This window comes from Tasmannia lanceolata, unplaced genomic scaffold (genome assembly GCF_043159265.1).
Source record: "Tasmannia lanceolata isolate RefF3 unplaced genomic scaffold, GAP_Taslan_0.1 ptg000019l, whole genome shotgun sequence".
In the NCBI taxonomy this organism is placed as follows: domain Eukaryota; kingdom Viridiplantae; phylum Streptophyta; class Magnoliopsida; order Canellales; family Winteraceae; genus Tasmannia; species Tasmannia lanceolata.
Genome location: NW_027518696.1, coordinates 25,317,125 through 25,426,853, shown reverse-complemented (window position 1 = coordinate 25,426,853; position 109,729 = coordinate 25,317,125). Strand labels below are relative to the sequence as shown.

Genomic DNA, 109,729 nt, shown 5'->3' with positions numbered 1-109,729 from the left:
CTTATCAGCTGCTCGATTTCCTCCTTGAGATGAATGCAGGCGTTGGTGTCGTGGCCGTGGCTCTTATGGAACCGGCAATACCTGGACATGTCTTGGGTGCCTGCCTCCGACGTCTGCTTCTTCGGCCACCGGATGAAGTCTTCTTTCCGGATGGCTGCCAAAATTTGAGCCCTAGACGCGGTGAGGGGCGTGTAGCGCTCCCTCGTCGGGGGGCTACTCTCCTTTCGAGGCCGGGGGGAGCTCCTTTCCTTCCGGGACGGACTGCTCTCCTTCCTCTGAGGTCTGTCATCCCTACGCTGCTTGGCGGGGTTCTTCTCCTCTGGTCTTCTCTTGCTGACGGAATCCAGGGCAGCGAGAGTCTCCTCGACGGAGATGTACTCTTCCGCCCCGGTCATCAGATCTGCCAAGGACTGCGGATTTCGCCGGGCGACTGCTCTTCGGAAGTCGGTGGACCGGGCTCCGGCCAGAAGAGCATTCGTTGCCGCGGAGGGATCCAGGTTGGGTACCTGAAGGGCCTCCCTGTTGAACCGGCCAACGAACGCTTTTAAGGCCTCACCGTCTTCCTGCCTCAGGGCCATTAGTGAAGCCGTCGTCTTTCGAGGCCTCCTGCTGCTCATGAAATGCCGGGCCAAGTCGTCCCCGAAGTCGTCGAAATTGTCAACGGACTTGGGCTTGAGCCGTGAGTACCAATCTCTTGCGGCTCCGGTTAATGTGGTGGGGAGTGCCCTGCAAAGGAACCCGTCCGACGCCCCTTGGAGAAGCATCGTGGTCCTGAAGGTCTGCAGATGATCCACGGGGTCGGTGGTCCCATCATACTGCGGGATCTGTGGCATCTTGAAGCCCAAAGGGACCGCCGCACCGAGTACCCGATCTGTGAAAGGGGGATTGCTACTAAAGATCCTTGAAGCAGGGCGGCCATGATCTCTAGCCAGCTCCTCGATTCTGTTATCGATCTTCTGGATTCTTAGCAACATCGGATCATCCCTCTGTTCGGCCAGACGGGCAGGTCTACTTCTTACGGCTGATGGGCTCCTTGCGGATCCGGACTGGCTGAGGGGACTCCTTCGCCGGTGCCGCGATCCCTCTCCGTGCATAGGGTCTCTCTTGCTGCCCCGCTTCTGCACGGAAGGAGATCGTGACCGGCGATGCTGTCGACGAGGCTCAGGACGCACGCTCCTGTCCCGCGAGTGGTGGTTTCTTCGAGTGGAGTGACGAGTTTGGTCGCGGGGTGGAGACGCGCGTTCTCTGCGGGAGCTTTCTCCCCTCTGAACAGGTCGAGAAACCTCGACGGGGTGTTGCTGGAGTGCGGGAGCCGCATTCCTGAACTGCGCAACTACAGCGGTCATTTCCTGAAAAAGGGCCCTCATCTCCCTCGGGGTCGGGGTGGGGTCTGAACGGTCCGAGTGGGGCGAAGTCCGCTCCACGGCCGCCCCGACCTCCACCTGTGAGGCCAGACGCTCACTTCGTCCTTCACGGGGGGCCGTAGCCCGGGTAGCCCGAGAAGTCGGAGGTGCTCGCTTGCCGGTCTGTCCTACCATTTTTATCTGGGTGAGATTTTCGAACAGCTTTTTTGTTGCGTAGTCCCACGGATGGCGCCAAATCTGTTAGGCCTAAAATCGGTAACAGGTTATGGTAGGACTGGGTGGTCCGGGCTAACGAGCCACGGCTGAATAGCTGGCTGAGTCCTGCGCTGCACAGAGTACAGACAAGAAAGAAAAGGGTCAGAGGACCAACCCGGAGTGATACTCCGGACGGGTGCTTCGACACTCAAGTCAGTATGAGCAGGAGTGTAGAGCAATGTCAGAGCAAAAAGCTTAGAGTTTTGGTTCTCAGATTTTCAGGACCCTCACCTTAGAACAAGTGAAGGCTATTTATAGTGATTCTGAGCCACCTGTCTAAGACAGGTGGTAGTTGTGAGCCAGGTGGTGGCCTCTGTATGGACCAGGTTTCATACCTAAGGAGGGCAGGTGGAGGTCCCTGATTGGTCCAGGTGTCACACCTAGGGGAGACAGGTGTTGGCCTTCCAACGGTCCTTGTGAGGGCCACGCGCCAGAAGCTAATTGGATGCTGAGTTCGGACCCCTCAGTGCTGAGTCCGGATTGCTGAGTCCGGATTCCCTCAGTGCTGAGTCCGGACCCTATCAGGTCCCATCTCAAGAACCAATCAACATTAGTCCAATGCAATGTCTTACTCTAAGGGAGACACTCACTGGTATAATATGAGGGTCTTCTTGCTGCTTGTCAATCATAGTTTTCTAATTATTTTTTTATTTTTGTCAGACGCAACTCGAGTATTGTTAGAAGAGTGCTGCTGCGGATTAACCGACTAACTAAAGGACAAAACAAATCCCTACATGCCACATTTTCAAAAAAATTCCGTTGAAAATGAATTTTCCTTGTTTGATAAACTAATTTTCCAAGGATAATTTTCCAAAATTGATAAATTTTCCTTTTACCTTGGAATTTTATCTCCATGGAATATTTTCATTAAAAATATTATTATTGCATATTTCTCAATTTTTTATAGGGAATTGCTAGGGTCCATCGCATAAGGCATTTTACGGTGCACGTTAGGCCAGCCACGTCGTGAATGGAGACAACATATGTTGTCTCCATTCATGAGGTGGCTGGTCTGACATGCAACATACCAGCCGTGAAATCGCTTTTGCGATAGACCCTAGCAAATCCCTATTATACATATATCCAAGCACTTCTGGGCTCGAAAAAGGGCTTGACAACCCGAGCTGGGGAACACCCATGAGGTGTGCAGCACCTTATGTCCATCCCTCAATTAGTAAGGGGGCGTTGCGCTGCCGTTGGTAGTAATACGGGGTGCTATTGTGTAGTCAGCCTAGACTTTATGAGAATTAGTTGTGCCTCTCCCATCACCAATTGGTTTTGTGAAACTTGGCTGCACTAACGATCCTACACCATCTATCATGTTTCCTTATTCAAGTGCCCTATTAGTGTGCAAGAAGAGTAGACCAAACACAAAAAGACTTCCAATGGGGTGGCGTGAAAGATAAAAAAAGATGCACTTGGGTTGCTTGAGAGGATGTGTGCAAACCAATTAAATCAGAAGGGACTGATATCCACATATTGAGAAGCATCAACAAGGCCCTACTTGGTAATGGTTGTGGTGGTTTGGAGAAGAAAAGGACTATCTTGGATCAAGGTTATTGAGTGTATGTATGGTGCTTGCTTTGGTGAATGGATTTTTTATGACAAATATAAATCTGGAGCTATAACAATATGGAGGAGCATTCTACGACAGAAGCATAAATTCTTAGAAGGTGTGGTTTATACTAGAGATAGAGTTCAATTCTGCTTTGATAAATAGTGTTGGAGGGGGCCCTTTTGGAACTGTTCCTAGATATCTTTACAGTGGCTTCTAGTAAAGAAGCTCCTATTCAAGATTGCTTGGCCAAGGAAGGAGATGAGGTGGTGTGGAAAATTGATTTTTGGCAAAAAAATTTTGATTGTGAGATTGTGATGGTGGCCGTGCTAATGAACCTCAAGGGAGCCTTAAGCAATCCCCATGAAAAATAATGCATTTTTTGGTGTTTGTTTGCCAATTTAGCATCACAATCCATGGAGAATGGCTGGCAAGAATCATAGCTAATTATTGCTCGTCTGGTGATGTGGCACCAATGAGCTCTCCATGCCTCATTTCTCCAAGATGGTAAAATTCTTCACCTAGAATTTTGCTCTCTCTCTCTCTCTCTCTCTCTCTCTCTCTCTATATATATATATATATATATATATATATATATATATATATATATATATATATTGGTAATGAGACCCCCTCCCATTACTTACGAGATTGGAAACCAAACACTAATTATCACTAGTCTACAAGGTAAATCCTCAGTAGATCAAACATGACAAAAGTGAAATCCCAATGGGCAACACACAAGAGGGGGTGAATTTGGTGTTTTATAATTTTTCTATTCCAAAAGTTAGGGCTTATGAAATTAACCCAGTTAGTTCTAACCCTTGTTCAAAATTATATTCAAATAGAAAATGGAAAGAGATTATCAATCACACCACAATACAGATGAGAGAGGGCAACGAGACTATACGGCGAATTTATAGTGGTTCGATCACAACTTGACCTACTCCACTACCCAAGTACTTGGTATTTCCTTGGGATTTTCTCTACTATGGAAGGCTCATCAACGCCGCCTCATAAAGCGTTACAAGCACATTCCACCTCCACAAGGGGAGACACCCTTGTATTACAACCCGCCTCCGAGGTCGTTCTTCTTCATTGCACCACCACCTTGAAGAAAGAAACTCCTCTTTGCAACTCCATATACAATAAGGAAAGGAAAAGAAGAAATGAAAAACTCTCAAGCCTCTTTAAGGCACATACAACTCTCAAACTCACATGTTCTCACAATGATTGAAACTAAATGCTTTGGGGAGTTCCTCTTGATATTTGCTCAAAAGGTGTAAATGAAGGTCTTTGATGGGGTTTAAATAGCCTTAGTTCATTTTAGAAGAATCAAGGGCAAAACTGTAATAAAACTGGGTGGTTGAACCTACCCTCCGCAGCCCCAACGACACTTTCACGAGACCGAGCCACCGTGGTCGCCCCCTATTCGGGCGCCTCTTTTTTATTTTCAAATTCTAAACCACCGTGGTCGCCCTCCGAGGGCTATCTGTTCGAAAAATATTTTGGCTCGAAAATACTATCGCGGTAGACCGGACCCTCACAGTCGTCTGCCCTGGGCTAATTCAAGATTTGAAAGTTTAAGTTCAAAAACATTAAGCGGTCGACCGAAGAGTAGCGGTTGACCTTCGAGACCAACCTGGATGATTTCTTAAAATTGAGAAATCATTATGCGGTCGACCGGTATTGGCACGGTCGACCGACCCGATAAAATTCGAGATGCCCTGGCATTCCAGGTAGCATCCCGTGGTCGTCCGGCCAAGCCCGGTGGACCGACCTTGATTTAAAATCTTGTTTTAAAATAATTGTTCAAGGGACTTTTGGGCCTTGGTCTTTGGACTTTAAACATGTGTTTTTAAATACATTAATGCACTTAGAAAAATGATTTTAAAGATGATTTGAAAATATCAAAACATGCAAACATTTAATGCCAATAGGACTCCCATGCATTCTAAGATATATGACCTTGACTCTTCTTGATCTTTAATAATCTTCTTGGATGCTTGCATGAGCTTTCCTTTGTCTTGAGATAGTCTTTGAACATGTTCTTGCGCTTGTGGTTCATTTGATTCTCCGATACACCATATGGCTTGAAGGTTGACCACCAAGACTTGACTTTCTCCAAGACTAACCCTTGTTCTTCTAGCTTCAAGTGTTGACATGAATGAAACCTGTCTAAATCACAACACTAGATAAGCCATTAGCAAACTACCATCAATTTGGGTTTGTTGATCATCAAAACAAGAGAGGTATGTACCCTTGGGTTTACAAAAAGTTTGTCTCCACCCTATTGAGTACTTATACCACTAATCTACATGGTAACCATCTGCATCCAACAGAGCCTTTGGAAAACATATAAATCGGAAAGATTCGGAGAGACAAAAAGTTTTGGATATTAACTCATCCGGCTTCTTCTTAGTGAAGTCATTCTACACCCACCTCGCTTTTAGATCCCTAGTCATAGCGACCCAGAGTATTGAATGCTCCATCCTCCTCTAAGAGTCTGCGCTTTTCCCTAGAAAACCTTCCAAGACAAAATTCAGACTATTGATCATTTTCGTCGCCACCATATGCTCAATATAGATCATGCATTCTACGTGGAGGCGAGTGAAATGGTAGAAGATTTGCTTCTCCACTATAAGTATTCTAGATATGTTCGGACTAGAATTCTTAACATGTTTGGAATATCATGGGTATTCCCAGCTAATGTTGCTGACCTCCTGGATTCTTGGTTTTCTGCACTCTGGCCTATGAAAGGCATGGTTTTATGGAAGTTTGTTCTTCTGGCAATGATTTGGGTTCTATTGAAGGAGCAAAGTGCTCGCAAATTCAACAAATCCAAAAGCGCCCTTGTACTCCATTGAGAGGCTTGTACACTTGTAATATTGTGGGCAAGAATTCTCCCTAGTTTCAAAGTGTACTCAACCACAAATATTAGGTGTCGTTGGAAGGAGATATGTATGATTAGGGAGGTGGTGGTGGCACCCAGATGGAGCCCATCTGAGCCTGGTTTGTTAATGCTAAATTTTGATGGCTCTAGCCTTTGTAACTCGGACCCAGCCAGCATCAAGGGTCTCATTTGAGACGAGAGGGGTGATACCTAGTGGGCATTCTCTAAGCCTATTTGTAACAAGGACTCTAACGAAGCGAAAGTGAGGGCGGCTCTCCAAGGCATTAGATTGCTGGCTAGAGAAAACATGGATAATTTTATTGTGGAGGTTGACTCCCTTAACATTATTAGATTGCTTGAGGGTGCACATACTCCTTGGAGGTTCTCAGAGATGCTAGAGGAGATTATGGATATTGTGGAGGGTCTATCAGTTCATTTTCAGCATAGTCGAAGATCAACATATAGTGAGGCAAATAGGCCTGCACGGGCCAGTGTTGAACGTTCGGCGTTGTACATATTCAACTTCTTGCCTCCTTAACAATATTTGTACTATTTTAGAGATCTTTTAGATTGTGTTCTATGCGTTCTCCTTTGTCTCCCAACCCATGGGTTGTGAGCCCTTTTCTTTAATAAATTTTCAGCATTTAAAAAAAAGGACATTCCTAAAAATGCCAGGTGTGCAGCAAGATGCGGCTCGTTTGGCCTTCCTAACATTTTTGTAGGTGTTGCACATGGGTGATGATTTATAGTGCTTTTTATTTGTGGCTTTAAAGATTTCTAGCGTCTCATACTTTATTATCTATATCTTAGTTTGCATTGGGCGTGAGGCAATGAAGGCTACGCCCGTCATGTATTTACTTATTAATTAATTATGGGGAAAAGACTCATAAAATGGGTATTATTTGTGAAATAAAAGTTGATTTTTTGTGATTTTGAATCCACGTCAGAATTGCGCCCTACGAGGAAAAAGATGAAAATGTCCTCCAATTGGGTTTACGTCTTTTCTTCATTATTTCACACATTTTGGACGACTTATCAAGGCATTTTCTCTGACCTCATTTTCACCTATCCGACAAACCTCCGCCGTGTTTCCCCTGGCCCTCGTTTTCTCCTTCCCGATGAAGACACTGCTGCGTTTTCTCCAACCCTCGTTTTCGCCTTCCTGACGAAGACAATGCTGCCTTCCAAGCAACCTCCATCGAGAGGGCAAAACCGTCAACCGTCGACCACCTGAATGGTAAGTCTCACCATTATTTTACATCAATCTTTCTAGAAATGAACTGAATTGATGTTGAAAAGGAGTTTTAATACAAAAGATCCGGCTGAAGAACTTAATCTAGTGAAAAAATGCTGAAATTTGGGGTCGACTTACTAACATGTGGGGTGGACTTGGCAAAATGTGTGGTTGACTCGGTAAAATGTGTGCTCGACTAGGTAAAATGTGGGTTTGTGTTGTAAATTGTGGTGCCATGTCGAGAAAATGTTGGGTCTTGTTGGTAAAATGTGGGGTCATATGACCCCACATTTTTGCCGACAAGACCTCACCATTTGCCTACACAACCCAACTTTTTGCCAACCGACCCTACTAAAAATTTCTTCATCTTCCTTTTTTTTCATTTTTCTGGCATCGATTTTTTTTGGGAAATGATATATCCGCCCCTTTTGATCACCAGGAACCCTTGTTAGTGTATCAATGACTAAAGAGGGGCTGTTGTACTTATGTCAGAAGAATTCAATGTCCCTGATTGCCACAAACACTACCATGGGGTGTTCCTGGTGATCAAAAGGGGCAGATATATCATTTCCCTTCTTTTTCCCTCCTTCTTATTCCTATTCTTTTCTAGTTTTTGACATCTTCCATTTTTATGGCGTCGATTATTCTTTTTCCTTCTTCTTCTCCTCCCTCTTTCCTTTCTCTCCCTTTGTTCTTGCTTTTTCTTCTTCCTCCTTTTCTTCTTCTCTCCCGTCTCTCTTCCTCCTATTCCGAGTTGCAGCGATGGTTGTCAGAAGTAATAGAGATGAAAAAGAGAAAATATAAGAGAAAAGATGGCATTTTAGTCTTTTTCCCCATGACACCACTTGAACATCAACTCAATTTTCGATGTCAGTCCGAGTTCATTTCAGAAAGAAAGTGCAATTTCTGAGAAAATTTCTCATTAATTATTAATAAAATTATGAGTCCGACTCAAGCAGTTAGCTAACTCAAGTAATCAGGTCGGCTGTGGGATAACATAAATATTTATTTTCAGTCTACTGATATTCCAACTACAATGCTTTGATAACGAAACAAACTCACCTTGTCTTTTCCTTTTAATTTGGCTGATGAGAGCTTCCAAGGGAAATTGTAATAGCTTTCGACAGCTGGTTAAATAATAAAAGACAAAAGTTTGTCTCATTCTCCAGTCAACGGTGGTGCAAATATCAATAGCCCCTCATAATAATCAGACGATTCTCCCTTTTTTTTTTTTTTTGTATTTATTTGTCACAATACTAATAGACTATAGACCACATCAGTAGATCCTTTCCACTGTGTCTAACTTTTAATTGGGAATGTCAGTCGCACACTGCAAAGGTTCTAAGAAAGGGGGCTAATGTACCCTTCTCATCTGATATTCATAATTTGAAATGCGTGGAAATGACTAATTTTGCACGCCCTTTTCCTTAATCTCTCATGCTCAAACCTCATATATTCTCATCTACCACACGTTTCTCTCACTCTATCTCCCTCTCTCTCCACTCTCACGATCAGGAGGTAGACGCCAGAGGAGGCGGGATTTGGCTGTTCAGAACCTTACTCTCTCTATCTTCTTTCTTCTCCATACGATTTTTTTGTTCCCAATTCTCCCATCTCACCCCTTTCATTTTTCTCTCGTTCTTTCCCTCTTGGAATCCAAACTTGCAGAGAAAATATAGAAATGGTTGTTCTTCAATCCTCAATTCCAAATCTTCAGCTCCTCCACTCTCCCACGCCTTCTCGTTCTCTCATCGACAATTCCAATCTTGTACCGAACAATCGGTTTCTACTATTTAGGGATTATTCAGGTCTGTTTTGCAAATACAAAGCGTCAACGAAGCATAGGAATGGTGTTAGAGGGGTTGTTCGAAGGAGGGGAAGTGAAGTACGTAAGAGCTGGTCAGTAGTGAGATCTGTTCTTGATTTTGATGGGATCGATACAGCTTCTAAAGAATATGATTCAGTTCGTAGACGTGCTGAAAAGTCGGTAGAGGTATGTTTGGTTTCCTCATCATCGTTGGCTGATTTTTCGTTGTTTTTGATTTTGAGAACCTATGGTGAGTCCGAAACTGATTATTGGACACACAATTAGGGTTGATTTTGGGTCAAACAATCAGTTTCTGTCTCACAATCGGCTCTCAAAATCCAAAATGAACAAGAAATATTCTGTTATTTGTGTTGAAAATAAATTGATATTTTAATGTTTGCCGACAAATCTTAAGATTGGTAAATCTTTGGCGGTTGGTCAAAATTCGGCGCATGCAAATCCAAAGATATCAAGGCATGCAAATAAGATTCGTAAAAATCCTTTAGTATTGCTTTTTTTTTTTTGTATTGTATTTATGGCATTGAATGTGTTAGGTGTTATGTGATGTAACATGAAAATGACATGCATTCTATATAATGCATGGTGTGTGTGAAATAAAAGACAGACGAATCTTAACATCTCTCTCTTAGCTTTCTCCCATCTAGTAGAAGAAATACACTGGTGCAAATATCAGTTTCCAAAACGAGAGTTATTTGAGTAGTTACTACAGAGTTTTTGGTTCCAACATCTGGTATCAGTGGTTTGTAAGTTGAATCATGGCGGCAACCAATTCCATTCATTTACAACTTCCAAAGCTCATGGGGAAAAATTACGACAACTGGTCTGTCCAGTTAAAAGTATTTTTTCGGTTCCAAGATTTGTGGAATCTGGTGGAGAGCCGCTACACCGAAGTAGTCGATTCAACAACATTTGAAGCATTGAAGAAGGAGGAGAAAGATCTATTGACGGAGACTCGCAAGAGGGACCAAAAGGCATTGTATGCCATCTTTCAGGCTGTAGACGAGTCGGTATTTGAAAAAATATCGGCGGCGGAGACGGCGCACGCGGCGTGGGATCTTTTGCAAAAATCCTATAAAGGCGATGATCGGGTCAAGCGAGTGCGGCTACAAACGTTGAGAGGTGAATTCGAGTCTCTAAAAATGAGCGACTCAGAATCAATTTCGGAATTCTTTGATCGGGTGCAATCCATAGTTAGCCAATTAAAGGTTAACGTTGAAAAAATTGAAGATCAAAGGATTGTGAAAAAGATCATGCGATCTTTGACTACGAAATTTGACTATGTTGTCGGCGCAATTGAAGAAGGGAAGACACATCAACCATGTCGATAGAACGGTTGATGGGTTCATTATGCTCCCACGAACAAATGATGAACTAGAAGGCCGACAACTCTAACATGGAGCATGCGTTGCAGAGCAAATTTGTTCAGACAAATCGTGATGTCTATCAAGGCAGCCGAGGCCGAGGACGCGGTCGAGGCAAAGGAAGAAATAATATCACTCGTAAATATAAAGCTGATGATATTAATAATTCCGGAGGTCGCGGTGGTTATACCAGAGCACGTGACAAGTCCAAAGTCAAGTGCTACCGATGTCAACAGTTCGGGCACTACAGACTTGAATGCCGAACTCAAATGCCGAACGAGCAGGCAGAGCATGCAAATACAGTTGAAGCTGAAGCAAACATGGTTATGGCGTGCAACGATGTTGAACCAGATTGCGAGCATACAAATATCTGGTATCTTGATACCGGGTGTAGTAATCACATGTGTGGAAGAAATGAGTTTTTCTCACGCTTGGACGAATCGGTACGTGGTTAAGTTAATTTTGGAAATCGATCCAAAATTCCGGTGATGGGCAGAGGTGACATAAAAATCCAGTCTAAGAATGGTACTGGCATTACCATTGCAGACGTTTTCTTTGTGCCGGCGTTGTTCTGGAATTTGTTGAGTATGGGGCAACTTCAAGAGAAAGAGCACGATATGCATATCCTAAATGGTGTGTGCACCATCAAAACTAAAGGCGGACGTATGATAGCAAAGGTGTAGATGACAAAAAACTGAATGTTCCTGTTGAATCTTCACACGAGAACCGAGATGAATTTACAAGTGATGGAGAAAGATAGCAATTGGCTATGGCATCTTCGGTTTGGCCATCTAAATTTCCGAGGGTTGTGGCTCTTAGAAGACATCGTTCATCTAAATTTCCGTGTGAAGGATGTCTTCTCGGAAAACATCACCATGAAACTTTTCCGGTCTTAAAATCACGGAGAGCCAAACAACTGTTGGAGTTGGTTCACACAGAAATATGTGGACCAGTTGAAGAAGAATCTCTCGGGCACAAGAGGTATATGCTACTTTTCGTAGATGATTTTACGAGAAAAAGTTGGGTTTATTTTCTAAAAGAAAAATCAGAGGCTTTTGAAAAATTTAAAGAGTTTAACGCCCTTGTTGAAAAACATAGCAGGTTTAACATAAAAACGTTGAGATCAGACCGAGGAGGAGAATTCACCTCAACTGCATTTAACAATTACTGCAAAATTCAAGGTATCCAACGTCAACTGACAGCTAGCTATACACCTTAACAGAATGGTATAGCTGACAGAAAAAATAGGACAATTTTTGAAATGGCCAGAAGCATGTTAAAAGCTAAATCTCTGCCAAAGTCTTTTTGGACAGAAGCTGTTGCTTGTGCTGTATATTTGTTGAACAGATGTCCAACAAAGAGTGTTCTTGGAAGAACTCCAGAAGAGGCTTGGAGTGGCAACAAGCCAGAGGTTTCTTTCTTGCGGGTATTTGGATGTATTGCATATCCACATATACCTGACGAAAGAAGGAAGAAGCTAGACGACAAGAGCCAGAAATGCATCTTCATCGGCTACAGTGATGTCACCAAAGGTTATAAATTATATAACCCGGTATCAGGGGCAGTGATCATGGGCTTAGATGTCCAATTTGTTGAAGATGAAGCCTGGGCATGGAACAAGAAAGATGACAACCAGAAAGATGTCATCATCGAAAATGAACCGTGGGAGGACACGGACAGATCTTTACCCAGCAGTTCATCCCCTTTACAAAGTTCTCAATCACAGGCAGCAGCTCCGGAGCTTACGGAACGACCAAAGCGAACACGGGTGATTCCGGTCCGCTTCCAAGACTATGTGATCACTTCAGACAACGACACTGATAAAGATATTACTGATGAAACTTTAGTAAATTTTTGTCTATTCGCAGATTGTGACCCAATTTTCTATAAAGATGCCGCCAAAGATGCATGATGGATTCAAGCTATGGATGAGGAGATCCATGCAATAGAAAAAAATGCCACATGGGAGTTGACTTCTTTACCATCTGGAAAGAAGCCAATTGGTGTCAAGTGGGTGTACAAGACGAAGTACAGACCTGACAGTCAAGTCGATCGATACAAGGCAAGGCTGGTGGTCAAAGGCTACAGACAGAAGCCAGGGATTGACTACTTTGAGGTGTTTGCACCTGTTACCAGAATGGATACCATCCGGATGATCGTAGCACTTGCAGCTCAAAATAGGTGGAAAATCCAACAGATGGATGTCCAATCAGCATTTCTAAATGGCGTCCTTGAAGAGGAGGCTTATGTTGAACAACCAGAAGGTTATGTCAAGAGAAGCCATGAAAATCAAGTGTACAGGTTGAAGAAGGCATTGTACGGACTGAAACAAGCACCACGTGCCTGGTACACGTGAATCGACACATACATGCTGGAAGATTGGTTCCAGAAATGTCCTTATGAGCACACGTTATATATCAAGTCAAAATCCAACGGTGATATGATGATTGTGTGTCTTTATGTTGATGACTTAATATTAACAGGAAATTGCAAGGCAATGTTTGCTGAATTCAGGGAGGCGATGACCCGTCAATTCGAAATGACAGATATGGGATTGATGTCCTATTTCTTGGGCATCGAAGTGCAACAGACAGATGATGGCATATTTATTTCTCAGAAAACGTATGCTGATGATATCTTGAAGAAATTCGAGATGGATACTGCGAAGCCAATTCGGACTCCGGTTGCAGAACGTCTGGAGATGAAGAAAGAAGGAAGTGGAGAACTGGTAAACCCCACCTATTTTAAAAGCATAGTCGGTAGTCTACGATATTTGACTTCCACTAGACCAGATATTGTTTATGGAGTGGGGCTTATCAGTCGATTCATGGAGACACCACAACAATCACATCTACAAGCGGCAAAACGGATCTTGCGGTACGTCGGCAGTACTAGAGATCATGGAATTGTTTATACATGTTCTGACGATTTCAGTCTAGTAGGTTACACAGACAGTGATTGGGGAGGTGATATTGAGACTCGGAAAAGCACTTCCGGGTATGTTTTCTATCTGGGAGCACGAGTGTTTTCCTGGTCATCAAAGAAGCAACAGGTTGTTGCGCTATCAACAGCAGAAGCAGAATACATGGCAGCAACTTCAGCAGCATGTCAAGTAGTATGGCTGCGTCGCATGCTGGATGAATTGAGGTACAAACATGGAGGCCCTACCAAAATCATGTGTGATAATAAATCTGCAATCGCACTTGCCAAGTATCCAGTTTTTCATGGCAGGAGCAAGCATATTGGGATTAAATATCATTACATTTGAGATTTTGTCAAAGATGGGGAAATCAAGATCGAATTTTGCAGATCTGAAGATCAAGTGGCAGATATTTTGACAAAACCACTGCAGGGGAATTCATTTGAGAAATTGAAGATGATGCTCGGTGTTGTTGGTTTTAAAATCGATTTAAGGGAGGCTCTTGAAAATAAATCGATATTTTAATGTTTGCGGACAAATCTTAAGATTGGTAAATCTTTGGCGGTTGGTCAAAATTCGGCGCATGCAAATCCGAAGATATCAAGGCATGCAAATAAGATTCGTAAAAATCCTTTAGTATTGCTTTTTCTTTGTATTGTATTTATGGCATTGAATGTGTTAGGTGTTATGTGATGTAACATGAAAATGACATGCATTCTATATAATGCATGGTGTGTGTGAAATAAAAGACAGACAAATCTTAACATCTCTCTCTCTTAGCTTTCTCCTAATCCAGTAGAAGAAATACACTGGTGCAAATATTAGTTTCCAAAACGAGAGTTATTTGAGTAGTTACTACAGAGTTTCTGGTTCCAACAATTTGTCATTTTTACGCATGAATTGGTGTCCTAATTGATTATTTGTTGCTTTCTGAAGAAGAAGATTATAAGAATTTGACATTATGTAGAACGCGATTTGGAATTTTGGAAACTGTTAGAAATACTCTCTTATTTCCTAATTATTTTCTTGCATTTTGGATTGATAAACCATGACAATCTATTTGAATTAGACATTATGAAGTTGATGAATAACTTAATTTTCATTTAATTAGGCAATTAATTTTCATTTAATTAGTCCAAGCCTTGCACCAAAGATTCTTTGAAAGGGAGGTTATGCCCATGGGTTCTTTGGGTTCCATGGTTGATTATAGCAATTTTGCAACAATGTTCTGAAGTACCCACTCATGGTATTAACATTTGAAACATGTATTAAGGCTATTCTTTGCAGTATGAGAGATTAAATTTGTCATTGATGCAGCTATAATAGTCAGTTCTTTGATTAGCAAACAAGAAACAATTGGTGACTTTTATAAGCAGTTGTGTGATTTGATGGTTTAGTCTTCGCCAATGAGTAGTAGTTTCTAGTGCCGTTAGAAACCCAATTGTTTTGCATGTTTCATGAGATTCATTTATTGATATTGAATGCCTACTGGTTTATTTCATTTGCTACATGCTAAGTGGAATGTGTGCTTTTTACTTCATGTCAACCAGTAGTTTTGTCTCCCCCTGCGAGGATGGAGGCTTGTCTTCAGGGAACATAATAGGAGATTAGATGTTGTGGTGCTGCCTCTGACATGGTGATAATCGATTCATTAATTCTATATAGGCCCGTAAATGATAGAATCTGGGAGTGAACAGGGACAACAATGCATTTGTTTTTTTATATATATGTCAAACGACTGCTAGTAGTTGGATGATAATCTGTGTTGCATGGATTCAGATTCTCATGTCGGGATCCGACACGGATTCGAGGTGTCAGATTCGGAAAACCCCAAAAAGTAGGATTCATGGATTCGGTAATTTTTGAATCAAATAAAATTTTCAAATTTAAATTTTTTAATATATATGTATGTATGTATATGTATATATATTCATGAAAATTTTAGAGGGTAGAGGTAGGGGTGCAACTTAGGTCGGGTCGGGTCAGGTAGGGTTGAGGCTGCTGAGTGAGAGAAAGAGAGAAGGAAAGAGTGAGTTGGAGATAGCTCCCCCTCACTTGTGTATTTATCTAAAGGGAAAAGGTACAAAGACTAAAATGCCCTTAGGCATGCTACACACAATACACACTTCTAACACACCCCCTCAAGCTGGAATGTATATATTGAGCATTCCAAGCTTGCTATAAATATCACTTAGTGTAGCCTTGCTTAGGGGTTTGGTGAGAGCATCAACAAATTGGTTTGCCGATTGAGTGAAAGTAGTGCATCTCTCTCTCTCTCTCTCTCTGTTGGATCCTGTGTCTTATGAAATGGCAGTCCACATCTATGTGCTTAGTACTCTCATGAAAGACTGGTTTAGTAGCAATGTGAATCGCTGCCTTGTTGTCACAGTACAGCTGAGCTAGTGATGATGATGGAAATCCAATCTCAGATAAGAGTGAACGTAGCCAGATAAGCTTACTGCTAGTATGTGACATTGCTCGATATTCAGCTTCAACACTTGACTTGGCTACAACATGTTGCTTATTTCTTCGCCAGGACACTAAGTTACCTCCTACTAAGGTACAATAGCCAGTCGTGGAGCGTCTATCTGCTGAGGAATTTGCCCAGTCAGTATCACTGTAGCCTTTTACCCTCTGATGGCCATGTCTTTTGAAAAGCAACTCTTTCCCTGGAGCGCTTTTTAAATATCGAAAAATTCGACTCATGGCTGCCAAGTGGGATGTACGAAGGGCACTCTTGAACTGGCTAACAACCCCCACTGCATAAGAAATATCAGGATGAGTAACTGTGAGATATATGAGCTTTCCAACAAGCCTTCGGTATTTACCAGGGTCATGTATCAAGTTACCTTCTTCTGGGTGGAGCTTCGTATTCGGGTCGATGGGAGTAGTAGCTGGTTTCACACCCAACGACCCTGTCTCATCTAGAAGATCCAACACATACTTCCTCTATGAGAGGGGGAGGCTAGTACTCGAGTAAGCTACCTCAATCCCCAAAAAGTATCGAAGACGACCAAAGTCTTTTGTGGACAATTCTATCTGCAGAAAAGTCTTCAACCATCGTATGCCAACTGGGTTACTCCTTGTGATAATAATGTCATCCACATACACTATAGGAGGACATGGCCAACACCAGACTGATGACTAAACACTGAATGGTCAACTGCACATTGCTGCATGCCATATCTCATGAGAGCCTCACTGAACTTTTCAAACCAAGCTCAAGGGGATTGTGAGACCATACAATAATTTGCGAAGCTGACATACTGAGCAGAACATCTCCCCCTGAGTAACATATCTAGGAGGTTGCTCCATGTACACCTCCTCAGCCAAATCACCATGGAATGAGGGATTTTTGACATCGAGCTAGTACAATGGAAATCCATGGTTGATGGCGAGGGAAATAAGAACACGCGCAGATGGAATTTTGGCAACAGGAGAGAAGGTCTCAGTGTAGTCAATCTCGTAGGTCCTCAGAGGCAGAAAGTACCTATAAAAATAATAAAGTTTCTATATCCAACAAGCGACGTGGTTTTCGAGGGACCCCTTACACATTAGAATGAACTATCATATGGCCTATATGATATTTTTGCAATTCTATTGGATTTTCACGGAGTTCTCTGTCGATTATTACTCTTGTTTTAGTGGTTAGTTAGTTTATTTATGTAATTTTTTTATATTATGGTACCTGTTTCCAGAATCACTGTCATGTAGATTTATAGTTATCTGCTTATGGTGTAGTTATGGAATCGGATGTCTAATTTCATGTAGGGAGGTTCTATGAACAAATTATTTTTTGGATATAACAAATTGCGTAGATTTTCTGTTGCATTTAGCACTTGATGCCGTAGTGGGTGAGATTAATTTGTGTCAATTTGCAACGTTTGATGTAATTTTCTTTCCCTCTTTCCTATCATATTGTGCTGAGTGTGTTCATGGAATCTTTTGTCCTGATTATGATTACATAGTAAGAGCCTCTGCAATGGGGATATCTTTAGGTAGATGTGAAGTTTCTTTAAGCATTCAAGGGACGGATTGCGTATGGCCATTTTCAGATCATCTTCAATTCTTGATAGCTCATTGACATTCATTTGCAGTCATGTTTGGTTCTGGTCCTTGCTTGCAGTGTTTTGAAAATCTTACGTTTTACCATTCAGATTTATGATTCAAATCAAATCTTTGGCATAACTATTTGAATCCCATGATTGAATCTTGATTTGTATGAATCTTATGATTTTCGATTAAATCTTACGATTCAATTGTAAATCGTACGATTCATGTGGTTTATCCAAATTAAGTTATGTATAAAAGAAAATAGAACTTTCTTTCGAAAGACCTGATTTCCTTTCTACATTACAAGAAGCCTTCAAATTCGCTATCATTAGAAGAAGGAGAGATTCGAACGAATCGAACCAATCCATGCGCTTGAGGGCATTGCTTACATTGAGGCGGGAGATGACTATGATGAGGACAACACCGACAACTCCAGTCTTTTATGATTGATATGTCATTTGATATTTGAGACTTTGAGAATTGATGTGATCTTATGTCTTTTTCTTTATTCTTAAGATTATTATCCACTTGCGTTTGGATGAAAAATAGATGATTAGTTTGTGTCAAGTTTGTTAGCGAACAATTCGTATTACAATATTGAATGACTAATCATCGTAGTTTCTATTTGAATTAATGAATTTGGATGAAAATTGAATAATTGGCTATTTTTTATTATTTAATTTGTTTATAATTTTTTTATTACATATATAGATATATTTCTGAATGAATCTTACGATTTACGATCCAAACTGATTCGACCCCTATTACAATTTACTATTCGATTCTGATTTTTTAGACATTGTTTGCTTGTGACTTAAATTGTTTATTGCTTCTACTGGTCTCATAACTTTTGAATGATGTGCTCATCAGGTTGCAAATTTGGCTGATATTATATCAGAGAGAGGTGCATGTGGAGTTGGGTTCATTGCAAACTTGAAGAACAAAGCATCACATGAGATTGTTACGGATGCTCTTACAGCACTTGGTTGCATGGAACATCGTGGTGGCTGTGGAGCGGATAATGATTCCGGTGATGGTGCAGGATTGATGACTTCCATTCCCTGGGATCTATATAACAATTGGGCCAATAAACAAGGACTTGCGTCTTTAGATAAACTGACCACCGGTGTGGGGATGCTTTTTCTTCCCAAAGATGAGAAGCATTTGAATGAAGCCAAAACAGGTGATTCTGCAAAGACCATTTCTTCATATTTTTCTTTTTCCGCTTCTGATCATGAAAAGCAATGTAATCTGTTAGTGAACATTATTGCACTGTTTACGAACTCCTCCAGTAAATCATCGACTTGTCCGAGTGGACCCCCTTTACATTGGTCGAGTTCTCCTTTGAGTCAATGTTTTTCCTTACCAAGTCAATTAAAACTCCTTTGACTTGCCTGAGTTCAAGGCAAAATTGATCGCATCAATCATTGAGTCGCTTCAATCGACTCCCTTTCCCTTGACCGAATTACATGATATGCATTTAATGGAAAGTCAATCTAGTGCTTCAATGACATGCTTTGCTATTTTGCTGCCACATATTGTTCAGACTTGTCCATCGCTCATATTGGAACATGCCTCATTTTTTACTGTCTCTATGCCATATAACATCATTTAATATCCAACTCTTCATATTATCCATGGTTTAGAATTTCAGCCGAAATACTGAAATTTTAATCGAAATTATGGAATTCGGCCAGGACTGAAACTTAAAACCGAAACAAAAATTTTAAAATTTTGGCCGAAATTATAAGGTTTTCACCGAAATTTCCAACGTAACCGAAATTACCACCGAAATTTCCTCCAAAATTTCATTTTCTGCTAAGGCCGAAACCGAAACCAAAATTTCAGTCGTTAATATTATCTTAGTTTTGTATTATGCATATTTGTACTACATGGCATACCATTATCTACACATTTTATCCTTTGAGATTTGTTTCTTGAATTCGATAATTGCACTGCATTTTCCATCATTTATTGTCGGTATTATGTGGTAAAAGTGGTTGAATTGGATTTTGGGGGTATTTTGGTCATTTGAACTTCTTATGTATTCCTCCCTCTCAATAATTGTTATAAGGTGTATATTATTGTCGTTGCACTCTTTGCTCTCTTTATTAAATACATAAGTGAGGGGGAGACTCTCCTCAACTCACTCTTTTCGTATCATTCTCTCTTTATTCCTCTCTCAACATGGTATCAGAGCCCTAGGGTTGTTGTGGTGCCCTAGGGACCCCCATTGAAGCACCTCCTTTCTTATCCTTCTTCCTCACACCTCCTTGCTTCTTCTTCCTCCTCTCACCTTCCCTCTCTCACTTTCCAAACCTCTCAAAACTCTACCCGACGCTTCCCAAAACCCTATCCGACACTTCCCACTCCCATCTGCTGCCCTCCTCCTTCCCAAAACCTATTTGATGCTCTCTCCTCCCCGCCATCAGCCCTCCCAAACCCTACCCGACACCGTCCCCTGCCAGCCGTAGCCCTCTCCACGTCCCCTTCCTGCCGTAGACCCTTCCTCCCAAACTCTACCCGAAGCCCTCCCCTCGCCACCGCAGTCCTATCCGCCTCTCCTTCCCACTGTAGATCCCCCCTCCCCTCCAAAAAAGAAAACCCCCTACCCGACAGCTACGCCATCCTCTTCACTTCCCACCACCAACCGCCATCTCAAACGTCTTTACCCTTGCTGTCCCTCTCCACCTCCAACCCCAACACCTCTTGCACCCTACCTATCCTACACCAATATTCTATTCTTTACATAAGCCCCTAATCTCCCTCTCTTTTCCCCTCATCCTCCTTGGGTTTCTAAACTCCTTCTTTTCAATGGCCTAAATTATCCTAGATTTTTTTATTCCTTCCCGTGGCTCCGATCCCTTTTTATTCCTTTCTCTTCTCCTTTTGGTCGCTGTTCCATGTCTACTTCTGCTATCGGTTCTCTTCGGAGCCGCGATGTGATTTCTGGGCCGTCTAGTGATTTTCTCTTTTCCCTTCTTTCTTTGCCGTTGTGGTGGTTGAGAGTTTCCTTCTCTCTCTTTCTTAGTGGATTCTCTTGTCATCATGGATCCCCTATCAGCACGCCTCCTCTTGTCAGGTCGAATACTCCACCTTCGGCCTCCTCTTCTAGTCATTCTCCTTCCGTAATGGCATCTTTCCCTTAGATGACTACGGTCAAACTTGATGGGTCCAATTATCTGATTTGGCGTATGGCCGTTGAGACCTACGTCGTTGCTTGAGGTAAGGTTGATTTCATTGAGCTAGTTCCCCCCCATCCATGGATCCCTCCTATCCTCCGTGGCGACAGGATGATGCCATGATCTGCACCCTTCTCTAGCAGAGCATGGCCCCACACATCGCTGGCACGATAAAGTGCCTCAAAACATCAAAGGAAATCTGAGAGTATACAACTGTCATTTACTTTTGGGTTGATACCCTCAACTTTCTGCCCCTCCGCCAGCAGATTATTGGCTCCGGCTCCATTCCGTCCCTCATGGAGGTTTACTCTCTTGCAGCATATGATAGTGGTGACCATTCTGGACGTGGAGGTGGTACCTTGGCTGTGGTTGGGGTCGTCAAGGCCATGGTGGTGGCCGCGATGTTGGAGGTGGTCGTGGTATTGGTGGGTGTGGTCGCCCTTATTGCACTCACTGTCGAGTAGCCGAGCATCATGTGGATACTTGCTATGCCTTACATCCTGAGCTTTGTCCACACCATTCTGCTCACATCATAATCGCCAGCCTCCTTGATGCCTCTTCATCCTCCACTACTAGCTCTGTGGCCCAGGATGAGTCGTTCCTTCTCTCTCGGGCCGCGTATGATGAGTTTTTGCCATAGTTTTAAATTTCGTCCTCGGATTTTGGTCAGCCCTGAAACCGAAATGGCTAATACCCAAAACGTTACATTTTTTCGGCCAAAATTTCAAAATTTCAGAAAAACCGAAATTTTAGGAAATTCAGCACATAAATTGTGATTTTTAATTAATTAATATTTCCCGAAATTTCAGGCGAAATTTTGTATTGAATAAATATTATTTTTATGGGTTCGTTGGATTCCGAAATTTCGGCTAAATTTTGGTTTCGGTGAGGGTCGAAACATATACTGAAACCAAAATTTAAAGCAAGGCCCAAGCAAAAGAAAGTGCTTTTTCTTTTTCCCGTTTGAGAATCATTTATAATCTCTTGGAGCATGGGAATGACGAGTTGTAAGCCAATTCTTTTTAAAGTTCCCATCTTCCTTCAATCTACCCACAAATAGAATGTGGGTACTGTCTGAGTTAACAATTCCCATGAAGAAATCTTCTATCCTCCTAATCTCTTCGGCTCTATTCAGCAACCCATTAAGGTCATCCCAACCATTGTAACAAAAATGGTAAAAAGAGGGTCACCTTTCCTAATTCCAAGTAACCTTTTAAATAAACCCACCATACTACCATTAATAAGGATAGAGAAATGAGGGGATGAGGTGCACCCCGTAAACCACTTCCTCCAATGATCACTGGATCCCTTTCTATCCGTGAGAAGTTCACGAAGGTCCCATCTACATAGTCTTAGGCTTTTTAATTGTCAAACTTACAAATGGTACCCACTTTTCCTTCATTCTTCCTCGAATCAAATCATTTGTTTGTGGTAAGAACCTCATCCAAGATTTTTGATGTCCCTCCACAAAAAGCTCCTTGATTTGGGGAAAACAGCTCCTTAAGCACTTAGTTCGCCGCTATTAAAAAAAGCACCCATATCAATCTTCTAGCTAGATTTTGGTAATAATCATATAGATCGTTTCACCATATTATCAGTTTTTTTAAAATTTTCTCCACTCCCTTTCGAGTTGTGTAGATGTCCTTTCGTAATTTTACATTTCTATATGCTGTTCTTTCCCTTGCATCACTTTGTTAGAAACTTCATACAGTTAATTGACAACTGTTTTGTCTTCTGCTTGATCTTGTGGTCACTATTGCATGGAGACTTAGTATTCGTTTCAGAACTTTATGGTTCTTTTTGTACCTCCTATGTATTTTCAGAGCAACCATCTCATTCTCGTTTTTTGCAGTTGTGATAAATACTTTTAGACAAGAGGGCCTGGAGGTTCTTGGATGGAGACCTGTTCCTGTAAATACGTCTGTAGTTGGTTACTATGCAAAAGAAGCCATGCCTAACATACAGCAAATATTTGTTAAAGTTACGAAAGAGGACAATGTTAATGATATTGAAAGAGAATTGTACGTCTGCCGTAAGCTGATCGAGAGAGTAGGAAAATCCAAAGAATGGGGTGATGAACTTTATTTTTGTTCTTTATCTAATCAGACGGTAGTTTACAAGGGCATGCTCCGCTCAGAAGTTCTGGGGCAATTTTATTTGGACCTCAAGAGTGATCTTTACACATCACCTTTTTCCATTTACCACCGGAGATACAGTACGAATACTAGTCCCAGATGGCCTCTCGCACAACCAATGAGGTTCCTTGGTCATAATGGAGAGATCAATACAATACAGGTTCATGCTTTTAACTTTGCCACTTTCTATTCCAATGCTGGCTTTTGGCTATCTAAATGACTTCTGTTTCATGTTTCAATTTTATATAAATTATAAGCTTTGATTTTTGTTTAGGGTAACTTGAACTGGATGCAATCTCGAGAGGCATCAATGAAGTCTCCTGTTTGGCGTGGTCGTGAAAATGAAATTTGCCCATATGGTAACCCGAAGGCATCAGATTCAGCAAATCTTGATAGTGCAGCAGAAGTACGAGCAATAGCACTCTTAACTTTAGTTTGTTTATTTATATTAAAGTATATAAGATTAAATGAATTCTTCTCCAACAACTTAAGCTTTTGGAGTAATTGGTAGTTTGACATGGTATCGGAGCAAAGGTCCTAGGTTCAAAAACTCCTTGATATTAAAAATCCACTTCTAGTGGCCAACCCAAAAGAGGGGCCACATGTGCTACGTGTAGGCCAACCCTAAAAAGAGGGGCCACACGCAAGGGGGAGTGTTAAAGTATAAAAGATTAAATAACGCCTTCTCCAACAGCTTAAGCTTTTAAAGTGATTGGTAGTTTGACAATTTACATAAATTGCCATTGTGGGACTTTCTGTTGACTCTGATTCATTTGGAGGACTTGTATGACGGTATAAAAACTCATTTGGTGGAGTGATTCAAATATTAAATGCTCTATGTTAAATCAGTGTTTAAAAACACGGATGTGACTCGGGACGTGGCCAAGAAAAATCCTTGTTGACTAGGCACGGACACGGCCAAGAACGTGGTTGACGCGTTCGTAACTCGGGAGAGTCAAAGGAGTTTATTGACTCTTTTAGGGCAAAACGCGGAATGCAGATGTGGTGCAACGCGGAACGCGGCCAAGGCAAAAAGGAGTCGACTCGGGCGAGTTCCTTGTCGAGTCAAGGAGTTTTTAAACACTGTGTTAAACCCTTGATAGTTCATTTTTAGTTAGTCCTTGAATAGATACGATGAATGTACATGAAGTCGATTTTTTTTGCATGTGGCAGATAACTTGAGTTCCCAACTAATAGGCATCATATATAGCCGATTAATTTCAAAAAGATGTATTACATGATGTGACCAATTTAAATATCTGATGCTAATTTCCTGACAACATACTTGAGAATTTTAATCTTGTTATATTGTATTTTAATGCAAAGGATGTGGAGTTTTTATTGTATTGAAAAGATAATTTTATTTAACAGGCTAGAAAATGCCACTTCTTTTCTTCAATTTCATAGAAATGTTTATACCTTATGAAAATTAATTTTGTATCAATGATCTGACCTACTAACTTCTATTTCCATTCAAACACTCGGACTAATATTACCAACTCTACCAATAAAAAAAAAATATTACCAACTCCAGGGCAACTTCTAAACCAGTGGCCTCCACCAAACTGAAATAAACGTCATGTCAAGCTAGATTATGCCAAATTTTATATGGGAAACTGTGCCTGAGGCTTATGTGCAACAATTTCATGTCTCTTAACAAAGATTGGAAGATTGTAAGTAAACTGATCAGCTCTACTTGGTAAATTCTAGGCCTACTAAACTTCAAAGTTTCCATTTTAAATATATGAGTAGGCTGTCTTGAAAATGTTCTTGCTTTTTTATACAATTAAAATAGTTATATCTGTTAAGAGAGATTAAGAGAGAAAAAAATGTGAGTTAGGGCTGGCTCCCCCACACTAATTTATTTATATACTAAGAGACAGTACAATGACGAGAATGCCCATACTAGGCTTATTCTAACACTCTCCCTCAAGCTGGAATGTATAAGTTTTACATTCCTAGCTTGTTACAAATGTCACTCAACTTTGCTTTATTCAATGGCTTTGTGCACATATCAGCCAACTGTTCTGCAGAACGAGTGAAAACAGTACATATCTCCCCCTTCTGAATTCTCTGACGAATGAAATGACAGTTGACTTCGATGTTCTTTGTTCGCTCATGGAAGACTGGATTTGTCGCAATATAGATGGCAGCCTTGTTGTCACAATACAACTGTGAAGGTGAAGAAAACACAACACGTGCTCAGATAGGAGTGACTTCAACCAGATAATCTCTGTACTCGTGTGCGCCATTGCTCTGTATTCTGCCTCAGCACTTGACTTTGCGATGACATCCTGCTTCTTGCTTTTCCATGAAACCATGTTGCCTCCCACAAATGTACAATACCCTGTAGTCGATCTCCTATCTCCAGGAGATCTAGCCCAATCAGCATCAGAAAACCCCTTAATTCGTATATGATCATGTCATTTGAATAATAAGCCCTTTCCTGGTGCACCCTTCAGATATTTGAGGATTTGAACTACTGCACTCCAGTGTGAAGTACGAGGGGAGCTCATGTACTGACTGACTACCCCAACTGCATAGGATATATCAGGACGAGTAACAGTAAGGTATATGAACTTGCCTACTAGTCTTGTATACCTACCAGGATCCTCCAACAAGTCCCCTTCTTCTGGAACTGGTTTTACATTGGGATTCATAGGTGCAACACAGGCTTTACACCAAGATTTCTTGTTTCCTCCAACAAATCCAAAATATACTTTCTCTGTGATAGAGACAAGCCACTAGAGGAGTATGCCACTTCTATCCCAAGGAAATATCTGAGATGTCCCAAGTCTTTTGTAGCGAACTCTTTTTGTAAGAAAGTCTTCAGTTTCTGAATTCCCTCTGAGTTACTACATGTAATAATGATATCATCGACATATACAATCAACAGAATGCATCCTGCTGAGGACTGATGACTGAATACTGAATGATCCACAACACACTGTCTCAGGCCAAACCTCTTAACCGCCTCACTAAATCTGCCAAACCATGGTCGTGGAGACTGCTTCAACCCATATAATGATTTCCTGAGGCGACAGACGGAAGATGACATCTCCCCCTGAGCAACATACCATGGAGGTTGCTGCTCCATATACACCTCTTCAAGGAGGTCGCCATGCAAAAAAAAAAAAACATTCTTCACATCTAAGTGGTGAAGATGCCAGCCATGATTGACTGCAAGGGACATGAGGACACGAACTGAAGGTATCTTCGCAACTGGAGAAAATGTCTCATTGTAATCAACACCAACTGTCTGAGTGTAACCCTTAGCAACGAGACGAGCCTTCAATCGCTCAACGGTACCATCTAGAAGATATTTAATAGAGAATACCTAACGACAGCCAACTGGTCGAGCACCAGATGGTAAAGAAACCAGATCCCATGTCCGATTAGAATGTAGAGCACCCAACTCAAAGTCCATGGCAGCGCGCCATCCTGGGTGAGCCGGAGCCTCATTCAAAGACTTTGGTAACACAACTGAAGACATAGAGAGCACAAAACTTTTGAAAGTAGGAGTTAGACGATCATATGAAACAAAATTAGAAATGGGATGGGCAGTAGTATGAGATCGAGTACGAGAGGCAATAGGCGAATTAGACAGAACTGCAGGTGTGGGAAGAGAGGATACCTGAGTAGGAGGTAAGGGGATCTTTGGCTGTGAAGATGATGTGTCGGGCCGATGTGGAAGTGGCCTGTTTTGTTTATGACGCCGTTGATAGTGTTGTGTAGTAGCCGGTGGAGCCAAAATGGGAACGCCTGAGTCGACTGGACCGGCAGAGCAGCCAGAAGCTGAAGGTGAGAGATTGGAAGCAATATCCAGAAGCACAGGGAGAGAAATGGAGACATCGGAATCCGGCCTGTTGGAGCTAGCAACGGGGGTAGAACTAAAGAAGGGTTCGGACTCAAAGAATGTAACATCGGCTGAGACAAACCATCTACGTAGACGAGGACTGTAGCAGCAGTAGCCTTTCTGGGTACGAGAGTAGCCCAGAAACACACCGTTTGGAACGAGGATATAGTTTGTCCCTGCCAGAACCCAAATGATGAACAAAACAAACGCACCCAAAGACCCGAGGCTTAAGAGGAAAGGGATTCTCATGTGGATATAAGGTGTGATAGGGAGAGGCACCATTGAGGACAGAGGATGGAAGGCGGTTCGCAAGAAAATACGCAGTCAGAATAGCCTCCCCCCTAAAAGGATTTAGGAACCCGCATCTGAAAGAGTAGAGTACGAGTCACTTCAAGGAGATATCACAATTTCCTCTCGGCTACACCATTCTGTTGCGGGGTGTAAGCACAGGAGGACTGATGTGTAATACCAGAAGATGAGAGATAGTCCTGAAAACCATGAGTACCAGAGAAAAACTCCCTAGCGTTATCAGTACGAAGACTTTTAAGATTGCAACCAAATTGAGTTTTTATTTCAGCATGGAAGGTTTTAAATCCAGAGAAGACCTGAGAGCGGTCTTTCAGTAAATACAACCATGTCATACGTGAATAATCATCTATAAAGACAATAAAATACTTAAATCTATTATTTGACGCGACCCTAGAAAGTGGACCCCATACATCCGAATGAACTAAATGAAAAGGACTATCAACTCGACTAACAACCCGGGAAAGAAATGACACTCTGTGATGCTTCCCGAGTTCACAAGACTCACACTGAAATGAAGAAATAGAAGCTGGGACTAAGGATGTCTGCCGGAGGTGCTGAAGCGATAGATGGCCAAGTCGACAATCCCACTGAAAGGCATCCACAGAACTATGTAAAGCTGTAGTAGAAGGACTGTAGTCAAGGCGGTATAGGCCATCCACCTCGTGCCTCGATCCAATCGTCTTCTCAGTCGAAAGATCCTGAAATACACAATAAGAAGGGAAAAATAAGATTGAGCAAGCAAAATTTTTCGTAAGTTGACTAACAGAAAGTAAAGTAAAAGGTGACTTAGGAACACAAAAGACATATGATAATGGTAGATGAGGGGAAGGACACGTGGTGCCAATACCAGTAATGGGAGTAGTAGATCCATCAGCTAGAGTAATTGACTGAAAATAAGTTGGAAATGAATGAAAAGAAGAGAGCTGAGACGAGTTACCAGTCATATGATTTGAGGCTCCTGATCAATGATCCAGGACCCAGAGCCAGAAAGTAAGGTCGTGGGTGAACTACCTGGCTGAGCAAAGTTTGCAGTGGGATGGGAGGCACTCTGTCGATACCGCTGCAGCTTCTCATAATCTGCCCTCGTAAAACTGAAGGACTCATCAACAGGTGTATAAGCAGGTCCCAGAGTAATTGTGTCAGAAGGGCTAGCTGTCGTGAGATGACCTGAGCGAGGTGGACGAAGCTTAAGGTGAAGCGTATAGCAAGTCTTTATCTGGTGGCCGTCATGTTGACAGTGGGTACAATATGGATGACCACGTCCACTACCAACACGGCCACTACCAGAGCCACATCCACGAGATCGTGAAAAAGAACCACCGCCCCTGACAGGGCGAGTACCACCACCACCATCATATGTCATTAGAGCAGAACTGTCAGCAGGGGGCAGGGAGGGGGACTCACCAAGACATTGCTGGGCACGGGAATAGGCCTCTCGTAACGACAGAATGTTGCCTGACCCTAGAATCTGATGACGCAAATGAGTAAATTCCGGGCCGAGACTCTTAAGATAATGCACCACTTGAATCTGTTCCCGCTGCCGGCAGAGAACATTAACATAAGAAGTGAGAGGCATGAAAACGTCAAGCTGCTGACATAAAGAGATAAACTGCCAATAGTGAGTCTTAAGAGACATGTCACCACGACGCAGACGCATCCACTCAGAATAAGTGGCACAGATACGGGTGAGATTCTCAGCGCAGAATATCAAGGCAGTGTGATCCCAAATCTCTTTTGCAGTTGGGAGGAGTTTCATGGTGGATGAAATGGCAAGGGTCATGCTCTGCCAGAGAATACTACAAATTAATGCATCTTCATGTTCCCAGCGAGTATTCGAAGGGTCCTTGGGCGGAGGGGGATCCTGATGAAGGAAACTGACCTTACCTCGGCCAAGGAGGTAATGTCTCAACCGCAACTTTCCAGGGTAAGTAATTGGTTCCATCAAACTTAGCAATATTCAATTGTAGGTAAGAACCCTCACTGGTGCCAAGCTAGGAGAAGAAGAGGAAGAGGTAGCCAAAGGTGGGGGATGGGCACGAACCTCCTTGGTCATGCCTAGAGAGGGGTCCACAATGACTGAGGGATCCATAAGGACAACAAATGACGAGAGAACTGAAATACCCACAACCAATGGCTACAAAGAGAGGAAAAATGAGTGATGGACACCACAACTAATCAAAGCAATGGCTCATAGAGTGGCTTCACGTGCTAAGACAAGACAAAAAATGGAGCCATAGCGAAGACGGGACGAAGTTGCGACGATAAAGTGAAGGGAACGGAGCGAGGTCAGCACATGAGGATCTGAAAAAGAAAAATAGTGGTATATAGAAAGGGAGAATGGATAGATTTAGGGTTACGGGTGTTGGGGGGTACAAGACGGAAGTCGTGGGAGGAAAAGAACCAGGGAGGGGGGGGTTCACGGTGGTGGATGGGGAGTGATGGAAGAGGGAAAAGGGTGTCGGGTTTGGTAGGTGGTGTTGGGGGGGGGGGGGGGGGGGGGGTTGGGGCGAGACCCAGTGAGGGTCGGGAGGGTGGGGCGTTGGGGCGAGACCCAGAAGGGGTCAGGGGGGTTCGTGGGGTGGGGCGAGATCCAGAAAGGGTCGGGTGGGTGTCGGCGTGGAGGGGAGGGTGGGGCGAGACCCAGGAGGGGTCGGGTTGGGGTCGTGGTGGTGGGGAGAGACCCAGGAAGCGTCGGGTGGGTGTCGGGGTGGAGGGGAGGGTGTCGTGGGGGGTGGAGAAGGCACATGGGGTGTCGGCATGGAGGGAGGAGGTGGCATAGGGGGTTGGGGAAGACACAGAGAAGGAGAGAGAGGGTCAGATATGGAGGTAGGGGAAGGTGATTAGGGTTTAGGTTTAGGATTAGGGTTTTGATTAGGGTTATGATTAGGGTTAGGGAGATGAAGGTAGGGATTAGGTTTAGGATTAGAGTTTTGATTATGGTAGGGATGGAGATGGAGAAGATGGAGGCTGATGGTTGATCCCTAGGGATAAAAAACCCAGGGCTCTGATACCATGTTAAGAGACATTAAGAGAGAAGAAAATGTGAGTTAGGGCTGGCTCCCCCTCACTAATTTATTTATATACTAAGAGACAAAGTACAATGATGAGAATGCCCATACTAGGCTTATTCTAACAATATCTATAGTTCTATACCATATCTTTCTTTATTAATTCCTCTGATGTTTTAATGTGTAATGCAATCTCATGCCATTTGTTTGTTATTTTTAAGTTTCTTGGTTTCTTCCTTTTGATATTCTTATTTCTTGGATTATGGTTTAACTCTTCTTTGTCGGGGTTGATTTTTCTTCCTTGTGACTAGTTGTTAATAAAAAGTGGTCGTAGCCCGGAGGAGGCACTCATGATTCTTGTCCCAGAGGCATACAAGAATCATCCGACGCTGATGACAAAATATCCTGAGGTAATTTGGATTGATAGTTATTGAATATTAGATACTTGTATTTGTTTGACAAAGACTTTCAGTTTTCCATTATTTTATGTATTCCCACTGTCATTCCTGCTTGGTAAATATGTCTTTGAAGTTAATGATTTGTTATTTGCTCATGCCTTTTTTAAGAACTTAATACATTTGAGCTGAAAGCATATGGTGCTCTAGTTTCTTATTTGTTTCTTTTTATAGGTTGTTGATTTTTACAACTATTACAAGGGACAAATGGAGGCTTGGGATGGACCTGCCTTACTTTTATTCAGGTACTAGTTTGCAAGGAATCTTGTATATCTTGTTTGAAACCAATTCTTGCTAAGGTTGATGCTGTTTTGGGATTCTGTTGTTTGATCCAGTTATTCTGTTGTATTAGAATGCTCCGTTCCCATATTGAATGATGTAGGTGTAACTTGATACATACATATATATATTAATATAGGTTTGTGTTGCGGTGTTCTAGAAGCACTGTGCTCCAGCCACTTAGTGAGAAAAAAGTTGGACATAGTGGACCAAAACTACTGTAAAATTCTTTCTTTTCCCCTCTCTCTCTCTCTCTGACACAGACACGCGTAGCTGTTTTTTTTCTCTAGTATAAAAATTTAAAATGTGTTATATATACATGTGTGTGTGTGTGTGTGTGTGTCAAGGATAGCACTAACAAAGTGTGCTTAAGGGACCACGATTCTTCGCTGCTTGGGGGTCTTGTTTGTTTCTTTTGGAATGATGATTTCTTCTCTTCTTTTTTTTGGGAGGAATGCTCAGATGTTTATGGTGGGAATATGCATCTATAATTGTATTTCCTGTGTGCTTGAGAGACCATGGTCTTTCACGTATCGGGTCACCTTCTACTCTTGTTCTAATTTTGGATTGTAAGGTTGGGGCAGCATATCATGGGGTTTTGGGTTTTTTTTGGGCTCTCAGTTTGTGTTTCTTTATTATGTAATGAGGAGGGACTATTGGTCCCTAATTTCTGTACATATGTTTTTATGAATAAATATGTCAACTTTAAAAAATAAAGATTGTGCCCATGGTCTGATGAAGACAAATGTGTTCACGTCCACCAGAGGTAGATTTGATCTATTTTGATTAAATTATGAATTCCAAATAAAAATCTATGGGGCTTATTTAAGATTGATTACAATTTGTGGAACCAAGAAGTATATTTCTTCACTTGAGTGTGAAATTCTGAAGGTTGCTCTGAGGCAGTTCTCTAAAGTCCGTTTGCTCTGTCAACTTGTTGTTTGCTACCCAACAGTTACGCAGCCCTATATCTTAATATATTTTTAATCTTACCCTATGTGAGGACCATTCAAATGAATGGTTTGGATCACCCAAACAATGTGGGCCCCCACTGTATTTTAAGGTAGTGTGTAGGTAACTTACCTACACAAGTGTGTAGGAACTGTTCTCTCATATATATATATATATATAGATTGTGTAGTAGGAAACATTGTACCAACCTTTGACAATTTCAACTATAGAATTTCCAGTTTCAACTACAGAATTTCTTAAATTATTGAGGACTTTATATTATTGGGAAAGAAGGAACATGCCCTACTCACAGGTTCTGATATCCAAGTTTCTTCCTCTTGTTTATGACTGGGTTTCTCAAATTTGATGCAGTGATGGAAGAACTGTTGGAGCTTGTCTAGATCGGAATGGTCTTCGTCCGGCTCGATATTGGCGGACAATAGATGATATTGTCTATGTTGCATCTGAGGTTTGAGCTTTGTCATTGTACATTTATATACGGCAATGATTTCGCTGCCTCACTTTGATTTGTCATTCATATTTTCTGATTGTTTTCAAAAACTGTTTGTCTTTAAGTTTGTGGTACTATTATGGAACTGAAACATTTCCTCAAATCAATAACGAGGGGGCTGATATTTACATCAACTTGTTTTGACAGATAAACCTCCCCTCTAATCAATATTGATTTTAGACGAGGGTGCTGATATTTAAATCCCTTTGTTTTGACAGATAATCCTCTCCCTTTTGCTAATTTTTTTTTTTCATTGGTCATAAACACTCATTGGGAATCATAACAACCAATGGGAACATCCGAGACAAATAAAATGTGTGAAAATCAGTTTCCTTCAGAAATTATTTTCTTGTGCAATGAGAATGTATTTACGGATATATGAACTCTAATTGTGTTATGATGGTTTGATTATTTGTTGGTAATGTTTGCAAGAAAAACCATTCAGTTACACTAGAATTTATACTCTAATCCTTCATGGTGGAATGTTGTTGACACTCTGTTTTGATTGAACATGGTGTGGAGTTGAATATCGAATGCATCATGTCTATTTCAATTTCTATCTTGGTTAATGGCTCCAAGCTTAAGCTGCTGAACTCTTGTTTAATTACATATTAAAAAATCTGAGTCAAATCATTGACTTGCCCAAGTCAACTAGGTTTTACCCTGGTCTAGTTCCCATCCGAGTCAGAGTTTTTCCCCACCAATTCGTTCAAAGACACCTTTGACTTGATCAGGTTATTGGGGAGTTGGCCGCATCAATCATTATATGCACATGAGTTGACTGCTTTTACGTTGGTCGAATTGTCGTCTAAGTAAAGGGTACCTTCTCTTACCTTGCGTCTTTGTAACTATGGGAGAGAATTTGACTCCTGCTTTCCAGGCTTAGCAGAAAGGAGTGTCACGTATGCGTAAGACCTCCTTATATCTTCTTATAGACCTATGTTGGCGTGCCTCCATCGATAAAGTAAAGAGCCACATTTCTTTGGGAGGTAGTGCCAGAAACGGTAGCTGTTTGGCTTATGTTCCTACCTTAGTTATAAATTCCGTTTGGGAGGTAGTGCCATATATTCCGTTCTGGTCAGAATTCCGGTCATTCCGGACGAAACAAGCAGAATGTGCTGTTTCGTCCGAAATTCCCCAAATCTTGTTTTATTTTTCATCTCTTTCTGTTTCGTCTTCCTGGTTCTGTCTTCTTCCTGTTTTTGCTTCCTGTTTCAAGACCCAAATCTAAAAGGATAAAAAGTCAACTTTCCAGTTCTAGTACAAAATTCGAAAAAAATGGGTCAGGTTAAAATCCTAACTTCCAAACGATGGGGTATTTTTCTAATTTTAAAAATTCATAAAATCTATCATGTCTAAACATTATTAAATCCCAAAAGTTAGGTAAAAAAAAGTCTCATAATTTGGTCTCTAAATTTTTTTCATCTTGTCAGGCACTGGTCAACACACTGGCCAACATGCTTGTCAACACAGGCATTTTAGCGTATAGTGATCTTCCTTTAAGTAAATGTTGGATCTTCTACATATCTTGTTCAATTAATTGTTTTTTCTATTTTTATCACAATTTTTGATTTTTTTGGATTTTTTTTTCATATTTTTAACTATTAAAAAAAATTTCCCTCGTCGTAGAGGAACGAAAAGTTTTGAACAAAACGTCGAACGAAACACCGAAACGCTCCGTTCCAGTAGTAAAAATGAAATGGCGAACGAAACAGAATTTGTAACTTAGGTTCCTACTCAAGATGCTTTGCCTCACCATACCTGGGTACACTCATTACGCAGCTATTCATTAAAGGATATAGAAGCAGCTCATTGATCTACTGCTCTAGAAAATTTGTGCCCATATTGAAGATTGGGGGATAAATTTCCCCAGTGTGGTAAGTTAAAGCTCATAAAATCTGTCATATTCATTATCCCAATTTACTATTTGCCTCAAAATGCCCAGGTCCTTATACTTGCTTGTAAAGTGAGAATACTTGCAGACATTTTTATGGAACCAAATTGGCCGAGGAAACTGATTGGAATCATTTATGAAGAATTTGCAGGACAAAGTTTAACGATGTTTTGGTATTTGACAATTCTAAGGCCAACTCGGATTTATTAATGAAGCTGGTATTCTTTCTGACTGGATCATCTTTGGGTGTTTTTCACCTGAGCTCACTGTCAGGGAGGTTATCTTGGATAGCAAGTTGTCTTTCTGCGAAAATAAAGTGGAGATGATTAGGACATATGGTGAATGTCTTTGTCCTCTCTAGTGTATTTGTGGTGTGCCAATTCACTACTTGAAAGGTCATTGACATCCAGCTTGTTATGAATTCGATTGACGAGATGCTTAGATGTGTTACAACCTCGCCGTTCACAGCTCCATCAAACCAAAAGGTTGAGATGCTGATATGCCTATTAAATAAAAACCTTATTGATCCATTATCTGCCCAAATCTGACACAACCACATTCAATTAGACAACTGAACTGGATTTTGATGCCTCATTCTGATGGTAATTTCATGATTTAAGTCAACGTGAAGTGAGTTCAAGATCTTGGGTGCAAGGTAATTGGGTTCAAGGTTGCTGTGCTGCTAGATGTCTCCTCCAGAGAAATTCATCCGTGCCTGACAACTAATACATGAATACATGTTGTAGGGCTGTGACTTTATTCAATTATATGTGGGCCCAATAATGGCAATAACTAGTATGCCACTAATAAGTGATAGTCCCCATAAAAAAATAATGGAAAGAACTCTCAATACTCTCCCGTAAGCTGGAGCATAAATGTCATGAAGGCTCAGCTTGGAACAAATAAAATCCAATCTACCAACGCTCGAAAACATCTGCCAACTGATTCTGTGATCAAACAAAAGGGATAGAAACTGCGTGGTTGATCACTTTATTACTAACAAAATGACAATCTCGATATATTTTATCCTCCATTGAAAAAATGGATTATTCACGACCTGAGTGGCTGCTTGGTTATTGGATTACCTGTTCCTCCAAAAAGGAACACAAACAAATCAATTCGTGCGTGTTGTGTGCCATGGCTTTGTACTCGGCTTTTGCGCTTGGCCGTTATACTACATGCTCTTTTTTACTTTTCCATTTGATAAGATTTTCTCCAACGAAGGTACAATATCCTGCATTGGACCTTCTATCTAAAGGCAGACTAGCCCATTTAGCATATATGTAACCTTCAACTTCCATATGCCCATTGAACTTGTGGACTTCCCTTGAAATACCTCAAAATATTAGTAAAAATATTCCAATGCAGCACTCAATCTATGATATATACCTTGTATCCAAATGGCTCTTAAACATTAAACATGCAACTTACTATTAACCTCAATAGGCACATGACAAACAATAATACACAAACCCTTTTTATTACGAGGGGAGAGGAGGGGGGGGAAGGAGAATCACTTACTAGAAGGAAAAGCTTCGAAATTCGGACATGCTCAACTTCAAATCCACTTTTTGGACATTACCAAGATGAGCTCTCTCTCTCTCTCTCTCTCTAAAATGCCCCCCCCTGCTCTTTGGATATAAGTCTTTGACTCTGTTTCTTTTGGCATAAAATGAGCATAAAAAAATTTTACTCCCACTTTTAAGTTGAAAAATGGGTATAGAATTTCTTTTACGCCCATTTTACGTCAAAGGAAATGGAGACTAAATAAAAATTCAAAGACAATTTGATACAATGAAAGCTTTTAGATAAAAATGCAAAAAGAAAATATGATGCAATCTTGGACTTTTGCTAGGCGTGGGTTTCAAGGATGCTTTGATGCAATGAAAGCTTTTAAAGGGGAAGAAGAGACCAATATGGTATTGGAGAAGAGATTCAAATGGCCCTCTCTTGGATTTCACTTCTTTAAAATTTAAATATCACATCGAAAATTGCTTGTTGCATATTTGTGTTTTTGTAATTTACTGTGTTTTTGTAATTTACTGTGCTGAAGTTTTATTTGCAGGTTTTGTGAATGTTTTTAACTTTTTTATCTTAATTTTGCTTTATCTGTGTTTAGGTTGGTGTTCTACCGATGGACGAATCAAAAGTGACAATGAAAGGTCGTCTTGGCCCAGGAATGATGATTACTGCAGATCTACAGAATGGTCAGGTTGGTGGCATATTTGCCTTCTCTCTATTCTTGCCTTGTTTGTACCATTATTAACACTATTATGAAGTTGTCAGTTGAACGCCACATCAATTTTCAAGATGGGGATGCTTATTTTCGCTCTTTATTTTAGAAACATCCAATTTTCTGTTTGTCATTTAAATGTTTCAATATTTTTTCTTAATCTGTATGTTTTTTTGAATTTTATTTCAAATTGCAAAGCTTGTTTGATTGGCTTCCTGAAATACACACTATATGCTGTTTTTGTTTAGATAATATGCTTTCTTTAGTGGTTTCTTGATAGGTGAGGCTTTCATTGATTTTAGTACTTTTTCCCTTCGCATGTTTCTCATTTGTGAATGCCTTTAAATTTCAAGGTGCTACACATTGGCTCATACTTAATTGAAAAATTCAAGTACCTTCCCAAATCTTATGGATTGGTGAGATGATTCTACTTGCCTTACTTATAAATACAAGATAGAAGAGAAAACAAATGTTAAATGCATGAGGGTAGCCATGGTTTTCAATATTGGTTTCGGTCGCCACTGAAATTGATACATTTTGGTTTCAGTTTGAAATTTCTGTAGAAATCTTGTAAAATTATGGAAACATATAGAAACATATGGAGATTTTTTTTTCCTCTGGTACTGTAGGTTTCAAGAACTCTACCAAGGTTGGAAGTTTTTCTCTCAAGAAAATATCAAACTTTATGATACTGTGTTTCTTGTTCCTCTAATGGTAGATAGTTTCTCCGGCGAGATAGGGCGAGATGGTTTCTCCGGCGAGATAGGGCGAGATAGTTTCTCCGGCGAGATAGTTCCCCCTCCGCGATTGAGGGCCCAAGCCCTTCCTGCTCCTTTTCTGTGGTTACAATCATTCGTGGGATAGACAATGGTCCTAGCTAACTAAGGAGTAACAAAGTATGGTGGTAAGGGATTACTTCGGGAAGAGACCGGTAAGTCCTCCAGATATTTTCTACTTGGGGAGAAATATAACCAACGGCACTCACTTGTAGTTGTGACTATAGAATAGAAAGCCTCAAAGACCTATACCAAGACATAACAGAGGCTAGTTATATGGTAGTTGAAGCTCTGCAATGGCTAGATATTAGTAGGGAATGTTGCTGGAGAAACCTGATCCTACTGGGTAATGGTTGTAGGTCACCACCCTCCAGATCAAGGCCGAGAAGTCCTTGCGAATATGATTCAAGGCCGAGAAGTTCTCGTGAATTTGATTCAATTGCAGAAAAATCACAACCAGTGGAGAAAAATCACCTGATTTCTATCCGAACCGCTGACAACAAGCATGTAATCGGACTGAAAATCACCCAGACAATTGGACCTGTTCATCCTATGAGTCTTACAACTTTGGATCGCGCTCTAGATGCCGCAGGTGCTCTAGAAACAGAGAAAATGAGACGGAAAAGGAAGAAAGAGAGGAACCAAGAATGGATAAGGAAGAGACTTTTACCCTTTCCGGAATGGAATCCTTGGGGAAATATCCAGAAGTAGAGGTGGCTGGCAAAGTAGTCGAAGATCGTAAAAAAGGAACTCAAAAAATGCTTGATAGGCTGTATGAAGACTGGCTTATGGGATCTATAAGAGATTTGGCAGTGGGCTATTAAAGAATGGCACCTACCATTATTGCCGAAACCACTTGTCATTAATAACCAGGACGTGCTATTTAGATTTGATTCAGAACAACAAGCACTGAGGATACTACGAGGGGGGGGGGGGGGGGCGCCTTGGGACCTAATTTATCCTCCTTGTTCTCATGGAATCCAACGACACATTCTGGAGCCAAAACGGTATGCATCAGATTTTACGATATCCCTCTCCACGCTTGGTCATTATCAACGGTTGTAGCTTTGGGGAAGCTGTTTGGGCATGTGACTAAAGTGCAACTGTCAGGCAACCATGACTATTGTGTGGCTTTTGCCTCAAGTGAAAGTCCTTACAGAGCACTGGAAATTGATACCACCCTTTGTAAGATTAAAAGTGGATAAGAAATTCTTCATACTTCAAGTGAAATGTATGCCGGAGGCGGAAAGGGAGGAAATATCCTCTCAATCATCAGAACAATTGGGAATTAAGATCACAAGCCTTCTTCCTCTGGCACTGGAGGAATGCTTAGCTCGGGAGGGGGAAAAGTCTTGCAGGCGAGAACCGTTGGTCCAAAATTCAAATTTTAAATTTCCACCTACCCATTGCGTGGTAGAGACCTCACTAGCTGGATCTCTCAGGCCAAGGATAGAGACTAACAAGCAGATAGCATTAAATGCCAAGTCGCCTGTCATCATGTCAGCCTATAAGAACTGTAGTAACTGAGTCAGAACGAGCTGAACAAGATCCCTTAATGGGCTCACATAATAAAAGTGCACAGTAATGAAATTGTATTATAACAATGATTCTTATGTCAATGAACAGAATATGCAACGAAATCGAAATAAGAGTATGGATACGATAGTCAAAAGACATGAGAACAAACAAAGAGGATATCAATGGATCATGGTAGAGATAAATAATGAAAGAATCAAAACCTTGTATTGGGGGAAAAACATAGATATTTACTGTAAAAAAATCACATTGTATACCAAAGTATATGGTCTCAAATCCGAATCATCATATGTATATATCCCAAGTCATCATCACCTGGCCGAAGCGGGTGGAAGCATAGGTCTTTATATATATGCCACGCATATATATAGGTCAATAACGTTACCATACGACGACAAGGTATGCATGAACATAGGGAACAAAATTATAATATCAAAACCATTAAAGGAACCTTTATTATGAGAGTCCACTATCACTTGCCTTAGTGTTTGACTGTGGAAGGAGATGGAAGGTTTTAAGTATCAATTGAGAAGCAACCCTGTACAATTTACATATCAAGCGTGTTACCAGTGTTCAATTCTTTTCTACTAAACTTGTTCGTATTTATACCAAATTTATTACTAAACTCGGAGAGGCTTCAACTTAAACTTAATTGTTGATTTCTTCGCAAACCAATTGTTATCATATTGTATTATTATTTATAAATCTGATTCCTTTTGAAAACCAAAATAAAATGATTATTTAACCACTTTTAGGCGCTGATTTTAATGAAAATCAGCCCTTCAAGGCTTATATAATACATACATATACCATCTCTTTCAAGCAAAACCATATAGGTATATTCTATAACAATTTTATCAAAGATGTTTATACAAAACAACCTATTTAAACACCCATACTTGTTGATTTTCTTGGAAATCAGCACCATAAAACTTAGATACATTATTTATATATCACATATGTTACATAAAACGCTTGCATGAGTTATATACTTTATATACGATAAAATCTTTACAAAACAGTCCTTAAACACACTGTTTTTGTGCTGATTTTGTTGAAAATCTACCATAAAAATCATATACAACACACTTATGTATCATATCTTTCATGAAAAACATCTTACATAATTTATATGACAAGTATTCGATGATATCTCGCAAAAACAACCACGTTTAAGTGCTGATTTTTAAGAAAATAGTGACAAATCCTCTACAAAATCACATGTATAGGTTTAGGCATCCAAAAATAATTCCTACTATACTATAGATTACTCTAATTAGAGTTTTTTATAAGTAAAATACAATACATATATTTTTAAGGCATAAAATTTTAAAAAGAAAATTTAAAATAAGTTTCTTAATTCAAAAGAAAGTAAAGAAATGAATAAAACATTTTTAGAAATCCTAGTTAGGTTGAAACAAGATCAATAAAAGCAAAAATTCTGAATTTAAACAAGGAATTACGAAAAATATAGTTTTCGGGCACTTACTCGAAGATGGTTAAAAATAACCCTAGATGGGTTTATTTATAAACTTAGCCTTGAGTTCTATTTCAAGAAGGATTCTAATTATTACATTCCTAATTATAATCTAATACTAACTTAAGAGGGTGGAAATATCAATATTGGATTTCCTAACTTATTCTAATATATTATTAGTATTTAGGTTATATAAGGTTACTTTTAATTTTTTTTTAAAAATAGAACAACCTAAAAGTTGCCTAATAAGACAAAACTCGTAATTATGCCTAATCCTATCAGAAAATGGGTCATAACTTGCTCAAACCACGTCCAAATCGCTAAATCTTGGGTCCATTGGATAGGTATTCGAAATACCCATCTACCGGGACCAAAATCATGTCGAACAGACAAGATTTGATGTCCCAAAAATAGGTTATACTAAAAGTGACGAAAATACATTATGACCATTGATTTTTAAGATCCTTTAATCTAATGCGAGATAGGAAATATACAAGAATCTTACAGATTGGGGCTCGATCCAATATCTAATTTACATATCCTATGGTCCGAAAACTCAAAATTGAAGATCTAGCCGTTAATCTTTGATCGAAAGATTTACGGTCTCGATTTAATTAGGATTTGTATCTTTATAGGCCCTTGGTTGTACCGGGTCATTACAAGTTGCATGGCTCTCAGATGATGATGAAGGAAGGAGTAAACGCTACAGATAAAGGAACACCAAAAAAGAAATCGGGATCAAAGGTATGGTAGACCTCATGACGGCCCCCCCTCGAGAAGTGAAATCGCAAGAGAATTCAAGAAATATCAGCTTTCAAAACTAAGGTTGAAAGCAGTGGCCTCTGCTGAGGAACCTTCTGGACGTCAGATTCAGGCGGATTTAGACTGTGCCTTTTCGCCCATTGAGTAGCACGGGAAGGAAATTAAGGAGAGCCCGGAGTCGAATCACGCAGGACATAGGGGAAAGGAAAAGGAGAAATCATCTCCGGATGAGGGTTCCATGACGGTGAGAGACTCAATGGATGTGGAACTGGGAAGGAGAATTAAAACCTTTTTTGAGAATGGGGAGCAACCTTCAGAAGAAAGAAGGTTGGAATCTTCTGGGGATGAATCTTCAGAAGTGGAAAGAGGAAATTCATCCGATTCGGAGATATTAGAAGGGACTCCAGACTAAGAAAAGGAAATTCATAGATATAGAAAAAAGGGACTCCAGGCTAAGAAAAGGAAAAACCCCAGGTAGAGGTAGAAGAGAAATTAAGGCTCTAAAAAATTAGTAGAAATTTTGGGATCCTTTGCCAGTAGAACATTTGGGTCTCTCTGCTGGTTATTTTTTGGAATGTTTAGAGGAAGACACTTTTTGGCAAAAGGAAGTGCAGTCCCTGCGACATAAGGGTCCTGTACTCCATGGGAAACTCCTATGTTGATTTCTTGCCTAGTGTTTTGAAAATTGTAAAGGAAAATGTAAAGCTATTGGTTCAATTCCAGGAGTAAGGAGTTTATTTATTCCAAGGAGAATATTCCTGGGTGGCTCATACTATGTATACTTAGTGGGACTACTGGTCCCCCTTGTAATTTTGCTAGTCTGAATACAAGTGTCATTTAAAAAAAATAAATATAGAAACATATGCAAATGATAGAATTTTTAGATGAACCTTAAGGAAATGCTAGAATAAGCACAATTACACACTTAAAAACTCTCACATAACCAAGACAACCATCCATAATTGTTTAATAACATCGAACACCTAGTGACCTGTGCTTTCGCGCATGTCTGATAATTAAGTACATACCACATTTCGCATGTAATTCATATAAATAGTTATATATAATACATACACCACATTTCACATGCAATTCAAATAAATATAGTTATGCAATATATCTTGATAGAATATACAATTAATACACTTACAATTTTTGTTTCAATGTGTTTCAGTTTCAATTTCGTTTCGGTGGGGATAGAAACGTAAACATTTCGGTCATTTCGTGTCGCCATACAATCAACTCTTTCTCATTTTCATTTAATTGAAACTTTATTAGAGGACAAAAATACCCTTAATTTATCACACGTACTACCCAAAATCCCTTATAAATGTTTAAATAAACATCAATATTATCGACACGCCCTCAATCTTCAGTGTAGATCTCAATCATGCCCGATATGCATTATGTTCCATACTTGTATCTTAAGTCTTTGAGGTTTTAGGGACACCTGTACCAGATACCTAATAGTTTTGGATACCCGTATCCATATCTAGGTGATTTAGATTGTCACAATGAAGCTTCATAGAACTTCCGTTTTTATCCTCTCTTTTAGCATGTAAATTTCTAAGTTAGATAAGCAATAGTTTTAAATTCTGGATGAAACCGAAATGTTTCGGCCATTTTGGATTTCGGTCGGGACCACAACACCGAAAGAACATAGAATCGGTTTCGGTCAAGATTTCGGCGAAATTTCGGGAATTTCTCCAACATTTTGGTTAAATTTCATTTTTTTAGTTTTGTTTTTTAAATTTCCACCGAATATCATTCTCTGCATTAATGAAATGAAATGGAAATAATAGCTTCTTTCCATTTTTTTTGTCTTTCCGACCATTTCAGTCAAATTTTGGGATTTCGGTCAAAATTTCGGGAAATAATGACGTAAAAGGAAATCATGTAAATTTTGTTTCGGTGGGATGAAAATGGAAACATTTTGGTCATTTCGGGGAAATTTAAAACCATGCTTCTGGATAAGTGACTCATTAGTAAGGATATAAGAAAACAACAAATTCATACATAAAAAGTGGAAAAAGAAACAGTTACAAAAGACTAAATAAAATAAAGAGAAAAAAATACAGATACACCCCCTCAACTTTCCGACATTTTCAATTATAACCTTGACTTTTCAAAGTCATCAATGACATCCCGTTAGTTTCCAATAGTGCTTTTTACGTGACGAGGTGGACGGAAATGGAGAAATTGTCAGGGGGTGCTTTGATGAATTTTGAACTGTAGCGGTGAAAAGTCAGGGGGTCTACTTCATGGATGGTGAAAAGTCAGGGGGTGTCGTTGATGACTTTGAAAAGTCAGGGTTATAGTTGAAAATGTCATAAAGTTGAGGGTGTGGTATCTCAATTTTTCCCTAAAATAAAGAATCTAATCATACAGACAAAGAAAAGATACAAGGACCGTGCCTTAAAAAAACAAGAAAACAAGGAGAAGCATGCATTGCAAGATGGTAAAAAGAAACAGATCCAAAGTAGTAGAAAAACATAAAAACCATTATGTGGTCATAACGCCTAACCAAAAATGGGATGAAGTTGATCATGTACCTCAAATTGAGAAGATCCCAGATTCTCTTATCTACTTCCTGACTCATGATCGATGCTGTAATGGGTTTTTGATTCTTGATTTATGTAAAGATCACAAATAAATCATTTTTTGACCTCGATAACCACAGATAGTTCCATAATAGATCTGAAAAATTTAGCAAAATGCACTCGGATTGTGTTTTTCTGCAAAACAGAATTCTTGTGTCTGCTTCAGTACCATATTATCGGATACGCTGTTTTTTTCAGATGTCAATAATATTCGAAATTTAAAGCATGCTTAAATTGGAATATGGTCATTTTAGATACATTACATAAAACCAGCATTGTAGCTTTTAGCTACCTTCTTGTTGGCAAGTTTTAAGATGGTAGATCATTACTTTTTATGCATCAGGTTTTATCGCGATAGTACCTTGTCCTCATTATCTTGCTCCCTATTCAAACACTTATGGCACTACATTTAAAACTTCTTAGCTCGCTGGTTTATGTAAAATAGGAATGTGAACCTTGTTAAATCTTTATGCCCTTAAATTGGAAAATGATTATTATATGTTGACATCTAGGAAGTTGTATACAATAACAGCCTTTTTTTTTTTTGCTTTTATTTATTCTTTCTATTCTTATTGGCTACTTTTGAGAGGAGAGTGGATCATTGCTTTTGTTTATGCTTCTGGTTTTGTGGTGATAGTATAAGAGTCTAATTTTATTAGAAAGTTTTGAGAGTAGAGTAGATCATTGCTTTTGTTTATGCTTCTGGTTTTGTGGAGATAGTATCGAATCTTCACCGTCATTCTCTCTGTTCAACAACTTTGAACATTTTACATTTGAAATTTCTTGATTTGCAGGTTTTTGAAAATACAGATGTTAAAAAGCGAGTAGCGTCATCAAAACCCTATGGAAAGTGGCTGAATGAGAAAATGCGAACTCTGAAACCTGTCAACTTCCTCTCAATAGCAGTTATGGACGCTGAATCAATTTTGAGACACCAACAGTAAGGGCTTTACTTTTATGTGCATGGTTGAATGACACAATTTTTCCTGTCACCCCTAAATTAGATGAGTATGTCAATGCACTTTGGCATCATTGAATGATGCTATAATAACAATATGTTTTCCTCTTCTACTCTAGTTGGATTCTTCTACGTGGATCATTTTCTTCCATTCTATCCTATCCAAGTCATAACTATAAAATGATCATTTAAGACATTGGCTGTTGATAATTCTTGATGTTTCTTTGTATCTTCTAAGATATATATATATATATATATATATATATATATATATATATATGTTTGTAATGATGATTTAATAACAGGATGTCAAATGTAGCCCTTGTAATTTCTTGGCGCTGCCCTGTGCCCACCCCCACCACGACCACCACCACACACACACACAAATTCACTCTATTGAATGTAGCATATGTTCTAGTAATACTATTATCCTAAGAGTCTCAGTCACTAGAGAAACCCGATCTATTTGAGACCTGACTCGAGTGTTCAGTATTTCCATAAAAAATATAAATTTAGGAAATCAGTAGGTTCTAAAAGGAAATAGTGTTTCACTTGTGAAAATTATCCATACTTCACATCTCATAATAACAATAACAACAAAAACAAAACCAGCAACAACAATAATTGTAATAGTAATGGACATGGTTCGGGTCCAACCTGAAGAACCGAACCGGCCTATTCGGTTCGGTTCGGTTCGGTTCGGTTCTAAAAATATGTGGTTCGGTTCTTGGTCCAATATTTTGGAACCGTTGATTTTCGGTTCGGTTCTTGGTTTGGGGTCCCTAGGACCCAGAACCGAGCCGAGGATATATATATATATATATATATGTGTATATATATATATAGAGAAAACGGTTCCTACACATATGTGTAGATAAGTTATCTACACACTAGCTTAAAATACAGTGGGGGCCACATTATTTGGGTGATCCAAACCATTCATTTTTAAGGCCCTCACATAGATAGGGTGTCCACCAAAAATCAAATCCATAGGATCATCCTAACCATTCGAACTGTGGAGGCAAAAAATGGACTAATTTGTGAAGGTTTAAAGACATCCATTTTACCTCCACAAATCGTAGGGTTGGGATGATCCTATGGATCTGATTTTTTGTAGACACCCTATCTATGTGAGGGCCTTTAAAATGGATGGCTTGGATCACCCAAACAATGTGGGCCCCCCACTGTATTTTAAGCTAGTGTGTAGAGAACTCTCTACACATATGTGTAGGAACCGTTCTCTCATATATATATATATATATATATATATATATATATATATATATATTAAATGGGATTTGCTAGCCTTCTTTGCAGAAGCACCTTCACGCTCCGTCCTTTGCGAGTGATGAGAGCCATGTCAGATGAATTAAATGAATAAAGCAAAAGTCAACATATGTGGCTGTCATCACTCGCAAAGGATGGAGCACGAAGGTGCTTCTGTGAAGGAGGCTAGCAAATCCGAAATCAAATTTTAGATTTTCAAACTTAAGCAAATATGGGCCATTGGATTGAGCGAGGCTAGAAGGGAGTATTAAAATCAAGGTTGCCAGAGCGGGAAGCGAAGGCTCTCAGGAAGGCGGGAAGCATGAAGGGTCAGAGAATTTTTTTAATTGTCAAATATTTGAAAAAATAAAAAAATAAAAAAATACTAAAAGAAAATATAATAAATAATTATATGAACCAACCAAATATTAAAAAAACACTTTTTATTAAAAAATCCTACATTTACTTAAAAGGAAAATCGCTATTAGCTGAAATGTCTTAGAAGATCTTAACATTTTTTTATTTTCATTAAAAATAAGGGAAGTGGGGCTGAATTTGGAAGAGAGGGGGGGGCTCAAAAAATAAATAAAAAAGTTGGGTAAACCCAGAACTCAACAGAACCAACTCGATCAAGATCGGTTCGGTTCCAGGGTTCCATGGTTCGGTTTTGGTTCCCAATATTGGGAACCGATAGGGATTGGTTCGGTTCTGGGTTTACCCCAGAACCAAACCATGTCCACCCGTAGTTTTGAGTATAATGTTAGTGTATGTATATGCCTATGGGCATATTGGTCTTTTATATATCTCTCTTTATATATAAATACATAAGTGAGGGGGAGACTCCCTAACTCACACAATTCATTTCTTTCATTCTCTTCCTCAACATAGTATCAGAGCCAGGTTCTGATCCTAGGACCCTTGCGTTATGGGTTTGGACATCGCTATTTTGTCATTTTTATTGATGATTATTCACGTTTGTGTTGGCTTTATTTACTTAACGATCGCTTAGAAGCGTTCTCTGTTTTTCGTACTTTTCATTCAGAAGTTACTAACCAATTTAATTGCACTCTTAAATGCCTTAGCACTGATAATGCCAGGGAATATTTCTCAAAATCCAATGGTTTTGAGGAGTTCCTTTCCACTCGTGGTATCCTTCATCAATCTTCCTGTGCTCACACCTCTCAATAGAATGGTATCGCCGAACGGAAAATGCGATCCTTATTGGATGGAGCTCGCACTCTTCTCTTCCAGATGCGAGTTCCCAAGTCTTATTGGGGTGATGCAGTTCTTACTGCTAACTATCTGGCCAATCGACTTCCTTCCTCTTTTCTAGGCGGTTCATCCCCTTTCTCTATTTTACGTTCTCATCATGAGCCATTTCCTATTACACCTCGGGTATTCGGGTGTGTTTGCTTTGTCCACAACCTTGGGCCTGGATTAGATAAGTTAGATCCAAAATCTGAACGATGTATTTTTCTCGGCTACTCACGGACCCAGAAAGGTTATCGTTGTTATAGCCCTCTGTTACGTCGATCCTATGTCTCGGCAGATGTTACGTTCATCGAGACTGAGTCCTTTCTGCGCTCTCCGGATACGACCCCTCTCAGTCATTCTTCAGATCTTCCTCTACCGATTCCCGTTCTTCCTGACCCGGTAGTCAGCCCATCTCCATTGTCTCTCTTACCTTCCCCTTCTGTGGTTCCTGTTCCAGAGACCTCTCTCCCCCTACAGGTACCTGCTCGGCCTCCAGCTCCAGTCATTAAGAAGACCTATCAGCGGCTCATCCATCTTCGGCAGCGGCAGCGCCATCGCCTGCCCATCAGGAGCTCCCTCCTTCCACATCCGAGGTATCTATCGACTCTCTTATTGCTTCCCACACTCGTTCTCATAGTACTGCTCATCCTATTTCGTTTGTTCTTTCATATGATGCTCTCACGCCTGTTTTTCGCAGTTTTGTGTCCTCTCTATCTTCTGTTTCTTTGCCAGAGTCCTTGGCTGCAGCACTTGATCACCCGGGGTGGCTCGCTGCTATTGACCTTGAGATGGATGCCCTTCAGGCCAATCAAACTTGGGATTTAGTTCCTCTGCCTCCTGGTGCATGCCCTGTTGGGTGTCGTTGGGTATATACGGTCAAATATTTACTTGATGGCTCTGTTGAGCGCCTTAAGGGACGCTTGGTTGCAAAAGGGTACACTCAGACATTTGGGGTGGACTATGGCGAGACCTTTTCTCCTGTGGCAAAGATTCCCTTAGTGCGTGTTCTCCTTTCTCTTGCTGTCAATCAGGGCTGGCCTCTCCATCAGTTGGATGTCAAAAACGCATTTCTTCATGGTGAGCTCACAGAGGAGGTCTACATGGAGCAACCTCCTGGGTATGTTGCTAAGGGGGAGATGTCATCCTCTGTGTGTCAATTAAAGAAATCCATTTACAGTCTCAAGCAGTCTCCTAGAGCATGGTTTGGAAGGTTCAATGATGCTATTATGCGCTTTGGCATGAAGCAGTGTACAGTTGATCATTCTGTATTCAGCTGTCAGTCTACAGTTGGGTGTGTACTCTTGATAGTCTATCACTGGCAGTGATACAACTAGGATCCAGAAATTAAAAACCTTCTTGCAAAATGAGTTCTCTATCAAAGATTTGGGTCGTCTTAGATACTTCTTGGGTATTGAAGTTACTTATTCTACTACAAAGGGGATTTCTCTCTCACAGAGGAAATATGTCTTAGACTTGAGGAGACAGGTTATCTTGGAGTGAAACCTGCCTCAGTCCCATGGACTCAAATGTGAAGTTACTACCTGAAGAGGGAGACTTGTCAGATGACCCAGGCTGATACAAGAGGCTGGTTGGTAAACTTATCTACCTTACAGTCACACGCCCAGATATCTCATTCGTTGTTGGTGCTATCAGCCAACATATGAGTTCACCTCGTACTTCACACTGGGCAGCAATTCTTCAGATTCTTCGGTATTTGAAAAGTGCTCCAGGTAGAGGGTTGTTATTCAAGAAACATGGACATCAGAAGATAGAATAGTACACAGATGTAGGTTGGGCAGGATCTCCAGCTGATAGGAGATCTACCACAGGATACTGCACATGTGTGGGAGGGAACCTGGTGTCATGGTGGAGTAAGAAACAGGATGTTATCTCCAAATCTAGTGCAGAGGCGGAATATAGAGCTATGGCACACACAAGTGGAGAGCTCATTTGGTTATGCTCTCTCTTGTCAGAGATCGGTTTCACCCCATCATCTTTTTCTCAGTTATATTGTGACTATAAAGCGGCGATTCACATTGCCACAAATCCAATCTTTCATGAGAGAACTAAACATATCGAAGTTGATTGCCACTTCATCCGGCATTGGATTCAAAAAGGAGAAATATGCACAATGTTCACTCGATCGGTGGACCAATTAACGGATATGTTTACCAAGCCATTGAACAAAGCCAAATTGAGTGATAATTGTAGCAAGCTAGGAATCTTTGTCATATACATTCCAGCTTGAGGGGGAGTGTTAGTGTATGTAAATGCCTATGGGCATATTGGTCTTTTATATATCTCTCTTTATATATAAATTCGTAAGTGAGGGAGAGACTCCCTAACTCACTCAATTCCTTGCTCTCATTCTCTTCCTCAACATATAGCATTTGTTAGGAAATGTCTTAGAAGATCTTAACATGCTTTTCCCTAGTTCCACAGCCTTAGCTTTCATGGACTTTAGAGTTGGCTTATTATAAGTAGAGTGATCTATTCATATTAGTTTGAGTTATAGGATCTTTCTTGATCAATTCAATTTAGGGCTAGTCTATGGATAAAATATGTTCTTTCACCACCCACTATTTCAAGTTAATCGAAATCGATCACTTTGGGTGATTTCTCTCATGAAGAACAACCTTTTGGATGTGGATTTTGTGGAGGATATGGGTGATGAGGCAGAGGATGAAATGAAGACCTAGGTTACTGGGGAAGCTGAGCATTTATTATACACTTACACATATCCTTGGTTCTGAATTTGTGATGCTTACTTTTAGAGTTGTATTTTATCAGCCATTTTGCAAACTCATGGCACTATGCCATTAACTCATCGTCTTATATTGCAATACCTTTTTAAATGTTTGACTTTTACGTGTTCTTTTATTGTAATTTTGACTTATGCTTGGAAATTAAAGCACATTGTTTTTCTAGAATTTAAACTAGTGGTACAGAGCTCAGATGTGAATGTTTTCTTTTGTTCTATCGACACAAACACTTTTTTAATTTTTACATAAAATATTTAGTATAGATAAGAAATGTGGTCATGTTTTTTAGGATTGAAATATGACCTTGAAAGTTTTCCTTCTACACTGTTATTCGTAGGATCGATATTGGAAACTTGAGTATGGTGATTTCTTCAAGAAGAATTAATGGAGCTATCTACTTTGAAGTCAGTGCAAATTACATTCTTTCCATTGTGCACTTCTTATTGTTTTTAACAATTTGTTAAAACTTAAAAGTGTCGTCTGTCAGCTGTGTCTACAAATAGTGTTTAATGCGGTTTAACGGGAAGTAAATAATTTTCCAGCTAACATTTGATTTTTACAAATGTCTGAATTCTCTTGTTGAAGAACAATCCCGAACATGTGGATCTTCGCATGCCATAACATTCTCCATGGTTTCTGTTCTTAGTCTTGATCTGTCAAAGATTTGTTTTAGGATGGTTTTCTTCTCGTTTGCAGTTTTCTGATATGATTAATTTTGATCTTATCGTGATTTCATTTGGTCAGGGCGTTTGGCTACTCGAGTGAGGATGTACAGATGGTTATTGAAACAATGGCATCACAAGGAAAAGAGCCAACATTTTGCATGGGAGATGATATTCCATTGGCCGTGCTATCTCAAAAGCCACATATGATTTACGATTACTTCAAGCAACGATTTGCACAGGTTTCTTAGCTTCTTTTAACCATGGAGTTATCTCAATGACTTTTTCTTCACACTTGGCCCATTGTTAGTTTAAATCGAAGTATTATGACTCCAAGTTTAGTTATCATGGCAATGATATTTTTGGTGGACTTTGTATTTTTGAGATTTAGTTGTTATCTATATTATTTGTGCCATGGAAACTTAAAAATAGTGATGTTATGTTGTTAATAACTTCATTAACATACACGTCGTATCCTAATCTTTTAATCATTTATCATTCTTTCATCAAAATATATGATATATATTTTTTGGCCTTGTTGTTGGGACTTGGGAAAATAGTTTTAACATCATGTTTGGTTTAATTATTACATTGGTCCAATATTAAATATCTTGGAATTGATTTAGGGCATCATTGAGTACCTGTAAAAATTATTAACTTATAATTGTATGTCTATATGATTTAGGGCATGGAATCTCGTCTTGATGAACGAAAACGATTATGCATCCCTAGGTGTTGGATATTTTAAACCAACATCGATGGTTATGTTGCATATGTGGTGGTTTGTAAGTGTGTATTTATGCTTATTATAGTAGTTTTTTGAAGTTCTATCTTAAATTTTCATTGTTTCTATAGCCTTCCACGCACATCCATGTTTTTTTACAAAATTTCCTTGGACTCCCATATACTTCCATTAAGTACTTTTCCGTGGGGACCAAAGTCCGGACTAAAATCAATGTTTGAACTTTGAACCCTTGCTCCCTGCACCCACGCATGCCCCACACACTGGCACACACAAAATGCAATTAGCCACAAGTGACAATTTGTCAATCAGAAATAAGTTCAGAAAATTTTGTAATATGATATTTAACAAGAAGATAGAAGAAGAGGGAAAGTTGTGTGAAAAGTTGTATGATGTATATTTTTATGGCAAGAGATGTATGATGTATTCATTCATTTATGAAAAAACCTATAATGACTTATATGCATGTATAGAAAAATGAATGAAATACCCTTAGTGAAGGGTAAACAACCAATTCTAAGCCTCCCCTCAAGTTGATAAGGTCCTTGGAACTTTCTTTGTTTGCCAATCTAATTGTTGTGTTGGTGATGCTCTACAGTTAGTCCCTTTGTGAACCTATCAACAACTTGGTCATGACTAGAAACGTGAACATGATATACTCTTTCCCACCATCCACTTTTTCTCTGTCAAATAAATAATCAATCTCAATTTGTTTGGAACACTAGGTTTGTAACATCTTAATTGCACTATGATTTTTCATAAAAAAAAAGAGAAAAAAATATGACAATCTGATCTAAGGCAAAGCTCTTGTAAATGTTTGAGTCCTGTAAGTTCAATAATACATTGCCTCTGCCCTAGACCTGGCAACCGTATGTTGCTTCTTGCTGGTCCAATATACAAAATATCCATTCACTATAACACAGTCATTTGACTGATCTCCAGGTATCGAGATCGCCTCCTCAGTCTACATGAGAGCAACTCCTTGCAAATAGAAAAGAAGAGTTTAATCTAGGTGCTTCAACTTTCAAGAAGCAAACAAGAAAATCATACCAAGGTACTTGTGGATCAAGGCTCTGATTCCATGTTAAAATAAAAAAAAAGATGTTGCAGGGTTTGGTAGGCTTACCCCATGGAATCCACATCTTTATATATCACACACATATACATATATAAAGAAGATTTGAAAAACCAAAAATTATGATAACACCATTGTTGATAATGAGCCCTATCATAATCCACATCCCAACCCGTAAATCTAATCAGTGGAATGTAAAATATATCACTAAAACAAATGCTAATGTCAACGCAACTTATGAAAATTACTTGGAAAAAGCATAGAATTAATTACTATCAGACACAACCTTTGAGACCTAAACTTGTACGATACTGAACTCAATGACTCTAAACTCCTCTGTCGTCACTAAGGCTTTATGTTTATGTTTCGGTATGGACTTTGGGCTCGACGGAAATAAAAACATATGAAAATTTCGGTGGGAATCTAGTAAAATCACAGAAACATATGAAAATGGATATTTAAGATGAAACTTCAGGAAATGCTAGCATAAGCACAAATACAGACCATCACATGAGCAAGAAAACTACCCATTATGGTTTAGCAACATTGAATCATTCAAAAAAGAAAAGAAAAGGGTTTAACAACATCAAACACCTAGTGATATGCATTGTCGCGGATGCCTAATAATTAAGCATATACCATATTTTATTTTAATTTATATAAATATTTATGCATAATTCATATACCATATTTTACATGCAATTCATATTCATATAGTTTTGTAGCAAATACTAGAATAGTCTACGACTAATACATGAAGGAAGCTGATAAATCCGCGCCTTTTCTTAAAGTAAAAATAAGAACCATTTCAAAAAATAAAAAATAAATCCGCCCCTTTTCATACTGCAGACACCCCTGATACCAGCACCGGCCAGTTTCTCTCCCTCTCTCTCTCTGATTTTACCATAGACCAACCGTGTGGTTTTGGGCCAATAGAAGGAAAAGATAACATGCCACCGGACACATCTCTCTCTCTCTCTCTCTCTCTCTCTGGAACTCTGTCAACTACCAGAAAAAAGAAAAAAGAAAAACACACCTTGAAGAAGACCAAGAAGAAAAAACCCGCAACCTAGAAAAACACAACCAGAAGAAGACCAAGAAGAAACAAAAACTAAGGTGTTTTAGGAGAAACTAGAAGTAAAAAACAGGAAAACCCAAAATCTAACCAGAAGAACTCGATAAGAAGAAAAACCCAGAAAGAAGAAAAAATAGAGGTTCTTAGGAGAAATCAGAACAAACTGGGTTTTAGAGAGTCAGTTCAGCCTTGTTTCATTTTTATTTTTCTTGGGTGTCGGAAGAGATGAATGGCTGATAATTGATCGTGGGTTTGCTTCCCATGCTTCTCAGCCCTTAATCTTTTATTAAGCTTTATTATATTTCGGTCCGTGTTCAGAATATAAGAGGCATGAAATTAGGTTCTGGTGCTTTTGGGCAGAAAATGAGATGAGATTTCTGTAAAGTTTCCTTGTTCCCTTGGGACCTAATGTGGTAATTTTAGGGGTTATGTTCATGGAACGAATTTTTTTTTGTTGTTTGATGGTGTTGTTTACATTTAAGTTAGGTCTCTTGGTTAGAATCCGATTAGGGTTTCTATATTGAGTTTTCTTAGTTGGGTCTTTGGACTTTGGGTTTGATAGTCTTGTTTGCATTAGAGTTAGGCCTCTTTCATTTCAGAATATAATGTTGTTATCAGTATCCTAAATTCATAATATTTTCTTGTAAGTATCGGTCATCTTATATCTACTCATTGCTTTAGGTCACAAATCCAGCTATAGACCCCCTTAGAGAAGGCTTAGTTATGTCTCTTGAAGTTAATATTGGAAAGCGTGGAAACATTTTAGAGGTTGGACCAGAGAATGCTTCTCAGGTATTTTTTAAGATCCTTATATGTATTTTTGACTAACTTCATTTGTCGCTCTGTTCTCTATTGCAGTATTATTGTGTTTCTACTTACTAATTTTGCCCCTGAATTGGACAAGGTTATCCTGTCAAGTCCTGTACTGAATGAAGGGGAGCTTGACTCTTTGATGAAGGATTCCTCTCTGAAGCCCCAAGTATTGCCCACATTTTTTGACATTCGGAAAGGGCTTGATGGTTCATTGGAAAAGATGCTAAAGAAACTTTGTGATGCAGCTGATGATGCTGTTCGTAATGGTTCACAATTGCTTGTTCTCTCAGATCGTTCTGAAGAGCTTGTAAGCACCAATTTATAGGCTTTTTACGTCATGGTTACTATATTTGGATGCTTACCATTTTGTTACAGTTGTTTTATCGTCTTATGCCAGCAATCCTTTTGAGTTGTTGTTCTAGACAGCTTGTGCCTAAGAAATTTTATGTGACAGTTTGCTTCTTAGTCTATATTTTTAACTTGATTTTATCTCTCATGGAAATGACTCTATCTTGTTGCATCTACTTTGTTGTTCCTCTGTCTAAGAGCCATTCAATTGGATTTTTGGGGGTCTGTCTCTTACATTGTGGGTTCTGTACTTTCCTTGCCTTTGGTATCATGTTTATGCACTGTCTCTCTGTAAAAAATAGTACAAGTCAATTTTAGGGCACTTGGAGCCTTTACTTGCTTTATCAAGGGAAACATGGCTTATGCCAGCATAAGCTATTATTTAATTTATATGGTCTTGGAGATGTTCTGATGTATTATGATGGCAGAAGCTACCATTTTCTATAAATGATCTTTGAGATGTTTTGATGTTTGCTTGGACGGTTCCATTTGATTATTTGTTCCTACCCCAGAAAAGTGCAGCTTAGTTTGGTGGGTTATTGCAGTAAGTAAATCGCATGATATGCTGTTCTTGTGACAAAAATCTTTGGAACATAGAAAAAGATTCTAAAATATTTCTTAAGAAATGCCAACCTTCTGGGTAGCATAGTCACTGATATTTGTCTCAAGAATTTCTCAGGATATTTTGTTTTTGTTAAATTCAGGTTTATATCGGGGAAAAAACTAGACAAAAAACTAGTTACAACTTACAATACATAAAAATGTAAAATTTAAGAAAAAAATTAGGACAACAAATGAGATCGTGAATTTATCGCAATGTTTTTGTGGTAAAAATAGTGGATATTTTGTTTTGCTTTGAGTTAGAATACCAAGCGACTGCTATTTTGAGGCGTGGAGGTGATGCTCTGTGGGGATAGCTCTCCTCCCTTCAGCCTTGGTTTCCGGCATATAACACGGGCGCTAGAACTATTATGATCAGATTCTATGATATCCATCTTCATACCTGGTCTACGTCAACTGTGGGACCCTCGGACAGCACCTGGCCAGGTGGTCTAGACTTAACTCTTTGGTAACCACGATCATTGTATGACTTTTGCCTCCGCTTTGGTCATAACTCCCCTTTGGAAATCTATCCCCTCATCTATTAACCTACGAGTAGATTCCAACATTTATTTTGTAGGAGTTAAGGTGATCTCTAAGGATAGTATTAACAGTCTGGCGATGTCGGTAATGGGAGAATCAAGTAGTAAAGATAATTTGGCCGCTTTCGAGGGCCCCGATTTGCAGGTCTCCGACATCCAGTCGCCGGCAATGGCTGACCCACCGGAAAAGGTGACATATGCTAATCCCGAGGGTCGTGATAACGCCAGGGAGCCGTTTGTGGGCCCTTGTTTAAATTTTGAATTATCCACTTCCTCGCCTGGCCCGGCAGCCAACAACTCGCCTAAAATGTCACAGAGCAGAGTTGCTGATGTGCTTGTAAGGTGAGGTCAGACTAGAGGCGGGTCGCTACCGAAATCATTAATTGCTACAGCACGAGGCGAGAAAGGAAAGGTTCTCCGTAAAGATATCGCTGACAGCTGTATACTAAATTCGGCAAAGGAGAAAAAGGCTCTAAAAATAAAAACCAAATTTAATAAGGAAAGTAAAAGTTCTAAGGAGAAGCGTCTATGTATAGGGAAAGGTAATATACCTTGTAGAAGTACTAAGCCGGAAGTACAAGTGCTAGCTACCCGAGGTGGAGACTTCTTGTTGACTTAAAGGTATTTTTAGGAAAGAGGAGACTTAAAGGTATTTTTAGGAAAGAGGAGACTTCTTGTTGACTCTCAGAAGCTCTTTCGAAATTTCGACAACTTCACTGCTCCAGCTATGCCAGGGAAGGAAGCGAGTCAGGGTGGAAACATCTCGATCGCCCAGGACTTTTCATATGAAGCTGGAGATCTTGAACTCCTGAAAGATCTTCGCTACAATGAAAATCTGGCATGGAAGGAATCACCCACCCCATTTGAGGCTTCACTTAGCCCGCTAAAGAACGGATGGGCACAACTAAGGAAAGATTCTACAGCAACACCGACATCGACCTTAACTCCTCTGAGACGACAAGTGATATGGAATTGCATATGCCTCTCCTAGATCTCCCCATGTTCAGTAAAGTATTAGAAAAGGAAAGGCGCACCCGTCGGTGTCTCTGGGAGGAGGATTAAAGGACCGTAATTAGGGACCTGGAGAGTAGTCGAGACAACCCGAATGTTGAGACCGTTGCTCCCTCCTATATGTTACGACGGGAAGTAGACCAGTGAGTCGGGGAGCACCCAGGGCCTAGTAGGGATTCTAAAGGTAAGGCTAAACGGGTTGATGATAGTTCAGAAGAATCAAGGAGTCGTGGATTGTTCTCGGAAGAATTTGATGAATTCTTAACAGTGGGGGATGTTTTTGGGATTGAATACGATAAAGAATTGGGGGCAACCAAAGACAAGTTTCTAGCAATGGCGGCAAGAGACAAGGAAGAGAAGGAGGTAAAAGCAGAAGTGCCTGAAAAGAAGGTTCGGGGGAGGGGGTTTAAGCAATAAGTTCCTCTTTTAATTTAGTCCTTCTCCTGGTGTGGATTCAGGATTAAAGGGAGGATGATTGTTGTTTAAAGGAGTTCTTTTGAAATCTACAGAAGAAGTCGTGGGAAGAATTTAAGTATGCAAGATCTTTGATAAGCTTGAGAGAGTCTTTTGCTATTTGAGGCATTTTTTTGTGGCTCCCCTCTTGAGGATTTGTTTTGTTCTGATTAAGTTTGTCTCTTTAAGTATTCCCGAGGAAGTACTTGACTGGATGAAACGATGAAGATCTTCACTAAAATTAGTCCGGAGGTAAATTGGGTTGTAGGTTTGTCGATGGTAAATCTTCTTGACGTTCATCCAAGATAGCTAACGTTTAAATGGCATTGTGAAATACCTGTCTATATCCAGAAATACACAATATACAATAGTCATGGCTTAAGAGACTCTGTCTTTCGCTTAGACTTTCTTGTCTGGATACTCTAGCCTTGCTATATTTTCTTGGAGGTTCACGTTTGATCTAGAGTTTTAGAGCTTCAGAGTGCAAGTTTGGTATTTGTTAGGAGAACTAATTATCCGCAGTTCCAAAAGGGTACAAATGAAGGTGTACAAAGAATGTTATGGGAGTTGTAAAGAAAGCATGTTGTTGAAAGGAAGAAAGGAGAAGTTTAGGCTATTGTACTTTGACTTACTTTCTTGCATTTTCGAATTGGCCTCGGGTATGTCCGTGTCTATACTTTCCAATATTTTGTAACGCAGGATGGGACTCCTAGTCCCGAATGCTATCTTAATATTAGTGAAATATGTCAATTTTCAAAAATAAAATAAAATTTGATGATATCTTCACGATATTTTGGAAAATATTGGATATGTTTGTGACTATGGCGTAGTAAGATCTGTCGAGATGGATGAAAATATCTTCCTGCTAGAGGATGTTAGAATTGTCTCGTATATCTTTCTCTTAGTTGGTTGAGGTATTCATCATAATATATCTGATTGTTTGTATACATTAGGCAGTCTGCACTTTTATTTTTATAGGCATTGATGCATTTCTTTCCTTTATCTGTTTAACTTTTCATCCTTTTAATGCTAATTTTCCCCATGCATTAACTTTGTATTTATTATCCATCCCTTATAATCTGATACTGGTATTTAGTCCTATATACATCTTTAAAAACTGTGTAATTGTTATAGTTGACTTTTTCTCAATTTATACCATGGTGAACACTTATATCTGTCAGATACTCAATTCATTATGTTCAGTAATCTAGATATCACTTTTTGCTTTAACCTGAGAAATCTATCCACTATTAAATTTTCTAATAGTGTTCCAACATTCTGAATTTGTGTTTTCCTAGGAACCTACTCGCCCTGCTATGCCAATACTACTTGCTGTTGGGGCTGTTCACCAGCACCTAATTCAGAATGGCTTGCGAATTTCGGCCTCCATTGTTGTGGATACTGCTCAATGCTTCAGCACCCATCAGTTTGCTTGTTTAATTGGATATGGCGCCAGGTCCTCTCCCTTTTTTTAATGGCGATTATTTTTCCATTGTCACTTACCATTTTGCCTGTTATCTCTATATTCTGCAAGCGTTGTTTTAAATTTCGTCCGAAATCCGAAATTTCGGAACTTTCAAGAAATTCAATTTAAAAAAATAATATTTTTACCAAATTTCGGCCGAAATTTTTGAAATGATTAATCATTTTTTTATTTTTTACTGGATTTGAGCCAAAATTTTGGGATTTCGGCCCAGGCCAAAAATTGGACCGAAACCGAAATTTAAATCCATGGCTACAAGCCATATTGGATATGATTTTATTTTCTATGTTGTCTGATTAATGTTACTCAGGAAGACTCTCATGTGTGAATGATGTAGGATTGTTCAGTATTTCTTCTTGTAATGTGACAACAGCTACATTATTGAATTTGCTAAACAGTAAATCCAATATCTAGATGTTTTTAATCATGCTTCTTTTGTTTGTCATTTGTTAGTTGTATGTTCTACAGTTCTACTGGTTTAATTACTCTTTGCTCGTAATCTGATTATACTAACTTGGGGAAATAGGAAATGGAGAAACATCATTAACTTATGTCAAGCTCTTATTTCAGGGTATTATGTATCAAACATCTCCACTCCATCAATATAATGTGAACATAGGAAAATGAAAGGAATAAATTGAGAAACATCATTAACTTATTTCAAGCAATTGCTGTATCAAGCATCACCTTTCTATGAAGATGGTGTGAACGTAATAAGCAATGGAGAAACATCATTAACTTATGTCAAGGTCTTATTTCAGGGTATTATGTATCAAACATCTCCACTCCATCAATATAATGTGAACATAGGAAAATGAAAGGAATAAATTGAGAAACATCATTAACTTATTTCAAGCAATTGCTGTATCAAGCATCACCTTTCTCTGAAGATAGTGTGAAAGTAGAAAAAATTCGAAGGAATAAATAGAGCTCAATTGACCATTTCTGACTGGTAGGCTATTTCATATTGAAGGGGCACTCTCATTCCCACTTCTAAGCCTTCTCTTAGGCAAGGATTTAAATGTCGGTTTCGGCCACGATCGAAACCGAACATTATTCGGCTGAAATCTCAGCCAATATTTTTTTTATTTTTTTTTGAAATGACTAAATATATTCAACAAACAGGGGGAGGACCGAGATGGACCACCCCAAAATACACAATATAATACAAAATTACAAGATAACAAAAAACAAAAAACCTTCAAGGAGGTAAGAAATCAAACCACTCCAATCCTACTCGACTAACCCCCTCCCTAGCCAAGGAGTCAGCATCCCCATTAGCGGATCTCCTCACATGGTTAAAAACTATAGAAGATCCCAAACTAAGATCATCTATTTCATCAAAAAGAGAAGAGATTTGGGCAACACCAATCTTTGCAACCATCGAATCACATTAAGTGAATCACCCTCCACAATGGTGTAATCCATAACACCTCTATCAAGCCTTTGGATACCCTGATAAACTACCTTAACCTCCGCCTCCGTACCGTCACATATCCCTAAAGGGCCAGAATAGGACCAAACAACATTCCCACCATCATCACGACAAAGTCCTCCAATCCCAACGGGCCCCGGATTTCCAAAACTCAACCCATCGAAGTTTAATTTGAACATACCATTAGGCGGAGCCTCCCATCGCTGAGCAATCTGAGGCCGATCCTCCCTCCTGACACACCCCTCCCATAGGCCAAAAGCCGACACAAACCGGAAAGCCGGAAGAGTTCTCGCCCAAGATATGATAAGAGCGATAATTTTAATGAAAAGCCAATAAGGGGACTTAGACGATCCCTCAAACACTCTAGAATTTCTCACCTTCCAAATCATCCACCATGTAGCAAGAAGGCAAATTCTCCACAACAATTCACCTCCCCTTTTCCACAGCACCAACTGCGAATCAACTTGGGAATAGACAATGAAAATACCCAGCAAATGCCAAACCTCTGTAGTATATAGCTCCATATCTCACGGGCAAAAGAGCAATGCATGAAGAGATGACCCACAGATTCACCGTCTTCCAGACATAAGGGGCAATGGTCAACAAGCCAAATACCACGATTCCGAAGGAAGTTGATCGTTTGAATCCGATCGCGGCATACCGCCCAACCGAAGACACAAACTCTAGGAGGGCATGGAATTTTCCATACCTTGGCTGAAATAGGGGACACACCACATGGCACCAACAGAGAGAGAGAGTGGAACGATTTAACAGAGGAAAAACCTAAGGATTCTGGAGTCCATACTCTCTTATCCAACCCGTTCCTCTTAATGTATTAACCATAAAAAATATTAAGAAATTGTGATGCCGAGACCAACTCTCTCTCAAAAAAGTTTCTCCTAAAACCAAGTGTACAATCTAAGACACCCTCTTTATGAACAAAACATTCACAGACAAAGGCCTCTTGCTTAGCAGCCACAACGAATAGATTTGGGAAAAGATTCATAAGAGGCTCTGTTGCACACCAAACATCCTTCCAAAATTTAATCTGATCCCCAGAATAAACCTTAAACCTTATACCCTTGTTAAAAACATGGCTCATTTTCATAATATCGCGCTACACGTTCAAGCCTTGTTTATTGAAGAGGTTATCCGATTCCCACTTCCCAGATTTACATCTATACTTACTCCCAATCACCCTAACCCCAAGATGTGACTGCTCTTCCCCAAACCTCCATAACCACTTTGCCAAAATGGCCTGATTAAATTCTTTAACTCTTCTAATTCCCTTGCCTCCATTCTTGATAGCAAGGCGTACATGCTTCCACTTCACCAGAGGAATGCCCTTTTTATCATCAGAGCCTCCCCATAAAAATCTGCGCTAAATCTGGTCAATACGTAATACAACACTCACTGGACATTTGAACAAAGGTAGGGAATAAATGGGGATATTTGCCAGGACCGCCTTAACCAAAACCAATCTTCCCCCCTCTAGAAACGAGATTCCTTTTCCAAGTCTCCAACCTTCTTTCAATTCTTTCAACAACAGGCTCCCACAAATCTTTATTAGGTCTACCTACCCCCAGAGGAAGACCCAAATAGGAAGAAGGCAAATGGTCCAATTGGTACCCTAAGATCTTAGCTAAGCCTCAGAAACATTCAAGGCATACATCCTAGATATATGAAAGTTGGACCTCTGCCCAGTTATTAGCTCATAACATCTAAGGGAAGCTTTCAAATTCAGCACTTGATTCACACTCGGCGCACAGAAAAGGAGAGTATCATCCGCAAACTGGAGATGAGAGTCTGAGACAACTCAACCTGATCACTACTAATTTTGAAGCCATTGAACAAACCCAACCCACTCGGTTTAGTCATCAATCTACTCATGGTCTCAGCCATAATAACAAAAAAGGAAAGGGGATAAGGGATCTCCCTGCCTAAGACCTCGAGATGACTTGAAAAAACCTTTTGGTGACCCATTAATCAGAATTGAGAACCAGGCAGAAGAAACATCGCCTCATCCACTCTCTCCATCGATTCCCAAACCCCATTCTACCAAGCAGGTAATCCAAACAATCCCATTCCACGCTATCATAGGCTTTTCTATATCCAATTTACACAAAATTGCCCCATCACCGTATATACGATATGATTCAATGGCCTCATTTCAATTAGTGAACTATCCAGAATTTGCCTATTGGTTATAAAAGCACTTTGGCAATCCGATATAATAAATGGAAGTACCACCTTTAACTGATCTGCCAAGACTTTTGCCAATATTTTATATAAGCATCCCACCAGAATAATGGGTCGGTACTCGGTTACCGTAGATGGCCCTGCGATCTTTGGAATAAGAGCAATAAAAGTAGCACATGTGCCTTTATCCAAAACCAATGCATTATAGAATTCAGCGAAGAATTTCATAATGTCAAAAGCCATCGGGGCCCGAGGCCTTGTCTCTACTAATCGAGAAAACTCCTTTCTCAATTTCCTCCTCCTCAAAGGGTTTTTCCAGATTATTTCTCTCAAGCATTCTAAGATTGCTAAATTCCAAGTCCTTCGGGATCAGGCGAATGATATCGTCAGAAGAATACAAAGATTTGTAGAAATCCAAAATCACTTTACTAACCTCCTCCTTCCCTGATACCATAAAACCATTGACTTCGAGTTACTCAATCCTATTTCTTCGTCTTCGGGAACTAGCCATAGCATGGAAATAAGCCGTATTTTTGTCCCCTTCTTTCAACCACTTCACTCTTGATTTCTGCCTCCATGTAATTTTCTCATGAAGTAAAATGCCTTTGTGCTCTTCTTTTACCCTACCCAATTCCTCCTAGGAAATTGCATTCCTGAGCCCAGACTCTTCCAAGAAGGTTAGGTCTCCAATCCGATTTCCCTTGAAATTGCATTCTCGACCAAAATTCTGTTAAAAGAAATGATATTATTTCGGTGGAAATTTCAGTAATTTCGGTGGAAATCTTTAAATTTCGGTGGAAATCTTTAAAATTTCGGTTGAAATCTTTAACATTTCGGAGGAAATGTTGTAATTAAGGGTGAAAAGGAACCGAAATTTCGACGGGAAAAAGCATTCTAGGCTTTACTTCTGGTTTTGCGAATTTTCTTATGGTAATTGGTTACTTTTAAAGTTCCTTCTCCCACATTCATTCTTAACATTCTATGCTTTGCCGGAACACAATTTTCTCTTCTCAAGCGCCCCATTGCTTTTTTTGTCTATGCTTTTGCAAAATAAGTTTTGAATCAACAATTACCAGTATATTTACCTTCTTGCCATGTGATAAGTTTGTTCCTAATTGCCTGGTATGTTCTATTTTCTATTCCTCATTTCTATAGTTAATGGTTATTTGTAAAGAACATTACATGTACTCCGTGTGCTTGTTTCTATAGCCTTGTTTTAAGCTGCATTATTTTGTTGACTTTTTTTAGTGCGGTATGCCCATATCTTGCATTGGAAACATGTCGCCAGTGGCGTTTGAGCACAAAAACAGTGAATTTGATGCGGAATGGAAAGATGCCGACTGTTACAATTGAGCAGGCTCAAAGGAACTTTTGTAAGGTGTGTCCATGTTGATATAGAAGAAATATTACTTAGTTGTCCAGTGCTACTTCACATTCTCCTGCTACAAAACTTTGTGCTTTTAATGAACATTTCTGTGAATGATTTCATTTTTGAGTAGCCCCAACTTGTTAAAATTGGAACCTATATGTTTTATTTAGTGATTAGTTTCTTTTTTCTTGCAATTTAAGTAATACAATGCCTACCATTGTAGGCTATATGTGGATTAATTGTATAGATTAATAAGTCTTCTTGAATGAGTTCTTCTGGTGTGCAACTAAATAAAATTTTCTTTCCTGATATCTCTGCTTTGGGTCCCTAGGATGCAACATATGGTAATTGTATCACAAGGCATTCTTGAAGCAAATATGATTGTTCTTTGAGATCCTGTTCCTCCATAATCAGTGCCATAAATATAGTTTTGGATGGACTTAACTAAATTTTGTTTCTGTTGTGGGTCTCTTGGTTCTTGTCATTGGCTTTAACTGAGCGTCGAGGCGAGGAGTGTCTACTCCTGGAGATTTTTAATTAGTTCATGTCATTTGATAATATGTCCAATTTATTATCTAGCATTATTAAGTCTGATGAATTGTCTAAGCAAGTATTAATAGTGTGTTCTCCACCAATTCTTAAATGCATAGAGAAGATTGTGCTCATTAAATATTGCAATATCAAATTTCCCTCTCTGAAAAAAGAGGTTTTATTAAAAAAAGGGGGCTTCTCTTATTGAGATATCTCCTTCTTCTTGAAAGAAGCCCCCTTTTTTTTCTCACTCCAGGTATAGCATGAGATCATCTAGAGAAATGGCATAAAAAATGACAACTTGGTAAGGAAGAAATAGGGGCAGGAGCTCAAACATAAGAATGTACAGTTTCAAAAGGAAAACAACTGTGAATATTGCTATATTATTTATTTCTTGTCAATGTCTGTGTACCTTTCTCCTTGTGCTCACAAAAGCAGGTTTCTGAGCTCTAATCATGAGTACATGTTTCAAAATTGTTCTTTTTTTTTCCTCGATGCGTCCTCTATTAAGATTGACTGGGCAAGTTTTCGATTTTGTCTTGCACTTATACTTCTTTTTTTTTTATCTTTTCTCAATATGGTGTTTCTTTAATTTTTCTGTATTTTCATTATTGAACCATGGAAATAGTTCATTTGGCAAAAGTGATTTCATTTTGTAACAGTTTTTTTTTTTGGAAAAAAGATGCTGATCTTTTAATAATATTTCAGGCTGTGAAGTCCGGTCTTCTCAAAATTCTTTCTAAGATGGGTATCTCATTGCTCTCGAGGTTTGTATTATGATTTCTATCTGTTATGTTGAATTTTAGTCTTTCATATTTCTTTATTGTTGTGTGCTTGCCACTTGTTCTTTGATCATGTAAATTTCTTCTCTGTCTCAGTTACTGTGGGGCGCAGATATTTGAAATTTATGGCTTAGGAAATGAGATTGTGGATCTTGCATTTTGTGGAAGTGTATCGAGTATCGGTGGGCTAAGTCTTGACGAGGTAAGCAACATAATATAAATGCATCACTTGATCTCTGAAATTCCTTTATGGCATTATTATTGGTCATTATATATCTTACATGATCTGACTAAGATGGCGCATGCGTAAATTTCATTTCGGGTGCAAACTCAATGGAAGGTGATGGAGAATACGTATTTTTTGTCTTCTGTTCAAGAAGGATCCGCAAAATTTACCCTATAATGATAGTTTGCTGTTGTAAGGCTTGACACAATGGATTCACAGGAAAACATTTTTTCTTGACCCAATGAATTCAAAGGAAAACATTCTTGCTTGAAAAACAAAACCCAAATTATTAACCTCAACTTGGGAACTAAGTCCTCAAATTTCTAAACTGCAGGACATGATATATTTCCAATCCATTGGTAGATATTGATGCTTCTCATATAATGACATCTCTTCCTTGGCATCTCTTTTCTTCAACTTATCATAAACTTTTATAACGTAATGTATATCCGATCCATTAGCGGGAAGATGTTGATTACTTCCAATATAATGGCGTCCTCTTCATTGAATTCTCTCTTTTATTCAACTTATCACAAACACACACACACACACACACACACACACACACACAAAGGCTTTTGTTTCTCAAAGGATCTATGGTGGTCCACAGCTTTGATTCTTTCCATTACCCATGATACTTACAAAAGGTCATTCTTTCCCGCAGCTTGCAAGGGAAACCTTATCTTTCTGGGTGAAAGCTTTCTCCGAGGATACAGCTAAGAGACTAGAAAATTTTGGGTTTATACAATTCCGAGCAGGCGGTAAGCATTATTTTGTTAATAAATATGACTTTTTGTTATGAGTAGTAAAGACGTTCTAAAGTTTAATGAGTGTCCCTGCCCCAACTCACATGAATTGAAAACAAACTAGTGATAGTTCAAATTTTTATTGTTGGATTTTGTTCTATGATTTGGCCGACACTTCGAATCTATTGCCGACAAATGTGTCGTGTCGTTCCGACGCGACACCCATGTCCACACGTGTCGACACTCCTTTAGACACTTTTAAGTGTATTGCTAGAAGTGTCAGTAACTTTATATGTCTTTATGTGTACGAGTGTGCCACTATTTCTAGATTTTTAAGGGATTCCATGTCAGATACCGCATATCCATGTCGAAACTCAGCACACGAATCTGTGTCAACAAATCATGATTATATTGAATTTCTATTTTAGCCGTGTCCCCATTTCTAAATTTTGAGAGTTTGCCGTGTCCGTGTCGACGCGCGACACTCGTGTCCATGTCCACAAATCATAGGTTTTGTTGATCATAATCACTAAAAATTTTTCATGATCAACTTGACAAAGTAAGCACACTTTGAGTCAATTTAATCATCAGCTTGACATGTGTTTTGTATTATTAATTAACTAACAATTTTTTGGAAATTTTTACTCAGCTTTTGGTCAAAAGAGTAACTCTTCCATACCTAGATGGCATTTTTTAGCTGACTGTTGTCGTCTTAAATAGATTTCAAGTTTTCAACCCCTTTTCATTGCACTGAAATTCAATTTCAAACTCTTTTGTTTAACGTAATCTGTTGATACCTTCAAGGAGAATCATCTTGGACTTCTTGTTAACCCTTTTCCATTTCATATTACTCAGTCTCTTCCGATTGATGCTTATTAGTTAATAATAGTAACTTTATAAATGTCTTGTATATTTTGTATGCCATTGGTTGTACTTTGCTAGAATAATTTTGCTTCCGTGTGCATTGTGCTGAATCTCACTTTTATTTTTATCTTCGTTCATATCAAAAGGAGAATATCATGGAAATAACCCGGAGATGTCGAAACTACTTCATAAAGCAGTTCGCCAAAAGAATGAAAGTGCCTTCTCAGTTTATCAGCAGCACCTTGCTAACCGCCCTGTGAATGTACGTTGCCCATTTTTCTTTTGATTTTTTTTTCTGATTATCGTCGCTTTTAATCGATTCCTTTTAAACTCTGTCTCAAATATCTCCGATATTTTCAAAATATCTCGTTTTTATTGGGAAATTTTGATAAAACGATAAAATCCCAAAATATTCCCGAGATTTAAAAATATAGTGATAGTTTCATTTTTATCATAAAATTTCACGATAATATCACAATATTATCCCGATATTTAATGATATTTTTATTTTCTATTTTTTCGTTTAATTTTATATATTTATATATTTTTAAATAATTTTATTTTTATCGTTTTTTCCCGGTATAAACCCAAAAAAAAAAAAATATATCCCGAGATTTTCCCTTCCTGAGAAATTCCCGAGAACGATATTTGGTGACATAGCTTTTAAATATGTTTAGTGTAACCTCATAAATTTTTGAGTTTTGAGCATTATAAGGTTGCGTATTTCTTATGATTATCTTTCATAGGTTCTCCGAGATCTTCTCGAGTTCAAAAGTGACCGACCCCCAATTCCTGTGGGGAAGGTTGAATCAGCAACTTCCATAGTTCAACGCTTCTGCACTGGTGGAATGTCACTTGGGGCTATTTCCAGAGAAACACATGAAGCAATTGCAATAGCAATGAATAGATTAGGTGGAAAGTCTAACTCGGGAGAGGGTGGTGAGGTAGTTATCTTTGCTGCATATATGTTTTCTGATATGAACCACTTTTGTATTTTATACATCTCTATCATCCAATTTTTAGTCGCATTTGGATAGTAATGGTTATTCTGTAATTAAATTCTGTATCCAGGATCCTATCCGTTGGAGCCCACTTTCAGATGTTGTTGATGGGTACTCTTCGACTCTTCCGCACCTCAAAGGCCTTCAGAATGGGGACACTGCTACAAGTGCAATCAAACAGGTCATGGAACTGAGTCTTGGTGATTCTCCTTCATTATAACCTATGTCACAAATATCGGCGAGAAATTCAATTTCTCGCGATAAAATCACGATATTTTGATTAAACGATAAAAATATATTTTATAGTGAGAAATTGAATTTCTTGCGATTTTATCATGAGAAACTGAATTTCTTGCGATTTCATCACGAGAAATTGAATTCTTGCGATCTTATTATGAATGATCGAGATAAATTGGGGAGTTGACTTTAAAAAATATCTCAAGCTTCTCATTCACTCTTAAAATATCTGAAACATCCTAAAACCTTTGACCTAATCATCATTCCGAATTAAAAAATTGTATATATATTTTTTTACATTTGTAAATTAATTTATTTTTACCATTTTTCCCAATATAAACCTGAAAAAAAAATTAAATATCCCGAGATTTTCCCTTGCCGAGAAATTCCTAAGAATGATATTTGTGGCATAGATTATAACTAGAAATTCTCATGCATGAGTAGTTACCTGATATTTCTGTTAGTCTAGTAGTAGTCTTTAGTTGCATGAGCAATGGGAAAGAAAACAGATCTCACTTGGAGAGTTCTTAAGTAAAACTATTTGGATTTATATTGCTGTAGGTATATCTACTTTTCCTTCCCAAAAAAATCACTACTACTCGACTAGTGTTATAAATTCACAAAATAGCAACTCATGCATGACCTAAAATAATGCACAATTCTACCATTCATGGAATTAAATGTCATATCTTGTATCATTTCCAGGTTGCTTCAGGTCGTTTTGGTGTCACTCCAACTTTTTTGGTCAATGCTGATCAGCTGGAAATCAAAATTGCCCAAGGTGCAAAGCCTGGCGAAGGTGGCCAACTTCCTGGGAAGAAAGTTAGTGCTTATATTGCTAGACTCAGGAATTCTAAACCTGGGGTTCCACTTATATCCCCACCTCCTCATCATGACATTTATTCCATCGAGGATCTTGCCCAATTAATATTTGACCTTCATCAGGTAAAGTGTTGCATGCCTTAGGTCTGGTAATGTTTTTTACTTCGCTGTAATTCGTCCCTGTTATTAATATAAACAACATCTAGAGATTAAATTTCTTTGTATTCATCCCTGTCATACTGCATACTAGCAAGGTTTAAAATTTCGGCCATAGCCAAAACCGAAATTTCGGCCGAAATTCGGTAAAAAAACAAAACAAATTTCAAACTTGTGCCAAAATTTTGGAAAAAAAGGCTGAATTTTACTTTCTTTTCCTGAAATTGCCGAAATTTGGGCCGAAATTTTTGAATTTGGTTGAAATTTCGGATTTAGGTGATTTCAGTGTCGGTCCCAACCGAAATCCGAATTTTCAAAACTTCGGTATTTCGGCCGAAATTTAAAACCATGCATACTAGTATTATTCATGATACTTGAGTTAATGACTTATAATATACAGGTGAACCCAAGGGCTAAGGTTTCTGTAAAGCTTGTAGCAGAGGCTGGCATTGGCACTGTTGCTTCTGGTGTTGCAAAGGGTAATGCTGATGTTATACAGGTGATTGCTTCTGAAAGCTCAACTGCTCTTAGTCAGCTATGCAACATCAATACTATTTCAATCTCCTTATATTTACCTAATTTCTTATTGCACTGGTTTGTTTTCCTATTTGCTAGAAAGCTTGCAATAAGCATTTCTTTTTTCGAATAGTAGCATTCCATTACATTTTCTCATTTGGCTGTTATTGATATTTCTATAGACGATGCCTTAGTCTTTTGAATAGTCTTTTCCAAGATTTTTTTCAATTAAAAAATATAATGGTTATAACTGGTAGGTGGTATTCAAAAAATTGCCATCACTCAAAAATGGTAATGAATATATGGAACCGAATGCCATATTATATAACGTGTATATACATTTCCTATTATCATTTTGCATCATATGAAAAAATTCCCATCACTCAAAAATGGTAATGAATATATGGAACCGAATGCCATATTATATAATGTGCATATACATTTCCTATTATCATTTTGCATCATATGAGGTGTAAACCATAGTTAGCAAAACACCCTTTTAAGCCGTTTAATACTCCGTTTAAAACTTATACAGCCAAAAGACTCCATTTTTGAGGAATACGTTTCAAAAGTGTTTTAAACTTATTAAATGCATTTTTAGCAAACTTTCCAACTTTAAATCACTGTATTTCGTAAATAACAAAATTTTATACGTATTAAATTCTTTTCTCGTGTTTCTGTTTATTTAACTATGTCTAGTGGGCATTTAGATATGCAAAATCCAGTTCTTTTTTTATTGATAGGTTAGCTAGCTTTAACCCACAGCCTTGCGTTGTCACATTTAGCCCGCTTGACCATATTAAAATTTCGTGTGATGCGCTAGGGACCTTGAATAGATAATTTAAGATGCTCAAGATCATGCCCAAGCACTTATCATTTCGACTTATTAGAAAGGTGTTAAATGAAGTCATTACTCATTAGCCAAGACAAAATGCGATAACATATCTATATTTGAAATGTCATAATGATGTTAAAATCATTTCCTCAATCGATTTATATCTGAGAGTCCTGATCCCATCTGTAAGATCTGAAAATGGGAGGACAATAGCTTTTTGGCTTCTTACCTAATGGACATAAGCATTTCTAGTGCTACCACTTTCTTTTTCTCTTGTAAGAGAAGAGTATCAAGCAAAATAGACAATTAAATTTCTTACAGCTCATTTACAATTTGAGCGTCTCAAACCAGTAATGTTCCTTGAAGCTATCTTCATTTATTTACTATAGATTGATAGATCGCATGAGGATAGCTCCCAATGTTGGACCCCCTACCTCTTTGGACTGTCTATTGTAGTTCACAAATAGCTTGGATAGCTCTATATTGCCTTTAGATTTCTTAGGTTTTTTTAGCATTGGATGAGTACGGGGGAATTTGGATTAGTATATATGCTTGTTTGGTTGGTTCTTTGAAGAATTCTGATATTTTTCCAAATTTTATCAGAATTAACACCTATTTTCGGCTGATTTTCTGCATTAGTGCAGCATCTTTTGCTGGTATTTGTTCCCTTGGGTGCCATTTGATATCATAACTCCTTACAAATTTGTTACCATTTGGATAATCCCTTAAGCCGATCCCAACTAGTTTGGGACAAAAGCTTAGTTGAGTTGAGTTTGGATAATCCCTTAAATAATTCTATAACATGAAGGTAGATCCCATTATTATTAAGAGGATTCAAAATGAGAACCATATTGGCATTACAAATAGGTCCACTTTAGCCTGGATCCAAGTTCTGTGAATCTTTCGTTCATGGAAATGTTTATCGAAGTGAGAAAACCTTTTATGGGTTTCCATCTTAAAAGTCAGAATCTAAATCTGCTTGTTGGTTTTCAGATATCAGGCCATGATGGGGGAACTGGTGCAAGCCCTATAAGTTCCATTAAGCATGCCGGTGGTCCTTGGGAGCTTGGACTCACTGAAACGCACCAGGTTTTTGTTTGATTTCTTTCATTCATAAACGCAATATTCTTTGTGAGGCATTATGTGTTCCCCTTAATTGGTCATAACCTGTAGCAGATATTCTTTGTGGGGCATTGTGTTCCCCTTAATTGCTCATAACCTTCCACAGATATTCTATGTGAGGCATTATGTGTTCCCTTAATTGCTCATAACCTTTTGCAGACACTAATTCAAAATGGACTTAGGGAAAGGGTTATACTTAGAGTCGATGGTGGATTCAAGAGTGGGGTCGATGTCCTTATGGCTGCAGCCATTGGAGCTGATGAGTACGGATTCGGTTCTGTGGCTATGATTGCCACAGGATGTGTTATGGCCCGCATTTGCCACACAAATAACTGCCCAGTTGGTGTTGCCAGTCAGGTATTTGAATGACTTTTTAGAGAAATTATATGCTGAACGAGCGGATATGCTCGTATTCATCATGCGACAGAAGTACAACCCTTGATATTTGATCCGACAGCAGCATCTTAAAAAAGTGTGCTGCTGTCGGATATCAAGGGTCGAATGATAAATACATGCATGTCAGCTCGTTTTTCATATAATTTCTCGACTTTTAATATCATCTTCTTTTTTTATGAATAGCCTAATGATCTTTCCGTATAATTTTTTAATCTTTCCGCAGAGAGAAGAACTCCGTGCTCGTTTTCCTGGTGTGCCTGGTGATCTTGTCAACTTCTTTTTGTATGTTGCTGAGGAGGTGATTCATTCTCCTGTGGATTTTTTATGTTTTGGAAAAGAAAAAAATGATTCGATAGTTACCATTATGAACTTAACTAACTCATTCTAGTATGTGAGGCATTGGTTGGTTTTCAGTCTTCTACTACAAAGACTCAAGATTCTATCAATATGAACACTGATTATTTGACTTATATATAATTCCAGACTCAGTTATTCCTCAAAACAATTTAATGAAACTGTAGTTTTTGACCAGGTAAGAGGCATATTGGCCCAATTAGGTTACGAGAAGATGGATGATATAATTGGACGGACAGATTTACTAAGACCAAGACATATCTCCCTAGTGAAGACTCAACAGCTTGATCTTGGTTACATTTTATCTGTATGGATATTAAAACACTTGTACTCACATTTTTTTTACATGCATTTACTTGTTGATTGTGTATGCCCATGACCTCTATAAATTTTCACGATTAACAGAGTGTTGGGCTACCAAAGTGGAGCAGCACTATGATTAGAAATCAGGATGTGCATACTAACGGTGCCGTTCTAGATGATATTTTACTTGCTGATCCCGAGGTAACAGTTTTTTCCAACTTATTCAAAAATCTAATACATAATATTGTCCTAGATTTTCTATAGAAATTCACTAATGTTGAAAGTTTTCTTATTTGCATCAATTATAATTTCATCTTAGAAAAAAAAAAGTTGTTATATGATTATAATTTCATCTGAGAAGAAAACAAAACTTGTTATATCTTATGTGAGCACGTATTTCCTTTGAAAGTACATTTTCAAGAAAAAGTACAACTTGCAGCCACTTCTTCATTAATCCAAACCATTCACCAATTGTGCCTCACTATGGATGGGATATGCCCCCCCCAACACAAACACACACACACACACACACACACACAAAAAAAACCTTATCAAATTACCTTAATCCTATAATTTGTTTTCTTAGAAAATAAAAGGTGACTGATCATTAGGCAAGTCTCAACCGGTAGAAGAGTTAGGATAATCTGCCAGGAGAGATTGTGAAGATTAGTGGAAATTGAAAATTTACAGTAACGGATTTATTGATATGACCTGCCTTTGGAGTTTGTTGGACCAGTAGCCATTTTTCTATATTTTGTGCAACATTTTATCGATGCAGCTTTTTTGTTTGTGGCTTTTTTTTCTTCTGAAAGTTCTCTCCCTTGACAGATATCAGAGGCAATCGAGGATGAAAAGGTGGTAAATAAAACCATAAAAATCTACAATGTTGACCGTGCTGTTTGTGGTCGCATAGCTGGTGCAGTTGCAAAGAAATATGGCGACACCGGTTTTGCAGGGCAGCTGAACTTAACGTAAAGCTTTTACAAACCATTTGAAATTCGAAAGAAATCACCGTCATATGTTTTACGTAATTGGAAGCTTAATAATCAATTATCATGAATTTATGAAATATACCCGGTTTTCCTTGTGTGTGTAGATTTACAGGAAGTGCTGGGCAATCATTTGGCTGTTTTTTGACTCCTGGAATGAACATTCGACTGGTGGGAGAAGCTAATGACTATGTCGGAAAGGTATGGAGAAGCCATCATCAATGTATTTCATCTTCCATGCTGTAGACTAATGCAACTGAAAAGTGAAAACTGTCTTTTTTTAAGGGTATGGCTGGTGGTGAAATGGTTGTAACTCCTGTTGATAATACTGGTTTTATCCCTGAGGATGCAACTATAGTAGGGAACACCTGCCTATATGGGGCAACTGGTGGACAAATTTTTGTCAAAGGAAAGGCTGGGGAACGTTTTGCTGTTAGAAATTCGCTTGCTGAAGCAGTGGTGGAAGGGACTGGAGATCACTGTTGTGAATACATGACTGGTGGTTGTGTCGTTGTACTGGGAAAGTGAGTATTTCTTTCCTTATCAATTTCATTACTCTAAGCAATTGAAGGATGTAACTAGACGCTGGGTTTTTGTGTATCTTCTCAACAGAGTGGGTAGAAATGTTGCTGCTGGCATGACCGGTGGTTTGGCGTACATTCTTGATGAGGATGATACCCTCATCCCCAAGGTTTGTTCTAAGTGATACTGTCTTTTTTTTTTTAAACAGATCCGAGATGAAGCTTATTATACAAATAAAATAGATTTCATCACCAAATTCCAAGTGTATCACATTGTTTATGTGAGATCCTACATCGGAAAGGGAGAGAAAGTTCCTGGGCTATATATATATGTGTGTGTGTGTGTGTGTGTGTGTGGACTCCTTCTCCCTGTGTAGACGTGTTTTAAAACCGGGGAGAGTTGAAACCTAGAACCGGACAATATCTACAAGTGGGGTCAGGGCGTGACATAATGGTATCAGAGCCGTACCTCCCGCAGTACATTGTGCCAGCGAGGATGCTGGTCCCTGAGGGAGGTGGATTGTGAGATCCCATATCGCGAAGGGAGAGAAAGTTCCTGGGCTATTGATGTGTGGACTCCCTCTCCCTGTGTAGACGCGTTTTGAAACAGGTTAGGGTTGAGACCTAGAACGGACCAATATCTACACAATGGGGTCAGGGCGTGACAGATTAAGCCTGCTATTCCTCGCTTTCATTGTGCTTTCTTGTCCTCATTGGAATTTAGATTGGGTTGATAGTACTCTACTCATTCCTTGTTAATGCGACAGGTAAATAAGGAGATTGTGAAGATTCAGAGAGTGACCGCATCAGCAGGCCAGATGCAGCTAAAGAGCCTGATAGAAGCTCATGTTGTAAGAACATCGACTGCTTAAAATATTTCTCTGATTTTCCATTAGCGGTGTTGGAACTGAAATTGCCATATCAATTTTTGAAGGAGAAAACGGGGAGCAACAAAGGGTCTGCTATTTTGAGAGAGTGGGAGGCCTATCTACCTCTATTTTGGCAACTGGTGCCGCCTAGCGAAGAAGACACACCAGAAGCTTGCGCAGAGTTTGTGAAAGAAGCAACCAGTAAAGTGGCAATGCGATCTGCGTAGTATGATGCAACTGTTGGAGAATGAAGGCCAAACTATGCAAAGTATCCATTGTTGCCAGCATGTGAGAGTAAGTCGGTCATGGCAGAATGATATTGATTCATGTAAGATTACAACTTTAGTTTACAATGAAAGGGTTTCGAACAAGGGATTGGAGATCAACTGTGATCTAGACGAGTATTCTTCATCATCATCATCATCACCATCACCATCACCATCTTATTCATGCAAAGAGCTGGGCTTTTTTGCTTCTGTAAATAAAGTGGTATTTTTTTATGATGGGAAATGAGTGGGAATATATATTGGCCACAATGGCTTGTTATTGATTGTTGTTTATGATATATAATAAAAGTAAGAAAAAAGAAATTAGTTTTATGTGATTTAGTCTGGTAAACATTTTGAAAGAACCAACATTTTCTTACCCTTATTATTGATGAGAGCTCATACGTGAAATAAGCCGTGTTTACTTTCCCTTGTAGTAGATGACAGCACCCGTTCTTGGAGTTGCAATGTCATTTTTTTCTCATTTGTTGTTAAGAAGGGGAGATGATAAAATGAATGACAAATTATAGAAAAAATTTTTATCATCTCTTTTAGTTGTGTGTTAAAATAGAAGATTCATTTCATGAGGTCAAATATTTCATCCTATCTAGGATTAGTCCTACTCTGTAAGCATCAGCTCACATCCCATCTTGCAAAGGAATACCACCTATTAAGTTGTCCACAACAATAACATCACCCACTCAATTGCCCTACTAAATACAAATTCTTGAATTTTCAATTTATCCTTCTTGGGTATGCTAAATTGGAATCAAATGTTGAAGGTACGAATGTGTACATATTTAGCATTCACCCTTTATTTTCTGCTCAATTTCCTTGGACTCTGCTTCCAAAACAATACACTTCTCAATTCTCTTGTTAGGATTATCACCTGAAGGGGAATGTAAGCGTAAACAACAAACTCTCAAGCTGATTTCATGGTATGCCTCAGACCCGTGATTTACTGCTGGTTTTTTCAGCCTAGATAAGATTCCAAGGATCAACAATATAAGTACAGCACAAATGCACATTTGGCTAGATGCAAATATGTTCAATTAACATCATACACTTGCTAACAGGAACCATGAGAAATATCAATTCCACGGAATCTCAATACGCTCTTGAGACGTGGCATGATACATTGAACAAACTCTGATCGTCTAAATAACAGAATCGATGCCGTCATGTCTGTTGGAGGTACGACTTTTTCCATTCAAATTGCGTAGCCATTCTACAAATGACTGCCTTGCTTGAAGCCTCAGAAGGTGCCTTCTATACGGTATAAGTACATTCCTGAGTCCTGCAAATTACCAGACAAAAGTGGGAAATCAGAATCCCATTGCACAACCCAAGTATATTGTAATATTCATGGGTTTGAAGAGAAACAAATTCTTGAAAGTGAGGGCGTATAACACAAACAGTAGGAGATTAACGCCATGTTTGGCCACCATGAAAAAAATATTCTGGTAGTATTTGTGGGCCAATTGTGAGATGGGCACGAGATAGAGGCATGAGAGGGTGGGAGTAAGGGGAGCGTGGAAAGCTCATAAAAATAAAGAAAACCAAAAACCAAATCTAAATAGGTATTTTCTTGTAAATCAGGGAAACAAAAAGCAAATTCTAAATAGGTATTTTCTTGCACTGGTTCTTAGGGATTTTTTGTGCCATCTCTACACCCACCCACTCAATTGTCTCCCTCTCCTTCCTTCTCGGCCCCTCTCACATGGTTGGGTCCACGAATATTATATGGAATAATTTTTCATGGTTGCCAAACTGGCCTAAAAAAAAACTAATTCGTGTATCAACTACAACATAAACGCCTAAACGGTTCATTGGAGAATGCAGGAGTGCCAGATTACCTGTAATGCACATTGACCTATACAGAAAGGCTATGTGGGGATCTCCCTTTGTGTCCATTCGAGGTTTCTCCAAGCATTCAAGAAATGCTAGGTCTGCCTTGAGAAGCTTAGCCTGATCATGTGTGTCATAACCAATGTCATGGCAATAGCAGCAAAAATCTAACCAGTCGAGTGGGCGTTGGTCCCACAGCATAGAACCATTATCTTTTCCACTAGACCAATTTGGGCCACAGTAATGTCCGTATCGTGGGAAAAACTGCGATAGGAAAGCTCTCGCACCTTTATGCCAAGGAACCTTGGCAACATAGGGTCTAAAGAGAGGAAGGGAACATCCAGCCTCAACAGCTCTATAAGATCTGGCGTACCGTTGTAGTTCTGTGTTCACAGATGATAAGTGGATCTTATCATTTGCATTAATTTCCCATGGGAATATCAACCGGAGAGATCGTCCCCATAGCTTGATAGCGGAAAGAATATCTTTAGGTGATTTGGTCACAGGACTTAAGGACTTGGATCCTGTTTCAGGTTCCAGATCCACATTTGAGTGGAATCTGAAACTCAACCTGAACTGATGCAGATTATTCAAGAAGCCAAAATTCATGATGAAGGAACAGAAAACATCACCAGAGCAACGCTGATTCAGAAGGCCTGCCAATAAAAAAATGGAGTCATAAAAAGAGGCTGTCTGGAGGATTAAGCGAACCAAAAAAAAAAAAAAAAACTAGAAACTCCACATCTTCTTTTCCTTTTTCATTTCCTTCTTTACTTTAAAGATTCAGGCTGTGTTTGGGTTACACCAGAAATCACAATTTTTTAAGTTCCTACAATAGTAAAATTAAAAGTTGTCTATTTTAACCATTTGGCTTCCTTTAACTGTAAAAATCATGATTTACGTCAAGAAGCCACCATATACTCACTACCATCATCATAATTGCCAGTTATGTTGCTTACCTAGCATGTCATTGCCACCATCTGCAACCCACCCTTCTCCTTGGCATGCACAAGAGAGGGTTGGCGTTCAAACATAATCCACCCGCCTTCTTTTTGAAACCCAAAACCCCCATCGCTTGAGCCTCTAAGCTCGTGACAATGAGAGATATTTCCACTAGCATCCAACAATGCTGATTCCGTGGTGACTTGCTAGCGATTGCAAGATTTGGAATTTTTGTTGTACGAGTTTTCAGAACAGATTTGTTGTTGATCTCTTTGTTTCACTATTCACTTTGGGGGAAACCAGTAGACTGATTTCTTGAAATGGACACCTCATGTCTACTAGCTGTGCATTGTGTGATGAATGGCTACATAGGAACTTCTTTAGAACTAAAGATCACGTAAGTACATTAAGGCCCAAAGGAGCTCTCGGCACAGTCTGTTAGCGATGCTTCACCAGTGAATTAAGTAGTGATTAAAAGTCATGGTCCAGAAGTTGTTATCTTCATGTGAAATCTCTTGTTGATATTGCTCTCCTTGGAGACAACTATGAAGTTCGCACTTCTTTTAATATAGCCAGTTAGTTCTACTTGACGCTAGAAATGATTATATAGATACATATTTCTATATCCTATTGCACACCGTAGACTAATGGAATTCTCAATACCCTCATAAGGTAAGTCAACTGGCTCTTGCTCATGTTCTAGAACAGATGGAGGTAGTTATGGGGCCTAAAATTGTAGAAGTATGAATGCTGATGGAACCATAAAAATGCATTTATGATGTGAAAAGTACTAAATAGAAGAAAATGCATACTCATCATCATCAAGTTCGGCAACTGGTAACCTCCCATCTCTGTCTTTCAAAGTTTTTATGGCGATTAGTTTTGTTGTTCTAGTGGACTGCCATTAGTCTAGTTCATTGTCACTGGTTTAGGGTTGAGGATCCTTTTCAGATAGTGGTGTTATGACTGACTTAGGTCCGATCATGGTAGGACCAATGGCAGTGGGCCAGAAATGTTGATCCATTAGATCAATGGAGCCAATCACACAAAAAAAAATGTACCACTTGTTTCTTTGTGTCATGACTCTTTAATTGTATCTTTGTCACATTTTTTTTTTTTAGAAATTAACAATTTTATCGCAAGGTCAGAAAAATGTATACATCGATAGGGGACAAGATGTCCCCACAGAAAGTTACATTAATGACCGAGGCCCAAAACGAAACAAAACCGCCCAAAACGAAACAAAACCAACCAAAAGTTATAGCCTCACCTAATGCTATCAGATTTCAATCAACATTATATATATATATATATATATATATATATATATATATATATATATATATATATATATATATTTTTTTTTTTTTTTATTTTTTTATTTTTTTTGAATAATGTCAAATTAAATATTTCAAGAATAGCCAACTAACACAAGGGTTAAAATAGAATTTATATTCAATTTAACTGAATTTTGTCAAACAGCAGAATAATGCAACTTTCTAAAATAAATAAAAAATCTTCTGATTCTGTAGATTGCTTTTTTTTTTTAGTTTTTAATAATTTCAATTGTATATAATTTTACACCCAAACACATCCTCAATTCCCTAGACTCTCACAGCTTCAAATGGGCATTGTTTGAAAGTTGCATTCAGAAGTTCAACAATGCACTTCCCTCTTCTATAAGGTAGATTGCTCACTTCCTCTTAGTTCCGTTGCAAAGATGAAAGCGAAAAAGGAAAATCAAGAAGCAAAAACCACATAGGGATGGAGAAAGAAAATTTTCTGTTGAATATATTATTCACAACTTACAACCGTATACCACTTCTTCCATCTACGCATCAGGTTTTGCACTTCTCATCTTTTATAAAACAAAATATATGAGACCTATTGAAACTTACCTTATGTTTCCTCCACTTCCTAAAAACCCAAAAATTACCTACTTTCCTATTATAAAGCAACTTCTATTCTTCTCTAACCACAAAACATATTAGAAACTCCATTTCCCAAAAACAACAACAAACCACTTATGGTTTTGCTAATTAACTCTTAACACAAAATTAGAAACTAATTCTAATTCAGCTTCCATAACAAATTAGAAACTTCCAATTGATCCATCTGTGGGCCCGTACTGGCCCACATACCCCGCGCTGGACCTGCCCCTCTGACGCAGTGGAGAGTCGGCAATGACCCTCAACAAGTTCTCGTTAATCGACCATAAGGATACAAAGATTAGAGACACAAAAAACAGCAAAAGATAGTACTTGGACTGAGAAAATATGAGGAGCCCAAAGAAGTCGAAAATCTGATAGATCCACAATTGAGGAAAAAATGATCACTATTCAGAATCTGCACGATTATAACGATAAAATCCCTAAAATTTCAATACCCAACTAACTAAATCTCTGACCACCTTTGATACAAACAGTTTTGTATTCATCTAATTCCTTTTGGGTTTTGCATTAGGGTTCTCACATCAAAACCTTCAGATAAAATATGAGACTGGAGAGGTTAAAATTTGTGTAGACTGTGATCAGAACTGAACATCTCTACTCAACTTTGGAACTACCAGAAATCATTAGCATTATTAAAAAAGATAGCAGGAATCCCACCAGCTAATTGTGATTTTTAAAGATTTGTGAAATAAGAACATCCATATCAGCCGCAGAAAAGACATTAAAAAAGGTAAGTTGGAAAGAATACCTCTTTCTGATGAATTCCAGATGAAATCCGGTAACAAAGAAAGTAATCCGTAGACCAGAGCAGTGTTTTAAGAACGTTCGTGAAGAATTGAATTTTCTCGCTGTGGATGGGCAATATTTATTTTACCTATCCCTACTTTTCCTGAAAACCAAACTCCGTGGAGTGGATAGAGAGAGAGAGATTGAGAAAGGAGGAAGCTTTTTGAGCGGGGCCCCATACAAATCTGCTAGTGCCAACTCCCAATCGAGAAGAGAGTGCGAGAGTGAGAAGGCGAAATCCATTCGTAGTTTAAGGTAGCGGGATGGCCTACACACTGGGCCGGGCCTGGGCCAAGCATATAGACCCGGCAAAAAGTGACCTGCCTGCCCGTAATTTATGGGGTCCGGGTCACTAATTATTGACCCGTTTGAAATTTGACCCAGCCCATACGGGTCACATCAAAACTGGGCCGGGCCGGTGGGCCTGCGGGCACCCGCAAAGACCCAAATGACTTAGTTTTTATATGGTGTAAGCCCTTATTATCCCGTACTTTTTAGATCGCACTGTACGGACAACATATTAGGACAATCTAAACCGTCCATGTGATGGATCACAGCTTAAATAGGTTGTGCCCCAAAAATCATTTCCTTAGGATGATCCTAGCCCTCCGATCTATAGAGGTTTCCATAAATAATGATACGCGATTCCTACATAGATCAGAGGGCTAGGATCATCCTATGGAAATGATTTTTTGGTCTCAACCTATTTACGTTATTCCCCATCACATGGACGGTTTGGATCATCCTATTATAGTGTGGGAATAAAAACAGCAAAAAAAAAAAAAAAAAAAAACAAAAACCCGGGTGACCCGCTGGTCCACCCGGCCCGTACGGGTGGGGTCCGGGTTCACCAAATTGTGACCCGTAAAATTCCGGGTCATTTATGACTGACCCGTAAGACCCGGACCTGTACGGGTTGGGTGAAACCCGACCCGGCCCACCCGTTTGCCCTGTCTGCAAGCATATATGCCAGCCAAGTTGGCCAGGGTATGATCCTAGGTCCTAGTCAAAATCAGGTTGGGCTTGAGTTTACTTCGTTAGTTAATAAATAATGGATAAACTCTATTTGGCTAATCTAATTAATGAGAGGAGAAAGTCTAAACTAAAGGGCGCCCTCGCATAAATAAGGGAAAAATGGCGCCCACATTTTGGTTGAAAGTTGTAGTGTGCAAATGCACTATGACAACTTTCAACCAATGGGGGCACTCTTTTTCTTGTACTCTGACGCTATAGAATCCTACCACCGTCGTTGGACTTCGTCGTGAATGATCTTCAATGACGTTGACAGAGTTGTTGAATCATCTTCAATCTACTGAGGACCTTTAGAAAAAGAATAAGAAATCATCTTTCTTAGTTGAAGCTAATGTAGTCTCAACTCCCATACCGAAAGGCAAGGGAGAAAGAAAGGGTAAAGGCTAGGGTTCTAAGAAAAATATTTCTAAGGTCAAGAGTAAAAAAAAGTTTCAAGAAGAAGTCAATCAATTCCAATGATACTTGCTTCCATTGTGGAAATGTTGACTGAGGTCGAACTCTAACTATAGGTTGGAACGGATGTAATGATTACCGTCCAAGCTGTGAGTGATCTACTAATAGCATTTTCAGTAGGATATTTACGTTTAAATAATTGTCTTTATGTACCTTCCATTAGAAGGAATTTGATTTCAGTTTCTAAACTTTTGATTGATGGTTATTCAACAACTTTTAATAAAAGTGGTGTTTTTTATCAAACACGAAAATTCCTTGATTACAGAAGATACATTAGTCGACAGATTGTTTATAGTAAACGCTTTAGAAAATGTAAGTAACATTAAGGATATTCCTATTCAAAATATTCCAAACCTCAAAAGAGCAAGGAATACAACTAATCCCACACATCTATGGCATCTTCGATTAGGCCATATTAACCTAAATAGGATTACAAGATTGGTAAAAGATGGTCCATTGAATTCTATCCAAGTGAAACATTTTTCAACTTGTGAACCATGTCTTCAGGGTAAAGTGACCAAAATTCCCTTTGAGGGCATGAGTGAAAGATCCCAAGATTTGTTGGAGATTATACATAGTAAAGTATGTGGACCCATTTCTCATCTGGCAAGAGGAGTGCTGATATATTTTGTGACTTTTACAGATGACCATTCTAAGTACGGATATTTGTACCTTATGCGAAAGAAGTCTGAGACCTTTGAAAAGTTCAAAGAGTTCGACAATGAAGTAGAGAATCGGTTAAACAAAGAATAAAGACTCTTCGCTCTGATAGAGGTGGAGAGTCTCTCTCGGATGAGTTTAGGGATTACTTAAAGGAAAATGGAATTATCTCTCAATGGATACCACCTGCAACACCAGAATTGAATGGTGTTTCAGAACGTAGAAATATGACTTCGTTGGACATGGTCCGGTCTATGATTAGTTTTGCAGAAGCACCTCTGCTTCTATGGGATATGCCCTAGAATCGGCGCTCTATGTCTTAAACTATGTCCCTACTAAATCAGTATCATCTTCTCCATATGAGATATGGACTGTCAGAAAATCCTCATTGAATCATATGAGGATATGGGGTAGTCCCGCACATGATAGAAAGATAAGTGTTGATAAGTTGGAGACAAGAATAGAAAAGGTGTATTTTCATTGGATACCCCAAGAAAACAAAGGGTTATATATTCTATAACCTAAGCGAGCAAAACTGTTTTGTAAGCAGGAATGCGGTATTTTTGGAAGAAGAGCTCATCCAAAATACTGCCAATAGGGATATGATTGCCTTGGAAGAGCAACCTGAGATTCAAATGGAGAAAGAGGAAGACATTGAGCATGAACCCACTTTACCTATACAAAAACTCCATCGTAGTAGAAGGGAGATCAAGCAACCCGATAGTTTTGTCTACTTGGGTGAGACATGACATAATCTCAGATAAAAATGATAATGATCCCCTCAACTATAAAGAAGCGATGCTAGATATCGATGTGGGAATATGGATGGAAGCTATGAAATACGAAATGGACTCCATGTACACTAACATGGTCTGGACTTTAGTTGATCCACCAAAGGGCATTAAGCCCATTGGATGCAAATGGATCTTAAAGCGGAAGAAAGGCCCTAACGGTAAGGTAGAGCCCTACAAAGCATGGTTGGTGGTGAAGGGATATAGTCAAAAGGCTGGAATTGACTATGATGAAACCTTCTCATCGGTAGCCATGCTAAAGTCTATTAGGATTCTATTACCTTCTCACCGGCAGAAGAACGACGCTAGTTGGAGCGTGTTGCTCCGAGTCTTCAGAAGTCGGAGATTTTTTTATCTCTCGGGTGAGCTCCCTAAGAATTTCTCTACTTTCTCTCTCTTGGGTAAAGAAACTAGGGTTTTTGGATAGAGTTTTCTTTGAAAAGGGGTTGAGAAACAAGAAGTCAGAGGTTTTTTTATCTAACAACTAACTCCTGAATCAGTTAAAATCTAAAACCAATTTTTTAACTTCTGATCTGGTTAAATTCTGATTTTACTCTTACCCCCCTATTTATAGAGTTCGGAGGAAATTTCGCAATTTGAGAAATTGAATTCGCAAATTGCGAACCAATTTCACAAATTGCGAAATTGGATCTGACAGCCATGTCAGGTCAGCTATCAGATGTCAGGTCGGCAGGAATTTCACAATTTAAGAAATTGTAAGTTTGTTTTGGGGGGGTATTTCGGTCCAAAACTTGGTTTTTTGGAACTTCAAAAGACCATATTTTCTTCGTTTGGACTCCAAATCGCACGCAGTTTGGATTTCTTGTTTCAAGGAGAATCCAACAAGTCTGGTCTCGCGAGTTGGTTTGGGTGCGAAGTGTTTTTTGGTAAAAACATACATTTTTTACTCAAAATTATCTTCTGGTTGAAATGCCGTGTGAAAATGGGCTTCTTGACTGTGACATAAAAGGCGGGTGCAGTGCAAAATAGGCTTTTTGTTGCTACTTTGAGACAAGTTCATTTTTAAGAAATCTTTCCTGTTTCATGAACCAGAGAGAGAGAGAGACCGAGAGAAAGAGAACATGGTCTCTGGGACTCGTCATGAGACTCTTCCTCGCGACAACCTATCATTTGTACCACCTTGACAAAATTGGGTGTCTACAGCACCGACATATATAGATAATGTGAGACTGCAAATGAAAGCACACATTAACAAAAAGGAATCACCTGGACCACGAACAGGGTACGAGCATCGTAGCTGTGTAGAGACCAAATGCACCGCCTCAAACAACACAGCATCAAAAGTCTCCTAACTCCTTGTTCCATGGGAGTGCTTAAAAAACAACTAGCCCTCGCGAATGCGACTCCCAAGCAGATCCACGCCATCGTCAGGAATCCTCTTCGCCTTTGGCATCTCTGGGGACCCCTCGTTGATGGCTCTTGGATCGGCTATTCTCTTCAATAAGGGCCCATCAGTTATCAGGCACTCATCCCCATCTTTGTTCAGAGTCTCCTTTCCCTCTCGTGCCCTGTGGTGTCCTCTCCTGCCTCTGTTGTCCCAGCATCCTAATCTCACCCTCACCCGGCTGGTCGTCGTTGTTCCATTCTTTGTACTTCCATCTCTTTGCGACCTCAACATCTTCCATCACTTCTTCTTCTTCATGGATTGTCTCCTCGAACAGGGCAGCCCACTTTTCATCATCTGTGAAATATCTCATTAGCACATAGCAGCAAGTTTAAGATAAAAAAAAAACTAGGGAAGCAAAAACCTTTACCAAGTAGCTCCTCTTTGGGCTCTGTGGCCCCCATTTCATCTCCTTTTGGCTCCCTTGAATCCTCACTAACAGGCTCCGCTCCTATGACTCCTACGCCATCGCCCCTTGGCTTGATGATGTTTGTGTCGAGTTTATCCAGCCTCATGGTTTTCACGACGGCTTCACCAGGACTAACTACGTCCATACTTTGTTTCACCTGGCCTCCTAGGGCTTGCGCCAGTTTTCCCTAGTGCTTCAACATTCGCATCAGCACTTGCCACAACTCTGAAAGACTCCGCAATGTTTCCGCCGACGTCACCAGACACCTTACTCCTATACCAATCCCATAGTAGAACTCGTGCCTTCTCCAGTTAAGTAGACGACCTCCAGGCTGGCAGCTCTCCCTTTGGACGGCCTGATATCGGTCGGAGCTGGATTTCAAAGATGATCGTCAAAGGCCTAACAAAGGCCAACTGAGCCTCCAGCGGGATAACCGTCTTTCGCTTCCCCCCCAAGCCTCATTCCATGCAGTCGTGTGTTCATAAGGTCGAATTCACTCTCAAAGTCTCCAAGCTCGACCATGTCGTGTCTCTTGGTTTCCTCTTCCATCAGCAAGGGTCTCCTTATCTTCAGCACTAAGAGATGGCACCATTTTTGTCTCCCCCAATCTTTACTTCGATGGTGCCCTCTAGGAGGCAATCGCTCTCCCATTCGTTTCCCAGCAGCCAAAGCCGTGCAAATAGGAACCTACCCTTTCGATCTAGGATCTTCTACGAGAAGTTATTGAAAATTTTGACCCTTGTCGTTGAAAATTGAAGTTGCATGTCTATAACAGAATAATAAAGTTCAATGCGATACTTGTAACACCTGGTCCCATTTTAGATCGGTGATGCAGGTACATCTCAGCTGATCGAGGGCCTGATGTTTCATCATGGTAATCGGTTGATTGGATTGCTTTGATCAAGGGCCTAAACCTATTGACCCATGATCAGACTTCTCCAAATCTTCGGATCGACATTGTAAGACCCAACCCCATTTTAGATCGACGATGAAGGTACATTTGAGCTGATCAAGGACATGATGTTTCGTCTTGGTAATGGAATGATCGATGGGAGTTGGTATGTGCTAAAAATACATTATTATAAAGGGAAGTGATATATTCGCCCCTTTTGATTACTTGGGACACCCAACATCAGTGTAAGTGGCAATCAGCCCCATTGAATCCTTCTGACACGAAGTACATCAGCCCCTCTGCACTCACTGATACACTGCTGCTGGGTGTCCCAAGTGAAATGCATTAAAGAGTTCCTCAAAGATAAAGTCGTCATTGTCTAAACTGTTGTCATTTGATTCATCAAGTGATGCTGTTAAGCTTTAAATTTCATTTTCACACATCTTTTCAATTTGGTTTAAAATCACTTTTGCATTCCTACTTGAGGATATCTTATCGTACATAGTAGGTGGTAATGCACACTAAATAACAATTAGGGCTTTTGTGTTTAGTAAAGATAATTTCATATTATAATCATTCCAAGTTTCATTTTCAAGTACCTTGTTTACCATGTTTTTATTTAGACTCTTTAAGTATCTCTTCATATGGATCAACCAAGATCCATAATCCAAACCATAAAGACAAGGTAGAACCCATCTTTTATAGTTGCCAAAAAAATAGATCTTTAACTCTAAACCGGTTAGGGTTGTAAATTAAGAGCCCAAGCTCTGATACCAATTGAATTCCTAGGGTTTGGCAACCAAGAGGGTGGGGGTGAATTGGTTGTCTTATAAAAACTATTGCCCTTTTTGAAATTATTTGCCAATTCACTAAAGAATAGATGCTCAAATTAATCAAGTTGTATTAGGGGTGGTGATAGATTGAGTTCAAATCCTAGCTTTGATTTCAATTACTTGATTAATTAGAGAAGGAACTAAATTAGCAAATCAACAAATATCCAAGATAGCTTATATGCTAATCTCACTCAAGTAAAGATATCACAATCAAACATAACGAGAGAGAGAGAGAGAGAGAGAGAGAGAGAGAGGCGATACCAAAAGAGAAATATGCACCAAGATTTTTAAAAGGTTCGGCCTTCAAATCCTAGGCCTACGTCCACTCTTCCCAATGTCGTACTTGAGGTTATCTGCTATTTGAAGCGCACACAACGCTCGGCTCCAAGACTCCTTACAATCTCCAGAGGGATTTAATTACAGTGCCCTCCCGCGCTACAATGATTGGCAGAAGAAGAAGTAGAACTAAGATATATATATATATATATATATATATATATATATATATATATATATATGATGAAGTGTACACAACTATTTGAAGCGCACACAACGCCCGGCTTCAAGGCTCCTTACAGTGATTATTAATGTCAAATTTGAAGTTAATATGATGTATATATATGGAGAGATCCAACTCAAACTAGTCGTTGAGGGGCATTTTAGTAAATACTGGGTCATTTAGAAACTAGGAGTTATAGCCCCAACGGCTATATCTTTTACTGCGGCAATTTACTGGGCTTGACCAGTCGGCTTGCTAAAATGGTCTGGCGGATTTATAAAAAAACTCACATTAGTCGCTCCAATCGACTGCCTGTAGGCTACTGGTGTGTTTTAAAAAACTAGTTTTAGGGAGTCCAGCTGATTGGGGGGTCCAGTCGACTACCCGTACAGAAAACTAGTGAAATCTCAAGGAGCAACACACTAGAGGGGGGGGTGAATGGGTGTTGTTAAAAATTTTCTATTTGAAAAGCAAGGGCAAGTGAGTTTAGCCTAGTCAGTTCTAACCCTTGTTCAACTTATATTCAAAAATAAAAAGGGAAAGAGATTGCTAACACCACAAGAAGGAGAGGAGAAAGAGTAAGGAGACCACAGAATGATTTATAGTGGTTTGATCACAACTTGACCTACTCCACTACCCAAGTACTTCACATTTCCTTAGAATTTTCTCCACTATGATGAGACTCCTTGATGCTGCCACACGAAGCGTATACAACATTCACAACCTCAACAAGAGGACACACCCATGTATTACAAATCCACCTCCTAGGACGTTCTTCTTCGTTGCACTCCGGCCATGAAGCAAGAAACTCCTCTTTTAGTATCTCAACAATCAATGAAGAAGGATGAAGGAAAATGAAAAACACTCAAGCCTCTTGTAGGCGTATACAACTCTCAAAGCTCACAAATCTCTCAATCATTGAAACTAAAAGCTTAGGGAGAACCTCTTGGCAAGAAATGAATGCAAGTTTGAATGCTCAAAAGATTTGAAGAAGAATCCTTTTGATTTCAAAGAATAAAGCTCTAGGGTTTGATAAAATGCTCAAAAGGTGAAAAATGAGATTTCTCTTGATGTTTAAATACCCATAGTTGATTTAGAAAACCTCAATTGCAAAACCGTAATAAAACTGGGTAGGTGGGGTAGTTGCACCTACCACTGACAAGATCAAACGGCTCTTTCGCCGAACTGGCGCGGTCGACCGAGCCACCGCGGTCGCCCGCCCTTATCGGGCGCCTATATTTATTGTCAAAAATTTTATAGCCGCGGTGGCCCGCCGAGGGCTACCTGTTTGAAAACATATTTTGGCTTGAATTCAATATCGCGGTCGACCTATGGGGTCGCGGTCATCCGCGGAGACCAACTTGGATGATTTTTTAAAATTAAGAAATAATCTCGCGGTCGACCGAGTTAGCAAGGTTGACCGGCTTCGATAAATTTCGAGATGCCGTGGAATTCCAGTAGCCCAGTTGACCGGCCCTTCTTTAAAACCTTATTTTAAAATATCTGTGAGAGAGACTTAGGGCCTTGGTCTTTGGGCTTTAAACATGTGTTTTCAAATACAGTAATACACTTAGAAAAATAGTTTTAAATATGATTTGAAAACATCAAAACATTCAAACATTAAATACCAAGAGGACTCCTATGCATTCTAAACATATGAACCTTGAGTCTTCTTGATCTTCAATCTTCTTGGGTGCTCGCATGAGTCTTCCTTTGTATTGAGATAGTCTTTAAATACATTATTGCACTTGTGGCTTCCTTGATTCTTCAATACACCATACGGCTTGAAGGGTAACCACCAAGACTTGACTTTCTCCAAGACTAGCCCTTGTTCTTCTAGCTTCAAGTGTTGACATGAATGAAACCTGTCTAAATCACAACACTAGAGAAGTCATTAGCAAACTACCATCAATTTGGGTTTGTTGATCATCAAAACAAGAGAGGGATGTACCCTTGGGCTTACATTCTCCCCCTTTTTGATGATGACAAACCTAAATTGATTATGAGGTTGGAGGCTCCCCCTTAATAACACATTTATGCAAATTGTGCCTCCCCCTCAATATATGTTTATCATAAATATGATTATTAAGATATTTATGCAATCATTTAGAGCATATGACAATGAGCACAAGATAAGCATAGGTAGAGCTAATATGGTGCCTAGGGAGATCATATGCATGGAGAACAACTAATGAAACAAGTGAGCATACAAGCATACATGCATACATATTCAATTTACCTTTCTTCTCCCTCTTACGTCACATAAAAAAGAATGGGGAAAGATAAAACAAATGAAAATTCCCTTCTTTTTTTTGTTGTTTATATTTTTATTTTTTTGTTTGTTTTTATTTTTGTGTTTTTAAATATAAAATATTTTCCCCCCTGTTTTATAGAATACATGCCTAAGTAATTATAGTACTAATCAAGCAAATAGACATGTTCATGGTCTTGATGGGGCAAAAAACCAACTGATTAAATGTGTTGATTAGAAAAATGAGTGTACACTCTCCATCTTACAAAGTAAGAGGACTAAGAGTACGAATTGAGTAGATTTTAAAATTAACTTGACATTATGACCATGCACTCCATACACACAACTATTAAAGTATATAGAATATATGTATATGCATGCCAGTTTAAAATTCTTTTACCTGTTGAAGTGACCACATATTCAAACAACTTCTAAGATCACAGAATCTCTCTTCACTTAGAGGTTTGGTGAATATGTAAGCAAGTTGAGCATCGGTATGAATATACTCAATTGATATGTCACCCTTTTGTGAATGATCTCTAAGAAAATGCTGTCTTATTTCTATATGCTTTGTCCTAGAGTGTTGAATAGGGTTCTTGGTTAGATTGATCGCACTTGTGTTGTCACACTGAATTGGAACACAATTAAATTTTAGACTATAGTCTTCCAGGGTGTTCTTCATCCAAAGGACTTGTGCGCAACATGCTCCTGCTGCAATATATTCGACCTCCGTAGTGGATAAGGAGACCAAATTTTACTTTTTACTAAACCATGATATAAGGGATCTACCAAGGAACTGACAAGTGCCGCTTGTACTTTTTCTATCCACTCTACATCCGGCAAAGTCAGCATCCGAATACCCTACTAGGTTAAAATAATTACAACTTTCATACCATAAACCTAGGCTAGGAGTCCCCTTGAGATATTTGAATATTCTTTTGACACCTTGCAAGTAGGATTCCTTAGGGTCTGACTGAAATCTAGCACATAAACAAACATTAAACATAATGTTTGATCGGCTAGCAGTCAAATATAGTAGACTCCCTATCATACCCTTATACTTCTTTTGATCAGTAGATGAGCCGAGATCATCTTTGCTTAGTTTGGTGGATGTACTCATAGGAGTTGGCTTTGTTGGAGAGCTATCCATCCCAAATTTTTTAAGCAATTCTCTAGAAATATTCACTACTCGCGATGCAACCTAAATGCTTCCTAATGCAAGACCCTAGATGAAGTCCTAGAATTAAAAAGTTACAAGAATCATTTACTTTGAACACCCTGAGTTGGTGGCTCAGAATGAATGGAGAAATGAATTCAATCTAAGAACGAAAATCACGCAACTTAGAATGAAAAATAATCCCGATACGGAACCATTCACAAATGAGCAATGAGAGAATGAGATATCATTTTCGAAGGGATTCTGAAGAGAAGGAACAAAGACCGTTCTCAAATGGTTTTTAGAAGAAAATGAGACACCGTTCACAAGCGGGCTCAAGGAGGATAAGAGACCATTCACAAATGGACTTGGAAAACGAGACACCGTTCACAAACGGGCTCAAAGAGGATATGGAGTCATTCACAAATGGACTCAAAAAATGAGACACCGTTCACAGACGACCTCAAGGAGGATATGAGATCATTCGCAAATGGATTTCGACAATGAGACACCGTTCACAAACGGGCTCAAAGAGGATAAGAGACCATTCACAAATGGACTCAGAAAATGAGACACCGTTCACTGGTTCAAGGAGGACATGAGACCATTCACAAATGGACTTAGAAAATGAGATACCGTTCACAAACGAGCTCAAAGAGGATAAGAGACATTCACAAATGGACTCGGACAATGAGGCACCGTTCACAGCCACAAGGACGATAGGAGACCATTCACAAATGGACTCCAAAAATGAGATACCGTTCACAAACGGGCTTAAGGAGGATATGAGACCATTCACAAATAGACTCAGAAAATGAGACACCGTTCACAAACGGGCTTAAAGAAAATATGAGGCCATTCACAAATGGACTCGGAAAATGAGACATCGTTCACAAACGGGCTCAAGGAGGATATGAGACCATTCACAAATGGACTCAGAAAATGAGACACCGTTCACAAACGGGCTCAAAGAGGATATGAGGCCATTCACAAATGGACTTGAAAAATGAGACACCGTTCACAAACGGGCTCAAGGAGGATATGAGACCACTCAAAATGGACTCAGAAAATGAGACACTATTCACACACGAGCTCGAAGAATTTTAAGGGATCATTTCCACCTGGACTTGCAAAATGAGACATCGTTCTCAAACAGGCTCGGAGAAGATAACAGACCATTCCCAAATGGACACGGAAGATGAGACACCGTTCCCAAACGGGCTCGAAGAAGATAAGAAACTATTCCCAAATGGATTCGAAAAATGAGGCACCGTTCCCAAACGGGTTCGAAGAAGATAAGAGATCATTCTCAAATGGACTCGAAAAATGAGACACCGTTCCCAAACAGGCTCGAAGAAACGAGATAGCTTCGTTTGATGAATTCAACAACGAAGAATTTAGAGATTTTTCATGAATTTGAATTTGACGTAAGATTGGATTTCATGAATTTTAGATTTTTTGAAATCAATGAAATCAGGGATAATAGAGATTGTGCCAGATAAAGATATTGAAAACTAAGCTTTGACGAATGACGAGGTGACAAACCTTAGGAACGAAGAAACATGACTAACGAGAATGGTTTAGGAACACTTTCATGAAGCTTCAACAAGATTTTTTGCAAAGAAACTGTTGGTCTTGTCTTCTGGGGATTTTGATAACTGAAACCTTGATCTAAATACCTGAAATTGGTAATCTAGAACAACGGTTCTCTTGGATACTAACATGGAAAAGTGGGATTTGCCTCTTGACAGGTGTTTAGATAAATATTTCTTGACCAGGATAGTATTTAACTAACTGGAAGGAAATTCAGAATTTTAATGGTTCATCTTTCTGAGAAATTGGCTCAACCACTATTGCATCTGAGGCTCTTCCAAGCTTAAGGTGCCTTCCTGGAGTATGATCTTCTTACGGGAACTGAACTTTCTGATGTTTCTACTTTTGAATTCTTCTGCGCTGATCTTCTTTGAAATGAAGTTGTTTGACTAGATTTTCGAGCTCTTTCAAGTACAATCGCAGGGAGCTGACGAGGCAGGGCCTCCTTCACCGAGACAGTCGCATCATTTGGACACAAGGACGGCGATTGACTCTTTCTAAAGAGAAAACTTAGATAAAAGGCACCACTCAAAGGATTGAGGAGCTCTTAAGGAGTGAACTTAGAATAACAAATATTGACTGACTATACTGACAAATAGAGTGATGCTTCTGACTTAGTTAATATTTTATTTGGTAAGTCTATCATTTCGAGGAATAGTTTCTCAATTGGTAAACACTGGACTTCTTCCTTAAAACAGTAATACCTCAAGGATTTAATTACGACTCCTAAGATTGCTTAGCTTCAATGCCCCCAGTTTTGAGGATGACACTTGAATTTGCTTGAACTTCTGTTGATCTTCAGTCTTGATACCGGCTATAGCCTTCTTATAATGATTCTTTTACCGTGACCAAGTCACATCTTCGGGGTTTTTAACTTGGCGGACCGTGTTAGCCTTAACTTTTGCCTGAATCACCTTTCTAGGTTTATGATCCAGCAGACTATCCCCTTAGCTTTTGCCTAAGACGCCCTTTCGGGTTTTCAACTTAGCAGGGGAATGATCTTAAATTTTGCCTACATCGCCCTTTTAGGTTTTCAGTCTAGCAGATCTTCAAACTCCGTTTTTTTTTCAGTTTTTGTGTTTCGGGACCTAGATCATTAATTCTAAACACCGGAAGGACTTTATAAGTAGGATAGGGCTTTTCAAAGAATGGCTTGAGGTTCAACAAAGATTTCGACCTAACCTGTGAACAGGTTGCCTACGTATCCCAGGGTAGGAATGAAGTCGTGCGTAGTTCAGGGCGAATGCCCCTAGTTTGAAGGTAAATTGTTAGAAGGTTAATTGATTTTCTTCTTCTTTTTTTCTTTCTTTCTAGAATGATTGACTTCTCTTCTTTTGGAACTGTCCCTCTTTTTCTTTTTCTTTTTCTTCTTTTCTTTTCTTTGAGAACTTGTTCTTTTCCTCTCTTTTTTTCAATTCTGGAACTATTGGATTTTGTTCCTTTTGAAATAACCGAACTCGGTTTGACCGAGCTGCCTATGTACCCCAGTGTAGGGATCAGGTCTCGCGTAGGTCAGGGCAGATGCCCCTAGTTTGATGGGTTTTTAAGAAAATTTTATTCAGGCTCAAAGGGTTTGCAAACCGGTATTGTTTTGACATTGGGTTATGATTTTGGGATTTATTCGGCCAAAGAAGGCCTCCCGATGTTCAGATTGGGAATCGATCTAGGTTACTAGAGTCCCTCTGATACTTATTATTATTATTATTATTATTTTCACGGAGTTTGACGGCATTTCCCGGTAAGAGATTATGATTCTTCTTCCTTCTGGATATTGATATGTACTTTGACTTTGAGAGCGCATACTGGTTTTGGACATCCTTTCATCCTTGAACCGGTGACTCTTGATATTTTGATGATCGCTCTGAGATGATTGCTCTTGCACTTTTCATATTAAATTCGATGGCTTTACATTATCACTGGTGAAACCAGTGACCAGGGCTATTGACTGGAGATACGGAAGTTGTTTCCAATCCATGCCTCTTGTATAGCATGTGACATTCACTTCCTTCATTCTTTCTTGAACTTTCTATCTAGGTCTTTCTCCTGGCATTATTGGTAGCGCTTACTGGACCATCTCTTTATCCTCGAAATGGGTTTATCAATTCTTCACACTCTTTAGAGGATAATATATTTCCAATAGGCATTTACTGAATCAAAGTTTCAGTGCCAATGTTTATCATTTCAACTTTCTCTTTTAGAGGCTGGGCTCGGCGCTCCTCTTCTTGTTTGAGCATAGGCTGCAACTCAAGAGGAGTTTCGTCGGCATCTTTCCTCATTCGAGGAGGGAGTATTATTCTCATTGTTTATTAAAGTCAGAAGCATACATTGGAATGTATAGAGAAAATAAATTTCATTAAATTGAAAATGACTACATCTGATAAGACTTATCCTGAACAGACTCAGGATTCACATTCTTGACTCAAAAATAAAAGTAAGAGAAGACTCAATTGGACTAGAAATTTATTCAAACTTTTAGAAGACTGCACTTAATAACTGGACTTGACATCATGACTGACTGACTTAAAATAACAAAAGGACTAAGACTGCTGTAATTGTCTGGCTTTGGAGGCTTGGCGAGTGCTGGCTCATAACTAGACCTGTGCCCTTTTGAATCTAAGCACCAAAATCTGTTGGTGACAGGGGATCAAGGAATCCTTCCGGCAACACTACGTTCAATTTTCTTTCGTCATCTAAATCACTATCACTGCTGCTGCTACCACTGAGTTCAATTATTGGATCTGGCTTGGAAAACCCGAATATCTGATTTCCTACATCTGACATTTCTTGTTCCATACTCAACCACTCTAAATCATCAGATTGTAGGATTGAGAGATTGATGAATTCCCTTCTTGGTTTCTTGAATGACTCTCTGTGATCATGTTCATGGGTCAGAGACTTGAGTGGTTCTTTTGAGCTTTGACCGGCCGGATTACATATAACAAAGCTTTGCGCTTTATCAGCTTGGTGCTTGGAGTCCTGAGGTTGGAAATAATTTGTTTGCATTTGTTGCTCCATTTGATGAATCTCATGTGCGAGGGTGGCCACTTGTTTAGAGAGATTCACAATCAATCTTTCAGAATCCATAGCTGCGGAATTTTGAGAATGCCCATGTGCCATGGAGAAGCTAGGGCTTTTGCCTTTAGAGGTAACATCAGCTGAGCCGAATATCCCATTTAATTGAGCCCTGATAAAGCGATTCTCTTCTTTAAGCTCTTGCAATTGTTGGAGGATAAGAGCCAAGGTATCAACAGTGGTATTGGACTTCGTATTTCTCGAGTGTTCGGCCATAGGAGACGACGCATGAGGTGCTGCAGAATCTGGATTAACAACGGAAGGTTGTGGAGAGCCAGGCCTCATTTGTACTAATGAATTGATCCGAACCCGAGAAATGATGGACATGCCTATGATAGTTTCTGGAATGGAAGCAAGAAACATAAGATGTAAGCTTGACATTCAAGGAGTGCTCTCTACTTGACGACTGAAAGATGATTATGGGTTAAACAAGCAATTGAAATGACAGAATGAACTAGGGGACGCCCCTAGTTTAAGGGTCATGGGAATAGGCTCTGAGGGGCTTATCAAAATAATCTTGTAACAGGCTACCCCTAGACTGAGAAGAGACCAACGATATAAACAAGGTTGGATCATCTGGACAAGGTATGATTAGATCTTGAGATTGTATAATCGAGAGGTCGTGAGACTCTGTTTCTGCTAGTTAGGGGATGGTGAGATTGGTATGAAGTTATGATCGAATCGTATGATAGAAGAATGAAAGACACACGATCACAAGATTAGATGAGATTGCATATGATTTCTTTCAACGGATAGATCAAGAATAGACCAATCCTATGAGATCTTGGGAAAGATGAGATGAGATTGCATAGGATTACTTTCAGTGGATAGATCAAGAATGGACTAATCCTATGAGATCTTGGGAAAGATGGGATTTATATCCTAATCCCAAAGGGAAAGCTTTTAATTTTCTCATATTTTAACAAATGATACCTGAAGGCATCAATCCTAATCCTAATCTAGCGGAGTGGAGAGAGGATATCGACTCATGACTTTGTTTGTGTACCTAAGGACGGATCGTAGCCATTGGAAGATGGACTACGGCCTAATCTAGACACAAATGGGTAGGATATCCTAAGCTAGGCTCATACACGTGGTGCACGTGTGTTAGTATACTATATGTATGTGTGGGTTAATCTAGGGGTAAGGCCAAGAGTTCCCTTAGCGCGAATCTGTGTTCGATATACTGTACCAGTGTCCGACGTATCAGTACATGAACCAACAAATCCGTTTACGCACCATAAAGGTACTAGGCTAAGGGTGGAATGCTTCTCTAGCACAGAGGCACCGGGTGATGAAATCACAGTCAACCATGCTAGATAACACTCCGGGTTCCTAAAAGGACGTGTGTGCATGTGATATGCAGGGGTTTAGATGCAAGTGATGTAAGTGTGTGCAATATGTTTGCGCAATATATGATGCCTTCAGGTTTTGTTAGATTAAGTTTGAGTATGATGTGATGAGAAAATAAAGCAAGACAAACGAACTAATCTAGCAAACATATAAGATAGAGTTTTCATGAGCCAATTAAAATAGATTCAAATGAGTTATCCTTTGAAATTTTAATGAAGTTAGGTGGTCCCCAGCAGACTTGCCAGTCTGTGGGACCCGATCCCTCGAGAGGGTCGCGAGCGCACGAGGCGCCATACTCTCTCTTGGTCTCTCGTACCCACATGATTGGCATATGCCTTTTTTTATATTATTGATTACCCAACCAAGCCGGCAACAACCAAGCCATAGGGTGCAAACAAACGTGCAACCCAGTATCCATAAGGGCAGGGCTAAGCCGCCGAGCCTAGCAAGGTGTGATTTAATTCATCATTTCCTTGAACTTGGAATCACTAAAAGAATCCGAATTTCACACAAAGGAGAATGACAGAGTCGCCACCTAGATGAGGGATCTAGGACCCATAAATAACTAGAAATCTAGACTCGTTACCTGGTTACGAGAATGGAAGGTTTGGGGAGTTACCACCACATGCACCATCCTCGCCCGATAATCCGGTCTTCAATTCCAAACGTTAACTCTCTTGAATTTCTTTTAAATGACTCATTTAACTCTATTGAAGTGCGAATTACGTGACATGCATCCTAAAATCTAATTTTAATGTAATTCCTAAATGTGTATCTTGATTTTCTTAATTTGTTTGAATTCAATCTAAGTGAAAGTTCTTCTAAAATTCTGATTTCATGAAAAGCTCTAAGTGATTTAATTACTTTTAACCTACATCCTAGGTAACTAGGTTTATCCTAGGAAAAAATTGGGTGACTAGTGTAACTAGATCTATGGCACGGTTGTTATCCATAACAAACAGCCGTGATAAGGCTGGACTCCCTAAAACCTAAGACTCAACGTGACGTAAGTGTTCGTAAGGGGCCCTAAAAGGTTCCTACGATAGGAGACCGCAATCCAACGGCTCCTAAGACTTTGATTAAGTTAATTCAATTTGTTGATATTGGTGATTTTTAAATTGACTGATTTTTATTTTCAAGGATTTTCGATTCCTAAATATCTAAGGGATACCAAAGTTTTGGCCTTGAATTGCAACCATGGATGGGAATCGTGCTCTAAACCTTTGTATAATTTAGCACGTAAGTTATAGTATCTTATTGCCTGGCATGTTTTTCAGGATTTCCGTGGACAGTGGACCTCGGAGCCAATATCATACTATAATTTACGCACTCCAATTGTGCAGGATTAATCGCAATTAGTATACAATTGTGGTTGCGATCTCGGCAGTTAGACTATCGCGGTATAACGAATTTACATGGGAGATCCATGAACCCTAAGGTTTCTGTTTCAAATAAGTTGGGGATTAAATTCATGATGTAAAGTTAAGATTTGTTGGAGGTTTTTACTGACTTTTGTGTTGATTTGCTATTAAATTATGATTTATTAACATTAAGACCAGATTGCTAGGATTACACAGAAACCCTAAGCAATCGAACTTCAAATCAGTTGAAACTTTTCCAATAAGAAGATATGGATGATTGTGGCTTACGGGAAATATGTCATGAATTGTCATTAAGATTTGATATCAATCTCTGGTTTTTTAAAATTCAAATGAGTTCATAGGTTAACACAGTAACTTATAGCATATCAATTTCAAATTAATCCAAAATTTTACACAATAGAGATATAGATGATTATAGCTTACTCAAAAAATTTCATGAATTTTCATTAAGATTTGATATCAATTTCCGATTTCTCAAAATTCAAATGAGTTCATAGATTAACACAGTAACTTATAGTATATCAATTTCAAATTAATCCAAACTTTCACCGAATAAAGATATAGATGACTATAGCTTACTCAAAACTTTTCATGAATTATCATTAAGGTTTGATATCAATTTCTGATTTTACAAAATTCAAATTAGATTATAGATTAACATATCAACCTATAGCATATCAATTACAAAACTCAAACTCTTAAAGTATAAAGATAATCATGAGATTAGACTACTGTATGACTTTCATGGATTTTTATTACGATTTGATGCCAATTGAAATTCACACAAAAATTGGATGAAACCAAAGAATGACTTAAAAAGCAAACTTAATGGTATCTTAAAATCAAATAAAAATGCCAGTAGATATATAATAGATTATAAATTTTTTTATCAAAATTTTAAAACTTAAAAAGTAAATCTCCTCCATAAAATCGATTTTTAAATGGAAAAGGGAAATTTTTTTCCTAGGAATTGAAACCCGTTTATTAAAATAAATTACAAAACTATATTAAACCTTTGCAAAACCAATTGAAAATTTTTCTCTAACATTCTAGTAACCTAAGTTACTGGTTTATAAAGAAAATTTCAAAAATTTACTAATTTAATACGAAAAAGAATTACGGCACGTAAACCGAAGAATCAATTAGAAAACAGTAAAGAAAATATTTTTTCAAAATTTTATTCGACGAAAACTTTAATTTATAATTAAACATGAGTTCTGGAAAGTTTTATCAATTTTTAAAATTGTTTGATATTTATTAAAAATAACCCAAAATTAGAATAAATTAAAACTGGATTAAAAAAAATCAAACAATTCACATTTTATGGTGAACGGGAAATCCAAACATCGGTTTGGAACCAAATTTTCATGAAATTTGGACTTGATTTGACCCGTTTTTCATTTTATTGTTCAAAAAATAACCCTTTGCCGGGTTATCTTTTGAAAAATAAAACGGAAATCGAGGCGGTCAAACCGTCGTCTAAGATTTCACTTTCCAGTAGTTTTGAAATTTTTATTAACCTAAAAAAAAATTGTTTTTTGAAAAAGATTATGTTTTCAAACACTTGCATTGAAAATTGAATTTAAACTCATATTGAAGAATAAAGAAAGAAAATTAATATTTATATGGAGGAAAACTAATTTTTGTTCAAATTTTGGATTTTGAAAGCCTGTAATTATACTATAACATACTAGAATTTCAAAAGACAACTCATTGATTTGATATTTCAAAAATAAAACCCTAGCATTCTTGTTCTAATTCGCAAAGAAGAGAGATCCTTACCGTTGATCGCGATCCTTGTCACTAGGGTTGGTGATCCGAGATATACACTTTGTCCAACCTTTTTATACGCTAAAAAAGATCCAAAAAACAATCAAATAATCCTTGATTATATGATGCCTTGGAGAAGAAGAATAAGTTCAAGAACCCCTTTTGTGAAGAAGACTTGAGAGAGAGATGAACACACTTGAAGAGAGGAATGAATTCCAAGGAGGAAGAGAGAGATGGACGAATTTCTAGAGCTAGGCCAAAGGTTGTGCTTGCTTTATTTTTATAGAAAAAGTTAGGGTTAGATTGGATTTTGAAGTTTCCAATGTGAGGACTCCTACCTGTAGTTAGTTTCTAATTCTCACCTATGGCTTGTTTTTTTCTTACTTTCTAAATTGTATTTACTTCTAATATTGATTTATTGCAAGTCAAGCAATGCTAAATTATACAATGGAGATCCTTCAAGATCAATCTAGAAGCCTTCTCACATAGGAAACTAGCTTTTATGAATGATTTTCGTCCAAAAAGGGCTGCCCGACATTTGAACTCATTTTTGACTTATTTAGAGGCTGATTCAAGAAACGTCATTAACTAGAAAGTTGTAGATCTTTCCGAGACGTTCGAAATAAGTATAATTATAATTTTTTTAGACAAAAAAGTAAAAAGTTATGTTAGTTTTAGTAACCTGACCATACAAGCCCTTTCTAATTATGACTCTTCATTTCTTTATTATTTTTCTAAAACAAATATGATGTCACCAACCACCTCATCCCATGTTGGACGTTTTTACATGTGGCCTCCTCATGTGGGGCGCCCACTTATGTGGCCGACCCACATGGACCCCCCTTGTGGGCTTTAGCCCAATAGGCCTTATGACATGTATTTTGGGTTTTTTTCAATGAAAATTCAATAAAATCCTTTAAATTCAAAATTTTTATTGATGAACCCAACCCATATGATATTTATAGTGCACCCCTAACACGTGATCGAACTATCTTTTTTTTGAGAAAATAACTTTTCGGACCAAAATGCCCCTTTTGACTTTTAAAGTGCGACCAAAATAACACATCCAAATGCGACCAAAATACCCTCAAATTGGTTCACCCCTAAAGGAAAAAATTAAAAATGAAAAGTCTCCGTGGTCAAACTTCAAAAATAGAAACTTTTAAAGTTGTGTCATTTCGGTGAGCAATATCAAACATGATCATTTGGTATCCCCTGAAAATACCCAAAATGCCATCAACACTCAGAATTTCCAAATTAAGCTAAACCCCTGAGAAATTCTAAATTTAGCAGGTTTTTCAAAATTCAGGCAATCATTCATAATCTCTTAAATACCTTTCCGGGATCAAAAGAATTACACAGGAAAAGACAAAATTACCCCGAGGTGCAAGAATTTGGCGAGACTAGGGAAAACCGTGAGAAATTTCAAAAATAGCAGATTTTCAAAAATTTATAAACGGACTCAAGATTTCTTAGATACAACTTAGGGACCAAATATGACATGTTGAAAATGTCTAAAATACCCACGAAGTGCAAGACTATGAGAAAACCTTGAGAGATCTAAATTTAGCAGGTTTCCCAAATCTTACGAAATTACTCATAATTTATCATCCGTACCCTCAAGATGGTTTTGGATATAAGAGAAATGATTGAAATATCCATAAGATGATAAAAATGTGGAAGCCCCATGAGTTTCTAAAAATAGCAGCTTTTTCAAAATTTGTAAAATCACTCAAGATTTCTCAAATGTAACTCGGGGGTCAAACGAGACGCATCGAGAATGACCAAAATACCCCTGTAGTGTAAAAATGAGCAAAAATGAGGGAAACCCAAAAAATCCTGAAAAATAGTTGGTTTTTTCACTTGCTCGGAAACTTGAATTTTCATCTTCTAAATACCATTAGAACACTCTAGAAACCTTTCGGATCGCGAATCAACTTCAGAATTCCTTCAATGAGGTGAAATCTACCCTAAAATGCACAGATGCCTAATCCTAGGTGGAATACGGACTCGAAACTTGACAAACTACAGAATCTTTTGCTTTATTAAAGTGTAGCAAAATGTGGGTGTCTACAGATATCTAATCAATTAATCATATCGATCCCTTCCATGGAATATCATCAGGTCATTAGCTTTTAACCATAATATATCCTTTGGTTCATTGATTATGAGTCTATTTCTATCAAGAATTTACCTTCCATGTATCATACCATGACCATTAATGGATTGATTATGTCCTGCCCATCTATCCCATGAGTGCATGATTGGTGCTGAGATCGAAACCTACTTAGATTATGGGTGTTTATCATTCATACTCTTTCATGTCCCAAAGGAACAATCATATCCAAAGAAAACTTAAAGGAGTGGATTGGGGATTCTTTGAGACCATGTTGGTGTAGGTCATATTATCACTGTCTATCTTCCTTTGACCTTCATAGACAGTCTCTTTTTGACATTCTAACTCAGAATACCAATAGATATGCTCAAGATTGCACTTATCTCGATTTGTTCAGAATCTTTATCCCTTGACTATTGATCTAGTGTGTGCGCGTGTGTGCTTCCAATTCAAGAGTCTGTGTCCAGCGAAAGACCATTTTTTCAAAAGACTGACCATTCCCAAACTCATTCGATCTAGGCAGTCTATTGCTTCACCCACATTGTCAAGATTAGCCTTTTGTTGCCTCATTTAACTTAGACTTTGTGGAGTTGCCTTTTCTGAGATTCTTACTCCGGGATCGAACTCTATAGTCATTATTGTCATGGAGGAAGGCATGCTACCTGTGAACCTTCAGTGCAGTTCATTACTTTTGAAGAAGTGTCTTGTGTTTTGAGAGTGTCTTTTGTTGAGTATATGCCACTTCTCATTTCAAAGCTGACAAGTTAAGTTATGTCAATATTAGTCTTGAGCGTATTGAGTCCGTTAGTCCTTTTCATTGAGTCAATGTTTAGTCCTTGTGAGGCTCGTTAAAAAAAATGTGTCATGTCAATAGTCTTTCTCGTTCAAAGTCAGTGTTTAGCTCTTTGTTAAAATTCATTATAGAGCCCATTGAGGTGCGCAAAAATCATCAATGTACTTACAATTTTCAATTCAATAAAGTATCTTGTTTCGTATCTTTGATACTCTATGATTCACTCTTAGATCTAATATTTAAATAACTAAAGACACCCTTATCGGATGAGAATGCAGACGAAATTTCCATCGAGATTTGAAAAATGGTCAAACGAGAGGAGGAGCGTCAAGCATATCCACTTGAAGAAGAAATTCGAAGCTATAGATAGTGGTATCGAAATTTGAAACTCGGGAAAGATGGATTGGGAAAACCTTATCTCCCGAGAAGCGCAAAGAATTGATTAACCTGTTTAGAGGGGTTCAGGGTAGTCTTGCTTGATCCTATAAGGATAACCCGGGTGAATGCCCTGTCGTTGTGCAAAGCAAGACTCCATCTGCTTTAGACATCGAGTCAAAGAGCAAAATGCTAGAGAAGTAAACATCAGACCTCGAGTGAAGCTGATGAGAACAATGGGAAGAGACTTTCAGAAAATGAAGTTATAGATTTGAGCCCTAACAAAACACTTGGGTTACATATTTTCAGTGTGATTTTGAGGTGGTACATTTCAAGAGTAAGAATATTCTTAATGTTTAAAGGCAAAACAAAAATGTGAGAGAATATTTAAAAGAAAGAAAAGTGTGAGAGGAGATAAGAAGGAGAAGGGAATGTGTTCCTAAGACAAGTCCTTAGGAGTAACGAAGACCCAGATGATGGAGTCAATGAGATAGATTGAATATGAGAATTGTCTTCAGCATTTGGAGACTAAAGAGAGTTGTAGAATCTTGAGTACAAATTCAAGATCTTTAAAATGAGTATACATTCAAGTTGAACACCGTGGTTGAAGTCTTGCCAAAAAACTGCCAGACTATTCAACCAAAACATTCAAAGCCATTGAACCTTAAGCATTCAAGAGCTTGCACATAAAGACACAAGGAGGCTAGCCTTGGACTTTTGAGCCGTTATAGCCAAAATCTTAACATTTGAAAATATGTTTGTAAACTCTGTGAGCCAAAAAGTCAAATTAAACTATTTCTTTCAACCACATTATAAACCCGGGGAATTATGCACCCGAACTACGCGAACTTGATCCCCACCTCTTCAGGGGTACGTAGGTAGCCTGGTATGCCAGGTTCGGTCAATCTTTGGGATAAAGCAAAATTATTCCCTGTCAATCTTTTTGAATCTTAAAGCTAAACCATTCTTTGCTAAACCCCAAAAGAGCGAACTACGCGGACCTAATCCTCTATTTTTTGGGTACGTAGGCAATCTGGCTAGACCAGATTTGATCCAAATCCTTAGAACCTTAGATATCTAACCCCTTTGAACCTAAGCCCATCTAGAAAGTCCTTCTGGTGAAACAAGCAAAGATTCAAGGTAAATTAGAACAAAAACAGAAAGAAAAGAAAAGAACAAGAGTCTGAAGGCCCACTAGGTTGAAAACCTGAAAGGGCGGCCTAGATAAAGTCATGTACTTGCTAAGTCGATAACCAAATGAGTCGGCTTATGCAAAATGAGGGTAGCGATCTGACGGGTTGAAAAATTGAAGAGGCAATCCAGTCAGAGGCAAAGACTTATCATAAAGAGCGAGTTGATGAGATATAAGAGGAGTTCCTCAATCAAGAAGAATTCCAATGTAAGAGTTGCAAGCAATCTAGGCAAAGAGTTTAGACAAGTGTTTCACAAGACTATATACCTAGAAGACATTAGTTGTGACTTCCTACAAAGAGGAGACTCGAAGAGATGGAAAAACAATCACTACACATGGCAGGATCTTAGAATCCGAGTAGTGTTAGTGAGACTTACTTTGACACCTTTCTAAATTAGGGGCATTAAAACTGAGCAATCCGTATGGGGTAATAACCATGACAGAAATTCTGATGGAGGAAATTAGAACTTCTTGACATGGTTTTTAAGATTACTCCGAGGGTGGCTAACCTTACCATAAAAAGTGACACATCAGATTTAAAGTGAATCAAAAATCAATTAAGTCTTTGAAATAAATGTTAAGTCTCTTGAAGGTGATTCAAGTTTATTTGAAAAATTCGAGTCTTCTTTGAAAGAGTCTATGAAAGTATATTCCTCACTTATATTCGTTTTCTTTTAAGGTCCAAAATGTCTGGCACTGAGAAGAACGAGTGTACACCTTCCGAAATGCGAAGAAAATTTAAAATAGATCCTGGTTTAGGAATCAAAGAAGGGCAAGTGGCATATCTTTCAGACCTGTCAGAGTCATCAAAGCCTTAAACATTGAGCAAAAGGAAGAATTCCCAGATTTAGCCTTTGTGGAGATGGTTTTACCATTATACCAAAGAAAGAACCCATACAAATTTAAATTTTCCTACTTACCTTGGTTCTGCTCTTTTAAGACTCGTGTTATGGAAGTACATCACACTAGGGGCGTCTTTTATGACTTGCGTCATAGAAGATATCAAACACAATGATAACTGGGATAGTTATTATCAGCAAATAGAAACCAGAGAAGCTAGAACACACTCTTTGAGTTGAGTTCCTTGATCAAATTGTCTCTTTTGAGGTCAAAATTTTAGAAACTTCAATTCCCAGCGGAGTCTAGAATCTACTCCTACTACTTTTAAACTTCAGCAAAATGTTTTTCACATATTAGAAAGAGTCAATACCTAAAAATCTCATCAATCTACTTGAGTTTCGTTTCAGCAAAGATCATGCACTCCTAGTTACTCTCGGCAAGAGATGACTAATCCATTAGTGGAATCAATCAAAGTTGGTAAATTCTTTCATCATTTCAACAAGTTTTTAATAAGGATAGAAATTGACAGTTTCGTATTGTACGGTCTGGCCTTTTCTTCTATCATTTTGAAGAGATAAAATAAGGATAGAAAATGATGGCTCAGAGTAGTTAAGAGTCTGGTTTTTTCTTCCATTGTTTTCAAGTTTTTAATAATGAAAGAAGTTGAAGGCTCTGTGCTTCAGAGTCTGGTCTTTTATTCCGTTGTTTTGAAAAAGTTTTAATAAGGTAGAAATTACCGGAGTCTGTGCTTCACAGTCTAGATTTTTCTTCCATTATTTTGAAAGTTTTTAATAAAGTATGAAATTCCAATGATAGGCCCAAGTGGCAACCTAAAAGGAGATTAGGTTTATAAAAATAAAATTTACCTTTTAAGATTTTAACCCAATTATTTAAACTCTCCAATGAAGGATTAAGAGATAAAAAAATAAAACAATTTAAGCAAGTAAGTTAAATCTAAAGTGCAATGCAAGAAAGGAGCAAGAGATAGGAAAGAGTGCACCCGAGATTTAAAGTGGTTCGGTCCTAAAAAACACAAGGCCTACTCCACTCCACCAACCAAACCCGTTGATGGCTTCACTATGTTGATCTTCTTAACCTTGGCGAAGACCGATGCCAATTACAATCGCTTTAACCTTGGTGGAAATCCTCACCACGGAGAGAGGGCTACGCTTCTCCGAACACTTGCCCAAATACAATGAACGAAAATGGAAAATTACAACTTCCCTCTTCAAGGGTAGATGGCTCTCAAGCTCACACAAATTTCACTCTTGAAATGATGTACAAATTCAAGCCTAGGTCTAATCCCTTTAGATATCCCAAATTGAGGCACAAGGGTGATTACCACTCTCTAATATGTTTAGAACATGTTTAGGAATGAGAGAGATATGTTCTAAGGCATAGAAAACACATATATATAGAGAAAATCCAAATATGACCATTACAGGGGCATAGTCGTAATTCTGTGAATTTTCCCAACGGTCATAAATTTGTTCCCGACATAGCGGTCTCGGAGTTCCGGGAATACAAACAGAATTTGGAAGAATGCTACTGGACCAAATCTCGGAGCTCCGAGAAGCTTAAATCAGCAGATTTTCCAGATTTTTTATGCTGATAACTTTTGGGCTTCAAGGGCTTCCAAATTACACATAGATGGGATTGTTATTCCAATTAGGGTCAGTTGTTTGGTGACTCCATTATGCCTCAAGGTGGGGGTACCTAGTAGGGATTAGATTTACAATCTAACACAAGACTTAAGCCTTCAAATATTCTACTTTTGAAGCACATCTTCAAGTCTTGAACTCTTGCATGGATCAACTCTATTTCTTTGGCTCTTCAAGATCTCTCCTTAAATGCTCCAAGCCTTCATCATCCTTTGGCTTCAAATGGTGTTCAAGGATGTACAAGCCTCGATCCATGCCGTTTTCCTTGATCTAAGTGTTTGAAATGCTTGAATCTTCAATACATGCACTTAAGCATCAAACACGTTAGAAATATAACACATTTCAACTTGTGTTTGGAATTATCAAAACATAGAAGATTGCCAAGGTGAGAACCATTGGGCTTACAATCTCCCCCTTTTTGATGATGACAACACACAAGGTGATTGCCACATTTAAGCGCATTAAACATAAAACTTCTCCCCCTTTGTCATCACAAAAAGAAGGGATGAAAGTTTTAAACATAAGGGAAAAATTATGCAATGTGTAGCTCCCCCTTTGTCAAGGAATAAATCAAATCAAAACTCCCCCTTAATAAAAGTAAAATTCAAAACAAGGAGGGATTTGAAAACTCATATGGGGTTTTGAAAGATAACTCATTTTCTAGCTCCCCCTAAATCAAATGTCCCCCTTAAACAAAATACAATCATCAATAAATGGGGATCATCCAAATCAAATTCCCAAGATAAAGATATAACAATCTAAGTAAAATTCTTGGGCACAAAGAACCAAAATTCATAGAGATATTCAAATTAAGCATATGCCTCTAATGTAATGCAAAAGCATAGAAAACTAGGTTGGGGCCTTTGGAACCCACATCCATTTGGTTCCAAATGGTTTAGATTTACCTAAAATGTTCTTTTCAACCCAAATCATCTTAGTCTTAGGTAAAGATTTAAGCACACATTCATTTTTAAAATGTCATAATCTACCACAAAAATGACATTTTGTGCAACAAGTAGATGGACATGTAACAATACAAGAAGATTTAAGATTTTCAACATTTTTCTTCTTTTCTTGCAAATTTTGGTTTTCAAAAACTAATTTTTCATTTTCTTTTGCAAATGACTTACATCTTTGAATCAAGTCTTTGTTTACATTAATCAAATCATTGTTTATTTGATTCAAAGCTTCATCTCATTTTGTAGTTTGGAAATCGAGGAGTTGAAATCCTTTTTAATATCAAAAGTGTTTAAACAAGGATTCACAACACTACCATGGAAATGAGAAACCTTAGAATCTTCTAATGAAAGATGACAAGAATGATTTTTAGAGATTTCTTCAAGTTTAATCCAAATCTCATGTACATCTTTACATGTTGAAATTTTCTCAAAAACATGGGAAGACAACGAGCAACAAATTGCAATCAAAGCTCTACTATTTAATGCATGCAATTTGGACCCTATTTTTCCCTTTTTAGAAATACCATTTTCTATAAGATTTAAGATCTCTAAATCCAAAGATCCTAAAAAGAACCTCATACGGGTTTTCCATTTCCCATAGTTGGTTCCATCAAAGGATGGAGGGATAGAGACGTCATGACCAATTTTAAAATCGATGGGCTTTGCCAAAAATGATCTTTAACTCTTACCGGTTAAGGCTTTTGAAACAAGAGCCCTAGCTCTGATACCAAGTGAAATTCCAATGATAGGCCCAAGTGGCAACCTAAAAGGAGATTAGGTTTATAAAAATAAATTTTACCTTTTGAAAATTTAACCCAATTATTTAAACTCTCCAATGAAGGATTAAGAGATCAAAAAATAAAACAATTTAAGCAAGTAAGTTAAATCTAAAGTCCAAGCAAGAAAGGAGCAAGAGACAGGAAAGAGTGCACCCGAGATTTAAAGTGGTTCGGTCCTCAAACACACAAGGCCTACTCCACTCCACCAACCAAACCCGTTGATGGCTTCACTATGTTGATCTTCTTAACCTTGGTGAAGACCGGTGCCAATTACAATCGCTTTAACCTTGGTGGCAATCCTCACCACGGAGAGAGGGCTACGCTTCTTCGAACAATTGCCCAAATACAATGAACGAAAATGGAAAATTACAACTTCCCTCTTCAAGGGTAGATGGCTATCAAGCTCACACAAATTTCACTCTTGAAATGATGTACAAATTCAAGCCTAGGTCTAATCCCTTTAGATATCACAAATTGAGGCACAAGGGTGATTACCCACTCTCTAATATGTTTAGAACATGTTTAGGAATGAGAGAGATATGTTCTAAGGCATAGAGAACACATATATATAGAGAAAACCCAAATATGACCGTTACAGGAGCATAGTCGTAATTCTGTGAATTTTTCCAACGGTCATAAATTTGTTCTCGACATAGTGGTCTCGGAGTTCCGAGAAGCCTAATTCAGCAGATTTTCCAGATTTTTTATGCTGATAATTTTTGGGCTTCAAGGGCTTCCAAATTACACGTAGATGTGATTGTTATTCCAATTAGGGTCAGTTGTTTGGTGACTCCATTATGCCTCAAGGTGGGGTACGTAGTAGGGATTAGATGTACAATCTAACACAAGACTTAAGCCTTCAAATCTTCTACTTTTGAAGCACATCTTCAAGTCTTGAACTCTTGCATGGATCACCTCCATTTCT

At 38.8% G+C, this 109,729-nt stretch overlaps 2 protein-coding genes across 2 annotated transcripts; one reads left to right on the top strand and one right to left on the bottom strand.

Annotated features, from left to right (window-relative positions):
* Positions 1-8,779: 8,779 nt before the first annotated feature.
* On the top strand, positions 8,780-75,343 carry LOC143852524 (ferredoxin-dependent glutamate synthase, chloroplastic-like). Its single transcript, XM_077361936.1, has 33 exons — positions 8,780-9,294; positions 18,334-18,646; positions 22,498-22,940; positions 23,055-23,186; positions 30,265-30,363; positions 30,583-30,653; positions 32,011-32,107; positions 36,163-36,255; positions 44,222-44,367; positions 50,412-50,571; positions 53,903-54,013; positions 54,126-54,341; positions 58,287-58,444; positions 63,354-63,483; positions 64,714-64,772; positions 64,884-64,989; positions 65,678-65,774; positions 66,770-66,885; positions 67,370-67,567; positions 67,695-67,805; positions 68,567-68,806; positions 69,240-69,338; positions 71,184-71,279; positions 71,472-71,669; positions 71,932-72,006; positions 72,241-72,369; positions 72,468-72,566; positions 73,194-73,336; positions 73,462-73,555; positions 73,640-73,878; positions 73,967-74,045; positions 74,643-74,726; positions 74,810-75,343. Exons 1-33 carry the CDS (start codon positions 8,983-8,985, stop codon positions 74,969-74,971), a joined length of 4,905 nt encoding a protein of 1,634 aa, XP_077218051.1. The 5' UTR covers positions 8,780-8,982; the 3' UTR covers positions 74,972-75,343.
* Positions 75,344-75,912: 569 nt separating this feature from the next.
* LOC143853365 (Phospholipase A2 family protein) lies at positions 75,913-80,755 on the bottom strand. The gene is made up of 3 exons (XM_077363115.1): positions 80,501-80,755; positions 76,867-77,514; positions 75,913-76,307 (listed from the first exon to the last, which is right to left on the bottom strand). The coding sequence occupies exons 2-3, from the start codon at positions 77,465-77,467 to the stop codon at positions 76,168-76,170; spliced, it is 741 nt and encodes a 246-aa protein (XP_077219230.1). The 5' UTR covers positions 77,468-77,514; positions 80,501-80,755; the 3' UTR covers positions 75,913-76,167.
* Positions 80,756-109,729: the final 28,974 nt, after the last annotated feature.

Excerpts from the sequence above, each read along its gene's own strand:
- LOC143852524 (XM_077361936.1), top strand. The coding sequence starts at position 8,983 with ATGGTTGTTCTTCAATCCTCAATTCCAAATCTTCAGCTCCTCCACTCT. Across the intron at positions 30,364-30,582 it reads TGATGACAAAATATCCTGAG|GTTGTTGATTTTTACAACTA; the intron begins GTAATTTGGATT and ends TTCTTTTTATAG. Across the intron at positions 65,775-66,769 it reads TATACAATTCCGAGCAGGCG|GAGAATATCATGGAAATAAC; the intron begins GTAAGCATTATT and ends TCATATCAAAAG.
- LOC143853365 (XM_077363115.1), bottom strand. The coding sequence starts at position 77,467 with ATGAATTTTGGCTTCTTGAATAATCTGCATCAGTTCAGGTTGAGTTTC. Across the intron at positions 76,308-76,866 it reads TAGGTCAATGTGCATTACAG|GACTCAGGAATGTACTTATA; the intron begins GTAATCTGGCAC and ends GGTAATTTGCAG.